Source organism: Nerophis ophidion, linkage group LG07 (genome assembly GCF_033978795.1).
Source record: "Nerophis ophidion isolate RoL-2023_Sa linkage group LG07, RoL_Noph_v1.0, whole genome shotgun sequence".
Classification (NCBI taxonomy): domain Eukaryota; kingdom Metazoa; phylum Chordata; class Actinopteri; order Syngnathiformes; family Syngnathidae; genus Nerophis; species Nerophis ophidion.
The window spans coordinates 77272189-77393532 of NC_084617.1; the positions used below are offsets into that span (position 1 = coordinate 77272189).

Sequence of the window (121344 nt, forward strand, 5' to 3'; positions counted from 1 at the left end):
CGGTATGAAAGGTGAACTGCACCTTTTAAAAACATGTTGCCTATCGTTCACAATCCTTATGAGAGACAAGAAGACCAAAGTTTTTTTGCATTCTAAATTGTAATAATCGGCTCGTTCTAGTTGGCTAGCAATGCAGCTATATCAATCTATTCTGCCTCTGCATCACTTTATAAAAGCATCTAAAAAACACAGACGATACTTCATTTACGTTCTGTACACTGTTTATTAACTAGGGTTGTACGGTATACCGTTATGAGTATAGTACTGTGATACTAATAGATCATATTCTGTACTATACCACCACTGAAAAGTACTGGTGTATACATGATCAGTATTATAGTGACTTACTTGATGGAGAGTTGTCCATTTGGGCCAACTGATTGATTTGGGTAAGCACTCCATTATTTTTGGCATAACTTGGCTCCTAGTTCCACATTATGGTTATCAAATGTTTTTTCTCGGCCTTAGTCTGGATCCCCTCCCCACGAGCCCAGTCTGAGATTGACCTTTTTTGGCATCTTGCAAGCGTTTTTTATCATCTTTAAAATAATAATTAAAAAAAAGACGCGTTCTTGTCTCACAAAAGGATTGTGAACGATAGGCAGAATTCCCCAAAAAGTGTAGCTCACCTTTAGATAAATAGATAGATAGATAGATAGTACTGTATTGGTTCCTTCAGGAAAATTAAAATTCCAGCAGCAGTGTAGAGAGTTGAGATCAATTTAAATAAAAGTAAATAATGGGGGTTTAAATGGAAACACAATAGAGAAATATTACAATTAGAATAAAAAATAAAAAGCAAAGGCCATGGTGCAATATTGTTAAGGAATAGTCCAAAAGAAAAAATGCCATCGTGTGTAAAATGAAGTGGCAGGAATGTTTAGGGAAAAAAACACTGACAGTAATTGAACACATTCATACTGCTAAAAAGTTGTAATCACATGTATTACTAAAAATATGTATTTTTAAAAGCAAAAAATTGTGCGGAAACATCCCTTGTTTCAAGCAAATATCTTACTATTTTACTTGAAATAATGTAACTACTTCAAAAATGTATGTTTAGCTTTGCTGGCTTCCAATATATTTTCTGGGTGATGGTTAATTAAGTAGCTTCTCATATTTCCTGCGGTGTGCAGAGTCCTCGACACTACTGGACGCTTTCCCTCAGCGGCGGTGCACCCTGACCCGCTCTGTGTCGCCTTGGACACTGGACACCAAGCTTTAGCTTTAGTATGCAGAACTCTGCCAAAGTGGTTATGTTTTCGCCAGGGTTTCTTTATCTGTTTGTTAGCAACTTAACTCAAAATAGTATGGGTGGACTTTGTTGACATGTTTAGTCCATAAACAATTCCTCTTATCTACTCCGATCACACTTCTCTCTTCCTCATTTCCTCCCCCTTACTGCGCTCTATGCCCCCGCCCTCTGATCTCGTGTTGCACAGACAATAATGGGAGATGGAGTTTATTTTTAGACCGGCAAATGCAAAAGCGCCAAAAAAACCTACACTCACTAAGTTTTAGTTTCTTACCGTCAGACGTCACGTTTTAAAAGTGCAATACGAGGATGTCGTAGTGGTTTGTGTTGTGGTTTGTGCAGCCCTTTGAGACACTAGTGATTACGGGCTATATAAGTAAACATTGATTGATTGATTGAATACGGCGCTGCCTCCAATATATTACACTAGGGATGCACCGAAATGAAAATTTGTGGCCGAAGCCGAATCAAATTTAAACGCTTGGCCGAAGGCCGAATACCGAATAATGAATGCAGTTTTTCACAATATTTTTAACATTGCATAAATAGCCTCGAATAAATATTTAGACATCTTTTTCAAATAAAGTAATTTTTTATTGAATATTGACATTTTTTTAATATTCCAGTAGTCTTTACTTTTCAAAAAAAGCACAGTTTTTTCATTTATGTTAGGTCTTCAAACAAAACATGCATTCCAAAAAAAAAAATAAAGTGCATTAAAGTGGATAAACCCACAACAAATGAATTATTGTCCTTTTGGCAAAAGTCTGCTTAGCCACAGTAGATATGCTAATAATGTAAACAGAAGGCTCAAGGAAATCTCAATAAGTGTGTGCTTGTAACCTCATACACTTATACAGGTAGCCTACACAACAGGCTAATAATGTAAACAGAGGCCTCACTAAATCTCAATAAGTGTGTGCTTGTAACCTCATACACTTATACAGGTACACACTTATACAGGTACACAACATATCCCAATAATGTAAACATAGGCCCCACTAAATCTCAATAAGTGTGTGCTTGTAACCTCATACACTTATACAGGTACACAACATATCCCAACGTCACTGCACGTTGGTTGGTTGCGTCACCACGTCAAAAAATTGCGTCACACGCCACTATTCGGCCTTGTTTTTAACTCATTCCACCGAAGGCCGAATGTGGCTTTTTTTGCCATATTCGGCCGAATATATTCTGTTACCGATTAATCAGTGCATCCCTATATTACACCCCTACTAATTTGCATAATTTCAGCCATTTTTTCTGTAAGCGGCGTGCAAACTTGCACTTGTCAACTGTCTAATCAAAAACAGAATCAGACATACTTTATTAATCCCGAGGGGAAATAACAATTTTCAGCACAATCCCATTCAAGGTCAGACAAACATTACAGGGAGACAGAACAGGATTGCTGACGGCCCCTTACAAAAAAGGTGAGATACAGGTAAACAAGTGGGGGGAAATACAACAATTAAAAAATCTGTCTAAGCCTGCGCCCCTGGAGAGGGGTCCAGACTGAGGCCAAGGGAAAAAAACAACTCAGCAATAGCACACATCCCTCTTACATGTAAGAGGGAAACATCAAAGAACACAAAGGACATTAAAGACATTAAAAGACCAGAGCTGATGCAACCAGACACTTCTACATACAGCTATGAATAAAATGTAAAAGAAACATATACACTGTGGTGGCCTCTGGGGTGTTCCACGCCATCGTCTGCTGGGGTGGAGGGAGCATGGCCATGGCAAAAGACTGAAAAGGGTGTGACATCAGTCCTGGGATGTTTTCTGACACACTTGGCAACCTTAGATTTTAAATGTAGCTTATCGCTGCTGTAGTTTGTTGTTTCACAGAACATTCTTGTGTCAGGCAAGCTCCGACGGACGTCAGTGTGTTGCTGTTGCTGCCGCCATACACAGATCATTGGTGTCGACGTTATTTTAAGCTTTCCGTGTACAAGAAAACCTTTTTATTTTTAAATGTATTATTTCAAATGTTACAAAATGAATCGATGCAAATAATGTCTTGCCAAACTCAATTGCTCTGGAAATTGCAACTCTGAATGGCAAATGACATCAAATTTGAGTTAGTAAAGAAAGGTCGACTATTGCTTTTCAATCCTACCAAATCAATAGCAAGACCATGTTGTGATAAAAGCAAATACTGCACCAGAAAGGAAACTAAACTCGAGTGTAGAGTATCACTACTGTATATTTTATGTACAGTCATGGTCAATAGTTGACATACACTTGTAAAGAACATAATGTCATGGCTGTCTGGAGTTTCCAATCATTTTTACAACTCTTATTTTATATTGGAGCACATACTTGTTGGTCACAAAAACATTCATGAAGTTTGCTTCTTTTATGAATTTATTATGGGTCTACTGAAAAAGACCTCAAAATTGTTCAGGACAAGCTAAAATCATCACCTGGAGGTTGGGTCTCGGCGCTGTTTGGTGTTCCAACAGGACAATGACCCCAAACACCCCTCAAAAGTGGTAAAGGAATGGCTAAATCAGGCTAGAATGAAGGTTTTAGAATGGCTTTCCCAAAGTCCTGACTTAAACATGTGGACAATGCTGAAGAAACAAGTCCATGTCAGAAAACCAACACATTTAGCTGAAGTGCATCAATTTTGTCAAGAGGAGTGGTCAAAAAATTAAGCAGAAGCTTGTGGATGGCTACCAAAAGCGCCTTATTGCAGTGAAACTTGCCAAGGGACATGTCAATCAATCAATCAATCAATGTTTATTTATATAGCCCCAAATCACAAATGTCTCAAAGGACTGCACAAATCATTACGACTACAACATCCTCGGAAGAACCCACAAAAGGGCAAGGAAAACTCACACCCAGTGGGCGGGGAGAATTCACATCCAGTGGGACGCCAGTGACAATGCTGACTATGAGAAACCTTGGAGAGGACCTCAGATGTGGGCAACCCACCCCCCCCTCTAGGGGACCGAAAGCAATGGATGTCGAGCGGGTCTAACATGATACTGTGAAAGTTCAATCCATAGTGGCTCCAACACAGCCGCGAGAGTTCAGTTCAAAGCGGATCCAACACAGCAGCGAGAGTCCCGTCCACAGGAAACCATCCCAAGCGGAGGCGGATCAGCAGCATAGAGATGTCCCCAACCGATACAAAGGCGAGCGGTCCATCCTGGGTCTCGACTCTGGACAGCCAGTACTTCATCCATGGTCATCGGACCGGACCCCCTCCACAAGGGAGGGGGGACATAGGAGAAAAAAGAAAAGAAGCAGCAGATCAACTGGTCTAAAAAGGAGGTCTATTTAAAGGCTAGAGTATACAGATGAGTTTTAAGGTGAGACTTAAATTAAATGCTTTGTAAGCAAATATGAACATTGCTGTATGTATACTTTTGATTGCTCACATTTTCAGTTGAGCCATAATAAATTCATAAAAGAAGCAAACTTCATGAATGTTTTTTGTGAGCAACAAGTATGTGCTCCAGTTGACAAAAAAATAAGAGTTGTAGAAGTGATTGGAAAGTCAAGAGAGCCATGACATGATGTTCTTTACAAGTGTACGCACACTTTTGACCACCACTGAATGTGTGTTTATGTATCAGTACTGTGATAACTCCTACTACTATATCAGTACTGTGATAACTCCTACTACTATATCAGTACTGTGATAACTCCTACTACGATATCAGTACTGTGATAACTCCTACTACTATATCAGCACTGTGATAACTCCTACTACTATATCAGTACTGTGATAACTCCTACTACTATATCAGCACTGTGATAACTCCTACTACTATATCAGCACTGTGATAACTCCTACTACTATATCAGTACTGTGATAACTCCTACTACTATATCAGCACTGTGATAACTCCTACTACTATGTCAGTACTGTGATAACTCCTACTACTATATCAGTACTGTGATAACTCCTACTACTATATCAGCACTGTGATAACTCCTACTACTATATCAGCACTGTGATAACTCCTACTACTATATCAGCACTGTGATAACTCCTACTACTATATCAGTACTGTGATAACTCCTACTACTATATCAGTACTGTGATAACTCCTACTACTATATCAGTACTGTGATAACTCCTACTACTATATCAGCACTGTGATAACTCCTACTACTATATCAGTACTGTGATAACTCCTACTACTATATCAGTACTGTGATAACTCCTACTACTATATCAGTACTGTGATAACTCCTACTACTATGTCAGTACTGTGATAACTCCTACTACTATATCAGTACTGTGATAACTCCTACTACTATATCAGCACTGTGATAACTCCTACTACTATATCAGTACTGTGATAACTCCTACTACTATATCAGCACTGTGATAACTCCTACTACTATATCAGTACTGTGATAACTCCTACTACTATATCAGTACTGTGATAACTCCTACTACTATATCAGTACTGTGATAACTCCCACTACTATATCAGTACTGTGATAACTCCTACTACTATATCAGCACTGTGATAACTCCTACTACTATATCAGTACTGTGATAACTCCTACTACTATATCAGTACTGTGATAACTCCTACTACTATATCGGCACTGTGATAACTCCTACTACTATATCAGTACTGTGATAACTCCTACTACTATATCAGCTCTGTGATAACTCCTACTACTATATCAGCACTGTGATAACTCCTACTACTATATCAGTACTGTGATAACTCCTACTACTATATCAGTACTGTGATAACTCCTACTACTATATCAGTACTGTGATAACTCCTACTACTATATCAGTACTGTGATAACTCCTACTACTATATCAGCACTGTGATAACTCCTACTACTATATCAGTACTGGGATAACTCCTACTACTATATCAGCACTGTGATAACTCCTACTACTATATCATTACTGTGATAACTCCTACTACTATATCATTACTGTGATAACTCCTACTACTATATCAGTACTGTGATAACTCCTACTACTATATCAGCACTGTGATAACTCCTACTACTATATCAGCACTGTGATAACTCCTACTACTATATCAGCACTGTGATAACTCCTACTACTATATCATTACTGTGATAACTCCTACTACTATATCAGCACTGTGATAACTCCTACTACTATATCAGTACTGTGATAACTCCTACTACTATATCAGCACTGTGATAACTCCTACTACTATATCAGCACTGTGATAACTCCTACTACTATATCAGCACTGTGATAACTCCTACTACTATATCATTACTGTGATAACTCCTACTACTATATCAGCACTGTGATAACTCCTACTACTATATCAGTACTGTGATAACTCCTACTACTATATCAGCACTGTGATAACTCCTACTACTATATCAGCACTGTGATAACTCCTACTACTATATCAGCACTGTGATAACTCCTACTACTATATCATTACTGTGATAACTCCTACTACTATATCAGTACTGTGATAACTCCTACTACTATATCAGTACTGTGATAACTCCTACTACTATATCAGCACTGTGATAACTCCTACTACTATATCATTACTGTGATAACTCCTACTACTATATCAGCACTGTGATAACTCCTACTACTATATCAGTAGTGTGATAACTCCTACTACTATATCAGCACTGTGATAACTCCTACTACTATATCATTACTATGATAACTCCTACTACTATATCAGCACTGTGATAACTCCTACTACTATATCAGCACTGTGATAACTCCTACTACTATATCAGCACTGTGATAACTCCTACTACTATATCAGCACTGTGATAACTTCTACTACTATATCAGCACTGTGATAACTCCTACTACTATATCAGCACTGTGATAACTCCTACTACTATATCAGCACTGTGATAACTCCTACTACTATATCAGCACTGTGATAACTCCTACTACTATATCAGTACTGTGATAACTCCTACTACTATATCAGTACTGTGATAACTCCTACTACTATATCAGTACTGTGATAACTCCTACTACTATATCAGTACTGTGATAACTCCTACTACTATATCAGTACTGTGATAACTCCTACTACTATATCATTACTGTGATAACTCCTACTACTATATCAGTAGTGTGATAACTCCTACTACTATATCAGTACTGTGTCATGACACTTGAAATGGTGTTGTTTACTCCCCAGATATGCCATGGCTGTGATGAATCACCATGTTTGTCCCGTGGAAAACTGGTGAGCATTTCATTTGATCTTTGTTGTCTAACACGAGACACGAAGTGATTCAGCGTGATGGCTGCTGTGTGATGGCTGCAGGTCCTACAACGTGACCTGCACAGAAGAGCTGCTCCGCCCAGGCTTTCCCAAGACCTGTTGCACCATCCAGGACATCCCCCTAATCAGGTGTCCTGTTCAACCCCCTTTCCTCTCATCAAAGCCTGCACAGCTACATTAGTCCCCGTGTGGATTAGCATGCTGTGGTTGTCACATCACTCCTGCTTTTGTGTCGTCCAACATCACAAGACCTCAGCCTTTATCAAGGACGTGCTATCATAAAGTGATGCGATTGTTTCATCAAAATGCTTATGTGATGCAACTGTGTTAATAATTCCATGTTTTGTCTGTATTTGTTACAGTAAATGTGGTTCTTTCCCTCCTGAAAGCTGCCTGTTCAGCCTCATCGGCAATGTTGGAGCCTTCATGGGTGAGTACGAGCTCCACATACATCCAGGAAATGTTGATGGTGTCAACAAATGAATGTGCAGCACTGAAGATGTGCTCTCATGTCTTGTAAATACAGTCGTCCCTACTTTATCACAGTCAACTTGGACTGGACCTGGCTGTGGTATATGAGGACTAGAATAAATACAACTTTTTACAACCTTCTGTATATATATTTTAACATAATTAAAGCCCTCTAACTAGAGCTGGGCGATATGGTCTTTTTTTAATATCGCAATACTTTTAGGCCATGTCACCATACACTTGGGATGCACCGATTAATCGGTAACCGAATATATTCAGTTGATTTTTGCCCTAGAAGATACAATTATGAAATCTAGGTCTAAGTCAACCCTACATAGAGGTTTTTGTTTCATGTCTCTATGACATTCGTAACGGAACTTACGAGCAGTCTGTTTTTTTTTTCTTCTTTCTAGGGGGCGCTAGAGCGCAATTTTCATTTTTGGGGTTTGGTTACTTAATAAGTTGGGAAGTTTTGCCAGACCGACATGTGTGTCAATTTTGGTGAGTTTTGAAGTATGTTAAGGGGGTCAAATTAGGGTGCGAAGGAGCAGAATAATAATAAAACCTTACAGTTTCAATAGGGTCCTTGGCCCATTGCAAAAGGACTCCTGTGGAGTTCTTTTGCAATGGGCCAAGGACCCTAAAAAAAAGTCTGCTCTATTCCGCCCATAAAGACCTCTAAATAACCATCCAAAAACTACCAACAATACTCCATTTGCATTTCGTGACCTGAATACTAACAAAGTATTAGCAATATCGTTATTGTAGGCGCTAATGCAGACAAATTTGTTAGCCGCGACGTAATCAATCATTGGAGCTCGTAAAAATGATTTTTAGATCATAAATATTGTCTCTCACCTTGCTAGTTGGAGGACATATTCCGACAAGTAATGGCGAGAAAGACACGAAAAGAGGCTAAGGTCCACTCCCTTTTTTTTAAGAGGATTGAGTCATTCTTCATCTAGACAAGAATATAACAAGATACTATCACTCTGCATCCCGATGACAGCAGACATTGTACAGTAAGAGATGTTTATTATGTTTGTTGGTGCTCATGAAGTCTCAGTGATGTTTTTCAATGAAAAAGTGAACATAGCATTTATTCAAAGTAAGCAAAATACATAAATATTCCATGTTATTATAAATATTCCTGTTACATTACATACATATGTAGTGTGTATACTAAACCTTAATGGAGGTGTTTGAATGGATTTAAGTGCTTTATAAACAGAATAAAGCTCCCTTGTAAGCTGATGTGAGATCACATTTATTTCTTAGTTAGAATGCATAAAAAAAGGAAAACATGATTGCATTGCTGCAATGGAGTGTCAATAACTCTCTTGCACCTTCACTGGCTTCTACTCAAGTTCCGTATCATCAAACAAACTCCTGGTTTGTTAAAAAGTTCTGTTCGTCTGATGTGGTGTGTAATGTCTTACCACCCGCACAACATACATTATATAGCAATACTTTTAGACTTTATGTACATATATATTTGGGCTGTTAAAGTTAAAGTTAATAACCTTTTTGACCCTCGGGCACTTCCGTAGCCGGAGGGGAAACTTGGCTGAGTTCACTTGTTATTGATGAGCAACAAGCTGGAAAATGGCGAGCAGAAATGAACAAAAGAAAATGATACATATCTGGTTTAAAGCCATGGCAAGTTCTGGTTGACTCCTGAATTGCAGAATGTTTAGCAGGCTGAATATTACATTTTATTAGGTTAAAACATTTATATGAATGATATGAAGACCATTAACTTATACAGAATATCAAAAGCCTTTATTCAGGTTAAAAGATAGCATTTTACATTAGCAAACATCTTGACGGCGTGGCGCAGTGGGAGAGTGGCCGTGCGCAACCCGAGCGTCCCTGGTTCAATTCCCACCTAGTACCAACCTCGTTGTGTCCTGAGCAAGACACTTCACCCTTGCTCCTGATGGGTGCTGGTTAGCGCCTTGCATGGCAGCTCCCTCCATCAGTGTGTGAATGTGTGTGTGAATGGGTAAATGTGGAAGTAGTGTCAAAGCGCTTTGAGTACCTTGAAGGTAGAAAAGCGCTATACAAGTACAACCCATCTTTGACACGACACATGATCACAACAATCCACATATTTGTGTTAATGCATGAAACTGGTATCGGATAATGGACCTCTTCTCCCAGAACATTGTTGAAATGACAATTGCTTTGGTGTTCACATGTTTATGTCTTGTTTGCACACATAACTCCCGAAGTCGACGGGACAAAATGATTGGCACCTTTTCAAAATTGTTGTATTCTAAGCATTGATTGATTGATAACTTTTATTAGTAGATTGCACAGTACAGTACATATTTTGTACAATTGACCACTAAATGATAACACCCCAATAAGTTTTTCAACTTGTTTAAGTCTGAGTCCACGTAAATCAATTCATGTGATGCTCCTTTCATTTGTTATGATTTTCACCTGCAGCAGGTAACAGGTGCTGGTCATGTAGAAATCACACTTGCAGCCAGTTAAAAGTTGACTCAACCTTTGTGTTGTGTGTACCACACTGAGAAAAGAAAGAAGAGCAAGGAACTCTCAGAAGATTAGAGAAGCAAGACTGTGGAAAAGCACGGACGACCTCCAGGCTCCAAGTCCATCTGCAGAGATCTAAATGTTCCTGTGTCTACCGTGCGCAATGTCAACAAGAAGTTTCAAGCCCATGGCACTGGAGCTAACATCCCTGGAAAAATTGATGAAAGACTGCAATGAAGGATTGTTGGAATTGTGGATAAAGAACCTGGATCCACTTCCAAACAAATTCAAGCAATCGCAATGAAAAGATGGTAGCTGACACACAGACTTAAAAAAAAGCAAGACTGGAGTTTGCAAAAACTTACCTGAGGAAGCCAACATCCTTCTGGGAGAAGGTCCTGTGGACAGATGACAGTCAAGTGGAGCTTTTTGGTAAAGCACATCATCACACTGTTTATAGAAAACAAAATGAGGCCTTGAAAGAAAAGAACACCGTCCCTACAGTCAAACATGATGGAGCTTCACTGAAGTTTTGCTGCTTCTGGTACCGGATGCCTTGACTGTGTGTCTGGCATCATGAAATCTGAGGACTAGCAAATAATGTAGGACCCAGTGTCAGAAAGCTGGCTCTGTGTCAGAAGTCCTGGGTCTTCCAGCAGGACAAAACATACTTCTAAAAGCAGACAAAGCGTTGGAGAGTTGTGAAGTGGCCATCAAGGAGTATGAGTGGAGTGTGAAAAGATGTACAAACTGCAGTTGGGAGAACTTTAAATGTGAGAGACCTGAAGCAGTTTGTAAAAGAAGAGTGGTCCAAACTTCCAGTAGCAAGGTGTAAGAAACTCATTGATAGTTACTTCTTTTTTCCAAAGGGTGTGCTACCAAATATTAAGCTGAGGGCGCCAATCATTGTGTCCACTCCATTTTTGGAGTCCTGCGTTGTTCCAATGCAAACAAGACTTAAACATGTGACTACAAAGGCAGGGTTCTTGAGGGTGCATAGGAGTTTGCCCAACCAGTCTACATGTGCTTTGTGGACTTGGAGAAGGCATTCCACCGTGTCCCTCGGGAAGTCCTGTGGGGAGTGCTCAGAGAGTATGGGGTACCGGACTGTCTGATTGTGGCGGTCCACTCCCTGTATGATCAGTGTCAGAGCTTGGTCCGCATTGCCGGCAGTAAGTCGGACACATTTCCAGTGAGGGTTGGACTCCGCCAAGGCTGTCCTTTGTCACCCATTCTGTTCATAACTTTTATGGACAGAATTTCTAGGTGCAGTCAAGGCGTTGAGGGGTTCTGGTTTGGTGGCCACAGGATTAGGTCTCTGCTTTTTGCAGACGATGTGGTCCTGATGGCTTCATCTGACCGGGATCTTCAGCTCTCACTGGATCGGCTCACAGCCGAGTGTGAAGCGGCCGGAATGAGAATCAGCACCTCCAAGTCCGAGTCCATGGTTCTCGCCCGGAAAAGGGTGGAGTGCCATCTCTGGGTTGGGGAGGAGACCCTGCCCCAAGTGGAGGAGTTCAAGTACCTGGGAGTCTTGTTCACGAGTGGGGGAAGAGTGGATGGTGAGATCGACAGGCGGATCGGTGCGGCGTCTTCAGTAATGCGGACGTTGTACCGATCCGTTGTGGTGAAGAAGGAGCTGAGCCGGAAGGCAAAGCTCTCAATTTACCGGTCGATCTACGTTCCCATCCTCACCTATGGTCAGGAGCTTTGGGTCATGACCGAAAGGATAAGATCACGGGTACAAGCGGCCCAAATGAGTTTGGGTCTCTCCCTTAGAGATAGGGTGAGAAGATCTGTCATCCGGGAGGAACTCAAAGTAAAGCCGCTGCTCCTTCACATGGAGAGGAGCCTGATGAGGTGGTTCGGCCATCTGGTCAAGAACGCCTCCCTAGGGAGGTGTTTAGGGCACGTCCAACCGGTAAGAGGCCACAGGAAAGACCCAGGACACGTTGGGAAGACTATGTCTCCCGGCTGGCCTGGGAACGCCTCGGGATCCCCCGGGAAGAGCTAGACGAAGTGGCTGGGGAGAGGGAAGTCTGGGTTTCCCTGCTTAGGCTGCTGCCCCCGCGACCCGACCTCGGATAAGCGGAAGAAGATGGATGGATGGATGGACTACCAAAGCATTTGTGGTTTCAACAATGTTCTGGCAGAAGTGCATTATCTGACAGAAATGCAGGGCTGCATATATTTTTGGCCACGACTGTACATATACAGTTTGTATATGGATGATGAATACTTTTGCAACAACACAAGCTCCCGTTCCTGATGAGTGTGAACAATGTACATACACACTCTTCATAAATGCATACAATCAATCAGGTGGTGTCTATGTCAGCCTCAGGAGCCACGCAGGCCTTGAAATAGCCTGAGCTCCCATATCAATTATTCATGTGCTTTCCCACCATGACCCCCCCTCTGCACTTCATCCATTACTCCTCCTACCTGTCAGGTAGGATCAGCACTCATGTTTGCCCCCTACCCCCACTGCTGCAGTGTTCACCCTTTACCACGTCTTCCTGAACTGGGACTCACGAGTCACAACATTAGGTACACCTGCCGTGTCTCCTGACACTCAATCTATTTGATAAAAGAGGGACGAATATTACAAACACTCGTCTGATCAACAACATTCATAACTCTTCTCTTTGCATTCTACTAACCCTGTTTCCATATGAGTTGGGAAATGGTGTTGGATGTAAATATAAACAGAATACAATGATTTGCAAATCCTTTTCAAGCCATATTCAGTTGAATATGCTACAAAGACAACATATTTCATGTTCAAACTCATAAACTATATATTTTTTTTTGCAAATAATAATAACTTAGAATATCATGGCTGCGACACGTGCCAAAGTAAGTTACCCATGCCTTGGGCACTAATGCACCCCCACACCATCACACATGCTGGCTTTTCCAGCCGAGTCATAGCAAAGACTATAAAAATGGGAGCCATGACCTCCCTGCTTGGCACTCAGCATTAAGGCTTGGAATTGGGGGTTAAATCACCAGAAATGCTCCCCTCACCTCCCAGGGGGCGATCAAAGGTGATGGGTCAAATGCAGAGAACACTTTCACCACATCTAGTTTGTGTGTGACAATCATTGCTACTTTAACTTTAACTTTTTTTTTTCCAACTTTGCGTCTATACCAGTCTGGGTATTTGTTCTGTTGTGTTTATGTGTTTGTGTTTAAATAAAAGTCAATAGTCCCATTTTGGCTGAATAGACATAAAGCACCTTCCATAAAATGTAAATGGACTTAAACATCATTGAGGCTCCCACATTACTTGCCGTAAGCCAATGAAGTCTTCATTGGGCACTCATTGGAATCGTCGTGATTACTTTCTTGTAGTGGTGGTAAGTGTTTGTGTGTTTGTTGTCCTCAGTGGTGATGGTGTGCCTTCTGCGCTACGCCCAGGTGGTCGAACACAGCCACGGGTGTTGGGTCAACACCGGCGCTCTGGTGTCGGGTTGCACCAACGCAGTGGGTCTGGTCATGGTGGGCAACTTCCAGGTGAACACACCTTTAGTAAAGTCCCACCTGGACCCCACACACCACCCTCTGATCCTCTTCATCCACCTGACAGGTGGACCACGCCAAGTCTCTGCACTACGTGGGCGCCGGCGTGGCCTTCCCAGCAGGACTTCTGTTCGTGTGCTTGCAGTGTGTGCTCACCTACCGGGTGGCACTGACCGCCCTGGACTACTGGATGGCACACCTCCGTGTGGCTCTGGCACTCGCAGCCATGGTCTCCCTCGTCCTCAGCATCCTTTACTAGTTCACTACTCACCTTTACTAGCTCACTACTCACCTTTACTAGCTCACTACTCACCTTTATTAGCTCACTACTCACCTTTACTAGCTCACTACTCACCTTTACTAGCTCACTACTCACCTTTACTAGCTCACTACTCACCTTTACTAGCTCACTACTCTCCTTTACTAGCTCACTACTCACCTTTATTAGCTCACTACTCACCTTTACTAGCTCACTACTCACCTTTACTAGCTCACTACTCACCTTTACTAGCTCACTACTCACCTTTACTAGCTCACTACTCACCTTTACTATCTCACTACTCACCTTTACTAGCTCACTACTCACCTTTACTAGCTCACTACTCACCTTTATTAGCTCACTACTCACCTTTACTAGCTCACTACTCACCTTTACTAGCTCACTACTCACCTTTACTAGCTCACTACTCTCCTTTACTAGCTCACTACTCACCTTTACTAGCTCACTACTCACCTTGATTAGCTCACTACTCACCTTTACTAGCTCACTACTCTCCTTTACTAGCTCACTACTCTCCTTTACTAGCTCACTACTCACCTTTACTATCTCACTACTCACCTTTACTAGCTCACTACTCTCCTTTACTAGCTCACTACTCACCTTTACTAGCTCACTACTCACCTTTACTAGCTCACTACTCACCTTTACTAGCTCATTACTCACCTTTATTAGCTCACTACTCACCTTTACTAGCTCACTACTCACCTTTACTAGCTCCCTTCTCACCTTTACTAGCTCACTACTCACCTTTACTAGCTCACTACTCACCTTTACTAGCTCACTACTCACCTTTACTAGCTCACTACTCTCCTTTACTAGCTCACTACTCTCCTTTACTAGCTCACTACTCACCTTTACTAGCTCACTACTCACCTTTACTAGCTCACTACTCTCCTTTACTAGCTCACTACTCACCTTTATTAGCTCACTACTCACCTTTACTAGCTCACTACTCACCTTTACTAGCTCACTACTCACCTTTACTAGCTCACTACTCACTTTTACTAGTTCACTACTCACCTTTACTAGCTCACTACTCACCTTTACTAGCTCCCTTCTCACCTTTAATAGCTCACTACTCACCTTTACTAGCTCACTACTCACCTTTACTAGCTCACTACTCACCTTTACTAGCTCACTACTCACCTTTACTAGCTCCCTTCTCACCTTTACTAGCTCACTACTCACCTTTACTAGCTCACTACTCTCCTTTACTAGCTCACTACTCTCCTTTACTAGCTCACTACTCACCTTTACTATCTCACTACTCACCTTTACTAGCTCACTACTCTCCTTTACTAGCTCACTACTCACCTTTACTAGCTCACTACTCACCTTTACTAGCTCACTACTCACCTTTACTAGCTCATTACTCACCTTTACTAGCTCACTACTCACCTTTACTAGCTCACTACTCACCTTTACTAGCTCCCTTCTCACCTTTACTAGCTCACTACTCACCTTTACTAGCTCACTACTCACCTTTACTAGCTCACTACTCACCTTTACTAGCTCACTACTCTCCTTTACTAGCTCACTACTCTCCTTTACTAGCTCACTACTCACCTTTACTAGCTCACTACTCACCTTTACTAGCTCACTACTCTCCTTTACTAGCTCACTACTCACCTTTATTAGCTCACTACTCACCTTTACTAGCTCACTACTCACCTTTACTAGCTCACTACTCACCTTTACTAGCTCACTACTCACTTTTACTAGTTCACTACTCACCTTTACTAGCTCACTACTCACCTTTACTAGCTCCCTTCTCACCTTTAATAGCTCACTACTCACCTTTACTAGCTCACTACTCACCTTTACTAGCTCACTACTCACCTTTACTAGCTCACTACTCACCTTTACTAGCTCCCTTCTCACCTTTACTAGCTCACTACTCACCTTTACTAGCTCACTACTCACCTTTACTAGCTCACTACTCACCTTTACTAGCTCACTACTCACCTTTACTAGCTCCCTTCTCACCTTTACTAGCTCACTACTCACCTTTACTAGCTCACTACTCACCTCCTTTCATTTTCCCATTTAAGACTCATTGATTCTGTGATTGGACAGACTGAAGTTTACATTGTTTCAGCCTGCATGACCGATGGATGTTTATATTTTGTGTGTATGTGAGTGGACAGACAGATATTTATGTTAAGTGAATGTACTAACAGGTGTTTATATTTTGTGTGTACGTGATTAGGAATACATTTATTGTGTGTATGTAAATAGCTTTATATTTTGTGTGTATGTGAGTGGACAAAGGTTAATATGTTGTGTATGTGGATAGACAGTTTATATTTTGGGTGTATGTGAATAGAACGACAAATGTTAGTATGTTGTGTATGTGAATAGACAGGTTTAGGTTTTTGTGTATGTGAATAGCTTTATATTTTGTGTATATGTGAGTGGACAGACAGTTATATTTTGTGTGTATGTGAATAGAACAATGTTTAGGCAGACAGAGCTACGTAACATATTTTGTGTGTATGTGAGTGGACAGACAAGTGTTTATATTTTGTGTGTATGTGAATAGACCGATGTGTATATTTTGTGTGCATGTGATTAGACATGTTTGTTTAGTGTGTATGTGAATAGACAGACAAATGTTAGTATGTTGTGTATGTGAATAGACAAGTGTAAGTTTTTGTGTATATGAATAGCTTTATATTTTGTGTGTATGTGAGTGGACAGACAGATATTTATATTGTATGTGAATAAAACGATGTTTAGGCAGACAGATCTACATAACATATGTTGTGTGTATGTGAGTGGACCGACAAAGGTTAATATGTTGTCTATGTGAAGAGACAATAGGTTTAGGTTTTTGTGCATGTGAGTGGATAGACAGATACTTAAATTTTGTGTGTATGTGAATGGAAAGATGTTTAGGCAGACGGATCTACATATTTTGTGTGAGTGGACAAATGTTTATATTTTGTGTGTATGTGATTAGACATATGTTTGTTTAGTGTGTATGTGAATAGACAAATGTTAATATGTTGTGTATGTGAATAGACAGACAAATGTTAGTATGTTGTGTATGTGAATAGACACAAGTTTAAGTTTTTGTGTATATGAATAGCTTTATATTTTGTGTGTATGTGAGTGGACAGACAGATATTTATATTGTATGTGAATAAAACGATGTTTAGGCAGACAGATCTACATAACGTGTGTATGTGAGTGGACAGACAAAGGTTAATATGTTGTCTGTGTTAAGAGACAAGAGGTTTAGGTTTTTGTGCATGTGAGTGGATAGACATATTCATATTTTGTGTGTATGTGAGTGGAAAGATGTTTAGGCAGAGGGATCTACATATTTGGTGTGAGTGTGAGTGGACAGACAAATGTTTATATTTTGTGTGTATGTGAATAGACAGACACGTGTTAATATGTTGTGTATGTGAATAGACAAACGTTTATATCGTGTGTATGAATGGACAGGTGTTTATATTTTGTGAATAGAAAGATATTTTAGGTTTTGAATAGTGTTTGTGTGTGTGTGTGTGTGTGAATGGACAGACAGAAGTTGACATGTCTTACAAAGTGTTAGAAAGAAGTGATGTCTAAAAAGGTTGAAAAGTCCAAAATGTGTTTCCAGTGTCAGTGAGCAGTTGTCATGTCATGTACTTTGTCATCCAGCAGGCATTATGATGATTATTATTATGACTATTATGATTATTCTTATGATTATTATGATTATTATTATTATTATTATGATGACTATTATGATTATTCTTATGATTATTATGATTATTATTATTATTATTATGATGACTATTATGATTATTCTTAGACATATTTTGTTTGTCCCGTACTGCTCCTTGACCGCCATCTTTCCCAGGCGGCATCTTCTTCGTGCACGAGAGCTTCACGCTGCAGCACGCCGCCGCCATCTGCGAGTGGGTCTTCACCGTGGACATCCTGGTCTTCTACGGGACTTTCACCTACGAGTTCGGCACGGTGACGGGCGAGACCATGATGGCGGCCCTGCAGCAGTGCCTCCACCACGGCTCGGGGGTGATCTTGGGCCCCCGGTCCCGGGACTCGGCGCTGAGCGGCGGCGGCGGCGCCACCAAAGGCCTCAAGTCGCCCGGCGGCAGCAGCACGTCCACACACCTCAACTGCACCCCGGAGAGCATAGCCATGTTGTAGCACGGCAGGGGACTAACTCTAGGACGCTTTTTTTATACAAGTCTTATATCATTGTTTCCTCTGGAGGGGTGTGGGTGTCCTCAACACCAACACCAGTCAAGTACATGCCAACTTGTGGGTGTCCTCGCCACCAGGGCTCAAGTACATGCCAGCTTGTGGGTGTCCTCACCATTAGGAGTCAAGTACATGCCAGCTTGTGGGTGTCCTCACCACCAGGACTCAAGTACATGCCAACTTGCAGGTGTCCTCACCACCAGGACTCAAGTACATGCCAACTTGCGGGTGTCCTCACCACCAGGACTCAAGTACATGCCAACTTGCGGGTGTCCTCACCACCAGGAGACAAGTACATGCCAGCTTGTGGGTGTCCTCACCACCAGGAGTCAAGTACATGCCAGCTTGTGGGTGTGCGGGTGTCCTCACCATCAGGAGTCAAGTACATGCCAACTTGTGGGTGTGCGGGTGTCCTCACCATCAGGAGACAAGTACATGCCAGCTTGCAGGTGTGTGGGTGTCCTCAACACCAACACCAGTCAAGTACATGCCAACTTGTGGGTGTGCAGGTGTCCTCACCACCAGGAGTTAAGTACATGCCAACTTGTAGGTGTTTGGGTGTCCTCACCACCAGGAGTCAAGTACATGCCAGCTTGCAGGTGTTCTCACCAACACCAGTCAAGTACATGCCAACTTGCGGGTGTCCTCACCACCAGGAGTGAAGTACATGCCAGCTTGCAGGTGTCCTCACCACCAGGAGTGAAGTACATGCCAGCTTGCAGGTGTCCTCACCACCAGGAGTGAAGTACATGCCAGCTTGCAGGTGTCCTCACCACCAGGAGTGAAGTACATGCCAACTTGCAGGTGTGTGGGTGTCCTCACCATCAGGAGTGAAGTACATGCCAACTTGCAGGTGTGTGGGTGTCCTCACCATCAGGAGTGAAGTACATGCCAACTTGCAGGTGTCCTCACCACCAGGAGTCAAGTACATGCCAGCTTGCAGGTGTGTGGGTGTCCTCACCACCACCAGGTGTCAAGTCCATGCCAGCTGACAAGTGACTGCAATACAATATCATCATTTCAAAACTATAAGCTCTTTTCTACAAATGGCTTTGCTCTCTTACTTTTTCTCTGAGTTCTTTCCAAGCAAAGTGTGACTTGTCTGCTGATGTTTGCTAGCTGGCCAACTACCTCGACTAAGGAGGTCTTCTTCTTTATTTCCATGTGCTAGCAGATGATGCTAAACCGAGGTTGAAAAGCTGCCAGCTGTGTTAAATCCACTTGGAGGCCTTGGTGGAGGTTTTCTTTTTCTACTCTTCATCACCGATCAGCCGATCTGATATTTGCACGCCACTTTTTGAAGGACAGAATATTCGTCACAGGTGCAGGATCCTGAATGTTGAAGACAGGACTGCCTTTTTTTTTTTACTCTTTTTAGAATCGTGTTTGGTTGTCATTTCAAATCGTAGACCATCCCAATATTTGTTTTTGTCACCTGAATTTCAACATAAGACTGTTTCCTCTTTTATCATTTGGCCCCAAAGTTGTAGAATTATTGCCTTTTTAGCTTTGAATCTACCAAAGATTCTCCAATTGTTTGACTTCCTGCCGTTGTCAACCACTCCTGCATGTCCGTGCTGTCCAGGACTCGGGTCTACATGGCACGACCTGCTTAGTCAGCAGACTAGGAGTTGAACATCCATCCATTTTATACCGCTTATTCCCTTTGGGGTCGTGGGGGGGTGCTGGTGCCTATCTCAGCTACAATCGGGCACAGGGCGGGGTACACCCTGGACAAGATGCCACCTCATCACAGGGCCAACACAGACAGACAACATTCACACACTAGGGACCATTTAGTGTTGCCAATCAACCTATCACCAGGTGCATGTCTTTGGAGGTGGGAGGGGCCTATCCCCAGGTGCATGTCTTTGGAGGTGGGAGGAAGCCCACGCATTGACGGGGAGAACATGCAAACTCCACACAGAAAGATCCTCAGCCTGGAATTGAACCCTGACTACTCAGGACCTTCGTATTGTGAGGCAGACGTGAAGCCCTGAGTTGAGCATCCATCCATCCATTTTCTACCGCTTATTCCCTTTTGGGGTCACAGGGGGCACTGGCGCCTATCTCAGCTACAATCGGGCGGAAGGTGGGGTACACCCTGGACAAGTCGCCACCTCATCACAGGGTCAACACAGATAGACAGACAACATTCACACACTAGGGACCATTTAGTGTTGCCAATCAACCTATCCCCAGGTGCATGTCTTTGGAGGTGGGAGGGGCCTATCCCCAGGTGCATGTCTTTGGAGGTGGGAGGGGCCTATCCCCAGGTGCATGTCTTTGGAGGTGGGAGGGGCCTATCCCCAGGTGCATGTGCATATCATTCAATAATAATTTCCCCTTTAACCAGAAACATTTGAAAGCTGCTGTCCAGGTAATGATTCCGCCTCACAATGAGTGTCAGATGTTCTCCAAGTTAATAAACACTAAGGTTGGTCCGACATCATCACACCCCGACAGTATTTCACTTTTCTAATGTTTTGTTTTTTTTAAAAACAAGAACAGGTCCTTCAAGTATTGCTCATGAACATATCAATTGTCCACAGTTTCATCTCTCTTGTGTTCTGCACCTCTTGCCAAGAAAACTGATTGTTGAACTTCTGTATGGACTTGAAAGATTTGAGCCCCACCCTTGTTGATGTGCCAGGGAAACCCCATGTTTGGCTCTCAGTCCCACTTCAACTTTGTGGCAGCAAAGTGTGACACTTCACTGGCAGCTTGGCAGCTTCCATTTCTTCTTCTGCATCAAAACAATCCACCACGGGGCCAAATTCACACTGGATTGTTATACATTTTTTATTTGTTGTTTTTTCAGTAGAAAGTACACTTCAGTAAAAAATTGTTTTGTTTCTCTATCTTCTGTAAATATGTTCGATTTGTCATCTATTGTAGGTATTTTGATTTGACAGAGATTTATATTCAAATATGAAATAAAATCTTAAATTGAGTATGATTGTGTTTTTGCCTGTTGGGTTTTTTTTCCTGTCAACATAATATCAAATCAACTGGAAATGAATACTTAAACTCATCATGGGAATTGTAGTCAAAAAGTTATTTTTGTTTTAAAGTCACTTTAGTTCAGCTTTTAAAACACTTAAAGCCTCAGGGGTGCCCAAACATTTTCACAGACTAAAAAATATTTGATTAATTTCACTTTCTAAAGCAGTCCAACATACCGTATTTCCTTGAATTGCCTCCAGGGCCCTAATTAATTTAAAACCTCTTCTCACTCCTGCGCTTACCAAAGGCATGCGGTAAAAGTAAGCATGCGCTAATTATTTTAAAACCTCTATTACTGCGGCACTTACCAAAGGCACGCAGTAAACATTTGAGTGTGATGTAAGCTTGGACCTTAAATCCTACTGAATAGCTCTTAATCTTCTTCCCTTTATGCGATTTCAAATTACCGGTATTGAAAACAGCCTCCTCCATTTTGAAAATGATGACAGGGGAAGTGTCACAAGTTTGACCCGGCGGTAATACTAAGCATGCGCTAATTATTTTGCAAAGCAAGTTTGACCCGGCAGTAATTGAAGGCAGGTGCATACTATATACCCTGCGGCAAGTCAAGGAAATACGGTATATATTTTTAACAGGAAAAACCAGCCTGCATGCTGACTTTTTTTATGTTCTTAAAAAAACATTTTTTTTAATTAAATGATTAAAACATGAGGTTTGGGCCACACTTTGGACACCCCTGATGTAAAAAGATGTACAGTACAAGTTTGTGCAGAGACACAAAGGCACCAGCCCTGCAAAATAAGCCTCAGAAGGGCTTGGAAAATGGAATTCTACTTTTAACGAGACACATTACACACAAGCCGCTATCAACGTTACAACACCGGACAGAAATGACACAAAGAAGTGGCAAAAGACTAAAAAGTTTCTACATTTAAACAATATTCACAGCCTGGAGTTTTGAAGAGGAAAGCATAATGAATGACCCTAAAACGGAGGTCGGCAACACGCCCGAGTGGCTCTCTGGAGCTTTTTCAAAACTGTATGAAAAATAGAAAAATATGAGGGGGAAAAATATAAAGAATATATTTTTTGTTTTAATATAGTTTCTGTCGCAGGACAAACATGACACAAACCTCCCTAATTGTTATAAAACACACTGTTTTTATTAAACATGCTTCACTGGTTCGAGTTTTTGGCGAGCGCCGTTTTGTCCTACTCATTTTGGCGGTCCTTGAACTCACCGTGGTTTGTTTACATGTATAACTTTCTCCGACTTTCTAGGACGTGTTTTATGCCACTTCTTTTTCTGTCTCATTTTGTCCACCAAACTTATAACGGTGTGCATGAATGCACAAAGGTGAGTTTTGTTGATGTTATTGACTTATGTGGAGTGCTAATCAGACATATTTGGTCCCTACATGACTTCAAGCTAATCGATGCTAACATGCTATTTAGGCTAGCTATATTGCATCATTCTGCCTCATTTGTAGCTATATTTGAGCTCATTTAGTTTCCTTTAAGTCCTCTTAATTCAATTTATATCTCATGACACTATCTGCACGCAATATGGCTTTTTATTTTTTTGCGGCTCCAGACATATTTGTTTTTGTATTTTTGGTCCAATATGGCTCTTTCAACATTTTAGGTTGCCGACCCCTGGCCTAGAAACTTCTAGAACAGTGAATTTATTTTTTCAAATGTGAATAAATGTGCAGGTGGACATGATTATAAATAAATAGACTGCTATGGAAACATAACACAGCACTATATATGACATCCCACTTCATTTGATCATCCTCATGTATCCCAAGTTGATCTTCACTAACTAGTAAACAAGTTATCAAGTCAATGATGTGGTTGAAGCGTACAAGATATGACACGCAGCTAATATGAATATACACGCTGTCCACTTTGCTTCCTGTTTGTTTTGTTGCAATTTACTTAACACACAATTGCTAGAAATAAAGAATTTATACGAGTATATTTCCATGGTGTCAACATCATGTCATACGTGTTCATTTGTGTGTCGTGACTTCATGCAGCCACCTTCAAGTCACTTTCACTGCACCTATTTTCACCTAAAATGCATCAAGTACATCATATGAAAAACATTCACAATATTTTTGGTAAGTGAAGACTAGTGTTGAAGTTGTGCTACAGTGCACTCGTGCTGCTGACAGACAACAAACTAAAAAGTGCAACGTATTTCCTTGAATTTCCGCCGGGTATATAGTATGCACCTGCCTTGAATTACTGCCGGGTCAAACTCGTTTCGCAAAATAATTAGCGCATGCTTAGTAGTACTGCAGGGTCAAACTCGTCACGTCATGAGTGACACTTCCCCTGTCAGCATTTTCAAAATGGAGGATGCTGATTTCAATAATTTGAAATCGCATAAAGGGAAGAAGATTAACAGCTATTAAATATGCTAAAACGAACAGTAAGGAGCTACGTTTTATTAATATACCGTAGCTGCGTGTGTCAAATATGAGTCATTACATGACTCCCGCCTCCTGGTGGTAGAGGGCGCTAGTGATCCTTCTTGCGACTACTCGGCTGAAGAAGAAATGACAACAAGTGTCGTGATATGTGCTGGGAACAGATATGACGGGGGGGTGCACGACAGACCTTTTAGGATGTAACACCACTACTATTATGCTGGCTATGTAAACAACCGGGCTGAAATAAAGCATGTTCCAGTCCTAAATACCCAGTGTATTATTTATACAAAAACACTTCATGGTGGCAGCGGTGGGATAAAGACATCACCCACGGAGCAGAACGGGAGGGGGAGTTGTCCGAGGATAATTCTGTCGTCACCCCCGCACTACACGTGAGGAGCCGAGCTAACAGATAGCAGCGGTCTGCACGTCAGGAGCAACCCACACGAGAGAGCTATGGCTACACACCTGCCGACCATGAACTGGACCAGCAAGAGTGAGCAGCGTGTGTTTATTCAAATAAAACAGTTTTCTAAACTGGACTTTCAATCGAAGCAGGAGGTAATAGAGGAAGATCTCCATCGAGACGGAGAGACTTTTAAAACTGAAGAAAGATAAGGAAGACTTCTATAAACAAGTTATCGGTGCTTTTGATCAGAAGGAGCTGAGCATGGACTTCATTTATAAGTAAAGGTAAGACCATAATAACGTTTTTTTTATTAAATGTGTTTTAATGATGGTATCCTTACATCACACTCAAATTTATAAGCGCAGGCCTAAATTTACTGCATGCCTTTGGTAAGTGCCGGAGGGAGAAGAGGTTTTAAATTAATTAGCGCCCCGACGGCAATTCAAGGAAATACTGTATTAAACACTATCGTGTCCTCCAAATAATGTTTTTTGTGCGTCCGCATGTATTTCCAGGAAATGTTTGTTTTTATCAAAATGGTAAAAAAAAAAAGTTTTTGCCACGTCAGTGTGTCACCTCCAGCCAAAAAAGAAACATGAACAGAAAACACGACTACTATTTATATGTTGTAAAATCCTGGTGGCTTAAAGTTGACATAAAAAGCACTAATATAGAATCATTTATGAAATCATATATTTGTTCTCCTCCTCTAATGTGAGTGGTCATCAATTATTGCACATGAGAGGTGGTCAAGGATGTGAGTGAGTGTGTGGAAGCTCCTGAATGTGATGAAACCTTGGTCATGTGTACATTGCTCCATGGAGGTCCTCCAGCCTGTGCTCCCTCTGCTTTCTTCTCTCCTGTTCCATGGGGCACACACACACACACACACACACACACACACACACACACACACACACACACACACACACACACACACACACACACACACACACACACACACACACACACTCAGCCATCTTCACAGCCAAGTTACAGAATGCTCTCGCACATTGTTTCTCAAACTGTGGCACGTGTACCACTTGTGCTATGTGGGCTAGGTCTAGTGCAGACATGGGCAAATTAAGGCCCGGGGGCCACAAGCGGCCCGTTGAGCTTTTCAATCCGGCCCGCCAACACTTGCCAACCCTCCCGGATTTTCCGTCAGACTCCTGAAATTCAGCGCCTCTCCCGAAAGCCTCCCGGGACAAATTTTCTTCCGAAAATCTCCCGAAATTCAGGCGGAGCTGGAGGCCACGCCCCCTCCAGCTCCACGCGGACCTGAGTGAGGACAGCCTGTTTTCACGTCCGCATTCCCACAGTATAAACAGCGTGTCTGCCCAATGATGTTATAACTGTAGAATGATCGAGGGCGAGTTCTTGGTTTCTTATGTGGGTTTATTATTAGGCAGTTACATTAACGTCCTCCCAGCGCGGTAACAACACACAACAACAGCAGTCACATTTTCGTCTACCGTAAAGCAGTTTGTCTGCCGTAAACAGCAATGTTGTAACACTCTTAAACAGGACAATAATGCTACTGTACATGCACCACAACACCTCCAGGCAACTTCAACCCTTTACTAATCCTCTTCGATTCACATCCCATCTCCACGTATTGTAAATAACCTAAAGTAAATAATCAAATGTATTTCTAATGTATATACTTGTTCTTATGCTATGTGAACTCACTATGTTCTCTGCTGGCTGTACATATCCTACTAAGTCACACCTACACTGTTTCAATGTCCATTTTTCTGTTGATGCAATTGTTGATGACTGAAGTACTGATATCAAGCAAAGTTCCTCATTCCACCCCCTGGATTGTAAATAATGTCAATAATTGAATGTATATACTATGATGATTAACTTCTGTGATGACTGTCTTATGCTGATAGTATATATTTGTACCATGAATTGATTAACGTGGACTTAAATAAGTTGAAAAACTTATTGGGGCGTTACCATTTAGTGGTCAATTGTACGGAATATGTTCTGTACTGTGCAATCTACTAATAAATATTTCAATCAATCAATCAATCATGCATATGTGACAATAACATCTACGGCTTTTAGAGAGTGCAGTGCACAACTGCACACACAACAGCTGTAAATATACTCCTCCCCTCTTAACCACGCCCACAACCACGCCTGACACCCCCACCTCCCGAAACCGGAGGTGTCAAGGTTGGCAAGTATGTGCCCGCCGGACATTCCCAAATAATTGTTTTCGATGTATAAGATGGAAAGAGTAGCTGCTATTATGATGTTCAACTATACTAAGTCTTTCAATGGTTGGAATCACCATCATATACTAGTTAACTATGGTCATTTAATTACTTACTATGGTCATTTAATTACTTACTATGGTCACTATGGGGTATCTCAGATTGTAGGTGGGTTTTTTTTCACTATGTTTGTTGCATTTTCCTTGCATTTTGGTTTATTTTAAAATATGTCGTCAATATTCAGTTTTTTATCATTCATAGTTAATATTGTAAATCCCACATTCTTTATTGTCATGTACATTCTGGGTGTCTCATTCAGTAAAAAAATTTAAATTCCATTCTGTTTTTTAAGGCGGTCTGTCATAACGTTTTCAGCTTCCAATCATTATTGTAAGGTTTTGTATTATTTTTCCTAAAAATAGATATACTGGCCCCCAGACACACTTTTTATCTAAATGTGGCTCCCTGAGTAAAATAACTGCCCAGGCCTGATCTAGTGGTGTGCCAAAGAATCACTTGATTAAAGTACAGTGTTTTATTTTCCTACATTCAAACTAGTGTTTTCCCAATACCAATATTTTGTTACCAAAATGTCATTTGATACTTTTCGGTACTTTTCTAAATAAAGGGGACCACAAAAAATGGCATTATTTTTTATCTTTATGTTAAAAAAAAATCTTAGGGTACATGAAACATGTTTATTATTGTCATTTAGTACTTAAATAAAATGTTGAACATACTAGACAACTTGTCTTTTAGTAGTAAGTAAACAAACTAAAACTCCTAATTGGTCTGCTGACGTATGCAGTAACATATTGTGTCATTTATACACCTATTATTTGGACAAGTGGTAGGAAATGTATTATTAATCCACTTGTTCATTTACTGTTAATATCTACTTACTTTCTCTTTTAACATGTTCTATCTACACTTCTGTTCAAATGTAATAATCACTTATTCTTCTCTTCTTTGATACTAGACATTAGTTTTGGATGATACCACACATTTAGGTATCGATCCAATACCAAATAGTTACAGGATAGTACAATAAAATATATACCTAATAAACCAATAATAATATGGTTAAGAAATACTGATGTAAAGGGTAGGTGTCACACTGTTTTCTCTTTTAACATGTTCAATCTACACTTCTGTTCAAATGTAATAATCACTTATTCTTCTCTTCTTTGACACTTGACATTAGTTTTGGATGATACCACACATTTAGGTATCACTCCAATACCAAGTAGATACAGAATCATACATTGGTCATATTCAACGTCCTCATTTGTCCAGGGACATATTTCCTGACTTTATAGACATAATACCAATTAAAAAAACAAGAAAGAAGATTTTGTTATGTCAAAAAATATCAATGTAATAATCATAGTAGTATCAACTAGATACGCTCCTGTACTTGGTATCATTACAGTGGAGGTCAGGTGTAGATCCACCAAAGGCATTTGTTTTGATTGTGACGCCGGTAAGCCATGGTGTGTAGTGAAGCATGTTTAGCTATTCCTCGTCCTCCAGTGATAATTTAACTTATAAGAAACATACTTTGTCGCCATGGTGGCCAGGATTAGAGATTTAGACTTAGCTAAAACACTGTGGATAGATGTTAGCCGCTACCTAGCTAGCCATGTCTCAAAGCAGCTCTTCCTGAGGGCGTTTCAGTGATATAACTTCACCTTTATCTTGACTTTTTACACCAAAATACGTCCGTTCTCCCTTTTCTGTCTACACACTGTGTCTGCTTGTAAGTACTCTGTGTGTGTGCGCTGCCCAACATGCTCCTCTGCTGGTAAAGCAGCAATGACATGACGTGACGACGACGGGGGTGGGGGACCAGTACTTTTTAGAGGTGGTATAGTACAGAATATGATTCATTAGTATCATGGTACCATACTACTACCAGTATACCGTACAACCCTAATTCAAACGCAGTGTTACTGGTCAAACTGTGTGTAATGTTACAGTGAAAAGTTAAAAAGCTTAGTTTCTAAATAATATTTAGGCCTGCTATGCTAGGGTATTTTAATGTGGGTCATTATGGTGGTGCATGGAAAGACAGTATTTTATCTGAGGTGGTACTTTTTTTGAGAAGCACTGTTCTGGTGTCACACCCACCTTGTCTTTCTTGAACTCTTCGTACTCTTCATTGTCAGTGGGTAGTTCAAGGCGACACAGCGGACAGGAGTTGGTCTACGTTTGAAGAAGAAACACGTGTGAGAAGAATGTTTGCAACACGAGGGTCACAAACACCTCCTACCTTCCCCAACCAGGGCAGGATGCATCCGGCGTGGAAAAGATGCTTACAAGGCATTTGTCGTACGGCCTCCTGCTCTTCAAACTCCAGCAGACACACGGGACACTTTAAGCCTTTGTCTGCCAACGCAGGAGAGGAAAACCAGCTTGGTTGTCACACTTTTAGACTTGGCTACCAAAGGGAGATAGCAGGAACACCATCACTACATCAATATTAACACTTCATCAACAGTAGCAGGAACACCATCACTACATCAATATTAACACTTCATCAACAGTAGTAGGAACACCATCACTACATCAATATTAACACTTCATCAACAATAGTAGGAACACCATCACTACATCAATATTAACACTTCATCAACAATAGTAAGAACACCATCACTACATCAATATTAACACTTCATCAACAATAGTAGGAACACCGTCACTACATCAATATTAACACTTCATCAACAATAGTAGGAACACCATCACTACATCAATATTAACACTTCATCAACAATAGTAGGAACACCATCACTACATCAATATTAACACTTCATCAACAATAGTAGGAACACCATCACTACATCAATATTAACACTTCATCAACAGTAGTAGGAACACCATCACTACATCAATATTAACACTTCATCAACAATAGTAGGAACACCATCACTACATCAATATTAACACTTCATCAACAGTAGTAGGAACACCATCACTACATCAATATTAACACTTCATCAACAATAGTAGGAACACCATCACTACACCAATAATAACACTTCATCAACAATAGTAGGAACACCATCACTACACCAATATTAACACTTCATCAACAATAGTAGGAACACCATCACTACATCAATATTAACACTTCATCAACAATAGTAGGAACACCATCACTACATCAATATTAACACTTCATGTATTTATGTTATTCACATGTGAATAATGCTGCATAACAGACTGTATTTATATTATTCACATGTCAATAATGCTGTATAATAGACTGTATTTATATTATTCACATGTGAATGATGCTGTATAATATACTGTATTTATATTATTCACATGTGAATAATGCTGTATAATACTGTATTTATATTTTTCACATGTCAATAATGCTGTATAATTGACTGTATTTATATTATTCACATGTGAATAATGCTATATAATACAGACTGTATTTATATTATTCACATGTGAATAATGCTGTATAATAGACTGTATTTATATTATTTACATGTGAATATTGCTGTATAATAGACTGTATTTATATTCTTCACAGGGATCAATAAAGTACTTTCTATTCCATCCATTCATCCATTTTCTAAAGCTTGTCCCTATTATATTGTATTTTATTGTATTGTAGGCAGCACGGTGGCAGAGGGGTTAGTGCGTCTGCCTCACAATACGAAGGTCCTGAGTAGTCCTGAGTTCAATCCCGGGCTTGGGATCTTTCTGTGTGGAGTTTGCATGTTCTCTCCGTGACTGCGTGGGTTCCCTCCGGGTACTCCTGCTTCCTCCCACTTCCAAAGACATGCACCTGGGGATAAGCCCCTCCCACCTCCAAAGACATGCACCTGGGGATAGGCCCCTCCCACCTCCAAACAACACTAAATGGGCCCTAGTGTGTCAATGTGAGTGTGAATGTTGTCTGTCTATCGGTGTTGGCCCTGCGATGAGGTGGCGACTTGTCCAAGGTGTACCCTAACTTCCACCCGATTGTAGCTGAGATAGGCACCAGCGCCCCCCCCGCGACTCCAAAGGGAATAAGCGGTAGAAAAATGGATGGATGTATCGTATTGTAATGAGTGTTACCTGCTTGTTGTGGAGAAAGCAGCACCACAGGGAGAGTCTGCACAGCGACTTTGGCAGCCGGGGGAGGAAGACGCTGCTCCCAGTCTGACGAGTCAAAATGTCCCGAGTCCATCAAGTCCAAGCCCTGCATGAGTGACCTTCACACACGCACACACACACACACACACACACACACACACACACACACACACACACACACACACACACACACGCAGGTGAAGGTGAAGAGGCGTCACTAATAAAGTTATTAAAGTCCTACTGAAAGCCACTACTAGCGACCACGCAGTCTGATAGTTTATATATCAATGATGAAATATTAACATTGCAACACATGACAATACGGCCGCTTTAGTTTACTAAATTGCAATTTTTAAATGATGACGCTTATGTTGACGCGTGCTTGTGACGTTATTGGTTGGAGCGGACATTTTATCCCAGCACCACTCACGGCTAAAAGTAGTCTGTTTTCATCGCATAATTACACAGTATTTTGGACATCTGTGTTGCTGAATCTTTAGCAATTTGTTCAATTAATAATGGAGACGTCAAAGAAGAATGCTGTTGGTGGAAAGCGGTGGATTGCAGCTGCCTTTAGCAACTGAAACGCAGCCGGTGTTTCTTTGTTTGTTGTGAAGCTTTAGCGAACATGTTTCTCTACCACATGTCAACCAGCAAGTTTTTGGTTGAAAAAATTGTGGTATTAAGTCGGCTCTTACTGGAAACTTGAGCGGAGTTAGCGTCCTCCTGCAGCAGCTGTCAAAAAGACAGCTGTAATCTTGGCTCCTCCACTGGCGGTCAACGTAGCCTTCTGACTTTGAGGTATGACTTTATAATCTCACTAAAACACTATTGACACAATAAGCAGATAAGGGATTTTCCAGAATTATCCTAGTAAATGTGTCTAATAACATCTGAATCGCCCCCACTGCCGTCGCCTTTTTATTTTTTTTTTCTAGTCCTTCACTCCAAATTTCCTCATCCACAATTCTTTCATCCTCGCTCAAATTAATGGGGAATTCGTCGCTTTCTCGGTCCGAATCGCTCTAGCTGCTGGTGGCCGTGATTGTAAACAATGTTCAGATGTGAGGAGCCCTACAGCCCGTGACGTCACGCGCACGTTGTGTTTACAGGCAAGGCTTTTTTTTATTAGCGACCAAAAGTTGCGAACTTTATCGTCAATGTTCTCTACGAAATCCTTTCAGCAAAAATATGGCAATATCGCGAAATGATCAAGTATGACACATAGAATAGGAACTTCTATTCGCGTTTAAAAAAGAACATCTCATTTCAGTAGGCCTTTAGTATTAGTATTAGTGTGGTGTGGATGTCGGTGGGCAACCTGGCGAGCTCCAGCAGTGCGTTCTGCCGGTATTGTTCCTCCGGGTTGGTGGGCTCGCAGTCGTGTTCGTCGAAGTAAGAAGACATCTTCGCCACTTTTACAACTATTGATATTTTAAAGCCAGCTGCCACGCACTGTCGTTAAAACTCAAGTAAACAAGTATCACATCATTATATATTAAGAAAAACAGAATTAAAAAAAAGGCTACAGAATAACAAGCCGCGCCTGTTGTTGTTTTTCTAGAAGATTCCACAAAGATGTTGCTATGCTGTCAACAACGGACCCTTGTCATTTTTCCGGGTACGTCACCCTCCGTGACGTCACAAACATTTTCCTCCAATCACGGGGCCCGAGTTCTTCTTCGTTTGAAATACTTTTTTTCATCAACTTTATTTTCTGAACAATGACGAAGTGATGTCCGTAGAGGGCATATAACCGCAGTTATATATTGATATAAATACATGGTAGCATTGTTACACAATTTTCATAATAAAAAATGTTTGATTACTATACATTTCCCGGACAGATTGATGGATAATTTGCTTTGCTTGTTGCAGGATCAAATATTTGAGTAAACATGAGGTACATGTGTCTGTTAAAATTGAAACAAGTATACATGTATTTTGTCAGGAAGTGCTTTATCATGCCCAACCTTTTTTTGCAGGCCACATAAATGTCATGTTGGACCACATCAAATGTGAAGTGAAGTGAATTATATTTATATAGCGCTTTTCTCTAGTGACTCAAAGCGCTTTACATAGTGAAACCCAATATCTAAGTTACATTTAAACCAGTGTGGGTGGCACTGGGAGCAGGTGAGTAAAGTGTCTTGCCCAAGGACACAACAGCAGTAACTAGGATGATTGAAGCGGGAATCGAACCTGCAACCCTCAAGTTGCTGACACGGCCACTCTACCAACTAATGCGGTGAAGTGTATTTCTGGTCTTGTGACCTTCAGAAGGGCGCCCCGGCAGTGCAGCTGCATCAAAAGAGACGTCGGAGACGGTTCGCTGAACAAAAAGTTGCTTTATTACAAGCCAGCGTCATCATACAGTACTGCAGTACCTGGAGGAGTCCAAGTCCAAAAATGAGTCTCTCCTAACCCGGATAGGCCGAACCACAGTCTTTTATTCCTTCTTCTTGCCCCTGGGTGTGTGCTGATTCAGAAAAACACAACCTGATCATGTAAGGTGATATTTGTCTGAAAGTTTCTTCAACACAACTGATTTAAATCATAACTTAAGTGTTAGCTTTGAGCTAGACAGGTAGTCTCTTCTCAAGGATAGGGCTATCACTTTCGGATTCCGAAGTCCTAATAAGAGGCTCTTTTCCTACGAGAAGTGATCCAATCCACCTGTGAATATCAAACTAAGGGGCCTTATCTTATCATGTGCTCAAACTGAAATACCACTATTTACTTAAACTTGGTGGTTTGCTTTCTCCAAGTTGGATATAAATAGTCACCATAAGCAAAACATGATGAGAGTTAATTAATCACTTCAGCGTCATATCACATTAAATGACACGGCAGGCCACGTATAAATGAAATAAAATTTAGATTGGGTCTCGGTCCCTTGAGTGACACCTGTGTCTTTACTAAACAGATAAAACATTTTCTAAGCAGACCAACAAACCTGGTGATCTTTCCTTCCCGCTGGACCAACATGATTACTATTTACTGAACAAACAAAGCCCGCGACAATGATTTTGATACCAAAAAAAAAAAAAGTTTATTCATGTGCTCGGTCTATTAGTGAGAGATCTCACAACAGACACAACACCTTTAGACATTCAAAACAGAGACAGAAAAAGATATAAAAGTAACACAAAACATGTAAAAGGGGACATGTCTTTGACTAAATAACCAACAAATTAATGTGACAGCTGTTGCATGAACTCCTGTGAGACAGAAAATACTCTAGAACAGGGATTCTCAAACTGTGGTACGCGGGCTCTGTTTAGTGCAGACCGGGGCCAATTTGACCTGAGCAATTGAGCTTTTCAATCTGGCCAGCCGGACATTCTCAAATAATATTTTTAGATGTTTAAGAAGGAAAGTGTAGCTGCCATTATGATGTGCACTCATCTTTTCTAATGACCCTAAGTCTTCAACTATACTAAGTATTTCAATGCTTGGAATCTGCATGATATACTAATTACCATGGTCATCTAACTAGTTACTATGGTCATCTAATTAGTTACCATGGTCATCTAACTAGTTACTATGGTCATCTAATTAGTTACCATGGTCATCTAATTAGTTACTATGGTCATCTAACTAGTTACTATGGTCATGTAATTAGTTACTATGGTCATGTAATTAGTTACTATGGTCATCTAATTAGTTACTATGGTCATCTAATTAGTTACTTTGGTCATCTAATTAGTTACTATGGTCATCTAATTAGTTACTATGGTCATCTAATTACAAACCCTGTTTCCATATGAGTTGGAAAATTGTGTTAGATGTAAATATAAACAGAATACAATGATTTGCAAATCCTTTTCACCCCATATTCAGTTGAATATGCTACAAAGACAAGATATTTGATGTTCAAATTTATAAACTTTATTTTTCTTTTGCAAATAATCATTAACTTAAGAATTTCATGGCTGCAACACGTGCCAAAGTAGTTGGGAAAGGGCATGTTCACCACTGTTACATCACCTTTTCTTTTAACAACACTCAATAAACGTTTGGGAACTGAGGAAACTAATTGTTGAAGCTTTGAAAGTGGAATTCTTTCCCATTCTTGTTTTATATAGAGCTTCAGTCCTTCAACAGTCCGGGGTCTCCGCTGTCGTATTTTACGCTTCATAAAGCGCCACACATTTTCCATGGGAGACAGGTCTGGACTGCAGGCGGGCCAGGAAAGTAAATAAATGGGTTGTACTTGTATAGCGCTTTTCTACCTTCAAGGTACTCAAAGCGCTTTGACACTACTTCCACATTTACCCATTCACACACTGATGGAAGGAGCTGCCATGCAAGGCGCTAACCAGCACCCATCAGGAGCAAGGGTGAAGTGTCTTGCTCAAAGACACAATGGACGTGACGAGGTTGGTACTAGGTGTGGATTTAATCAGGGACCCTCGGGTTGCGCACGGCCACTCTCCCACTGCGCCACGCCGTCTCATTTCAAATTGTTTTTTTTTTTACAACGCCACGCTGTTGTAACATGTGCTTTGGTCCAGATGACACAATGTCAAATATTTCCAAAAACAATTTGAAATGTGGACTCGTCAGACCACAGAACACTTTTCCACTTTGCATCAGTCCATCTTAGATGATCTCAGGCCCAGAGAAGCCGGCGGCGTTTCTGGATGTTGTTGATAAATGGCTTTCGCTTTGCATAGTAGAGCTTTAACTTGCACCTACAGATGTAGCGACCAACTGTATTTAGTGACAGTGGTTTTCTGAAGTGTTCCTGAGCCCATGTGGTGATATCCTTTAGAGATTGATGTCGGTTTTTGATACAGTGCCGTCCAAGGAATGGAAGGTGACGGTCATTCAATATTGGTTTCCGGCCATGCTGCTTACGTGGAGTGATTTCTCCAGATTCTCTGAACCTTTTGATGATATTATGGAGCGTAGATGTTGAAATCCCTAAATTTCTTGCAATGTCACTTTGAGAAAGGTTGTTCTTAAACTGTTTGACTATTTGCTCACGCAGTTGTGGACAAAGGGGTGTACCTCGCCCCATCCTTTTTGTGAAAGACTGAGCATTTTTTGAGAAGCTGTTTTTATAGCCGATCATGGCACCCACCTGTTCCCAATTAGCCTGCACACCTGTGGGATGTTCCAAATAAGTGTTTGATGAGCATTCCTCAACTTTATCAGTATTTATTGCCACCTTTCACAACTTCTTTGTCACGTGTTGCTGGCATCAAATTCTAAAGTTAATGATTACTTACAAAAAAAAATTGTTTATGAGTTTGAACATCAAATATGTTGTCTTTGTAGCATATTCAACTGAATATGGCTTGAAAAGGATTTGCAAATCATTGTATTCTGTTTATATTTACATCTAACACAATTTCCCAACCCAGATGGAAACAGGGTTTGTAGTTATGGTCATTTAAGTCCCAGCAGCTCAGACGAGGCACCAAGCAGTGTGGGAGGGGAGTGTTTCCACAGAGTGTTTCCAGAACCTGAAAAGTGGGTGTCAGGGACAGACACGGAAGGAGATTTTTACAAGAAAGTTGTAAAGCTTTGTGATATATCGCATATATCAGATTGTAGGTTTTTTGTTTTTTTTTACCCTTCGCGTTCATATTTTGCTGTGTTTGTTGCATTTTGCTTGATTGTAAAATATGTGGATGCAGAGGGGGTGTGATGTTCATATATTGGCAAAATTCAGTGTTTTATCCTTCATAGTTAATATTGTCAGTCCCACATTCTTTATTTTCATGGACATTCTGGGTGTCTCACGCAGTAAAAAAACATAAAATCCCATTCCGTTTTTTCAGGCGGTCTGTCATAAAGTTTTTTAGCATTCAATCAGACATTATTGTGAGGTTTTGTATTTGTGTTCTTGAAAATCAGATATACCAGCCCCCATACACATTTTTTTTTTCAAATTTGGCCACCAGAGTCAAAATAATTGTCCAGGCCTGATCTAGTGGCATGCCAAATAATCACATACACAGTGTTACTGTTCAAAATGTGTGTAATGTTACAGTGACCAAAATATTAAATATACTTGTAATGAACACTAGACCTACTGTATTTCAATGTTGGCCATTAGGTGGTACTTGAAGAGCAAAGTCCTTTCTGAGTTGGTGAAAAAATGTTTGCAAACCACGGCTTTAAAACACTGCACAGAAAGACCAAAGCACCTTCCATCATGTGAACTAAACCTGGTGGTCATCTTCCTTGCTGGTTTTTACACAAATGACTGTCAACACCAACATGGACTCGGACTGACTGCATGGTTGCAATACCACTTTCTTTCACTGTCATTGTTAGAGTGGTTATCAAGCATACCGTATTTCCTTGAATTGCCGCCGGGTATATAGTATGCGCCTGTCTAGAATTACTGCCGGGTCAAACTCGTTTCGCAAAATATTATTTTTATTAGCGCATGTCCAGAATTTCCACAGGGTCAAACTCGTCACGTCACGAGTGACACTTCACCTGTCATCATTTTCAAAATGGAGGAGGCTGATTTCAATCATTGGAAATCGCATAAAGGGAAGAAGATTAAGAGCTGTTCAGTAGGATTTAAGGTCCAAGCTGTTCAATATGCTAAAAAGAACAGTAAGCAGCTATGTTTTATTAATATACCGTAGCTGCGTGTGTCAAATATGAGTCATTAAATGACTCCCGCCTCCTGGTGGTAGAGGGCGCTAGTGATCCTTCTTGCGACTACTCGGCTGCAGAAGAAGTGACAACAAGCAGCAAGAGTGAGCAGCGATCGTTTATTTTTTCCTCTCGCTTGCACTTTTAACATGGAGGATTACATATCTAAAATAAAACACTTTTCTAAACTGGACCTTCAATCGAAGCAGGAGGTAATAAAGGAAGATCTCCATCGAGACAGAGAGACTTTTAAAACTGAAGAAAGATAAGGAAGACTTCAATAAACAAGTTATCAATGCTTTTGATCAGAAGGAGCTGCGCATGGACTTCATTTATAAGTAAAGGTAAGACCATAATAACGTTTTTTTTAATTAAATGTGCTTTTCATGATGGTATCCTTACATCACACTCAAATTCTTAAGCGCGGGCCTAAATTTACCGCATGCCTTTGGTAAGCGCCGGAGTGAGAAGAGGTTTTAAATGAATTAGCGCCCCGGCGGCATTTGAAGGAAATACGGTAAGCACACCAAGCGACACAGACTATCACTACCTTGCCTGAAACTACAGTTGTACAAAAATGCATGTTTAAATAATTGCAGTACAGTACAAACTTAGCATTAAGAGGTGGCAGGAATCACCACAACCTCCTACTCCTAATATCTGTGAAAAGTTACACTGGTTTGAATGACGCTTATTCGCTATTTGTCTGAAAATATGGAATGATTTGGCAGGTGAAACATTAATAAAAGCTGTGAGCTGCTTTCACTTGTTTGAGACAGCAATACTGGAATTTCTCAAATACAAATAAAAGATGCAGAGATGAATAATGGAACTAGAAACATTGTTTTGTTACGCTGCCGTTTGTGCACATCAAATATGTTTCCAACATGCTGGTGTTAACAAATAAGTCTGCAGAACTGAAGAGAAAATGTTTTCTGCTGGCAGAGTCATTGATTGCTCATTCAACGCATTTCTGCTCCAATCTAATCTGTTCATGCATTCAACTTTTCATTCTGGGGAGGTATTCATGGTTAGTGTCTCTCTCACCATGAACACACCAGCTCCCTCTGCCTTTTCCTAGCCTTCCTCCCACTCATCTCATCAGCTGTCAGCCTGTACACAACTACGGCCTCACAATTAGAGAAGACTTTTTTAAAAAACAGTATCAGCTGAAAGAGTGTTTTTTTGTGCAGTATCAGGTCACCTGCTTCCTGCTACCATGGTCTGATGTCAACTTCCTGACACGCTCAACCAGTGAGAATGTTAACTAAGCACACTTCATGATTACTTTGGCCTTCAGAATGCTTTCACCCCCGCCTGAAGTAAAAGTGAAACAACAACAGAAATGAAGTAATGAGTGTATGTAGTAAAACACAAGTCGAACTATCCTTGATGAGTTTCATAGTTCTTACAGTATATGCTGGATATATCTGCATCACAGACTAGTTTACACCAGGGGTGCCCAAAGAGGGGCCCGGGGGCCAAATCTAGCCTGTTGAATTCTTGTGTTTGGCTTCCCAAATTTGATACGTTGTTCATACTGACCTTTTTCAAGCTCACTAGGGGTGTCCTGATCAGGTACCAGCAAAAATAATAATAATAATAATATGGGATTATATCATCTTGAAAGGAGTAATCTCAGGTATAATATCCGATACAAGCAGCTGCAAAAAGTCATTCAATAAGCACCAAGCAAAGGTAAATATGGGTAGTCACAGGCTACGATGAGCTAGCAGCTACACAGCAGCTCAGCACACAAACTAGCCATATGTAATGAGTGTCTTGAAGTGAAAGTTGCAGTCCAAAACACAATTGTTTACAACTATAAATATTTATAGTTGCATATTACTTACAAACACAAAGGCTCCAGTAACAAATGTGTCCGCATCCATCAACATACTGCGTCCTGAGCTTAAATGAATGAATTCGGTCAAAAGATGCTTACAGTTTAAATAAGATGACTTGTTTTCAGGCAAATTAATGCACTTGAAATATTTTGTGTTCTGACTGAAAAAAATGTTGATAAAGTTTTTTGTTGTAAGTTGATCTATATTTATTTTTTGTTTTCTTTCATGTTAATTAGGATACATATGCACAGGTGTCCTTACAACATTTTTATATACATATAATACTATTATAGTTGTTTTCTTCTCCCTATGGGAGGGGCGTAACAGAAAATAAGCTCTGCGCTGATAACATTTTTAGAAAAAAAAAAAATTGTATTATAGGGGCGGTATAGCTCGGTTGGTAGAGCGGCCGTGCCAGCAACTTGAGGGTTGCAAGTTCGATCCCCGCTTCCGCCATCCTAGTCAATGCCGTTGTGTCTTTGGGCAAGACGCTTTACCCACCTGCTCCCAGTGCCACCCACACTGGTTTAATTGGAACTTAGATATTGGGTTTCACTATGTAAAGCCCTTTGAGTCACTTGAGGAAAAAGCGCTATATAAATATAATTCACTTCACTTCATTTGCACGTGAAACATTTTCAAAATGGCCCCAACATCCTTTGGTTTTTCAGTCTGCGGCCCTCAGTAGAAAGTTCGGACGATCCTGGTTAATTGTAAAATGTTTTGTGTTTTTTCATCCCTCCAAAATGTTCTTGTTTTGACTAATTTCTCTCCATCAAACCTTTAAATCGGATCCTCAAGGCTCCAATCAGGACACCCCTTAAGCTTGCATAATCCTTGCTGGCATTTCCACAAGACGAACACGTCATTGAATGTTTTTTTAAAAATTGACATCAAGGCTATTTGTGTTTCACACTTCAAATCACGGAGACCCATTGGCGCATTTTGACTTTGGCCCTTTTGGGCACCCCTGTTCAGACTATACATGTACTCAATCCATACACTTTAAAAAGCTAAAGACCTACTCTGTTACAAATTATAGGCTTTAAACCTTACTTTTCTAGACCCTGACCCAAAATAGAGTGTGCAGTACCACACGTATAGAAGCTCCTGCACTCCTTAACTGAACAGCTTGACAAAGCAGCCATGGCAGTAGGGTTTGTCGTTTTGTTCTTTAAAGGTGCCTTTGTTTAGCTGCTTGAGGCAGAAAGCACAGACGAAGTGTTCCGGGTGGAACTTCTTGGACATGGCCGTGATACAGCGGCCCGTGATGGGCTTCTGACAGCCGGAGCACAGAGAGCCGCGGTGCTCGTGGTAGTGGACTTCACAGTAAGGCTGGCCGTCGTGCTCGAAGAAACTTCCGTTCACAAATGGCGTGAAGCACTCCTGTAAGGACATGATGAGTGGTGGAGATGTAGTGTAGTCTCACACTAACAATATACTGTATGTAGTGTAGTCTCACACTAACAATATACTGTATGTAGTGTAGTCTCACACTAACAATATACTGTATGTAGTGTAGTCTCACACTAACAATATACTGTATGTAGTGTAGTCTCACACTAACAATATACTGTATGCAGGACTATAAGACACCAGCTACGTACCCGGCAAACAAAACACTCTGGGTGCCAAAGGGAGTTGAGCGCTGAGATGTAGTTCTCCACAATGGCTCTGGCACAACCACCGCACTTTGGTGCAAACATGTCAAAGTAATCCTTCCTGCAGTATGCCTTTCCATCCTTTTCATGAAACCCTGCCAGAGGAAGAACATGACCAGAACTCACAGATCAGACAAATGTAACTAAGGGGAGACACAGTTGACAAAATACCGTCTGGGTCGAAAAAGCATCCGCACTGAGCGCAGAAGAAGTGTTCGGGATGCCAGGTTTTGTCCAGCGCGGTCACAACTTGCTGTAAATAATGCAACACATGACATACATCGCATTGTCACCAAGAAACAAAGCAGTCGTAAGAAAACGTACATTGAGAATGGGCCCGTTGCAGTAGTGGCATCGTGGCGAGCAAAGGTTGTGGTAGTCTCTCTCACAGTAGGGCTGTCCTTCACGCTCAAAGAAGTTTCTGGAGCCGATCTCCTCTTGACAGTGCGTGCACACAAAGTGTTCAGGATGCCACGTGCGGCCCATGGCGATTACAACCTGCGCCAATCAGACGTCAGCATAGAACTCAGAAATACACAAGAACAGCTGTAAAATGAGTTTTTCATTCTGCAAAGTGTCATGGATCTGATTACATATTTAGTAAAAACTATCTAAACTACCTTAAACAATGAAAAAAAAGTAACTTAATCATGAGATATAATCATTTAACCCATTCATAAATCTTTGAAATATTTGAGTTACTTATCTCAAATATACTTTCTGTTTATTTTATTTTTTGAAACAGACAATTTAGTAAAACTACACTTTAGACATGCTGTCCTTGGGTTTGAACTCAATACTGTTACTGCAACACATTACTCCCTCTAAAAAGGCCACAGGAAACTGAATTATTCAGATATACTGCAGGACAAAAGCTGCGTTCACTCATTAATTTTTGCGTATATTAGATGATGCCAACTATGAATGTGGGGGTTAAAATCTCAGCACAGTCCTGTTACCTAAATTGTCCATTAATAATTTTTTTTGACCATTTTATTCTCTTTTTAAATACTATCTTTTATTGTATATATGTATTTATTTCATTCAGGGACAGTACAATGAAACATTGCGACACATAGGTTGCCGATGTCAAAGTACATAAGACTTCTAGCCAAAGCCTAATTTGCAACCCTCATCCCTGGTTAGACTTTAAAAGAAAAGTGAAAAAGACATACAAAAAGATTAAAACAAGTACAAAATAATAATACATTAAAGATAAAGATTAAAGATAATGGGCCCCTTTTGTCCAAACTACATCCAGTTCTAGTGCTCACAATTCTGATTTTCTTTAAGCCACTTTTTCAGTTTTGTGGATAAAAGTTTAATGTTGGACTGTGACTTTAAGTCCAGCAGCAAAGACTTCCACAGATGTGAGTCTTCACTGACAATGCAGACTAAGAGTGGTCCGGCACCTTCACTACTGTACCTTTGGATTTGAATGAATGAATGATTTATTTTGAGCCATGCAAACAAAACAAGAGAATGACATAAAATACAAAAGAAATATATGAATACATTATTTTTTACACCTACATTGAAAACATTACATGTGACTAATCTTTTGTAGATGTCAAGATTGGCTCAAAAGGGAGTGGGAAGAAGTAAACTTATTAGGTCCCACCCCTATACATATACAATATATATTTACAATACATAATACAATAATATATATAATATAATTCAGTTCAGTGGTTGCTGCGTAGATGCTATATATTATCTATATATAATACATTTAAATTCACACACACTTACATATATACATATGTACACACACATATATACACACACACATATACAATTTATATATATATATATACACACATATATATATACATACATATACATATATGTATATCCACATACATACATACACATACACACATAAATACACAAATGCATATACCCAAAATACACATATGTCCATCATATATACACACACACACACACACCTATATAAATACTATATATATAATAGTATATATAATATACACTTTTGTCTAAACATTATTAACAGTTTATGGTGCCTATGGGAACAAGCTTTCATTTTGACTGTGATATTAGTGGTTAAAAGTGGATCTGTGGCTGTGGATTTCTTCACACATTACATCAGACTCATGAAGACACTTAAAAATAGCTTATAAAAATGAAAGTAATAATCAAAACTCATCACGTTATATTTTTTGGGTATTATGGCAGTGATGATGCTTCATTGGTTTTTTGGTCAAATATCTTTAGTGTGTGTTTATATAACGACAACAGAGGCTTCACTACACATTTGGTGGCCTGTCCCCAGACCATGGCACAATAAGACATGAGATAAAATCCCTGCATGCATGTAAACTCGTGCAGCTTGAACAGATAAACAACACCTGAAACACTTTATATCTCCTGTTTATGGTCTCAGTCATTTTTTTAATATGGCCATCAATATTTAGCTTAGGGTCCAAAATAACATTCAAATATTTAAATTCCTTTACCTGCTCTATTTTATTTAGATTAATGTTGACCTTGATTTCATTTTATGATTGTTTCCTCAAAGAGAACAACATTGAGACTGTTTAGTTATAACTTAGAAAATGTATCCATTATATGAAACATCTACCCTGCCTTCCGCCTGATTGTAGCTGAGAGAGGGACCAGCGCCCCCCGCAACCCCGAAGGGAATAGGCGGTAGAAAATGGATGGATGGATGGATCTATACATACAAACAGCCCTGGCACCTCCCCAAAGCACAACATTGGCGTGCTCAGCTTCAGTTATTGAGATCACACTTCTATATGGCCCAGAAAATGTGGTTTATTTTGCAGCATATTCCCCAACATGACAACACAGCACAGGTCGGACCATTGGAGCGTATGTTGTCATGAGTGTGGAGGGAAATTAGTGTCTCCATGGTGACAGCCGGAATAGTACATAATCCTCATTCAAATAGGGAGATCTGCACCACTTTTGCATTTATCAATTGTACTTGCACTCCTATTATAAACCCCATTTCCATATGAGTTGGGAAATTGTGTAAATATAAACAGAATACAATTATTTGCAAATCCTTTTCAACCCATATTCAGTTGAATATGCTACAAAGACAACATATTTGATGTTCAAACTCATAAACTTTATTTTTTTTTGCAAATAATAATTAACTTAGAATTTCATGGCTGCAACATGTGCCAAAGTAGTTGGGAAAGGGCATGTTCACCACTGTGTTACATCACCTTTTCTTTTAACAACACTCAATAAACGTTTGGGAACTGAGGAAATTAATTGTTGAAGCTTTGAAAGTGGAATTCTTTCCCATTCTTGTTTTATGTAGAGCTTCAGTCGTTCAACAGTCCAGGATCTCCGCTGTCGTATTTTACGCTTCATTATGCGCCACACATTTTCAATGGGAGACAGGTCTGGACTGCAGGCGGGCCAGGAAAGTACCCGCACTCTTTTTTTACGAAGCCACGCTGTTGTAACACTTGTCTTGCTGAAATAAGCAGGGGCGTCCATGATAACGTTGCTTAGATGACAACATATGTTGCTCCAAAACCTGTATGTACCTTTCAGCATTAATGGTGCCTTCACAGATGTGTAAGTTACCCATGCCTTGGCCACTAATACACCCCCATACCATCACACATGCTGGCTTTTCAACTTTGCGCCTATAACAATCCGAATGGTTATTTTCCTCTTTGTTCCGGAGGACACCACGTCCTCTGTTTCGAAATGTAATTTGAAATGTGGACTCGTCAGACCAAAGAACACCTTTCCACTTTGCATCAGTCCATCTTAGATGATCTCGGGCCCAGCCAAGCCGGCGGCGTTTCAGGATATTGTTGATAAATGGGTTTGGCTTTGCATCGTAGAGTTTTAACTTGCACTTACAGATGTAGCGACCAGCTGTAGTTACTGACAGTGGTTTTATGAAGTGTTCATGAGCCCATGTGGTGATATCCTTTACACACTGATGTCGGTTTTTAATGCAGTACCGCCTGTGGGGTCAAAAGTCTGTAATATCATCGCTTACGTGCAGTGATTTCTCCAGATTCTCTGAACTTTTTGATGATTTTACAGACCGTAGATGGTAAAATCCCTAAATTCCTTGCAATAGCTCATTGAGAAATGTTGTTCTAAAACTGTTCGACAATTTGCTTACAAAGTGGTGACCCTCGCCCCATCCTTGTTTGTGAATTACTTAGCATTTCACGGAAGCTGCTTTTATACCCAATCATGGCACCCACCTGTTCCCAATTAGCCTGCACACCTGTGGGATGTTCCAAATAAGTGTGTGATGAGCATTCCTCAACTTTATCAGTATTTATTGCCACCTTTTCCAACTTCTTTGTCACTTGTTGCTGGCATCAAACTCTAAAGTTAATGATTATTTGCAAAAAAAAAAATGTTTATGAGTTTGAACATCAAATATGTTGTCTTTGTAGCATATTCAACTGAATATGGCTTGAAAAGGATTTGCAAATCATTGTATTCTGTTTATATTTACATCTAACACCATTTCCCAACTCATATGGAAACGGGGTTTGTAGATCACACACACAACACGCCCACTAATAGTACTCCATCCATCCATCCATTTGCTACCGCTTATTCCCTTTCGGGGTCGCAGGGGGCGCTGGCGCCTATCTCAGCTACAATCGGGCGGAAGGCAGGGTACACCCTGGACAAGTCGCCACCTCATCGCAGGGCCAACACAGATAGACAGACAACATTCACACTCACATTCACACACTAGGGACCATTTAGTGTTGCCAATCAACCTATCCCCAGGTGCATGTCTTTGGAAGTGGGAAGAAGCCGGAGTACCCGGAGGGAACCCACGCATTCACGGGGAGAACATGCAAACTCCACACAGAAAGATCCCGAGCCTGGATTTGAACCCAGGACTGCAGGAACTTCGTATTGTGAGGCAGACGCACTAACCCCTCTGCCACCATGAAGCAGAGGGGTTAGTGCGGACACGTTTTTTTCCGACACGCTATTTAACAGTTGTTATTTGTATCTTAGATCTTAGATCTTAGATTTAGAGTGTAAGAAAAGACAGACATTTAGGTGTATTTTAAGAAATGGTCCTATCGTGTGTGGGTTGCTGCTGGCCAATAACAGACCACATCTCACATCTCACCTGGCCCACGATTGGCTTCAAGCAGGCGCCACAAACTCCTTTAGCGACAGTCTGCACTCCCAGTTTGTTGAGGTCAGACTGCAGGCTCCCGAGCATGTTGTCCAGCTTGTTGACCTGTGTCTTGGCACTGCCCGGAGAACCCCCCTTGCCTTGAGCCATCTGAGGAATGAGGTCATTTGGAAAGTGTTAAAAATACACCTGATAGCTTCATTAGTCTCTTAGAAAGTTAACTGCAAGTATTTAATAAAAGGGACAGCCAGTAAGGAAGAAGAGACAAGGGTTCATGCCTGCACTGGGGAGAAGAGTGGGTCGTAGTCAGTTTGGCAGCCTACAGATACCAGGGCTTTGTCTGCAACTGGTGGGACATTTTCCACAGGTGGTAGCTGGGTTGGGCTTACACGAACAGAAGGAGAGGGCTCTGGTTTGGGGGCAGGAAGTTCCTGAACTTCGGCTGGTAAAGGTGCTCTTAGCTGCTGAGGGGGTGCTGTGATGTGCTGCTGGCTGTGAGAAGGCTGAGCGAGGGGAGAAGGTGGCAGAGGGGGTGGAGGTATAGGAACAGGAGCCTGCTGGCGTGGAAGTATTTGTTTAGGTTCTTCTGTGACTGGTGGGTGATGAGGAATGGGAGGTGATAGAGGCGGGAGAACCTTTCTCGCAGGAACAGGCGACCCGGGTGTAATTATGAGCTAGAGGAAGAGAGAAGGGGAGCAAACAAGGAACAGTGTAGGCCGTGAAAAAAAAATGGAAATAAATCTATTTTTGAACACACCGCAGCCAACCTTGTCAACTTCGCCGGCGGCTCCGTCAGGACGGAAACGCTGTGGTTTGGACGTGACAACGACCCCGTCGGTCAGCCAGTCGTCTGATTGTTTACGCCGCCGCTCCGGGCGGGCGATACCGAACTTGCCCTGAAGCTCCTCGATGAGGCGATCTTGGGAAGTGTTCTTGTTGACAATGATAGGTCCCATTTTCCTGCGCAGGAGACCTTCTCGATACATAGGATGCACGTTGGGGATCTCCTTAGTCCGCCTTATTACTGATTTGATCTAGACGGGAATGTTGAGCAACTCATCATCAATCCACAGGAATCATCCTTGATTGAAAGAAACGGTCACAGCACTCCGAGCAGATGAGTTTTTCACTCACAAAGCAGGGATGCGGTTGCTGAAAGACGGGTTTAGAATCACACTCCATGCACGCCTTCTTACTTGCTGTGAAAAAACTCACAGCCTTCTCTCAAACTGCAGTAAGCCAAATGTGTTTCTTGACATCAAGAAGTGAATCAAACAGCAAAAAATATGTGGTAACCGAATATATTCGGCCGAATATGGCAAAAAAAGCCACATTCGGCCTTCGGTGGAATGAGTTAAAAACAAGGCCGAATAGTGGCGTGTGACGCAAGTTTTTGACGCGGTGACGCAATCAACCAACGTGCAGTGACGTTGGGATATGTTGTGTACCTGTATAAGTGTATGAGGTTACAAGCACACACTCTTTGAGATTTAGTGGGGCCTTCTGTTTACATTATTAGCATATCTATTGTGGCTAAGCAGACTTTTGCCAAAAGGACAATCATTCATTTGTTGTGGGTTTATCCACTTTAATGCACTTTTTTTTTTTGGAATGCATGTTTTGTTTGAAGGCCTAATAGAAATGAAAAACTTTGTGCTTTTTTTGAAAAGCAAAGGCTACTGGAATATTAAAAAAATGTCAATATTCAATAAAAAAATACTTTATTTGAAAAACATGTCTAAATATTTATTCTAGGCTATTCATGCAATATTAAAAAAATTGTGAAAAACTGCATTCATTATTCGGTATTCAGCCTTCGGCCAAGCGTTTAAATTTCATTCAGCTTTGGCCACAAATTTTCATTTCGGTGCATCCCTACCAACAACCTGAACTTCAGCTGGCTGCTCATAAACCAGTATTAGTGTGATTAGTCTATGGAGAACATGGTAATAGTATCATGGCCAGATAACTAAAATGGTCTGTTAAGCAAACCGCTACAGTAATTGATTTATTGTGCAGAAATACTAAGCACGTGTCTATCAGCTGTCTCCAACAGAAAGACATCAGAGGATTTATTTTCTGATAGCATGAAAGTCCAATTTCTCAATTAATGAGGTTCTAAATTGATTAATCAATTCCTGTTATATATTATTTAACATATTGCATCTGTATACATGTTTGAAATAAACTCAAACCATAACCATAGTTATAAAATACAAACGGTACTCAGTTTTTTCTCTTCACCATAAACAACTTCGGACAGTTCAAGTTTTAACATTCCATTACTAAAAAATCGCATTAAGGTATTGTTTCTTATAGTATTTAGGGACTGTTATTTTTATGTTGACAGGCTGTAACGCAAAGTAAAGCTGGGAGTGTGTGCTTTATTCTTCTGCCGCACTCAACGAGAGTGCCGTGTGCGGGGAGCTGACTGCAAACAAAAGGACCTCCTGAGTGCGACTGCAGTCCTTTTTTCCGCGGTGATCTTGCAAAACTCTCAGTTACAAATATAATCAATAAAAATAATGATTTCCTTGCATAATCATAACATTGCGTGGTTCACGATGCGCACAAGCCGATTTAAGTGGGCGCCGTAAATCTTTGCCAACAAAAGATGCGATGGCTTTTATTACTGTAAAGTTTCATGGTCCACGGAGAATCGGGAGATTATATAATGCTAGCAAGTCCCTTACTTTCTCTTGTTTTGCCCAGGAAGGCTTGTTGTTAGCTTAGCCAATGTATTACAAAGCCCTGATGGTTTTATTTGATGTTGCGGTCTCTACAAATGCCAAGCACAGAGTAGTACTGCCACAGGTACTAGTTGGTAGAGATGCACCACTCTGAATAGCAAACAAAAATGTTATCTTTGAGGAACACAAAGGCAACCTGCATCTAGCAAGAGAGGAAATGCCTACATGACCCGATGCAGAGACTCGGTCCATATTGGGAGGCTGCAGCAAAGGTAAATCCAGGGCAACATCAGGCGTCCCGGGGCATGTGGACGGCGTCATGCACTCGTCCATCCAGCTGGCTTCTGTCAGCGGGGTCATGCTGCCATCTGTGTACATTCTCTCGGTATAAGGCGTCATGGTGCCATCAAAACCGTCATGGAAAGACATGGACAGCTCCTCATCGGCCCAGTCCAGCTCTCCATTGGCATCGGTACCTCCGTCCACTGATTCGTCAGTAATGGTGTTGGTGGCACAGGTGAAAGTGTTGGGCTGCGCACAGTTTCTGTCCATGGGAAGGAAAAACTCCTGTACTTCTGGGGCATCTCCGCTGAGACAATGTGTCTCCATCGTCAGCTGCGGGTCAGCTGACAGATTTTGTGAAAAACTCATTGCTAACAGCTTGTCCAGCGCTTCATCCAGGGAGGTTTCCTCTAAGGGGAGTTGATGCAGGACGAGGGGGCTGGCACTCTTGGTTGTGGGTCTTGGCTCCAGCACATGTCCAGTAGGGATTGAAGAAGTCGGGAAGGTCACAGGGGAAATGATGTTTGTAGTGGAGGTTTGGCAGGAAAACCTTGTGAGGGGAGGCGATACAGAGGAAGTAGCAGGGAGAGGTGAAGGTGAAGAGATAGAAGGGGTGAGTGTGTGAAGGGGAGAAGCAGAGTGATTCAAACTAGGATCATGGATGACAAAAGACCCATTGTTTTTTTTGTCAGGTGAACAAGACTGATTACAAGCAGCAGCTGAGGGTGAAAACTGCTCTACAGATGGACTAGGTGACTGTGAGGTCTTGTCCAGGACGGTGTTTACTGAGGTCAGTGAAGGAGTAGTGGATGGGCTTGAACTGGTTCTCTGCATGCTGGAGCTTAAAGACGCTGACTGTGACATGACCTGCAGCAAATGGCTCGGGGACGGGGGCACAAAGGCAAACGCATCTGCTACAAAGTCGAGGTCACTGGCCGCAGAGAGGGAGGAGATAGGACTGTGACAGGGAATATGATTCAGATGAGACGATGACAAGCCTCTGTCTCCTCCGTCCTCGTCTATGTGCAGCTCGAGACCAGCAGGCAGAGACAACAAAGAAGAGGCACAGGTAGATGGGTGGGACAGACTGAAGAAAGGAGAAGTCACTGGGGGGATGAAGGTAGAGACTGGAAGATGAGAAGTGGTAGAAGTTGCTCCTGTTTGGTGCAGCAAAGAGCCCAGAGAGCTGGGCTAGAAACACAGAAATGAAAGTAAGCCAGAACACAGACAGAGTATCCATCAAGAATATGAAATAAAGTTTAAAAGGAGCCTTTTGTTTGTTAGTGGCCTGCTCATGATTCACTACTATATTTGTGTACCTTGAAGTCGGACAAGGAGGCCATCAGCTCGTCCAACTCTCTTGTGGCACAAGAAGCTGAAATCCGGGCTTGTTGCTGAGTGGGACTGTCCAAACCACTGTGGCGAGGGGAGGGGTTGGAAAATGCAATTTACTAAAGGGTTAAGGCTGCAACAATTCGTTCAACAATAAAAAGTGTTGCCAACAAAAAAATGTGTTGACAATAGTCGAGACAATAGCTTGTGTTTCCAACAAAAACAAAAATGCTCGAGTCAGCGCAGAAGAGAAAAATGGTTAATAACACAGTGAGAGAATGGGAACATTTTACCCTAAACAAATCAAAGACAAAAACTTTCCTCAGTTTGAAAAGTGGACCTTGCTCTGTGATGAGATAGTTATTAAAGCGGAGGCATGTCGGACATCTGGGGGATGCGATCCCAACTCAGTATGATAGTTAGCTTTTTACCTAGCTATCTGACAACAGAGAAAGTTGCGTGAAAAATAACATTTAAATATATTTAAGCTAAAGTTAATTAAACTTTGTCTACACAATTTTATCTATATGTATTCAGCCTCTATGTCCAACTGTATTTATAAGTTGGTAGAGTGGCTGTGTCAGTAATCTGAGGGTTACTGGTTCAATCCCCACCTTCTACCATCCTAGTCACAGCCATTGTGTCCTTGAGCAAGACACTTCACCCTTGCTCCTGATGGGTGAGCGCCTTGCATGGCAGCTCCCGCCATCAGTGTGTGAATGTGTGTGTGAATGGGTGAATGTGGAAATACTGTCACAGTGCGTTGGACTCCTTAAAAAGGGGTAGAAAAGCATTATAGAAGTAAAACCCATTTACCATTTATCCGTTAGAAACTTCAGATGTGAAGTTTCTAAAATATGTTAGATAGCTAAAATGCCAATAATTAGTCAGTAATACAATAATATACAATGACTGTGATATCTCTATCAATGCCAGGAGGTAATAACATACCTGTGTGCAGCTTACAAACACTTCCTCTCAAGCTCGCTAGATAAAGTTGGGTTTTGTAATTGTTGCTATTTTTGATTGCCTTTAGTTTACATTAAAAAATATACTTTGTTTTTGTGCTTACTTTTAAAATAGGGAAACATTTTAATAGTTATTTTTATTTTGTCGCAGCCTAATGAGCAGCACATCCATCCATCCATTTTCTACCGCTTATTCCCTTTCGGGGTCGCGGGGCACAGTTACAGTATATTCATCTTTATTGTTAGCACACGCCTATAAATATCTCCAGCTGAATTCAAAAGCTGTTAGTCGATTACTAATCAACTATCAATATTCTTTTTAGTGTCAGCTTTTCTTTGGCATACGAACCTTGTTGAGGGCACTGAACCCTCCAGCTCATCCAAAAGACTCTCCACTGTTGGCCGAGCCTCATCCGACTTTGTTCCATTTCTCTTGGGCTCCTCATGAAGGGGTGGGCTAATTCGGATTTCAGGAGTATTGCCATTTTCATAGTGTGTGATGCTTGTGGATGGCAAGGGCGGTGCCCTCTCCTCTGTGGAAACATGAACACTATTCCTTTACTACTAATTAGCATTAAGAGGCCTGACAAAGAAAGTCTTAATGTTACCTGTAGTGGGGAAGGAAGGGGAGCTCTGCTGAACCGCATTGAGCTCTAGCAGTAGCCTGTCAAGTTCTGAGAGGTTGCTGCCGAGGGCTGAGGTCATGGCTGCTGTCGATGAGTCTGATGACTTCTGTTTGTTAGGAAAGCTGACAACGAGAACCACGTGTTAACAACAGCTACAAGAGGAAATATTGACAGAGTGAGAGCAGCGAGTAACCTGTAGACGTGGTCTTCTTCAGTGTGAGACTGTGGAGAACTGCTTCTGTCCCCCGACCATGAGCTCTTTTGGGCCGAACCTAGAGACTGCATCCATTCAACAGTCAGTCTTTTATCAGTCAATCCTTTTAGACTTTGAAAAAACTTATTTTTTGGTCATCTAGTGACAATCATTTTAACTGCACAAATACAGCAAGAGTTCAGCCTTGTATCTTAGTTTATTAATTTTTTTATTGATGTAAACTTGTATTAGTAGATTGCACAGTACAGTACATACTCCGTACAATTGACCACTAAATAGTAACAACCCATTAAGTTTTTCAACTTGTCCACGTTAATCAATTCATGGTACAAATACATACTATTACGTCACTTAGTTTGTACTGCTGACTTATAATTTACAAAAGAAACATGCATTGTTTCACATTAGATTTATAAAGCTGATATCAAATTGACGATGTACAACACACAAATATCTATCTAGTTTGGATCTTTTGACTACCGTATTTTTCGGAGTATAAGTCGCTCCGGAGTATAAGTCGCACCTGCCGAAAATGCATAATAAAGAAGGGAAAAAAACATATAAGTCGCACTGGAGTATAAGTCGCATTTTTAGGGGAAATGTGTTTGATAAAACCCAACATCAAGAATAGACATTTGAAAGGCAATTTAAAATAATTAAAGAATAGTGAACAACAGGCTGAATAAGTGTAGGTTATATGAGGCATAAATAAGCAACTGCTATGTTAACCTAGCATATTATGGTAAGAGTCATTCAAATAATTATAACATATAGAACATGCTATAACAGTGGTGGTCAACCAAGCCAAGATGGCTGTTGTACAGCAAGCAGCGTACGGACTAGCCGAGTACAAAAGAGGCTTAAATGTTCCTGCGAAAAGCAGATATAAGCAAAAAAAATCTAACTACGCAATGTGATGGATCCCTATACTTTATAAAAATAAAAATAAAATGTCGAGTGATAAAGGATTGTACGTCGGTCGCGTTCCCAGACATATCGAACTATTGTGCTCCAGACATCATTCTAGACAACAAAACAGATGAAAACTTGAAAAAGCCAATGCTTCTTTGTGTGTGGCTGGGTCAAGGAAATGGCTATCAAGACTCTCCCAGATATATATACATGTTTTTTTCTCAGGTAAGGTTGCTTTTCAATTATTTAACTTTGTGTCTGTTTGTGGTTGTTGCACACGTCGTATTTTTCCCTATCTTTATCAAAATATAACTAGATGTCAACATTGTGTGTTTGCTGAAAGCTTAATTTATGATTGTTGCCTTTGGTAAAACATTAACTATTTTAGGTTTTCCTCACATTTACCTTTCTTTTATTTAGACTCACCGAGTTGGTGCTTTTCAAAACAGTCGTAGCAAACGTGTTTAAGAAATAATAATAATTTCAAGATGATACTTAAATGGGAAATAATAAACGTTGAAATGATATCAAAGAAACCTTTAAAGAAGTGATCACTGCAAACTCATGCATTCTTCGACTCTGCTTCCTTGGACTGGAGTATAAGATGCTTTTCTCGTTGTTTTGTAAAATCTTGCAATCTTCCACCGTTTTTGATTACCTCTGGAGGAACTCTGAAGAAAGGTGTGTCCTTTTTGCAATTGGAATAATTCGTACAGTCGAAAACATCACAAGCATAGGGCATTTTTTCTTTGAGAAAGACTAAATGGCACCTAGTACCCATTGAGAACAGAGCTAGCTTGACCACCACGCATATTTAACGGACGGGACGTGAGCCAGACGTCACGTCATTAAAATCCAAGCAATTGGTATCATTTGAGTTTTGTCTTCAATGCAGAGACTTGCTCCATGAGTTTGTAAAAAATGAAAAAACAACCCTCCAATTTAAAAAAATAAGAACAACAAATGATACCATACTAGGTATAGATCAGGGGTCACCAACCTTTTTGAAAGCAAGAGCTACTTCTTGGGTAATAATTGATGCAAAGGGCTACCAGTTTGATACACACTTAAATAAATTGCCAGAAATAGCCAATTTGCTCAATTTACCTTTAATGCATAAATCTATATATATATATATACAAAAAAATGGGTATTTCTGTCAGTCATCCCGTCGTACATTTTTTTTCCTTTTACGGAAGGTTTTTTTGTAGAGAATAAATGATGAAAAAAACACTTAATTTAACGGCTTAAAAGAGGAAAAAAACGGAAAAAAATAAAAATTATATTTTGAAACATAGTTTATCTTCAATCTCGACTCTTTAAAATTCAAAATACAACCAAAAAAAAAGAAAGAGAAAAACTACCTAATTTGAATATTTTTGAAAATTTTTAAAAAATAATTTATGGAACATCATTAGTAATTTTTCCAGATTAAGATTAATTTTAGAATTTTGATGACATGTTTTAAATAGGTTAAAATCCAATCTGCACTTTGTTATAATATATAATAAATTGGACCAAGCTCTATTTCCAACAAAGACAAATCATTATTTCTTCTAGATTTTCCAGAACCAAAATTTTAAAAGAAATTCAAAAAACTTTGAAATAATATTTAAATTTGACTCTAAAGATTTTCTAGATTTGCCAGAATAATTTTTTGTAATTTTAATTATAATAAGTTTGAAGAAATATTTCACAAATATTCTTCGTCGAAAAAACAGAAGCTAAAGTGAAGAATAAAATTAGAATGTATTTATTATTCTTTACAATAAAAAAATAAATTTACTTGAACATTGATTTAAATTGTCAGGAAAGAAGAGGAAGGAATTTAAAAGGTAAAAAGGTATATAAATGGGTTATAAATGGGTTGTACTTGTATAGCGCTTTTCTACCTTCAAGGTACTCAAAGCGCTTTGACACTACTTCCACATTTACCCATTCACACACACATTCACACACTGATGGAGGGAGCTGCCATGCAAGGCGCCAACCAGCACCCATCAGGAGCAAGGGTGAAGTGTCTTGCTCAGGACACAACGGACATGACAAGTTGGTTGGTACTAGGTGGGGATTGAACCAGTGACCCTCGGGTTGCGCACGGACACTCTCCCACTGCGCCACGCCGTCCCGATGTGTTTAAAAATCCTAAAATCATTTTTAAAGTTGTATTTTTTCTCTAAAGTTGTCTTTCTGAAAGTTATAAGAAGCAAAGTAAAAAAAAAAAATACATTTATTTAAAAAAGTGAAGACCAAGTCTTTAAAATATTTTCTTGGATTTTCAAATTCTATTTAAGTTTTGTCTCTCTTAGAATTAAAAATGTCGAGCAAAGCGAGACCAGCTTGCTAGTAAATAAATACAATTTAAAAAATAGAAGCAGCTCACTGGTAAGTGCTGCTATCTGAGCTATTTTTAGAACAGGCCAGCGGGCGACTCATCTGGTCCTCACGGGCGACCTGGTGCCCACGTTGGTGACCCCTGGTATAGATAGTATTGACATCTGTGATCGATCACCCTTACTTTACATTAAAGTGTTCACACTTAGCTTTTTGTGTCGTACTCCTCGGTGTGTGTGTAATGAGTTTTGGTTTATTTTTCGTCATGGTGGTGAGGATTAGTATCTTAGTATCACTGTGGACAAACAATGCGTTCGAGACGGTGTTGTGGAAAGACACGCATTTTCCTAGAATTCACTTACACCTCCTGCATGTGTGTAACAAGGATTATGGAAATGTAATCGTGTCTCCATGAGCAGGCAATCTTCAGCAATGTAAACACAGCTGTGGTACAGATCAGTTCAAAAGATAGATATTGGCCCCGACACTAAACATTGCACCTACACACTTAAAGGGGAACATTATCAGCAGACCTATGTAAGTGTCAATATATACCTTGATGGTGCAGAAAAAAGACCATCTATTTTTTTAACCGATTTCCGAACTCTAAATGGGTGAATTTTGGCGAATTAAACGGCTTTCTGTTTATCGCGCTGGAGGCGATGACGTCAGAATGTGACGTCGCCGAGGTAACACACCCACCATTTTCATTTTCAACACATTACAAACACCGGGTCTCAGCTCTGTTATTTTCCATTTTTTTGACTATTTTTTGGAACCTTGGAGACATCATGCCTGGTGGGTGTGTTGTCGGAGGGTGTAACAACACTAACAGGGAGGGATTCAAGTTGCACCACTGGCCCCAAGATGCCAAAGTGTCTGCCGCCAGACCCCCATTGAATGTGCCAGAGTGTCTCCACATTTGACCGGCGATGCTAAGGCAGACATGGCACAGAGATGTATGGATAACCTGCAGATGCATTTGCAACGATAGTCAACGAAATCACAAAGGTGAGTTTTGTTGATTTTGACTGCCAGCTAATCGATGCTAACATGCTACGCTAATCGATGCTAACATGCTATTTACCGGCGGTGCTAAAGCAGACATGGCACAGAGATGTATGGATAACCTGCAGATGCATTTGCAACGATAGTCAACGAAATCACAAAGGTGAGTTTTGTTGATTTTGACTGCCAGCTAATCGATGCTAACATGCTATTTACCGGCGGTGCTAAAGCAGACATGGCACAGAGATGTTTGGATAACCTGGAGATGCATTTGCAACTATATTACGTTTCCTTCAACCCACTTTTAATGCGAAACAAACACTTACCAATCGACGGATTTAAGTTGCTCCAGTGTCAAAAGATGCGAAAGTCCTGATCGTTTGGTCCGCACATTTTACCGGCGATGCTAACGCAGCTATTCGGCCATACTATGGCTATGAATAGCGTCAATAGCTATTCGCTCAATAGCTTCAGTTTCTTCTTCAATATTTTCATACTCCAACCATCCGTTTCAATACATGCGTAATTTGTTGAATCGCTTAAGTCGCTGAAATCCGAGTTTGAATCCGAGCTAATGTCGTTATATCTTGCTGTGGTATTCCCATTGTTTGTTTACATTGGCAGCACTGTGTGACGTCACAGGGAAATGGATAATGGTTTCGAAGATAGCGAAAATAAGGCACTTTAAAGCTTTATTTAAGGATATTCCGAGACCGGTAAAATTTTGAAAAAACTTCCGAAAATACAACAAGCCACTGGGAACTGATTTTTATCGTTTTTAACTCTTTTGAAATTGTGATAATGTTCCCCTTTAACAACAACACACAATTCCATTTTATTTCAACATTTTCTTAACAAAATCTGCTGATATGTAAGTATATGGAGAATAACTTAAGAAAAGCAAATAAATGACCCAGCCTGTGAGTCTCTACGGCTTAATAGAGAAACATTTTTGTAACGTAAGGTCACACTTCACATGTGTACCTGCTGAGAGGAGTGCTGCGAGTCTTTGTGGTCTCGCACTGAACCGTTGAGAGCCTCGGCTGTCGGTGGAGGTGGTACTGGAGGTGGAACTGATAGATCCTGGTAATAGTTTTCACTGGTGGGGATGGAGTAGGGCGTCTCATCAGGCAAGAACACTGGTCGCTTTGAAATGTGGGATGTCGTCGACTCTAGGTCAGCTAGTAAGGCATCTGAAAGGTAAAGTTTAACCAGCATTAGCACAGCAAGACACTCAAGTTTTCTTTCATAACTTGACTCATTGGGTCTGCTTTGCACCTACTGTCTCTCATTTCAAACAGACACCAAAAAGCGATTCACTTCCTAATACGATCATCATCACATGATGCCAATAAACATCTATCTCGCCAGGACTAAACCTACCGAGACTTTCTTCATCACTCCTTCACTATGAATACAACCTTGTTGCCGATGACTTGCTAGCTGTCCTCTAGTTATCCTGCTTTTATATCCACATGGTTGTTCTGCACAAAGAAGCTAAAGTATCTCTGAAGCCTGTCCAAGGCAGGAGGCATGTTACACTGCTGAGTGGCCACTGGAACACAAGAATAAAATAGACTCTTACATCACACAAGCCTGTCAGGAATAGGTCACAATCACTGGCTGCATACTTTTTTATACTGCAGACACTTGAAACACTAACAGTGAGCCGTAATCAAAAGAACAAACGAAACACAGAACTAGAGAGTAATTAACGAATGGAAGACTGTGTGCGTACAAAGTGCATCACGAGATTTAGAATCTGTTAATCCAGGGGTGTCCAAAGTGCGGCCCGGGGGCCATTTGCGGCCTGCAACTAATTGTTCACTGGCCCGCCACACATTCTGGAAATGCTATTGCAAAAATAAAAATAAAACACTTAAAAAAAAGGGGAATGAGGTGAAATCTAACGAGAAAAAGCTGAAATGTTGACACAAAGCTGCCATGCAGGCTGGGGTTTTTTTTTTGTCTTTTCTTTATTTGTCTTTTTTTGCCACTGCTCAAAAAGAAAAAAAAGAAAAAAAAAGTTATGTTATAATTAATTATTTTCAAGGATCCAATGACTTCAAGTCTTTCAGTTTAAAATGTTTTGTGTTGTAAATACTGCATATATTGTGTGGTTGCCATATAAAAACATCAAAGTTTTCTTTGACAAAAGAGCATAAAACAAACAAAATAACAGTTCAAATGTAAAATTGATAGAATTTGATCCTGTAACTTATGTGGTGAAAGTAAAAGAAAAACCTAATAAAAATGTATCACTTTATGAGTGGGGCACCTTTTGATCCCAAATATATTTATTGGGATTTTATTTATCTTTTCACTGTTATTACTCAAAAAATATAAAGTAATTAAAATCAATGGTGTCCTGCATTATTGATCTTTTAGGGCTTTAATTACTAAATACGGAGTATTTCAGTTTTACTATTAAAAAAAAAGTAGTTTTTGATAGAAAAGCCATATTTGTATTACTTTATATCAACTTGAAGTTGATATAGAAATTTATTGTAAGCGTTAAATAAAACAAATTCAAAATGATAATTTGACTTATTTTTAACATTTTAATAAATAAAAAAATATAAAAAATCCATACATTTTGTTCTGGTTTGAAAATGAAAAATATCACAATGGCCCCCGCACGCTTTCATTTTTCCATGTGTGGCCCTCAGTGGAAAAAGTTTGGACACCCCTGTGTTAATCCATGCAATCTTTTGTCTCCTTTAGAAAAAAAGTCAATGTTTGTAAAAATGCTGTTCTTAATGCTTAGTACAGTATTTTTAATGCCGCTATTCTTGTTTTGGATGTCATCTCAGTCATCCAACAGCATTATTCATCCAGAAAGTGTAATAAAGCATCCTAAAACATTTAACAAGACAACATCAACTAAATTAAGGTGCATGATGAACAGGAAGAAATTAATAGTACAGTGGCAAAATTACACACAGTGTGCATTCATTTATTTAAAAAAAAATAACAATAACCAAAAAAATTATAATTTCTACTTGATTCTATAAAAGGCCGGTATCTGTACTCACATTCTTGCTGCACCTGTTGTAAGTGTTCAGCCGCAGCAATGTGTGCTCGTGAAGCAGACAGACAAAGATAGTCAGGGAACAAGAGCGTGATCTACTGCCACTGGGGGAGTGGTCTGGTTGACACAATTGATCAACTTCCCTATGTGCCCCAATAGTTACCAATATCACTGAATGTCTTACATGCTACATGTGATCCTAGTCTCTTATTTGATCAAACATTTGCAACCGGCCGAGTCTCGAAAGGGCTTCTCACATTTTGTCACCGATACATTGATCCTAAACAAACCTGACTTTGTTCCCAGAAGTTACACGCTGAGTTGGTCAAGTTTACCATAAACCACATGGGACCTCCAGCCTATTTAAAGCAGTCAGCTCAGCAAGAAGCTCATGTCTGTGCAAATGAGCTGAAATATCATGGCCTGCTCAAAATAATCTGCACCTGGTGCTGACATGCGGAACAAGTCTTACTGAAGTTGACTTTGTCACTCATAAAACAAAGCCTAAAGGAAGGAAACATTCCAGTGTTGGCGTAGGGTATGTGATTTACACACAAACTAAGGCCTTTGACATCTTTTGCACCTTGAAAATAAATAAAATACAGTATCTCAACAGTTAATTGCAGTAACCTTTTCCTAGAAAGCTCTCTATTGCATTGGCAGAGAAAAATCTACTGCCTGCGGTTATCCAAATACTTGGAGACAGTGCTCGTTCTTGAAAACCACATCTGTGACCTTATCCAGTCAGCAGTTACCAGTGGGATCATGAACGAATATCCAAGTGTTCTTTGGAAGATTTTTACACAAAATCATGCAATGCAACATTGAACTCTTTCGGTGTGCCTGGACAATTGATATGAGGGGGAAAGTATTGAAGTATCCCTGTGGAGGGCAGCACTGAGTGTTGCATGGGGATGACTGAGGGCGTTTGCCTGTCACACCAGTGTGCTTCACAAAGAGTTAGAAGCAGCCAGATTGCAAACATGCACTGTAAGCCGAGCAACAGACTAATCTTTTCCATTCCAAAGAGGGACTCGGAGCCAGTGGACAAAGTCCAATTCTACCCCAACAGCATACTGACTAAATAGTACATTGTGCAGTCTCTGGGGGAGACATGTCATCCAAAGGTTAATGACTGACGCCGATCGCTCAAATGTCTGTTATCGAATCTAAATCCCAGGCAAATGAAGCATCTGTGTCTCATCGGGATAACCAATGTCAGTCTGCAACACCTCATATGGATACAGTACACTATGTTGAGGCAGTGGGTACTTGTCCAGTCTTGTCAGTGCAACCACAACAGGCTCGACCACTGTCTTGCAACCCTTTATCAGATGGATGTGAGGGAGGTGGATGTAAAATTCCAGGCATTCCTCTGTTCAGTGTGCCAAAAGAAAGCAATCAGGCTAAGAAGGCAAAGTATAATTGACTGTATCCGGCTGTTTAAATACACACGGAAAAAAAGTTATTCAATCAAAGTGAAAATACTGTACTGACAAAAATGTTGACAATTACAGAACCAATTCCACCAACTAGTGCATTCTTTGAATTTCAGAATAATGTTGATGTTTAAACTGTGCATTTCCCACAAAGATCTGTGTACAGTGCAGGCAGGCAACCAAGGCCGTTTAATCCTTTCTATTAACATGCATGCAATGGTGATGGGTCACCAGGGTGCACGGCTCACCTGTTTACAGCTAGCAGAAGTGACCACAGCCCCACAATGAAACCCTACCCCACCGGGGACACTCCACATGATATTTATATAAAAGAAGACTGACAGCAAATGCTGAGATGCCTGGTGGACCGGCCAGTGAGCCTGGGTCACAAGCTTTTGTAGACTACAGAATATTTATAAAAGGGGGACAACCAGTAAAAATAGGAAGTGGTGGAAAATAAAAGTTTCAGGCAACACTGCACGTAAAGCACAAGTCATATATAATTAATCACTGTAATTACCTCCACCAGGAGGTTAGGTAATCATTGTCATCTGTCTATTTAGCAAAATAACTACAAAATGTTATGGATGGATTTTCCTTAAAAAATTCTGAAAATGTTCGAAATGAGGAGACGAACAAGTCAGTTCCTTTTTAGAGCTGATCCCTAAACACTTCTACCGCTTTACCATATGTTTATGTGGCGAGCTTCAACTTCTTTGTGAGCTAATAGGAGTTTGGGCATGGCGGAGATCTGTGCTCTCTGAGGGCTTTTCTAGTAGAATACTGACAGCTGTAGGCGTAGGAATCCTGGGGACAGGACGAATCGTGCCCCTCCACCCACACCACCATTGGAGACCCATGCAGATGTCCCACCCACAAATGATTTAGCAGAGGAGAAAATATTTGATTTGAATTAACGTTATGTCGTTTTGTAAGTGCAACAATGTGTAGGGAACGTTGCCATAACGTCATGGCGTTAGTTAACATCCATCTTTAGAAACAACAGAATTTGAGTAAAGTCATCTTAAACCCGGGATGGTCACTCGTGTGTGATTTAATTTCTAACTTTGGCGGGGTCCCCAAGTAACGTCAACACTTAGGTAAAATGTTTTGTCATCTCATTCCAGCACAACACCACCACCAAGCTATAGAATGCAGGGCTGTGAAGTGACATCCGACAGATACGCCAGTGATACACACACTAAGCTTGTGTATTACATGTGTGAGGTATCACTTGTATTTATTTCTGTTGGCCAAACTGTTGCACTGAACCCCACGGTTCAGTGCAACAGTTGTGTTGGTGTCGAACAACAAAGCTTGTTTATTTATTTGAAAATATCAACACAAACTAACATTCGCACCATGGATGAAGGACTTAAAAGTCCCGCTATTGTGACTTTGGACTCAGGGAAAACACTGACAGTTCCCTGAAAATGACATTTTACATGGTGTTTCCTGTATTAATGTATTTGCCTGTATACAATTTATTTGCCCATTGCACGTAGTCTGGCTGCATGCACCCTCCAACAAGCACATTTAGCAATCTAAACCCATACAAAGCCGACCAAAAAGAACTGGACCACTTGGTTGAAATGTGGTTTAACATTCCTGGACAGAATAAGAATCTGGAGAATAGGAATCCGATGTGTTTATTATGTGCTTTAAAATCTGTTTGCAATAGATGCTTTTTAACCGTATTCATCAATTCTTTTATTGCTTCTGCTCACTGGAACATAATGCTGTCATTAGCTGGCCGAGGCGCTAGCTGCTCAGTCACACCAAACCAGCCGCAACATTTTTCTCAATGTCGTTAGCGATTTAGGGCTTCATCTTTCCTCCTGACTATGCAGTTAAAATAGCCCCAAAGAAGAAATGAAATAGTTGATGATCTTGATCTGAGAAATGATTTGAAAAGGATTTTAATATGTTTGAGACTTTTAAGTCCACTTTAAACATAAAAAAGAACAGCAAGCAAGATCCATTATTTCAAATCCGATATGTTGTTATTCTGACCAAACCGCCTTAAAATCCCTAAAAGATCAGGCAAGTCAACCACCATTAGTGACCTACGATACATGCTATAGATCATGTAAATTCATTTGGCCAACAGTAGAGTTTGGATGTTGATGACACATTCTAGCTGTGTCATGCAAAGTTTGTTTTAATTGTATTTCTTAGAATCAAATGGCTCAAGTCGGTCCAATAATGTTTATAGATTTTTACTTTTTCAATTTCAGGCAAATTGATGCACTTTAAATAAATTCTGTTACATTGTCGTACTCGCCAGTTCCAGGTCCTATGGTTTGACTGTACTTAAATGTATAATAGACTGTATTTATATTATTCACATGTGAATAATGCTGTATAATAGACTGTATTTGTATTATTCACATGTGAATAATGTAGTATAATAGACTGTATTTACATTTTTCACATGTGAATAATGCTGTATAATAGACTGTATTTTTATATTATTCACATGTGAATAATGCTGTATAATAGAATGTATTTATATTATTCACATGTAAATAATGCTGTATAATAGACTGTATTTATATTATTCACAAGTGAATAATGCTGTATAATAGACTGTATTTGTATTATTCACATGTGAATAATGTAGTATAATAGACTGTATTTACATTTTTCACATGTGAATAATGCTGTATAATATACTGTATTTATATTATGCACATGTGAATGATGCTGTATAATAGACTGTATTTATATTATTCACATGTGAATAATGCTGTATAATAGACTGTATTTATATTTTTCACATGTGAATAATGCTGTATAATAGACTGTATTTACATTTTTCACATGTGAATAATGCTGTATAATAGACTGTATTTGTATTATTCACATGTGAATAATATCTATATTATTCACATGTATAAATGCCTAAGTGTTTATTGTGAACAAACTGTGGTGCTGAATTTCCCCCGGGGTACAATTAAGTACTTTCTGTTCTATTCTATTTTATATGGCTGTCAAAGTGTCCCAACTTGTTGGAATACCTACTCAGACTTCTTCTGTGCAGATGAGATGCATGATTAATGATCAGGTGAGTGTGTGACAATCACTGGTACTTTACCTTTATCTTACAAGGAGAAAGGAAATGGGGAAGCTGCTGATGTGATCACAGATCTAAATATTTCATCTGTGTTAGCCTATATAATAATAATATGACTAATACTTGGTTAATATTCAAGTCACAAAACGTAAATTGAGTATTGTTGGCACTTTTTGAATGGCTGTTAATCGGATTTTATGGGCGGAAAGTGGAGCTCCCATTAGCTAAACTGTAAGCTTAATATTTCAGAATGCAAAAATAATAAAATCTATCCGTTGTCATGTCTTTCATAATGATTGCGAACGATAAGCCAAAATCCCCAAAAAAGTGAAGTTCCCCTTTGTATGAACTTTGGTAAGTCTAATATCGCCCCTGAAACGACTTGGTATTGAATCAATACCAACATTTGTAGCACTAAACTGGAGATGGATTCTTGTTACAACAGAAAGTAATCAGCTGTTGACAGTATATTACCAAATAGATTAATAACAGCTTTTTTGACAAATTTAACTGGAAATGACTCAATTTGTTACCGCATGCTGTACGTCAGCAGCTAAATTAGGTATTTTCCACCCGTTTTCAATTATTCCATTATAATTTATATGCCAAATAATATATATTGATATACACTATATTGCAAAAAGTATTTGGCCGCCCATCCAAATGATGAGAATCAGGTGTTCTAATCACTTGGGCCGACCTGAACCCGATAGAACACCTTTGGGATGAATTAGAATGGAGACTGAGAGCCAGGCCTTCAACACCAACATCAGTGTGTTACCTCACCAATGTGCTTTTTGGAAGAATGGAGGGAAATTCCTACAAAAAACACACGGCAACATTGTGGACAGCTTTTCCAGAAGAGTTGAAGCTGTAATAGCCCTATGGGTTAGGAATGGGATGGCACTTCAAGTTCATGTGTGAGTTAAGGCAGGTGGCCAAATACTTTTGGCAATATAGTGTATATCATTATCTAAAGAGGCTGCAATATATACTGCCATAAACATTTTAGGCTATATAAAAATGTACATGGAACCCGGCCTATAGTTTGATAGGCAAATCTCTAAGACCGTTGATCTAAAGAAATATAAAATACAACCTTACAAAATGTGACGACGAAGAACATATAACCAACCATCTCTGAAATTGAGAAGGACACAAGACTTACATTAAAAAACATTATGGACCCAGCAGACCAAAAGCACCTCTTACATAAACTCATTACTTTGTGTGAAGACTAAAAACTAATCAATGAACCTGGCATAGAACTAGGAGTATATATAAATCAGAAAATGACAATATAGTAAAACAGGTTAGAGACTTGAAGGTGGTTGCCTAATACAAGCAGTGTTTCTAGCCGTGGCCTTCAGTGCTCGTTGTTTTTCTCTTGTTTCCTCAGGATATGGGGCAGGGTCTGTTGGCTTAGCGATGAGATCAGCCGCGAGGCTCTCTGTTCCCCTGATCCAGAACAGGATGGGTGCGGAGTTTGGGAGCGAGAATGATTTACAGCCGGGGAAGCTTCCCTGTTGGAAGGCAAGCCCACTGGTTTGGACCGCCGTGCCCAAACTCTGCAACCATCATGGGGTGATGATAGCTAGTCGGGTTACACTAACCGTGCTGTTGAATAACTGGACCACAGAAACCACTGGAAGACCTTTTGGTATGCTGTCTGAACACAAAACACTTAAGAGCCTGTTGGCTTTACCTCAAGACCCTGAGTGTAACCCAATCAGCTGACACATTGGAGTACTGTCGCAGGTTGCAAGGGTTGTCTTCTTTGCACAATTACAGTAACTGTAGATACACCGGGCATGTGCTGATCGATGGGCCGCTGATTGGTATCAGCCAATTTTTGTAAAAAAAAAATATGTGATTGGCCATTGCCGATTTATGCCTTTTACGCCAATCTAAAAAAACATATTCCACCTGACAGCGAACTAACACACCTGGGACAAGAACACATTTGTCTTTCTTTTGTTTACGTATTCTATTTTGATACATTCGACAAGTACAAAGTGGCTGACAACGAGGCTACCTATTGCACCCATAAACCTCTACAAAAAGTAAAATAAAACAAAATGTTTACATTACTCCATTTACATGTTGCGACCTAAATGTTAAAAGGTTAGCGATATTGTTATTACAAGCGCTAACGCTGCGGAACTGCTTTTAGCAACACCATGATCACAGAGAGGTAACTAGCTTATGCAGCTATTGCCGGGTTGCATTTGACGTCACATCCCTTCTTCTTTTTCACGGCTTAATTCACAAAATGGTAAACCTGATTAAAGCAAGTGAGGGTGAGTATAGAGTTTGTGCTGTTCTGTTTTTGGGCGTTCTAGTCGTTTAAATGGAGAGATGAGAAAACGCTTCCATTGAGTCCCGAAAGAAGTGGTTCTTGAAGGTAATAAAGTCGATAGTGCATAGAAGGAAATGGCTGTTAAAAAGATCCCCTTCATCATCTTGTGGAATACAATCTGGCCTTGATCGTGTCTGCAGTGATCACTTTGGAAAATGCTTGTTTGAACATTTGATTTCTTTGAGAAATATCAGGGATGCAATCAAGTTTATTCTCTACTATATTAGTAGTGTTTGAGAACAGAACTAAACAGAAAAAAGGACAAGAGATCGCATTAGTTTGTGTTCTCTTGTGGTTGCTATGCCTGAATATAACTTCGAAAAACCTGGTTGTGCAAATAAACTAACGTCATGTTAAGTCCTTGCAATAAATATTGGAATTGTTGGTCCAATTCACCGTATATCTGTTGTCGCTTTTCATAACAGAAATGTAAACTTTAGAAAGACACAAAAAAGACGCTTGTTTGTGTACATCTTTTTTTTTTCACCTGTGTGAGGACTAGGATTAATTCTTCATGTAAACAGGACAATATCAACATCCCACGAAGAGCAGACATAAGTGATTGTTTTATTTTGCCCTATGCTTAAAATGAGAAAAAATAACTTAATATTACATGTTATTGTTAATGTGCCTGTTAATACAGTGTTTATAAAATGTTGATGTAAGTTTTTGGATGTTTTAGAGTGCTTTATAGGAGGAATAGAGCGAATCTAATTACCTCCATTGTTACCTAATTTTTGCTAGAGTTTATTTACAATTTAGAAAGCATTAAAAAAAAAAAAAACGTGTGCTTGTCTCACATAAGGATTGTGAATAGGGTTGCAAAAATCAGGGAATATTCAAAGTTGGAAACTTTCCATGGGAATTAATGGGAATATATGGGAAGTAACGGGAAATTAATGGGACTAAACATTAAATGCAACATGCTAGATCTTGCAGCATGATTATTAGCTAAAACAACCTGATTTAATGCAAATTCAATTGAATTTCAACCCTTCACTGTGCATTCCTCCATCACATGCCCAGATAATTGGCAGCATGCTACACACTACAGCGCGGCTACTGAGGCCACACTAGTATTTGAGCCCAAGGACTTCATCCAGTCAGGTAAGTTTTGATGATATTACCGGGGTAAATATATTTGATCTATGGTATTTAAGTTTAATAGAGGTGTAATTGCTTGTTACTGTATGACTTCAACTCAAGCTAGCTAGCTAGCTGTTCCTGTACTTGGTAGTAGGTTTATGTAGCTCCACAGTCTCATAATGAACCGAAAATATTTCTCCGTTAGCCATGATGCTAATTTTCTCTATGTTAAATCCCATTCATTTATGCTAACAACATTAGCGATTTGATTTTACCTTTTGTGAGATCTGTAAAGTTCAACTAGCAAATAGTAAATCAGAAGGTGTAGTTTCGTCTGCCTTATGTTCTGCTAGCCCAGGGGTCACCAACCTTTTTGAAACCAGGAGCTATTTCTTAGGTACTGATTAATGCGAAGAGCTACGGGTTTGTTACACACTTAAATAAATTGCCAGAAATAGCCAATTTGCTTAATTTACCTTTAATAAATAAATCTATAGATATAAAAAAAAATGGGTATTTCTGTCTGTCATTCCGTCGTACATTTTTTTCCTTTTACTGAAAGTTTTTTGTAGAGAATAAATGAGGAAAAAAAAACCTTAATTGAACGGTTTAAAAGAGGAGAAAAGACGAAAAAAAAAGAAAATAAAATTTCAAAACATAGTTTATCTTCAATTTCTACTCTTTTAAAGTACTAAATTCAACTGAAAAAAATGAAGAGAAAAACTAGCTAATTCAAATCTTTTTGAGAAAATAAAATATATTAATTTATGGAACATCATTAGTAATTTTTCTTGATTAAGATTAATTTTAGAATTTTGATGACATGTTTTAAATAGGTTGAAATCCAATCTGCTCTTTGTTAGAATATATAACAAATTGGACCAAGCTATATTTCTAACAAAAACAAATCATTAATTCTTCTAGATTTTCCAGAACAAAAATTTTAAAAGAAATTCAAAAAACTTTGAAATAAGATTTAAATTTGATTCTACAGATTTTCTAGAATTGCCAAAATATTTTTTTTAATTTCAATCATAATAAGTTTGAAGAACTATTTCACAAATATTCTTTGTCGAAAAAACTGAAACTAAAATGAAGAATTAAATTAAAATGTATTTATCATTCTTTACAATTAAAAAAAAAAATACTTGAAAATTTATTAAAATTGTCAAGAAAGAAGAGGAAGGAATTTAAAAAGTAAAAAGGTATATGTGTTTAAAAATCCTAAAATCATTAAGGTTGTATTTATTCTCTAAAATTTTCTTTCTGAAAGTAAAAAAATAAATGAATTTATTTAAACAAGTGAAGACCAAGTCTTTAAAATATTTTGTTGGATTTTCAAATTGTATTTGAGTTTTGTCTCTCTTTGAATTAAAAATGTCGAGCAAAGCAAGACCAGCTTGCTAGTAAATAAATACAATTTAAAAAATAGAGGCAGCTCACTGGTAAGTGCTGCTCTTTGAGCTATTTTTAGAACAGGCCAGCGGGCGACTCATCTGGTCCTTACGGGCGACCTAGTGCCTGCGGGCACCGCGTTGGTGACCCCTGTGCTAGCCATTCTGTTGTCATACAAGAATGTAGCTTATACCTTGATTTAGCATGCTGATTGAGTGTTCATTTATTCATCCAGCCTATTTCTATTTGTTTGTCCAGTAAAATATTTTTAAAGACTACTCCAATTGTTTATCTGACTATATATGTCTGTGTGTGGCATTGCATTAGTGTTTTACAAAATTCTCATCTTATTCTGCAGAATAAGATGGACGTGTCCAACTTTGAAAAATCAAAAAATGGTCAAAATTCCCAAACTTCCCGAGCTTAACTTCCCGTGGTAAATTTCCGGAAAGTGTTCACCCCTTTGCAACTCTAATTGTGAATAATAGAAATAATAATAAAAAAAGTACAGTTGACCTTTAATGCCCAATACACAATAGCTCTGTGACTGATAGTATCATTAGTCTGATTATGGTTGACTGTAATAAAGGCTGCGGTCATAACCATTGTACAGAAATGTGACTTTGACGCAAGTAAGGAATGTTTAAAACCAAAACAAACAAAAAATATTTCATACATGTGAAAGAGATAATTAACATGAAAACAAAGATCAGGATCTTTACAGCCCAGTGAGATCAGTCTACTTGAATGTCACACAATCCTGAGGAATTCGCAGACAGATGCACGGTAGCTCCCAACCCCACAGACGCAAAATGAGAATAGCCTGAAGGGCCCACTCGGCAGTTTTATGGCTATGTTATATAATCTGAGTGTAAAAGTGGCTACTGTATCTGGTAAAGGATACATTCCCGGAGCAAAGCCAGTAATAACGGTTTCATTCATCCTGGCTGCCACCTGATCTAGACTCTGACGGACTGACCAGAAAAAAGCTCTAATTGCTGGAAGGCTTGCTTTTAAAAGGAATTTCCTTCTTCGAGAGCTGAGCACCAACAAGACTGATCCGGTTTCCAAACAGCTCCATTGATACCAGACACCCATCGGTGATACTTAGGGCTTAGATCTGAAGAAGTTGTTGTGGCCTTGAAATTCTTAAATACTTAACACAGTTTGTCTTGGCATATCTAGGACACAACCGAGAGAAGTAAAGGGCTCTTTAGAAGCCCTTAGGTTCAGACAACCTCAGCCTACCAGGTCTTAGCGCAAATAGTTAATCTATACAATTCCAAAGCAAATGATCAGGGGATGCAAGTTTGGAGAGGATGATCCCTCTTGGGACTGCATGCACACAGCTGAGAGTAGAGATAGGAGGCGGGGTCATGACCCAGAGTATTTGGCCTTGAAGGCTGCATCAGAGCGATGTTTGACATTCTTCTGTCGCCTCACCCCCGCCTTCAGCCTTTGGCTACAACTTTTCAGTGAGAATCCAGGCTTCCTCTCAACCAACAATCATCCCTTTCAGTGGCGCGAGGCGGCTACCGCTCCAAATGTATCCTAGAGGTATTCACACAACAGGCAAAACTAAAAATGTCTTCCGGTGTTTTGCCATTTAAACCCTGAAAAGCCTTTCAACTGCTATGGAAGTGCAAATACTCCTACATAAAGTTAAAGAAGAGGACAAAACAGGCAAATATATCAGACGGACCAGTTTTAGAAATAGATCACAACCAAATTATAAGTTCAGGAGTTCAGTAGCAAAGGTCAGGGGGTTACAGACTAAGTAGGTGGTTGGTTATTGACACACACAAAATAGTCAGGACTTCATCCTCACACACTTTTTGTTTGCCACGAATTGGCAGCAGAGGTTTACTTCAGGCACAAGTCAAATCCCATAAGACAGAAACAAGTTGTTTTTAAATTCTGATCACATCTTCAGGGTATGTGCCGTTAAGGCTTTTCCCCAAACATGAAGTTCATGGGCCCGCGAGAGAGATTTCTTGTGGCCTCCAGGTACTCGTCACAAAAATGTTGTTCCTATCTTAAATTACGATAAACAATGTCCTTTTTGCTTTCATATTCATGCAGTCTTTTTAGTCAGCATTGATCAACTTAGCATCAATGCGACATAATCACCACGGCGTATCAATGTTGATTTCCCTCAATGTAATAATAGCAGCCAATATCGCACATACACAAGTCACACAAATATTTTATATCTTTCAATTTTTATTGAATAGAATAAGAGTTAAGGCTGGGCCGCACAATGGCATGGTTGTTAGAATATTATTATTATAAAATTGAAGGTTAGAATCAATTGGAACCAGTGTTGTCAAACAATAAACTCTTTTAATCCGATTAATCACACTTTTGATTTTCAAATAATGATAATAATTATGGGTTATTACTCGCTTCTATCATTTGAAATAACTTAAAAAAGAGCCTGACATATGGACACAAATATAATTTTTGAATGTCATGCAGAAATTTGTTAAATGTTTGACTTGTCATTTATTTGATCAAAACTTGGTAACAGTTGTATGTAAAGTCCAGTCACCTACTCAGTGGCCTAGTGGTTAGAGCAGGGGTAGGGAACCTATGGCTCTAGAGCCAGATGCGGCTCTTTTGATGACTGCATCTGGCTCTCAGATAAATCTTAGCTGACATTGCTTAACACGATAAGTAATGAATATTTCCGCTGGTAATCACAGTGTTAAAAATAACATTCAAAACATAAAACATTCTCATGCATTTTAATTCATCCATCCATTTTCTACCACACCTGTTCAAGAAGTCGCATTATTGGTAAAAAGTATTTTATTGATTAGCTTCAGAATAAAAATCATATAAAAAATAATAGGAGACCAAATGTACTCTAAAACTGTTGTTATTAATTAAAAATGCATGCATTTATTTGTATTCAGTGTTAAAAAATATAATATGGCTCTCACGGGAAATACATTTTAAAATATTTGGCTTTCATGGCTCTCTCAGCCAAGAAGGTTCCCGACCCCTGGGTTAGAGTGTCCGCCCTGAGATGGGTAGGTTGGGAGTTCAAACCCCGGCCGAGTCATACCAAAGACAATAAAAAAAATGGAACCCATTACCTCCCTGCTTGGCACTCAGCGTCAAAAGTTGGAATTGGGGGTTAAATCACCATAAATGATTCCCGGGCGCGGCACCACTGCTGCCCACTGCTCCCCTCATTTCCCAGGGGGTGATCAAGGGGATGGGTCAAATGCAGAGGACAAATTTCACCACACCTAGTGTGAGTGTGACAATCATTGCTACTTTAACTTAACTTTTGAAGTGAAGTTTGCCAGCAATGATAGCAACCAGAGTCTCCTCACTGATGTACACACTGACCTAATCACTGACACCTGTCGCCTCCAGGTAACCATTAACTGTTAAAGGGTTTTCCTTTTATTTATGTATTCTAAATGTTGAATAAATGCGATCAAAAGCCCGCTTACAATGGAGACTACGCGAGTCGCTTTATTCTGCCTATAAAACCCCTTAAAATAAACATCCAAACACTTACATTAATGTTTTATGTACATGATGTAAGTATATATTTAAAAGTAGTAACATTTAATATTTGCTGTCATTAGGATGCCGACTGATTCCCGTTTTAGGCAAAAAACTACTTGCAATCCTCGAGAAGAAAAGGACGGTGGAACCAAGCGTCTTTGAAGGGGAACTGCACTTCTGTTGGAATTTTGCCTATCGTTATTAAGAAGACATAATAACGATAGGCAATTTTTTTCCAGCCCTAACTGGAAAAAATGTCAGTGTACAGTTTGCTTACCCACTTCAGTGCGGCTTCCTCCCACCGCACTAAAACATGTATGTTAGCATCATTGGTGCGTTCACAGTTATAGTCCATCCATTCATTTTCTACCACTTGTCCCTTTCGGGGTCGCGGGGGGTGCTGGAGCCTATCTCAGCTGCACTCCGGACAAGTCGCCACCTCATCACAGGGCCAACACAGATAGACAGACAACATTCACACTCACATTCACACACTAGGGACCATTTAGTGATGCCAATCAACCTATCCCCAGGTGCATGTCTTTGCAGGTGGGAGGGGCCTATCCCCAGGTGCATGTCTTTGCAGGTGGGAGGAAGCCGGAGTACCCAGAGGGAACCCACGCAGTCACGGGGAGAACATGCAAACTCCACATATCCCGAGCCCGGGATTGAACTCAGGACTACTCAGGACCTTCGTATTGTGAGACACATGCACTAAAGTACTACAATCCTCATCAAAATTTCCAAAAAAGCTACTTGATTGCAAATTGGTTGGTGTTCACACTTGTATTTTTTCCAGGTATCGCAGGTTACACATGATCGTGGGTCTTTTTTCCAACAGGGAATTCACAAACTAAGATGTAACCAGCTAAGACGTAACAAAGAGGATATAAATGGAATAAACACTTCAAAAGAGCCACCTGACATGTGCTGTAAGCAGCGTTGGGCATCGTTTGGATTTGGATGATTCCGGTTCCGATTCTGGTTGTTTGTTTTGTTTGTGATTTTTGTAAGAGCCACTTTCAGAAATGTTCTATTCTTACTGGCCTATTTTCAAGCAGTATGTAAATATCAATCATTTAAACTTAAATATAAATGTTACAAAGTTAGCGGCAAGCTATTAGCTTTGTGTAAAATGTTAGAACTCTTCTTCCAGTGGCAGAACTGCAGGAAAATTTGCTGTGAGCCGCCTCTTTGGCAGCTAATTCTGCAGAGTAAGCATTGAAAATAGTAAAGACGTTTAAAAATTTGAACGGTTCCGGGAGAAAGGGATGTAAGACACGGTTCACAGCAATGTTCAACTCTGGCTGTAAGGAAACTGACAACTTTACAAAACTGTATTGATCAAAACAACTCCTTTGTTTGAAAAGGTCAATGTATCTTTAACTAATGTAGTTACACATCTCAGCTTTTTATTTGACTCTTATTTGTACTTATCTTTCTTTTGGGTTTCACTTGCATTTGGTGACATATCTGGTGTTATGGTGCGGTGGTCTTCACACTTTAAGTTGCTCAAAAAGGTTCATTATGTCTTCTAATTCATATACATTACTGCAGATGACAGTTGAAGCATGTCAGGTAAAGATTCCATCTAATACACCCAAAATATGGTCCGAATACAAGAAAAATCGAAAAAGGTGTTCACACTTGCCCTACTAAGGACTCGAGTCAATTTACAGTCTGGTTCTGAGTTCAGTGGACTACGTTTACACCTGACCATGCTGAACCGTACCACATTTCTATTTAACTCGACTAAAATAACAAACAATGCAAGAGAAAGTGTGGTTGTTTGTACAAAATATAAGCGTGTATCTCTGGTGGCCAAAGTCTGCTAGGACAGATTCCAGCTTACCCATGATCCTAATAAGGACAAAGAGTGTAGAAAACGGATGGATAAATGTTAATTAATTAACAAATGTTGGACCTTTTTTTTCAGTGGCAGAACTGCAGGACAATTTGCTCCACACGGTGTTTGAAGATATATTTAGCTGCTAGCCGCCTCAGTGGCAGCTAATTCTGTAAAGTAAGCATTAAAAATAGGTAAAGACGTTTAAAAATTTGGACGGTTCCGGAAAAATGGGATGTAAGACACGGTTCACAGCAATGCCCGATGTCCAATTCCAGCTGTAAGAAAACTGACAACTTTACAAAACCGTATTGATCAAAACAACTCCTTTGTTTAAAAAGGTCAAGGTATCTTTAACTAATGTAATTACGCTTCTAAGCTTTTCATTTGACTCATATTTGTACTTATCTTTCTTTTGGGTTTCACTTGCATTATATCTGGTGTTTTGGTACGGCGGTTTTCACGCTTGCCCCGTTAAGGACTACAGTCAGTTTACAGTCTGGTTCCGAGTTCTGTGGACTATGTTTACGCCAGTTGCGGGCCGTGCATTTCCCACCGAGACTTTCAGTGATGTCCAACTTCAAAGAATACCTCTCAAAATACCATAATTGATGTCACCACATGACCATTGCTAAAGAAATATTGTACAAAAACACATTTACGCCATAGAGCGCATTGAATCACCTCAAGTGTAAAAAACTGGTTATTTTCTGGCGCATTTAAAAATCTATTAAAACGTATCATCAATTAAAACATATGTTATGTGATACTGTCAAAATTTAAATAGCAAAAAACATTAAAAATGAAAAAATACATTTGAACTCACAATTAGTAGGACCTATTGGACGCCGTATAAGACAGTGGTACCCCTCGTCGTCGGCTTATTCGAGTGGAAATAGCGATCATTTCGGGGTTGGTCGACATGGTTTCACAAGATGTAGCTTCTCTTTAAATATCCTTCTTGAAAATGGCCTTGCAAATATATATCTGCCACCTAATCAACGTTTTGTTCTCCTTGTCTGTTATCCTGGTCAGGCTACGGCGCAACACTTCCTGATTCCGGCTGAATTGAAACTTGTGATTGGATACTCACTTTGGAAGGACAAGTGAGTATCCAATCACAGTCTCGTTACCATCAGGCTACTTGGATAGGCTACTGTCAACTACTTGTGATCTGATTGGCTATCACAACTGTCTCTCAACTCTTTGCGTTCTCAAATTAATCCGCTAAAGGTCCTGACGAGTATCCAATCACAGGATACATAAATGTAATTTTCAACATGAGGCCAGTTAGAAGGCCTTACTGACAACAACTCGTGATCTGATTGGCTATCGCAACTGTCTATCAACTGTATGTGCCCGTTCACTGACAGTGCACGACCACCCGCATTGTTGATTCTGAAGGCCTCTGGCAGATTTGGTACAGCATGGCAACACAAGCTAGCTGAATTCTGATTGGATACAAAGTCTAAACTAAAAACAACAACACTGGAAGGAGCATAATATGACATGAAGAGAATATGAAAACGTTTACATATTTAGAGAAAGTAAATTCAAAAATAATTGTATCTTTAATTATGATCATGATTTCTGGTTATGTTAGGAAAAGGTCTTGCTGGCCCTGGCAGCACACCACTGGTTTACGCCTGACCATGCTGAACCGTACTACATTTCTATTTATCTCGACTAAAATGAAAAACAATGTGAGTGAAAGCGTGGTTGTTTTTTCTGTCTTGCCTCTTGGTGAGGGCGTTCACATTTTTCTCCGCTCCTTCCTTCCCTGCTTGCTCTCTGTGTCCTTGTCTTTATCTAAACTTTTCTGAAATCTCTTTCTTTGCGCTGTCCTCTAATCTAAACATCAAATATGAATATGATCAGCTGGACTCTCCACGCAATTGACACAGTCTTTTGGACAAGAAAAAGAGGTTCGGGGGAGCCTGGTTGCCCTGATGGAACCATTGCTGCAGGGTACCTGAGAGACTCCTGGGATAAATGGAGGATCATGTGCCTCTCAGTTCTTTCCATCGAGGACGTGGAAGACTGCTACCTATTTGGAGTTGTGATCGCGGGTCACCTGCTGATTGGGCTGGGCATTGCTCTGGTGTATCGACAAACTCGGAAGACAATGGCAGCCACTCAAGGGGCCCAACGGCTGTTCAACGCAATGGAAGGATTGGGTCGGGCTGTGGGAACACAGACTGGAGCGATTTCTGATTAGAATCGCAAAATGGATCTCATCTTGGAGAAGCTTGATGAGACGGAAAAATTAAATTGGAATTGGAGAATCCAGCATGGACACACAGAGAAGGCAAGTCATTGTTTAGTCTTCTCGAAGAAAAACAACATCTTGATCTACGATTTGACTCCCTCCAATGGCCTTGATGCAATCAGGAACAGGCTGTTCTGAAGAACTCCCCCGAGGACTCCTCAAAGATGGACGCTTTTGACCTTCCTTTTTTTCGACAACACCTGGTGTCGAACTTGAGATCGGACTCAGTCCACAAAAACATTTCAACATCTCACCCAAGTTATTTGGGCATACATGCACGCACACGCCCCTCCCCATTTCAACGCTTTCACCACCGCTTAATTCCTCTGGGGTTGTGGATGGCTGAGTAGCGCTTTATAGAAGCAGCCGGCCTCCAGGGCCTCTACTCCCCCCCCCATCTGTTGCAAGTTGGTGTGATTACATGTACCATGTGTATGTGTGCCATGCTATATGAGGTTTTTTCCTTCGACTCAGTCTGGACCCCTCCTGAGGGGCTAGCCTTAGACTGATATTTTTTTTACTCTTCCCCCTCTCCCAATGTCAGCTTTTTCTCTCCTTTTGGCGGTCCCGTCTTGTCCCCTTGTAACATATGTCTGCTTTTAGCAGGACTGTGCCGAAAATGTAATTTCAGTTATGTGTCTTGTACATGTTAAGAATGGACAACAATAAAGCTGCTGTCTGTCCGTCTTGTACAGAATATAGTCGTGATTCACTGGTGACCAGTGTAGGGTGTATGTCACCTCTTGGCCAAACTTGACCCCAGTTTACCCATGATCCTCATAAAAGTAGTGCATTGTAGAAATCGGATGGATGGATGTCAATTTCCCTTGTGGATAAAGAAAGTTTGTCTAAGTCCAAGTCTAATTCTGTAATATTGTTTAATGCTATGTCAGCATATGGCATCAATGCTTTTTGAAAATGGCCTTGCAAATATATATCTGACACCTAATCGACGTTTCGTTCTCCTTCTCTGCTATCCCGGTCTGGCTACGGCGCAACACTTCCTGCTTCCTGCTGAATTGAAACGTCAGCGATCCTGTTCTGTCTCTCTGTAATGTTTGATCCTGTTCTGTCTCCCTGTAATGTTTGTCAGATCTTGAATGGGATTGTGCTGAAAATTTTAATTTCCCCTCGGGGATTAATAAAGTATTTCTGATTCTGATTGCTGGAGTGCAGAAGCTCATCAAAGAATTATGGCTCAATGACTTTGTACTCTGGATATTCTTTAGTGGAGTCTTTTTTTTCGAGAAGAAGCACAAAAACAAGACTTGCAGAGAAGATATTCCATTGCATGTGCATGTTTATATATATATATATATATATATATATATATATATATATATATATATATATAGGCTGTGCAGCCAGGCCTGTTGTTACAACAGCTTTTGGGGTCGGAGGGGGGGTTAGGGAGTCAAAGTTGAAACTCAAGGTGAGTAAATCAGCCAAATATATTCTGCAGTGCAACAGTAAAGAGTTGAAAAGTAGCAAAGTTGTTGTATTGACATATAAACCGTGTCGATGAGTTCAAAGGCGGTGAAGATCAATGCTAACGAGGTCCAGCCTCCTGGTTAACATTATTCTTCTTGCCAGCGAGACACAAAACCAAACAAGCTCACCTAAGCAACAAAGTGGAATTAAACACGAATATGAAGAAGGCGCCTCAAGCGAAGGAGAAACTTTTTGCCACGAAGAAAAAAACGGATGGATGGAAATGTCGTCGTCACGTCGCCTCCTCCTCCCCACTGGCCGCAACAAGCTCAACTTTGCTGGCTAAACTCACCCAGGTCGTCCATGGTCACTTTGCTGCTTCGAGGTCACCGAAAGTTCCACAGTTTTGAACTCGACTGCGGCTTTAGACTCTCCGAACTTCCACGCTGATTCCACCAGAAGTTAAGTCAGTGTCGTTGGCGTGAACGCGCAATCTGTGCAATGTGTACGCTCACCGGAGCGCGCGCCCGCTAATCTCCAGCGACATCTAGCGGCCTGAAGACGACACAGCAGGATGGAAGGACTGGACGGGGTCAGGTGAACACACACCAAACTTGTCAAACTATTGTGAGCAAAGAGTGAACTACTTTGTCGCTGCCTCAATGTGGACAGTATTTGCAAAGATATTTTATAAATTGAATTATTTTTTTTAAATCACATAAAAGGGTTACTTTTCAAAAAATAATGTTCATTGAATACCAGTTCATAAAACATACTGAGAGACTCCTCTTCATGAAGCACCAAGTCCCTCTACTGAGGGCCGCTCACTGAAAAATCAAAGCAAGCGGGGGCCATTTTGATATGTTTTATTTTAAAAACCAATACAATATATGTATAACCAATATACATTTAGGCCTCCACTCAGGCTTGATCTCAGGGACCCCAAAGGGTTTTGGTCAAAAAAAAAAATTAAAAATGTGTCATTATTCAGCATTATTTTGTTTTATTATTAATCAAGTTTTAAATCTCCAGATCAACATTAGGTCCATCTGTCAATATAATGATTTTAAAGATTTAAGTTGTATGCTCTTTTTGTCAAAGAAAACCCTGTTTTTAGATTAAAAACACAAAATATGCAATATTATCAACCAATATTTTTTTAAGTGGGATATTTGAGATTATATAATAATTGGAGCCTTAAAAAAGTCAATAACTAATAACACCTATCTATTTTAATTCATTACAATTTTTTGAGCAATGACACTCAACAAATCACACTAAAATGATTGGGGATCCAAAAGGGTCCTACGCATTAAAGTGTTAGAAAATAAATTATATACTTTTTTACCGTTTACTTTTAACACAATAATCTCCAGATCAACTTCAGATTTATCCGTCAATTATAAGTTTTATTGTTGTTTATGTTCAGTTCAGTTTTTTATATGGCAAACACAAAATATGCAACATTTTCCCCCAAAAATATCTTAAAAAGTGGAAAATTTAACGTGACGTAATTAGAGCCTTGAATAGGTCAATAATTCATAATCACATTGATTTTGATTCATTATTTTTTAAAGAAAGAAACAGCATGCATGGCAGCTTTGTGTTATTAAACATTTCAACCTTTTCTTGTTACATTTCACCCGTTTGCTCATTTATACCACTTTTTACGTTTTAAAAATGTTTCAATTGTATTTTTAAAATGTGCCTTTGGGCCATAAAAAATGACCTGCGGGCTGCACTTTGGACACCCCTGCTCTATGATCAAGGGTAGAAATAATAGATGTAACAAAGCAGCAAACTCAACGATTAGTTCCAGGCAAAGACTGTTTCAATTTGCGTACTTCCACAATCAACATTTTGAGGGCCACTGACATGTACAGCAAGCTGTGTGCTATTGGTGCTCAGATGGACCTTAACAATACTCACCCATTGGGAAGAACTAACTCAAATATTCGCAATTCATAATTAAACAGGAGAGAGGAGGAAGGCAATAAAAATTGTGTGACAACAATAATGGATATTTGGGACAGGAGTGCACCTTCAAATTTGGGCTCTCAGGAAGTATGTACACACTGTAGATCAGTGGTTCTTAACCTGGGTTCGATCGGACCCTAGGGGTTCCGTGAGTCAGGCTCAGGGGTTCGGTGGAGGTCAAGACACACCCGACTCCTCGAGTAAATAAAAACTTCTCCCTATCAGCGTATTGCGGATACGGCAACAGCAGAAGTCACACTGATTTGTGTCATTTGTTGTGAGTTTATGCACTGTGTTGGTTTTGTTCTTTGAACAAGGTGATGTTCATGCACGGTTTATTTTGTGCACCAGTAAAAAAACAAGGTAACACTTTAGTATGGGGAACATATTCACCATTAACTTAGTTGCTTATTAACATGCACATTTTTATCATAATGGCTCTTAACTAGTCATTCTTAAGTATTTATTAATGCCTTATTCGGCATGGCCTTAATGTAACCCTAACCCTCTAACCCTAACCAAGTAACTCTACATGAAGTCTTTGTTACTTAGAATATGTTCCCCTAGTGTCCAAAAAACTCTAAATTAAGTCTTTGTTACTTAGAATATGTTCCCCTAGTGTCTGAAAAACTCTAAATTAAGTCTTTGTTACTTAGAATATGTTCCCCATACTAAAGTGTTATCAAAAACGTACAACTTTGTCTTGAATTTGAAAAAAAACCAACATTTTATTTTTCACTAAAGAAGGGTTCGGTGAATGCGTATATGAAACTGGGGGGGTTGGGTACCTCCAAAAAGGTTAAGAACCAATGCTGGAGATAGAATAGTTATTGAGTGCACTAATTCAAACACAGCCATAAACATTAACATCATCGAGTAATTAGCAAGGCTCCTTTCTCAAATGTCAACCACTTTTAACTTCCTTTCCTCCTTCTCTGTGAGGGGATGATTGGAGATAATCTTGTCATGCAAACGATGGTGTTTCCCGATGCCTAGTTTGGGCAAGCCTCGGTTCAGGCCCTCCAGCAGCACGCATGACTTGCACAGTGTTTGACTGGAGATGTAGCCACACTTGCTGCAGCTGCCCTGCACGGGCATCTTCACCCCCTCCCGTATGGACAGGTTCTCACCTGAATGGATGATATCAATGATGGTGCTGGGTCTTATGCTCTCCAGGTCTTTTAGAAAAGTTCTGGCGTAGCCACGATAAGCGTTGGGGGAATAGATGCATTCTGTGGAGAAGTAGTCCAACTTCTTGAAATAGGCGTACATCACGATCTCTTTCTCATAAGCGTATTTGAGAGGTTTGCAGCGTGGTACCACCCCGTCGCCCTCACTTGATGTGGAGATGGCGGTGCAACGCCGCAGACGGGCTATGTCACCTCGCAGGACGTTCATCAAGACGGTCTCTGCTATGTCGTCAGCGTTATGACCTGCACAGAACAGACAATGTGGAAAAAATATAACTCTTCCTTTGTAATACTAAGTAGAATTACAAAAAGTTGACAAGTATGAGACCAGTCTGCCACATACTGAAGCAGACTGGGTCGATAACGGCAGGTTAGGACATCATAATAATATCTAAACAGCGGACATTTAGCTATTAAAATATGTAAAAGCTGCTGATGGAGTGTTTGACAGAAAAGCTGCTTAAAGGAGAAACCATAAAAGTCCCCCCTCCAAGGTAAGTACTGTAAATAATTATTACATTATTTCCCAAAACTACTGTAGTGATTCATACTACAGTGCATCCGGAAAGTATTCACAGCGCTTCAGTTTCACATTTTGTTATTTTACAGACCTGTTCCAAAATGGATTTAATTCATTTTGTCCTCAAAAGTCTACACAGAATCCCAAATAATGAAAGTGTTTTTATAAATCTTTGCAAATGTATTAAAGAGGCTTCACGGTGGCAGAGGGGTTAGTGCGTCTGCCTCACAATACGAAGGTCCTGAGTAGTCAGGGTTCAATCCCGGGCTCGGGATCTTTCTGTGTGGAGTTTGTATGTTCTCCTCGTAAATGCGTGGGTTCCCTCCGGGTACTCCGGCTTCCTCCCACTTGCAAAGACATGCACCTGGGGATAGGCCCCTCCCACCTCCAAAGACATGCACCTGGGGATAGCTTGATTGGCAACACTAAATTGGTCCTAGTGTGTGAATGTGAATGTCGTCTGTCTATCTGTGTTGGGCCTGCGATGAGGTGGCGACTTGTCCAGGGTGTACCCCGCCTTCCGCCCGATTGTAGCTGAGATAGGCACCAGCGCCTCCCGCGACCCCATATGGAATAAGCGGTATAAGATGGATGGATGTATTAAAAATAAAAAACAAAGAAATCCCATGTACATAAATATTCACACCTTTTGCCATGAAGCTCAAAAGCGAGCTCAGGTGCGCCCTGTTTTAACTGATTATCCTCGAGATGTTCTTACAGCCTAATTGGAGTCCATCTGTGGTACATTCAGTTGGTTAGACATGATTTGGAGACAGGTTTGTCTCAAGGCTAGTGCTGGGCGATATGGCCAAAAACTATATCACGATAAACATTTTTTATATTGATCGACATTGATAATTATTGATACTTTTTATGACTTATTCAAGCCCCCCAATAATACATTTTTGGTGATTCAACCCCGAATTCCAACGCTTGACGCTGAGTGCCAAGCAGGGAGGTAATGGCTCCCATTTTTATAGTCTTTGGTATGACTCGGCTGAGGTTTGAACTCACGACCTACCGATCTCAGGGCGGGCACTTTAACCACTAGTCCACTGTGCAGGTCTGTAACCTGACAAGATTACATTTCTTAAGAAACCAGTTATTTTTATAAGTTGTTATTTTTTTCACAAATCCAACTGCGATCCAAAGTATGAAATAATTACTGGATGAACTATAAGTACAGTTCTGTTGGTTGGGTGTGTACGTAAATACAGGTGGAGTTACCTGTGCAGATCTTGTCCACTTTCAGCATGATAGCTCCTCTATCTAGCGCCTGCCGCCTGAAGACGCCGCAGAAGGTGCAGTTATTTTTCATTCCCACCTGCTTGACGATGGCATCCATAGTCCACCCGTACAGCTCCTCATAAGACACAATCTTCAGGGGCAGCTCGTACTGTTGCTGGTTCCTCTTCACCGTCTCCAAAGAGTCGTCTCTATAACCAGTGATGCCCTCGTCCACAGAGAGAAGCATGAGCTCCAGACCGTAACTGTAGCGCTCATTCAGCAGCTTCATCACATGGGCCAGGACTGTGGAGTCTTTCCCACCCGAAGCCGCGATGCCCACGGTCTGGCCAGGTTTGAATAGGTTTGCTGCCACGATGGTCTGATGGACCTCTTCTTCAAAAGCCCAGAAGAAGCACTCTTTACATATCGAGTGGCCAGTTTTTGGACGTTTTAACACGGCCCGCTTCTCAGTGCAGGTGCTGCACAGGACGGGCATCTTTGCTGTTGGAGAAAACATATTATTTATTTCATTTCCTGTTTCAACTGTTTTACATTCAAAAACCCTCGTTTAATTCTTGCATGTATGAAGTGCATTTGCAAAGTATTCACAGCCCTTTACCTTTTCTACTTTTTTTGTTAGACTTATTCCAAACTGTATTCGATACATTTTTTCCTTAAAAATTCTTCACACAACTTCCCATTCTGACAATGTGCACAGTTTGCATCATAAATATATATTCTTTTTAAACTAAGTGTACAAACTAAGTATTCACAGACCTTTTCTCAATATGAATCTTTGGTTGCAATTACAGTATTTTGAATATGACGCCACAAGCTTGGCGCTCCCATTCTTTGAGCACATCAGTTGTAATTATGGTAGATTATTGTGTAGATTTTGGAGTAAAAATAATAACAACAAATAATAATAAAACCCAGTAATTACTAGGTTCTAACGGTACACAAAAATTGCGGTGTTAGCTTTCACTGTTATGCTGATGACACCCAACTCTACATGCCCCTAAAGCTGACCAACACGCCGGATTGTAGTCAGGTGGAAGCGTGTCTTAATGAAATTAAACAATGGATGTCCGCTATTTTTTTGCAACTTAATGCCAAAAAAACGGAAATGCTGATTATCGGTCCTGCTAGACACCGACCTCTATTTAATAATACAACTCTAACATTTGACAACCAAACAATTAAACAAGGCAACTCTGTAAAGAATCTGGGTATTATCTTCCACCCAACTCTCTCCTTTGAGGCACACATTAAAAATGTTACTAAAACGGCCTTCTTTCATCTCCGTAATATCGCTAAAATTCGCTCCATTCTGTCCACTAAAGACGCTGAGATCATTATCCATGCGTTTGTTACGTCTCGTCTCGATTACTGTAACGTATTATTTTTGGGTCTCCCCATGTCTACCATTAAAAGATTACAGTTGGTACAAAATGTGGCTGCTAGACTTTTGACAAGAACAAGAAAATTCGATCATATTACGCCTATTCTGTATATACCTTTATATACTTATAAACATACCTATACTGTATATACCTTTATATACTTATAATCATACCTATCCTGGCTCACCTGCACTGGCTTCCTGTGCACTTAAGATGTGACTTTAAGGTTTTACTACTTACGTATAAAATACTACACGGTCTAGCTCCATCCTATCTTGCCGATTGTATTGTACCATATGTCCCGGCAAGACATCTGCGTTCAAAAGACTCCGGCTTATTAGTGATTCCCAGAGCCAAAAAAAAGTCTGCGGGCTATAGAAGGTTTTCCATTCGGGCTCCAGTACTCTGGAATGCCCTCCCGGCAACAGTTCGAGATGTTACCTCAGTAGAAGCATTTAAGTCCCACCTTAAAACTCATTTGTATACTCTAGCCTTTAAATAGACCCCCTTTTTAGACCAGTTGATCTGCCATTTCATTTCTTTTTCTCCTCTGTCCCACTCTCCCTTGTGGAGGGGGTCCGGTCCGGTGGCCATGGATGAAGTACTGGCTGTTCAGAGTCGGGACCCAGGATGGACCGCTCGCCTGTGTATCGGCTGGGGACATCTCTGCGCTGCTGATCCACCTCCACTTGGGATGGTTTCCTGCTGGCTCCGCTGTGGACGGGACTCTCTCTGCTGTGTTGGATCTACTTTGGACTAGACTCTCACGGTTGTATTGGATCCACTATGGATTGAACTTTCACAGTATCATGTTAGACCCACTCAACATCCATTGCTCTCGGTCTCCGAGAGAGGGGGGGGGGGGGTTGCCCATATATGCAGTCCTCTCCAAGGTTTCTCATAGTCATCATTGTCGACGTCCCACTGGGGTGAGTTTTTCCTTGCCCTTATGTGGGCCCTACCGCGGATGTCGTTGTGGTTTGTGCAGCCCAATGAGACACTTGTGATTTAGGGCTATATAAATAAACATTGATTGATTGACAAACAAAGTAAAAGGAAAATAATCTATTAATTAAAACAAATGTAATGCTGGAAACACTCAAATCACATTAGAAGTTAGCAATAAATGTAATTTAATTGAACAATCTAGAGTGAAGTTTTGTTAAAAATGATCACAACGTGAATCGTGGACGTTGTTATATAACATCTCACTAGCGACGGACGTAAAAGGCTAAAATGTCATCAATCTAAGCGCGCGTTGAGTTTCGTTGGCACAAAACGTTCACCTACCATACACGTGATGTGACAGTTGACAACGAAGGGCAAGATGAAGGAGGGAAAAGAGGAAAAATGTCAGTTAAACATGTAGTTAAACTAAACATTAGCTCAGAAAAGCGCCGGCCGCCATCTTGTTGTGTCGTCAGCTCGTCTTCGCCCACAAACAGGAAGTGACGTCACTTTTCAATACTGCTCCTATTGGTGACACCGGCAAAGACCCGGATGATCATTGCACTACTTGATGTTGGACATCAGTCCTGGAACGCCAAACGTATCATATGTGATGCAGCCAAACGTATCATATGTGATGCATACCTTTTTAAGCCCACCACATCATCACTGGCATTATTTTTAGAAATGTGTGTATCAAATATGAAACAGCAGGTATATAAGGTGGTCTAAATGAGTCAATTAGTATTTTATTGCATTTATATTTTATATAATTTATAGTTTATTTTATTTCATGCATTATAGATACCATCGAGCACCAAACAGTCTTTAGATTTTGAAAATTAACAAATATAATGTTTAAATCAGGGGTGTCCAAACTTTTTCCACTGAGGGCCGTACTCTGAAAAATCAAAGCAAGCGGGGGCCATTTTATTTTAAAAACCAATACAATATATGAATAAAAAATATGCATTTAGGCCTCCACTCAGGCTCGATCCCGGGGACCCCAAAGGGTTTTGGTAAAAATAAAATGTTAAAAATGTGTCATTATTCAGTGCTATTATTTTTATTATTATTCAAGTTTTAGATCTCTAGATCAACACTAGATCTATATGTCAATATGACGTTTTTAAAGATTTAAGTTGTATGCTCTTTTTGTCAAAGAAATCCATGTTTTATTATGTAAAAAAACAAAAATATGCAATATTTTCACCCAATAAAATTTTTAAGTAGAATATTAGAGATTATATAATAATTGGAACCGTAAAAAGGTCAAGAACTCATAACACCATGGATTTTAATTCACTCTTACTTTTTTGTGCAATGACACTTAAAACAAAACACACTGATCCTAAGGGGCCCTACTCATTAAAGAGTTAAAAAATAAATAATATATATATTTTTTTTTTTACTGTTTACTTTTAACACAATAATCTCGAGATTAACTTCAGATCTATTCGTCAAGTATACGTTTTTTTGTAGTTTATGTTTTTTGTTTGTTCATTTTAGGACCTTCTTTGAAAAAAAAAACAGCTCAGTTTTTTATATGGCAAACACAAAATATGCAACATTTGCCCCCAAAAATATCTCAAAGTGGAATATTTAATGTGACGTAATTGTAGCCTTGAATTGGTCAATAATTCATAACTAATTTTGATTCACTACTTTTTTTTCTTTTTTTAAGAAACAGCCTGCATGGCAACTTTGTGTTATTAGAGTAAACATTGCAACATGTTGTTACATTTCACCTGTTTGCTCTTTTATACCACTTTTTATGTTTTTAATTTTTTTTCAAAGTATTTTTTAAATGTGCCGTGGGGCCGTTAAAAAATGACCTACGGCCGCAAATGGCCCCCGGGCCGCACTTTGGACACCCCTGGTTTAAATCATACAATATGGTGTATTTATAGGTAAAATATACATATCCAATTTTCTGCATTATTTTGTGGCGATCACTCGGTGTGTGTTGCGATAATAAATGAAAGTTTTCAGATTTTTATGATAGAAAAAAACCTATCACATTGAAAAATAATGATGTTGACTTGTATGTTTTTTTAGATGGCAAATAATTAAAACATTGAAGATGCTTTAAAAAAATGATAAACAATGTGAATTCAAGTCTCCTGTTTGGAACTGACATGAAAGATAATTATGTGTATTGCATGATGTTTTGGTTTGCTATAAAAATAACATAAAATAAAATAAAATGAACATATGATATAAAACGAAAATCATGTATGGAAATATTTTTTGCGAAAAAACAAACCAAAAAAAAAAAAAGATTTGTCCAGAAGGACCAATAAAAGGTGCAGTTTCAAATAATTGGAATTTTCTGTCAACTCTTTTGTCAACATTGGGATTTGTTATATATTGTATATAATATATAAAAATATAATAACATATATCAGTATATATTATATAATGTATATGTAATATGTTGATATTACACATATGTCATATTTGATATTGCTACTATGGTACATTTTTACTCTACTTAATACCTGCATTATTTTAATTTTCCTGAAGGAACTCTGCTGAAGAAATCAATAAAGTACTATCTATCCATCTATCTTATCCTTTCCATCCTTTGAAACTGAACTACTGTGTAGAACAATTTCCCTTGTGGATCAACAAAGTTTGTCTCAGTTTAAGTCGAGTGGTTCAGGCTTTAAAGTGTTGAGAGGGGCTTTTTACAACTAGCTCACACATTTTTCAAACCAAAAAATATATGTTTTTAAAATGTTGATAATTTTCAGACTTACTAATTATAGTGAATACAAAGACATCTGCATAAATGTTGCAAAGAGCCCCTTTTAACCTCCTCAGTGAAACTAGCTAATCAGTACAGCATAGACCTGGCTCGGAGACAAGTAAGCAAGAACATTTTATTCATTTGCTTGAAGGATATCATGTCTGCACCGCTGCAATACGTTGGCCTACTGGTGCAAGGTGCAACTAATGAGGGCTGCAGAGGTCAAGGTTCATACTAGGAAACAATCACAAGCTTAGTTGACAGGGTGAAAAGCCCCCCTCTGATGCCACTGCATGTCTCTGACGCGCCGAACTGACTGGATCTGCGGGATCTGGGCCCCGAACTCCATGTTGTCCTTATACTCGCCCTTCTCAAACAGGTACTGGTAGCCTCTGTAGCCCGGGTACTGATAGCCCACCCAGCTGGTGGGACAGGAAATAGAGGAGGATTAGTCCTGAGTCCACATTGCGAAAAGTCAGTGGTTAAAAACAAGAAAAAAAAATACAAAAATGAGGGGTATTTTACTCAAACTAAGCAAAATGATCTGCCAGTGGAACAAGAACATTTGGCTTGTCAAGACTTTCCAAAACAAGCACAATTAACTAACCTCAATTAACCCCAACAGAGCTTGAAAAAAGGATATTCTCACTGATAACAAGTGCACTTTTCTTGGTAGAGAAAAAAAAGAGAACTCAATACGTTGAAAAATATTCTTCAATGAAGTAAATGCTAGTGCCATTATCTTAACGTCATGATGTGTGCTCACATTACATTTCTTGAAACCAGCAAACTCATACTAAAAACTAGTTTATTGTTGTTAATGGAAAGTCAACAAGGCAGGTGCTTGTTACTTTCAGGGTCTCCTAACCGCTCAGGCAAATGATATTGTCTAAAAAATGCATTTTTCCATGGACAACATGACATCATCGCGCCAAGTGCCTGCTCTTCCAGTCAGTTGGTGCACATACAGTATGTACAGCCCCGCCCACACCCAAATATGTTTTAATTGTAATTTTCAAGAATTCATCTGAATGTGCATGAACTATTTCTGTTCAAATTGTTAGAAATGTCACATATTAAAAGTTTAAATATGAACTGTTAGTTTACTGTACTGGGCCAATTGTACTACTTCATGAGTACAACTTTTCTATTGTTTCATTGAAAATAAAACACCAAAGTCCATTTGGCTGTCATCTCTTTTAATTGTGAGACAATTGTGTCAATGTCATGATTTTTTTTCATGCCTGAAATAAGAAATTATGACTTAAAAAAAGTAGTTTCATACTTGTGAGTGTTGATGACACAGCTTTGCAACACTTTATGTTCTAGTTTCTAGCATGTTTTACTCAATATAGGTCATCACATCACGGTGGCAGAGGGGTTAGTGCGTCTGCCTCACAATACGAAAGTCCTGAGTAGTCCTGGGTTCAATCCCGGGCTCGGGATCTTTCTGTGTGGAGTTTGCATGTTCTCCCCGTGACTGCGTGGGTTCCCTCCGGGTACTCCGGCTTCCTCCCACCTCCAAAGACATGCACCTGGGGATAGGTTGATTGGCAACACTAAATGGTCCCTAGTGTGTGAATGTTGTCTGTCTATCGGTGTTGGCCCTGCGATGAGGTTGTGACTTGTCCAGGGTGTACGCCGCCTTCCGCCCGATTGTAGCTGAGATAGGCACCAGCGCCCCCCGCGACTCCAAAGCGAATAAGTGGTATAAAAATGGATGGATGGAGGTCATCACATCTCAGAAACAATCTGTAATATCTTACTGAGATCATTTAGGTCCCATCCATCCATTCATTTTCTACCGCTTGTCCCTTTTGGGGGTCTTGGAGCCTATCTCAGCTGCATTTGGGCGGAAGGCGGTGTACACCCTGGACAAGTCGCCACCTCATCGCAGGGCCAACACAGATAGACAGACAACATTCACACACTAGGGACCATTTAGTGTTGCCAATCAACCTATCCCCAGGTGCATGTCTTTGGAGGTGGGAGGGGCCTATCCCCAGGTGCATGTCTTTGCAGGTGGGAGGGGCCTATCCCCAGGTGCATGTCTTTGGAGGTGGGAGGGGCCTATCCCCAGGTGCATGTCTTTGGAGGTGGGAGGGGCCTATCCCCAGGTGCATGTCTTTGGAGGTGGGAGGGGCCTATCCCCAGGTGCATGTCTTTGCAGGTGGGAGGGGCCTATCCCCAGGTGCATGTCTTTGGAGGTGGGAGGGGCCTATCCCCAGGTGCATGTCTTTGGAGGTGGGAGGGGCCTATCCCCAGGTGCATGTCTTTGGAGGTGGGAGGGGCCTATCCCCAGGTGCATGTCTTTGGAGGTGGGAGGAAGCCCACGCAGTCACGGGGAGAACATGCAAACTGCACACAGAAAGACTCTGAGCCTGCGATTGAACTCAGCACCACTCAGGACCTTCGTATTGTGAGGCACATGCACTAACCCCTATACCACCGTGCTGCCTAATTTAGGACCAAAACCCTTAAAACAAGTAAAAGACTTTAACATAAAATCTGCTTCGTGAGAAGAATGATCTTATCAGACAGAAAATAAGCAAGTATCACCCTTATTTGAGATATTTCATCTTACTTAGATTTCAGTTTTTGCGGTGCTTATGGTTTTATACGAGCTGACGGGATGGACTCACGTGCCGCTCTGAACTCGAACCGAGGAGACCTTTTCCTGGTAACCATGAGCATGGAAGCTGGGGACGTCGTCGTCAACGATCTCTATCTTCTTCCCCGCAAAGCTGGGGTTTTCATAAAGCACAATCTTGTGCTCCTGGCTGTCCTGGGGAAGTAGATGACCAGCATGAAGAGAGCCAAGCACATTTTTCATGGAAAACGCAAGAGTTAAAAAGTCTGCTTTCTCACCACTTTAATGGGTCGGAAGGCAACGATGGTGTCGCTGCGTCTGCTGTTGGTCCAGGAATCCCAGCGAGGATACTCCCCCTTCTCAAACACATACTGCTCGCCCTTGCAGTCCGCCTGCTCGTATCCCACCCATCTGAGGGCAAGTGTTGTTGTTGGTACACCACGGTGCTTTTTGAGCATTCCAGAGGCTAAAACTAATCCAAAGTAGGTGAATTTTGCCTGAGAACTAGCGTCCTCTGTAGTGGACATTGTTTTTGTTTTTTTTTAGTCTATGAGTTTTGAAAAATGCAGAATTAGAAATGTCCACTGCGCAGAACGCCGGCCCTCTGGAGGATATACTCGATGAAATGAATTGTATTTATATAGTGCTTTTTCTGGAGACTCAAAGTGCTTACATAGGAGAAATATAACCTTAGAGAAAAATGTCATTTATAACATTTGTACACACGTACAACACTTAAGACCTGTTTGTTTGTGTTTTAATTTCTCCTCTGTGTGTTTAGTATTTCCTGTCCTTAGTTCCTGTCAGCACTCTTATTTTGGTTCAGCTTCCTGTTTGTCTTTTGTTTCCCCTCAGCTGTGGCTGATTGGCACCTGGCCACACCTGATATCAATCAGCAAGCTCCTATTTTACCTCCTTTGTTCCTCCAGTCTTGGCTGGATTATTGTCGCTCTTGTGTCGTTGCTACCTGTCGTGATTTTTCGATGTCATCATTATAGCTACTACCTGTCATGCTACTATTTGTCCTTGTCGTCGAAGTGGTAAGCTGTTCCCGTTAGCTATTTGTAGTTTGTTTTCTCATAGCTTTTTGTTTTCGTGTTTTCTTGTTAGCCATTAGCTGTTTCCAGTTTTTCTGTTTCCTGCTAGATACCTGTTAGCTTCCACGCTAGGCCTTTTGTTTGTTTTCCGCCCACGTGCGCGCTTTTGGTTTGAACCCTTTGTTTGGTTTTGTTCTAGTTGTTTATATTAAAACCATGTTTTCTCCCTCCATGCCTGCCTCCTTCTCTGCATCTTGGGGTTCGTCAACAACAAACTTTGACAGAATAATCCGGCCATGACTGGAGGAACAAAGGAGGTAAAATAGGAGCTGGCTGATTGACATCAGGTGTGGCCAGGTGCCAATCAGCCAAAGCTGAGGGGAAACAAAGCACTCAGGGAGACAAACAGGAAGCTGAACCAAAATAAGAGTGCTGACAGGAACTAAGGACAGGAAATACTAAACACGCAGAGGAGAAACTAAAACACAAACAAACTGTCAGTGGCAAGCCTGACAAGCCCTTCAGTATATCAGTATGTGGAATTAAATGATGGAATGGATGAAGCAAAGCAATCAAACAATTTACTAATATGATCCAATTCAAAAAACTGTTCAAACCTAAAGTTTTTACAAAGTACAAAGAAGAACCATGAAAAACATTCTGAATTTATTCCATCCATCCATTCATTTTCTAGAAACTCTTATTTATCTCACAATATGAAATAAAACTTACTTCACTAATTATTATGTATTTATTTATTTGTAATGTTGTTAGTTATGGAGTATATTGTGAATAAATTGAGAACAGGAAGTGAACAAAGGTTTTAGCAACTGCTATGTAAAGTAAAAAGGGGTAGGATTAAATAAGCTCTGGTCCTTCCTACTCCTTTTGCAACATGTTGAATAGAGGAGCTGGAAATTGTGATGCATCATGTTGTATGCATGCATGTGTGATGTATCATGTTGTATGCATGCATGTGTGATGTATCATGTTGTATGCATGCATGTGTGATGTATCATGTTGTATGCATGCATGTGTGATGTATCATGTTGTATGCATGCATGTGTGATGTATCATGTTGTATGCATGCACGTGTGATGTATCATGTTGTATGCATGCATGTGTGATGTATCATGTTGTATGCATGCATGTGTGATGTATCATGTTGTATGCATGCATGTGTGATGTATCATGTTGTATGCATGCATGTGTGATGTATCATGTTGCATGCATGCATGTGTGATGTATCATGTTGCATGCATGCATGTGTGATGTATCATGTTGCATGCATGCATGTGTGATGTATCATGTTGCATGCATGCATGTGTGATGTATCATGTTGTATGCATGCATGTGTGATGTATCATGTTGTATGCATGCATGTGTGATGTATCATGTTGTATGCATGCATGTGTGATGTATCATGTTGTATGCATGCATGTGTGATGCATCATGTTGTATGCATGCATGTGTGGTGTATCATGTTGCATGCATGCATGTGTGTTGTATCATGTTGTATGCATGCATGTGTGATGTATCATGTTGTATGCATGCATGTGTGATGTATCATGTTGTATGCATGCATGTGTGATGTATCATGTTGTATGCATGCATGTGTGATGTATCATGTTGTATGCATGCATGTGTGATGCATCATGTTGTATGCATGCATGTGTGATGTATCATGTTGTATGCATGCATGTGTGATGTATCATGTTGTATGCATGCATGTGTGATGTATCATGTTGTATGCATGCATGTGTGATGTATCATGTTGTATGCATGCATGTGTGATGTATCATGTTGTATGCATGCATGTGTGATGTATCATGTTGTATGCATGCATGTGTGATGTATCATGTTGTATGCATGCATGTGTGATGTATCATGTTGTATGCATGCATGTGTGATGTATCATGTTGTATGCATGCATGTGTGATGTATCATGTTGTATGCATGCATGTGTGATGTATCATGTTGTATGCATGCATGTGTGATGTATCATGTTGTATGCATGCATGTGTGATGTATCATGTTGTATGCCTGCATGTGTGATGTATCATGTTGTATGCATGCATGTATGTGTGATGTATCATGTTGTATGCATGCATGTGTGATGTATCATGTTGTATGCATGCATGTGTGATGTATCATGTTGCATGCATGTGTGATGTATCATGTTGTATGCATGCATGTGTGATGTATCATGTTGTATGCATGCATGTGTGATGTATCATGTTGCATGCATGCATGTGTGATGTATCATGTTGCATGCATGCATGTGTGATGTATCATGTTGTATGCATGCACGTGTGATGTATCATGTTGTATGCATGCATGTGTGATGTATCATGTTGTATGCATGCATGTGTGATGTATCATGTTGTATGCATGCATGTGAGATGTATCATGTTGTATGCATGCATGTGTGATGTATCATGTTGTATGCATGCATGTGTGATGTATCATGTTGTATGCATGCATGTGTGATGTATCATGTTGTATGCATGCATGTGTGATGTATCATGTTGTATGCATGCATGTGTGATGTATCATGTTGTATGCATGCATGTGTGATGTATCATGTTGTATGCATGCATGTGTGATGTATCATGTTGTATGCATGCATGTGTGATGTATCATGTTGTATGCATGCATGTGTGATGTATCATGTTGTATGCATGCATGTGTGATGTATCATGTTGTATGCATGCATGTGTGATGTATCATGTTGTATGCATGCATGTGTGATGTATCATGTTGTATGCATGCATGTGTGATGTATCATGTTGTATGCATGCATGTGTGATGTATCATGTTGTATGCATGCATGTGTGATGTATCATGTTGTATGCTTGCATGTTCCAAATAAACTCAACTCATAGTGAAACCCATTAGTTACATCTTTTGCAGTCTGGGTTTTGTTAACCCGTGATCCACTGCCGCTTCGGTACCTAATAAAAGGACCTACTTGCAAGTCGCCTGTCTTCTCTGCATCCTGGGATCGCGTCAACCGCAACCGTAACAATGAGCCCTGCATCTTTTTTGTCTTGATCTCGCATGACAGTTTGGACGTCATTTTTTTCCTTGGTTTTGGTTTTATTTCCTGTCCGCCACTTCTCATTTTTGAGCGCTGCCTCCCTCGCCCGTCGCTAGTTGCCACTCAGGAATCTTTTTATGCCAGCCCATTATTGCTTGTTTTGCTTCCATGCTGCACAGCTTTCCCCACACTTCCTGTGCACTCCCCTGCCGCCTGTTTCTTAATATATGTTATTAAATACAGTTCATTTGCACTTTGCCTGCCGTCTCTGCATCCTGGGGTCCAGACAACAACATCCAACACCGAAACGCAACACTTTAATTTTTCTCTTTTTCCCTCGGTGTAAAAGCTTTGGACGACTGTGATGCACACTAAGATATCTAAACAAAACATTTGTTTTATGGCGACAAAGCAAATATTTGTAACCTCCTATATTGTGTCTAATTAACTTGATTTTTAGGGACAATAATAAACACTTTGTTGAACCACAAGGAACTATCTGAGTAAACCAGAACCACTTGAAGTCCTTTTGACACTCTTTCTCCTCATTTAGTCACCTGTGTCGCTGAATATCTTTTTTTTGTTTTCCAAAAGATTTGACACTCACGGTCCACAAAGCACCAATATGGAGCCCACTTTCTCCACGCCGGCTTCCTCCAGGTTGTTACAGGGACCAGTCAGCTCATGGCAGCGTCCCTGGAAGTTTTCCTGCTCATAGATGACCAACTGTGGGGAAACAATCCACAAGCGGAGATAATGATGTATTGATCCCATATTTCTACATTGTCAACTGCCACCAAGGTCACCTTGAGTGCACTGGAGCCTGGCTGCTGCTGCTTGGATGCAGGATTCTGGTGGTCTGTGGCCATAATAGATGGAGAGGCAAAGATGAAACTGAAATGAAACATGGCAGATATTTGCTTACTGAGAGAAAATATCAAAGAAAACACAGCGGTTATTTGGAACTACAGTAGCTATCTATCTATCTATCTATCTATCTATCTATCTATCTATCTATCTATCTATCTATCTATCTGTAGAACAGCTACTGCTACATAATAACTTTCAGTCAATACTGTAGTCCTCAGCAGAATACTTAAACCAGGGGTCCCCAAACTACAGATCTCCATTGATAATAATACTTGGGATAAACAAAGTTTTGTCCGCCGTGATGGTGTGGATTGGCATCTTAGAAGCGGCTTCGTACTGTGGATAGAAGATGCATTCGTCGCTCTCAAATTGGTGTTTTGGCAAGACATGCCCTCTCACACATGTTGTGTTGTTGTGATGAACTGTAACTAACTTGTTTTGTTTCAGAAAGTGATTGTTGTTCATCCTTACAGTGTAGACTAAGACGCCGCCTACATCTTGTATTTTTCCAAATGCACGTAAATAGTCTTTTTGGACGGTATTGAGCACTTATTGACGTGCATTTGTAACCACAACATGTCATAATTGTGGAAAAATAGTTAAAGAAAAGCAAAGACTGCTGTTCAAATCCTTCCATTTTTTTTGCACGTATAAACCTATACAACATTTTTAAACAACACAACAAAAACCTTGGAATATTTGTGTCACACCGCGGTGAGGGATGTCTTGTATTTATGTTACTCACATGTGAATAATGCTGTATAATAGACTGTATTTATATTACTCACATGTGAATAATGTAGTATAATAGACTGTATTTATATTATTCACATGTGAATAATGCTGTATAATAGACTGTATTTATATTACTCACATGTGAATAATGCTGTATAATAGACTGTATTTATATTATTCACATGTGAATAATGCTGTATAATAGACTGTATTTATGTTATTCCCAAGTGAATAATGCTGTATAATAGACTGTATTTATATTACTCACATGTGAATAATGCTGTATAATAGACTGTATTTATATTACTCACATGTGAATAATGCTGTATAATAGACTGTATTTATGTTATTCACATGTGAATAATGTTCTATAATAGACTGTATTTATGTTATTCACATGTGAATAATGCTGTATAATAGACTGATTTATATTATTCACATGTGAATAATGTTGTATAATAGACTGTATTTATATTATTCACTTGTGGATAATGCTGTATAATAGACTGTATTTATATTATTCAAATGTAAAAAATACCTTGGTGTTTATTGACTATTGTGAGCGAACTGTTTTGCTGAATTTCCTCCAGAGATCAATAAAGTACTTTCTATTTTATTGTATTCTTGGTTTTTTTTTGTCTTGTGAATTTCATGTTTTAGTTTTAAAAGTAACTCTCCTCTTGTTTCAGGTCACTTGTCCTTCCTTTTGTGTCATCAGTCTGACATCATCTCTGATCCTTGATTGTTTCCACCTGTTCCCCATTACACTCATGTGTCTTATATGCCCACGCCTCCCTTTGTGCTGTGCCAGAATGTCTCGTTGTTTCGTGCCTCTCTAACTTTAACAAGTCCTGTTAGTGATATTCATAAAAATACTACTCTTGAAAATAACCAATACCCTGAGTCCTATGTGATGCACTGTCGCCATTTTAAAGGGTTCTTATCAAATTTTAACAAATTGATATGCATATTTGTAGAGAGTATGCATGGGTGTCAAACAGGGGCTGCATAGTAAATTAATATTTAATGAACTGAATTAGTAAAATAAAAAAAGTCCAAAAAAAGACTTTAAAAAAGTGTACACATAACCTTTTTTATAATGTTATTTTGTTTTCTTTTTCATAGACCACCTTTGTGTCAGCTGTATTATTAGGGACCGAATGTCCCTTTGGGACAGAGGACCCTATTGAATTTCTAGCGTTTCTTTCTTTCTTTCTTTCTTTCTTTCTTTCTTTCTTTCTTTCTTTCTTATTATTCCACAGCTTTGAGCTGTAATTTGACCCACTTAGCATGCTTCAAAACTCACCAAATTTGACACAAACGTTGCGTCTAATCAAAAAACCTAACCCCAAAACTAAAAATTGCGCTCTAGCGCCCCCTAGGAAGAAAACGCAGACAAAACTGCCTGTAACTTCCAGTAGGAATGTCCTAGAGGCATGAAAAAAAAACCTCTATGTAGGTCTCACTTAGACCTACATTTCATACACTGACACCCGTCAGCAAAAATCAACAGGAAGTTTGCAATTCCCCCTTCAAAACAAAAGTTTTGTAAAAACACTCACCTTTGCCTCTTTGAGCTGTAATTTGACCCTCTTTTACTTTTATATATACTCGGTCCCGTCCATCGCTGCTTGCAGCTTTGATTATGATTGTTACTATGGGTGTAATATCCACGTTTCAAATTATTCTCATATGACGTCTTTTTTTCATATTTCTTTTTAATGTTGTTCAAAACACTTAAGTCAACTTTGTTTGCTATTTTGGAGTTTTAATTCCAGCTAAAAGATACACATTCATCAAATACAAATTAATTGAACTACAAATTAGAATAAGTAAGGATAACTGTGCCTACTTTTAGAGGTTGGGTGTCGAAAGTGCGGCACACAAACTGTTTTTTTACTTGGCCTACGGCACAAAAAAAAACAAAATATAATGCAACAATATTGATACTGATGCTATGAGTGATAACATGCTGTTCCACGTGTAGCAACACTGACAAAATAATCATATCAAAAACATTTTTTCACAGGAACAAAAGTAAATTAGTCCAAAGTCAGGTCTAGTTTAAACATTCATGTTAAATGAAACAAACCATGCTGTAAGAATGTGGAATAAAAGTAAAAGAGGAGAAGTGCTTACCAGTGCCAGTCTGTGCCAGTGTGGTAGCGATGGTGTTGTGCGCTCAATTTATACGGCAAACCCAGGGGTGGTGACTCTGCCAACAGCACCCGCTGTGAGCATGCCAGCCCGCAGAGCAGCCCGCCATAGGCTGGCCGGGCTGAAATGAGGGGTCACCGCCTGCTTTCCCTTTCACACACACCCACAAAGTTATTTCATTAGTTGTCACTTTTATCCAGCCTGTCATTGTTCCGTATCCTCATGATTCAGCACAAACGGTGCCAGGAGTCCACACTCACAATGAGTGCGGCAGGAGAGGGAGCATTCCTGTGTTGACCCCATATATATATATATATATATATATATATATATATATATAAGTTTGTGTTTTTTTTTCTAAATGTGTTAGTATTATCAACAGGACACGTTGTACATAGTCACAACTATAAAATACAAACCCCAAAAGCAGTGAAGTTGTCACCTTGTGTAAATGCTAAATAAAAATAGAATACAATGATTTGCAAATCCTTTTCAACTCATATTCAATTGAATAGACTGCAAATACAAGATATTTCATGTTTAAACTAGAAAACCTTGTTATTTTTTGCAAATATTAGCTCATTTGGAATTTGATGCCTGCAACATGTTTCAAAAAAGCTGGCACAAGTGGCAAAAAAGAGTGAGAAAGTTGAGGAATGCTCATCAAAGACTTATTTGGAACATCCCACAGGTGAACAGGCTAATTGGGAACAGGTGGGTGCCATGATTGGCTTTAAAAGCAGCTTCCATGAAATGTTCACTCGTTCACAAAAAAGGACGGGGCGAAGGTCACCACTTTGTCAACAAATGCCTGAGCAAATTGGTTAAGAACAACATTTTTCAAAGAAGCTATTGCAAGGAATTTCGGGATTTCACCATCGACGCTCTGTAATATCATCAAAAGGTTCAGATAATCTGAAGAAATCACTGCACGTAGGCGGAAACCAACATTGAATGCCCGTGACCTTGGATCCCTCAGGCGGTACTGCATCAAAAAGCGACATCAGTGTGTAAAGGATATCACCACCTGGGCTCAGGAACACTTAAAAAAAAACACTGTCAGTCACTACAGTTTGTCGCTATATCTTTAAGTGCAAGTTAAAACTCTACTATGCAAAGCCAAAGCCATTTATCAACAACACCCAGAAACGCTTCGCTGGGCCCGAGCTCATTTAAGATGTACTGATGCAAAGTGAAAAAGTGTTCTGTGGTCTGACGAGTCCACATTTCAAATTGTTTTTGGAAACTGTGGACATCATGTCCTCCGGAACAAAGAGGAAAAGAACCATTCAAACTGTTCTAGGCGCAAAGTGTAAATGGCAGCATGTGTGATGGTATGGGGGTGTATTAGAGGCCAAGGCATGGCTAACTTACACATCTGTGAAGGCACCATTAATGCTGAAAGGTACATACAGCTTTTGGAGCAACATACGTCGCCATCCAAGCAACGTTATCATGGACGCCCCTGCTTATTTCAGCAAGACAATACCAAGCCTCGTGTTACAACAGCTTGACTTCATAGTAAAAGAGTGTGGGTACTAGACTTGAAAATGTGTGGTGCCAAATAAAGGCTTAAATACCACAATGGAGACCCCGGACTGTTGAACAACTTAAGCTGTACATCAAGCAAGAATGGGAAAGAATTCCACTTCAAAAAAGTGTCTCCTCAGTTCCCAAACCTTTACTGAGTGTTGTTAAAAGGAAAGGCCATGTAACACACTGGTAAAAATGCCCCTGTGCCAACGTTTTTGCAGAGTGTTGCTGCCCTTAACTTCTAAGTTCATGATTATTTGCTGAATAAAAGTAAGTTTGTCAGTGTGAAGATGAAATATCTTGTCTTTGCAGTCTATTTAATTGAATATAAGTTGAAAAGGATTTGCAGACCATTGTATTCTCTTTTTATTTACCATTTACAAAACGTGACAACTTCACTGCTTTTGTAGTTTATAATTAAGCCAACATGTGTTTAGACTATGTAAGGCAGGGGTGTCAAAGTCATTTTAGCTCAGGGGCCACAAGGAGCTCAGGGGCCACAAGGAGCTCAGGGGCCACAAGGAGCTCAGGGGCCACAAGGAGGAAAATGTGTGAACACACGGGCTGCACTATTAAAATCATGGCATTAAAACTAAAAAATAAAGACAACTTTAGATTGTTTTTTTTTTCTATGGCCAAAAATATAACAAACACATTCCGAAAATATTCCAATAAAAATATGGAAAAAGCGGTAAATTTTAGATCCATGAAGTAAAGAATGGTAAATGGGTTGTACTTGTATTGCGCTTTTCTACCTTCAAGGTACTCAAAGCGCTTTGACACTACTTCCACATTTACCCATTCACACACACATTCACACACTGATGGAGGGAGCTGCCATGCAAGGCCCCAACCAGCACTCATTAGGAACAAGGGTGAAGTGTCTTGCTGAGGACACAACGGACGTGACGAGGTTGGTACTAGGTGGGAATTGAACCAGGGACGCTCGGGTTGCGCACGGCCACTCTCCCACTGCGCCACGCCGTCCCATAAATGAAGTAATGTTTATGACAACCTTTTTCCAAACCACATTGTAGAATGTGAGATATAACAGGATAATGCATACATTTATCATTTGTTTTCAAAACGCTTACATTAAAGTGGAACCCCAAAAATGTACTGTGGGACCCCATTTTTATGACTTGATGAGGTCCCTGGGAACCCATTTTGAAAATTGCACGCACCAACACAGATGGAGTATTAATGCGTGCAAAGCAGCAGCGGGCGGCTGTGGCCTGCGGGCCGCTTCTAATACTAATCAAATATCATCTCAGGGGCCATGGATCATTCATTCATGGGCCGGATCTGACCCGCAGGACTTGACTTTGACACCCCTGATGCGAGGTAACCCCCAAATTCTGAACCCCCATACACAAGACTTGTAAAGGGCCCCCCCCACCCCATAAACCCCACTTCACCGCCCCATACACACTCACACTTGGTAGGTTTACATGCACTAGAAAAATGATTATTGCCTGGATTATTTTATTTATGTTTTTAACTTTTAAAGATGGGGTTAACATACACTATCTCAATAAACTGCCACATAAAAAAATAAATAAATACAATTATATATATATATATGTATATATATATATATATATATATATATATATGTATGTGTGTGTGTATACTTTTGGACACTTGGTAGCATCCTAAAAGCACGGCGGCTTCTGAGGACCCCCAACCAGAGGTCCAGGACACAGACAGCAGGCCCATCAAAATGTTATATTTACAATTGTTATTATATATGAAATATAATAATATCTAAAACTAGTTGTTCCTTTTCAATAATTTGACCTTTGTACCGTCCTTTAGCTATGGACCTTCTGCTTGAACTTTGTCTTCCTTCTCTGCATCCTGGGATCACACCAAGGGCCGACATTTATCTTTCTCCAAAAGTTCAGACGAATCATATGAAACTTGAAGAACATTTTTTAATTACAAATAGCGCAATTCAAATTAATTTGTTCCAGACGTCCAAAATAAATCTACACAAAACGCTTCGATTGAAAGTTCTTGACCTGCTATCAGCAGTCTTGCCCAGGTCTTCAGCGTGAACAACAATGGCTTTTGAAGATTTGGTCCCGCTCAAGTCCCCCTCTTCGTCTGCCACAAGTGTGGACAATTCTAAATGCCAGCCTTGCCAGCCTTGCCAGCCTTGCCAGCGGCGACGAAGTTCCTGTCTTGTCCCTGCTGGCTTTGTGGACACTTGGCCTGGCAACCCGCTGCCAACTACAAGTTTGTACTCCCGCCGACCTCAAGTGACTTCAAACCTAGTTTTTTCAGGATGTCTGGAATCCGTCCTTTAGGAATCCGGGTCAATTCTTGATGTTTAGTTTGGTAACATTATCTTAAGTTTACTTTTGTTTCAGCGCCTTCTTTAGTTTTCACAGTTGCCATGGGCACTGGTTGTTGCACCTGCCTCTGATTAGTGGTCAAGACACTCTCCTGCGCCTGATCACTAATCAGAGAGTTATTTACGCCTGTTTGGTCCTTCCAGTTGGCCCTGGCAGTCTGTTCGCGCTTTGCAACAAGCTAAGTTTGGCTTAGTTTTTAATTTATGCTATGCTAAGCTACGCTGTCTCCAGTTCAGTGAGTTTGTATTGTGCCTCTTAGTTTGGATTTAATCGTCATTCTTACCGCCGATCCGTCTCTTGCCGTTTCCTTCTGGATCTTGGATACACAACCTTTGCAGACATGCGACCCAATTGTACACTACTTACAGTATAAACACTTTGTAGGGTGCAACATACTGACAGAATCAGCTTAATGGCAAAGATTCCTTCGTAGCTAGGCAACACAATTTAGTCTATAAACTACTGCCTTTTAATGTCTTGGAATAGCAAGTGCATGCAGAGTCTGCTGTACGATACTTGCAAATGAGAGTAGGAAATGTTGGAAAACAAGATACGACACCTGATAAAACATCAACACACACCAATGTTGACTAATTCCAAGGTACCAGGAATTGGTACCGTATCAATACAAATGTGAAAGGTACCAATCCCTAGTTCAATGTAGGACACAGAGATGTAGAGAATGTGATGCACTGGCTTTTAATAGAAAGCTGACATCCAGTCTGTAGTCGCCGCGTGCCAGTCACATGACAGAATACACGATTAATAAAAGTGGATGAATATGTTCACACACCGTAGCTATGTTGGGTAGTCTTGGCCTAGACTGGAGTTTATCACATCACCAACAAACACCAATTCCATGTCAAAGACTTTATTAAATGTATTTCATTCTATTGGCCCCTGAAACATTAATGGCACTGATTTGTGGGCCCAAGCAGCATCTCTCGTGGTTAGTGAAGGCGGGGACTCGAGGCCGGGCTGTAACCTGCTCAGCTGGCCCCAGCTTTGGCAGAGGGAGCAGGCGGCATCGGAGTGGGATCCGGGTCCGGACCAGGACCCGGAGCTGGGTCCGGAGCAGAGAAGCAGCCCCTTTTGTGCCACTGCATGTCCCGCACACGTCGGACAGACTGAATCTGCGGTGCTGGGGCCTCCCAGTCGTTCCAGTGCTTGAAATCCCCTTGCTCGAATATAAACTGGCGCCCCCTATAGCCTGGGTATTGGTACCCAACCCATCTGGAGGGGGGGGGAGCACATTCAGCGCGTGAACAGCAAAAAGTATTCACATTCGAGAGAAAGTGTAAGTCTTACGTTCCGTGAAGAGCTTTGACGCTTGCGACGCGGTCCTGAAAACCGTGGCCCCACAGACTGGGGACGTCGTCATCAATGATCTCCATCTTGCGACCTGTAAAGGCGGGGTTCTCAAACAGGTGCAGCTTGTGCTCAGCTCCGTCCTGCAGATGGAAGACACACACGGTGATGTTGACGTGGTCGTCTTACTCGCTGACACTCATGGAGGGCGGACGCTCCCCTTTCTTCTCCCTTATCTCTCCTGCTTGCTTCTTTCTCTTGTCCTAACTTTCTTGTTGCCTCTTTTTGCACTGCTCTCCAAATCTAGACATTGGAACTATTTAAATGGCCTCAACCAAATTGACAAGAGCTTGTGTTTGGGGGAACCTGCTTGTGGTGACGCAGCAGTTGTTGCTGGACACACCACGGACTCTTGGGAGGAGAAGGAGTGCCACGTGCCTGGCGACACTTCCAGTGGAGGATGTGAAGATATCTACCTAGTCTGAATTAAGACAACAGGACATCTGCTGATTGGAGTAAGCGTCGCTCTGGTTTGTCCACAAATTGGAAGTTGCTGGCAGTCTTCAAAATAACCCAAAAGCTGCCACAAATGATTGGAGGATGCGGGAAGAACTGTGGACACTCTTGTGATTTGGATCACATCGGACTGTCTGCCCCGCAGGATGAATGTTGAGGACCAGTCATGGACAATTTAGAGTGAAAAGCAAATTTTATTTCCACTCGCATACAAAACATTCTAACTTGGATTGTTTCCCTGGCTTGGAGACTCTCCAGAAGGACAGTGCGGCGAAGACAAAACAAACTCCCTTCTTGTCTCTCATGGACACACACCTGTTGTTGTTGACTTTGGGCTGACTATCGGCTGCACGACATCAAGGCCGCGGAAAAGAGATACACCGCAGGCTTACACACACACACATGCATCCACAAAAATATACGCCACACACACATACCCCGCACCCCCCAATCCAACGCCCTCAACACAACTCCCATAGGGGTGATGAAAGGATGGTCAGCGCCTGAGAGCTGCAGCCTGCCACCATGACCCCCCACTCCCTCCCCTCTGTTGCTAGATATCTGGAGATCTACTGTAAGGCTTGCCACTGACAGTTTGTTTGTGTTTTAGTTTTTCCTCTGTGTGTGTTTAGTATTTCCTGTTTTTAGTTCCTGTCTGTTTCCTGTTTTTTTCCCCCTGTGTGCTGTTTCCCCTCAGCTGCAGCTGATTGATACCTGGCCACACCTGGTGTCAATCAGCCTAATTCTATTTGAGTCTGTTTTTGTCCTCCAGTCAGTTGCTGGGTTATTGTTGCGGTCAGCCATATTCGATAGTGGTTTGTAGCTTATTGTCTTTTGTTCCCTGCTTCCAAGTTTTTTTTCATATTATAAGCACGACTTCTGTTTCCTACTCGTTACCTGCTAGATTCCACGCTAGGCCTTTTTGTTTGTTATCCGCCCACGTGCGCGCTTTTTGTTTATACCCTTTGTTTGTTTTTGTCTTAGTATTTTCAATCAATGAAGCATTTAAGTCTCACCTTAAAACTCATCTGTATACTCTAGCCTTTAAATAAACCTCCTTTTTAGACCAGTTGATCTGCCGCTTCTTTTCTTTCTCCTATGTCCCCCCCTCCCTTGTGGAGGGGGTCCGGTCCGATGACCATAGATGAAGTACTGGCTGTCCAGAGTCGAGACCCAGGATGGACCGCTCGTCGGGACCCAGGATGGACCGCTCGCCTGTGTATCGGTTGGGGACATCTCTACGCTGCTGATCCGCCTCCGCTTGGGATGGTTTCCTGTGGACGGGACTCTCGCTGCTGTCTTGGATCCGCTGTGTTGGAGCCACTATGGATTGAACTTTCACAGTATCATGTTAGACCCGCTCGACATCCATTGCTTTCGGTCCCTTAAAGGGGGGGGTTGCCCACATCTGAGGTCCTCTCCAAGGTTTCTCATAGTCAGCATTGTCACTGGCGTCCCACTGGATGTGAATTCTCCCTGCCCACTGGGTGTGAGTTTTCCTTGCCCTTTTGTGGGTTCTTCCGAGGATGTTGTAGTCGTAATGATTTGTGCAGTCCTTTGAGACATTTGTGATTTGGGGCTATATAAATAAACATTGATTGGTCTTAGTATTTTAATGAAAACATGTTTACCTGCAAAATGGCTGCCTCCTTCTCTGCATCTTGGGGTTTGTCACCAACACACTTTGACATGTACGTTGTAATATGTATATGTGCTTTGCTATGGAGGTTTTTTCCCACTCCAGACTGGGCCCCCTGAGGAGCCCAGTCTAGATTGTATTTTTTTCACTCATCCTTCCCCAGCGTTGACCTTTTTCCCATCTTTTACGGAGCGCCTTGTGGCGACTCATCAGCGTTCCTGTTCTGTAACCTTGTACACTGTTTCTTTGTCTCATCTTGAACGGGTTTGTGCTGAAAACAAAGTTTCATTGTACCTGTGCAATGACAATAAAGACCTATCCTGTCCTATCTTATCCTTGCCATGGACGTTGAGACGGTCTACTCACCACTTTGAGCGGCCTTAGAGACAACAGGCAGTTGCTGTTCTGACTGTTGGTCCAGGTGTCCCAGCGAGGGTACTGGCCTTTTTCCAGAATGAACTGTTCCCCCTTGAAGCCGTGGCGATCGTAACCCACCCAGCTGCCAGGAAAGAAGAAGACAGGAACATGAAAGAATATTTCCCACACATGTGAACATAAGAAATATGACTTACGGCCCAGATTCTACGATCAGCGAGCCGACCTTCTTGAGACTTTTGTCTAGTACATCTTTGCACTCTGCAGAGAATTCAGCTTTGCTGCCCTGGAAGTTCTCAAATTCAAACAGCACCACCTGGACCACAAAGAAAAATGATGTATTAAAAAAAATGGCTGCGTTCAGTTTGCCATAAACTAGACCTGAGCAAACTAAGACCTGTTCAGCTTTTCAATCTGGAGCGCCGGACATTCCTAAATATATTTTTTAGATGTTTAAGATGTAAAGTGTAGCTGCAATTATGATGTGCACTCATCTTTTCACATTAGCAGAAGTCTTCAAACATACTAAGTCTTTACATGCTTGGAATCTGCATCATATACTAATTACTATGCTCATCTAATTACTTACTATGTCATCTAATTACTTACTATGTCATCTAATTACTTACTATGTCATCTAATTACTTTCTATGCTCATCTAATTACTTACTATGCTCATCTAATTACTTACTATGTCATCTAATTACTTACTATGTCATCTAATTACTTTCTATGCTCATCTAATTACTTATTATGTCATCTAATTACTTACTATGTCATCTAATTACTTACTATGTCATCTGATTACTTACTATGTCATCTAATTACTTACTATGTCATCTAATTACTTACTATGCTCATCTAATTACTTACTATGCTCATCTAATTACTTACTATGTCATCTAATTAGTTACTATGCTCATCTAATTAGTTACTATGTCATCTAATTAGTTACTATGCTCATCTAATTAGTTACTATGTCATCTAATTACTTACTATGCTCATCTAATTACTTACTATGTCATCTAATTAGTTACTATGTCATCTAATTACTTACTATGTCATCTAATTACTTACTATGCTCATCTAATTACTTACTATGTCATCTAATTAGTTACTATGCTCATCTAATTAGTTACTATGCTCATCTAATTACTTACTATGCTCATCTAATTAGTTACTATGCTCATCTAGGGGCGGTATAGCCCGGCTGGTAGAGTGGCTGTGCCAGAAACTTGAAGGTTCCAGGTTCAATTCCTTGCTTCCGCCATCCTAGTCACTGCCGTTGTGTCCTTGGGCAAGATACTTTACCCACCTGCTCCCAGTGCCACCCACACTGCTTTAAATGTAACTTAGATATTGACTTTCACTATGTAAAAGCACATTGAGTCACTAGAGAAAAGCGCTATATAAATATAATTCACTTCACTTCATGTAATTAGTTACTATGGTCATGTAATTAGTTACTATGGTCATGTAATTAGTTACTATGGTCATGGGAGTCACAGCAGGTCAGACGAGGCATCAAGCATTTCCACAGAATGTTTTCAAAACGAACCTGAAATGTTGGTGTCAGGGACAGATGTGGATGGACATTTTTACAACAAAGTTGTAAAGCTTAAAAAAACTGTAAAACTTAGTAATATATCAGATATATCAGATTCAAAAGTGTTTTTTCCCCACCCTCTGTGTTCATATTTCGCTGTGTTTGTTGCATTTTTGTTTTGCCTGATTGTAAAATATGTGGATGGAGAGGGGGTGTGATGTTCATATGTTGTCAATATTCAGTGTTTTATCCTTCATAGTTAATATTGTCAATCCCATAATTCTTTATTTTCATCTACATTCTGGGTGTCTTATTCCGTAAAAAAAATGTAAAATGCCATTCAGTTTTTTCAGGCGGTCTGTCGTAAAGTTTTTTAGCATTCAATCAGACATTATCGGGAGGTTTTGTATTAGTGTTCCTAAAAATAGATATACCGGCCCCCAGACACATTTTTTTCTCTAAATTTGGCCCCTAAGTCAAAAATGATAGCCTAACCCTAAAACATAATTACCGGTACATTTTAAAATGCTTTTAGTATTCAATCAGACATTTTTGTGAGGTTTTGTATTGCTGTACACATACTGTACAGCAGATTTTCAAAGCTTACACACACACACACACACACACACACATATATATATATATATATATATATATATATATATATATATATATATATATATATATATATATATATATTTATATTAGGGATGCACCGATTAATCGGTAACCGAATATATTCGGCCGAATATGGCAAAAAAAGCCACATTCGGTCTTTGGTGGAATGAGTTAAAAACAAGGCCGAATAGTGGCGTGTGACGCAATTTTTTGACGCGGTGACGTTGGGATATGTTGTGTACCTGTATAAGTGTATGAGGTTACAAGCACACACTTATTGAGATTTACTTGAGCCTTCTGTTTACATTATTAGTCTGTTGTGTAGGCTACCTGTATAAGTGTATGAGGTTACAATGTAGGCTACCTGTATAAGTGTATGAGGTTACAAGCACACACTTATTGAGATTTACTTGAGCCTTCTGTTTACATTATTAGCATATCTACTGTGGCTAAGCAGACTTTTGCCAAAAGGACAATAATTCATTTGTTGTGGGTTTATCCACTTTAATGCACTTTATTTTTTTTGGAATGCATGTTTTGTTTGAAGGCCTAATATAAATGAAAAACTTTGTGCTTTTTTGAAAAGCAAAGGCTACTGGAATATTAAAAAAATGTCAATATTCAATAAAAAAATAATTTATTTGAAAAACATGTCTAAATATTTATTCTAGGCTATTTATGTAATACAAAAAAATTTGTGAAAAACTGCATTCATTATTCGGTATTCGGCCAAGCGTTTAAATTTTTTTCGGCTTCGGCTTCGGCCACAAATTTTCATTTCGGTGCATCCCTTATATATATATATATATATATATGTATACATATTTCAGTTACTTCATTTATCATTTGTTTTCAAAACGCTTGCAAAAAAGCTTAAAATACCGCTTCTAATACTAATCAAATATCATCCTGGGGGCCATAGATCATTCGCCCCTGCATTAAATATTCAATTTTATTGACATTTTGTCACTAAAGTTGTATTTGTGTCTAAATATATTTTTTAAGAACGGGATCCTAACTGATGATGTGGTTGTGGCTTGTGCAGCCCTTTGAGACTCTGGTGATTTAGGGCTATATAAATAAACATTGACTGATTGATTGATTGATTAAGTAAATTGAAATGATGTAAGCAGTTAACAACCTGTGATGAATCATAATTGATCCACATTCCAAAAGTGTGCAGAATGTAATAAAAAGTTGTAGAAGAAGTATGAAGGTGAGGAGATACCTTGAAAGGGGCCCCGGCGCCACCTTGGCTCTTCCCAGCTGCCAGCTGCTCTGGAGCACCTTGTTGTTCCGACATCCTTTCAGTCGCTCCTCTCCTTCCAGGCGACACACATAACATTGTGTTATTTGTATTTGCCTTCAAAGCTTCATCACTTCACATTAAGGCCACACAAACACAGTGGGGCAATAACTTAAATACAGTGGGGCAAACAAGTGTTTAGTCAGCCAGCGATTGTGCAAGTTCTCCCACTTCAAATGATGACAGAGGTCTGTAATGTTCATCATAGGTACACTTCAACTGGGAGAGACAGAATGTGAAAAAAAATCCAGGAATTCACATTGTAGGAATTTTAAAGAATTTATTTGTAAATGATGGTGGAAAATAAGTATTTGGTCAAGCATTCAAAGCTCTCACTGATGGAAGGAGGTTTTGGCTCCAAATCTCAGGATACATGGCCCCATTCATTCTTTCCTTAACACGGATCAATCGTCCTGTCCCCTTAGCAGAAAAACAGCCCCAAAGCATGATGTTTCCACCCCCATGCTTCACAGTAGGTATGGTGTTCTTGGGATGCAACTCAGTATTCTTCTTCCTCCAAACACCACCAGTTGAGTTGATACCAAAATGGATACATGGATGATACAGCAGAGGATTGGGAGAATGTCATGTGGTCAGATGAAACCAAAATAGAACTTGTCGTGTTTGGAGGAAGAAGAATACTGAGTTGCATCCCAAGAACACCATACCTACTGTGAAGCATGGGGGTGGAAACATCATGCTTTGGGGCTGTTTTTCTGCTAAGGGGACAGGACGATTGATCCGTGTTAAGGAAAGAATGAGAGCTTTGAATGCTTGAGCAAATACTTATTTTCCACCATCATTTACAAATAAATTCTTTAAAATTCCTACAATGTGAATTCCTGGATTTTTTTTTCCCCATTCTGTCTCTCCCAGTTGAAGTGTACCTATGATGAAAATGACAGACCTCTGTCATCATTTGAAGTGGGAGAACTTGCACAATCGCTGGCTGACTAAATACTTGTTGCCTCACAGGAACATCATCTCCTCCGCATTTGCCTTCAAAGCTTCATCACTTCACATTCACGTGCTGAGATTCATACTGGACATAACACATCCCTGTCGTCCTCTGTAGTGGACATTTTGTTTTGGGTCCTTTGTCTTCTGTCAGCGTTCAAACATGCAAATTCCAAAATGTCCACTGCAGAGGACACTGGCTGAACACAAAATAATTGAGAAGTCTCTCCCCGCTGAGCAGTGAGCATCCAGACATTACCTGGGGTGTGCTGGCCTTCTTCTCAGCGCCGCTTGATGCTTCTGTGTGCTTGAACCATTCCAGGACCGACACCAGGGGCTATTTATGCTTTATTTCCCGCCACAGCAGCAGAAAAAGGTCGCTGGTGTTGATGCAGCAAGTCTGTGGCTCACATTGTGTCTGTAACGCCGCTTCTCAATAGGCAGCTGTGTTGGCAAGCGGGCGTCTGTCTGCCAAACAGCCAGCACTGCGGGGGGGGGGGGGGGGGGGGGGGGGGGGGCAACAGGATTGCAGAAACCGCCTCGCTCAGCATAAACACACCTGGGTACCGATGCCCTGCTTCCTACTTCCTCACTAGTTACTCCCCTGCATCCTACTTCCTCACTAGTTACTCCCCTGCATCCTACTTCCTCACTAGTTACTCCCCTGCATCCTACTTCCTCACTAGTTACTCCCCTGCATCCTACTTCCTCACTAGTTACTGCCCTGCATCCTACTTCCTCACTAGTTACTCCCCTGCATCCTACTTCCTCACTAGTTACTGCCCTGCATGCTACTTCCTCACTAGTTACTCCCCTGCATCCTACTTCCTCACTAGTTACTCCCCTGCATCCTACTTCCTCACTAGTTACTCCCCTGCATCCTACTTCCTCACTAGTTACTCCCCTGCATCCTACTTCCTCACTAGTTACTCCCCTGCATCCTACTTCCTCACTAGTTACTCCCCTGCATCCTACTTCCTCACTAGTTACTGCCCTGCATCCTACTTCCTCACTAGTTACTCCCCTGCATCCTACTTCCTCACTAGTTACTCCCCTGCATCCTACTTCCTCACTAGTTACTCCCCTGCATCCTACTTCCTCACTAGTTACTCCCCTGCATCCTACTTCCTCACTAGTTACTCCCCTGCATCCTACTTCCTCACTAGTTACTCCCCTGCATCCTACTTCCTCACTAGTTACTCCCCTGCATCCTACTTCCTCACTAGTTACTGCCCTGCATCCTACTTCCTCACTAGTTACTCCCTGCATCCTACTTCCTCACTAGTTACTCCCCTGCATCCTACTTCCTCACTAGTTACTCCCCTGCATCCTACTTCCTCACTAGTTACTCCCCTGCATCCTACTTCCTCACTAGTTACTGCCCTGCATGCTACTTCCTCACTAGTTACTCCCCTGCATCCTACTTCCTCACTAGTTACTCCCCTGCATCCTACTTCCTCACTAGTTACTCCCCTGCATCCTACTTCCTCACTAGTTACTCCCCTGCATCCTACTTCCTCACTAGTTACTCCCCTGCATCCTACTTCCTCACTAGTTACTCCCCTGCATCCTACTTCCTCACTAGTTACTCCCCTGCATCCTACTTCCTCACTAGTTACTGCCCTGCATCCTACTTCCTCACTAGTTACTGCCCTGCATCCTACTTCCTCACTAGTTACTCCCCTGCATCCTACTTCCTCACTAGTTACTGCCCTGCATCCTACTTCCTCACTAGTTACTCCCCTGCATCCTACTTCCTCACTAGTTACTCCCCTGCATCCTACTTCCTCACTAGTTACTCCCCTGCGTCCTACTTCCTCACTAGTTACTCCCCTGCATCCTACTTCCTCACTAGTTACTCCCCTGCATCCTACTTCCTCACTAGTTACTCCCCTGCATCCTACTTCCTCACTAGTTACTGCCCTGCATCCTACTTCCTCACTAGTTACTCCCCTGCATCCTACTTCCTCACTAGTTACTCCCCTGCATCCTACTTCCTCACTAGTTACTCCCCTGCATCCTACTTCCTCACTAGTTACTCCCCTGCATCCTACTTCCTCACTAGTTACTCCCCTGCATCCTACTTCCTCACTAGTTACTCCCCTGCATCCTACTTCCTCACTAGTTACTCCCCTGCATCCTACTTCCTCACTAGTTACTGCCCTGCATCCTACTTCCTCACTAGTTACTCCCCTGCATCCTACTTCCTCACTAGTTACTGCCCTGCATCCTACTTCCTCACTAGTTACTCCCCTGCATCCTATTTCCTCACTAGTTACTGCCCTGCATCCTACTTCCTCACTAGTTACTCCCCTAAATCCTACTTCCTCACTAGTTACTGCCCTGCATCCTACTTCCTCACTAGTTACTCCCCTGCATCCTACTTCCTCACTAGTTACTCCCCTGCATCCTACTTCCTCACTAGTTACTCCCCTGCATCCTACTTCCTCACTAGTTACTGCCCTGCATCCTACTTCCTCACTAGTTACTCCCCTGCATCCTACTTCCTCACTAGTTACTGCCCTGCATCCTACTTCCTCACTAGTTACTCCCCTGCATCCTATTTCCTCACTAGTTACTCCCCTGCATCCTACTTCCTCACTAGTTACTCCCCTAAATCCTACTTCCTCACTAGTTACTGCCCTGCATCCTACTTCCTCACTAGTTACTCCCCTGCATCCTACTTCCTCACTAGTTACTCCCCTGCATCCTACTTCCTCACTAGTTACTCCCCTGCATCCTACTTCCTCACTAGTTACTGCCCTGCATCCTACTTCCTCACTAGTTACTCCCCTGCATCCTACTTCCTCACTAGTTACTGCCCTGCATGCTACTTCCTCACTAGTTACTCCCCTGCATCCTACTTCCTCACTAGTTACTGCCCTGCATCCTACTTCCTCACTAGTTACTCCCCTGCATCCTACTTCCTCACTAGTTACTCCCCTGCATCCTACTTCCTCACTAGTTACTCCCCTGCATCCTACTTCCTCACTAGTTACTGCCCTGCATCCTACTTCCTCACTAGTTACTCCCCTGCATCCTACTTCCTCACTAGTTACTCCCCTGCATCCTACTTCCTCACTAGTTACTCCCCTGCATCCTACTTCCTCACTAGTTACTCCCCTGCATCCTACTTCCTCACTAGTTACTCCCCTGCATCCTACTTCCTCACTAGTTACTCCCCTGCATCCTACTTCCTCACTAGTTACTCCCCTGCATCCTACTTCCTCACTAGTTACTGCCCTGCATCCTACTTCCTCACTAGTTACTCCCCTGCATCCTACTTCCTCACTAGTTACTGCCCTGCATCCTACTTCCTCACTAGTTACTCCCCTGCATCCTATTTCCTCACTAGTTACTGCCCTGCATCCTACTTCCTCACTAGTTACTGCCCTGCATCCTCTTTCCTCACTAGTTACTCCCCTGCATCCTACTTCCTCACTAGTTACTCCCCTGCATCCTACTTCCTCACTAGTTACTCCCCTGCATCCTACTTCCTCACTAGTTACTCCCCTGCATCCTACTTCCTCACTAGTTACTCCCTGCATCCTACTTCCTCACTAGTTACTCCCCTGCATCCTACTTCCTCACTAGTTACTCCCTGCATCCTACTTCCTCACTAGTTACTGCCCTGCATCCTACTTCCTCACTTGTTACTCCCCTGCATCCTACTTCCTCACTAGTTACTGCCCTGCATCCTACTTCCTCACTAGTTACTGCCCTGCATCCTACTTCCTCACTAGTTACTCCCCTGCATCCTACTTCCTCACTAGTTACACCCCTGCATCCTACTTCCTCACTAGTTACTCCCCTGCATCCTACTTCCTCACTAGTTACTCCCCTGCATCCTACTTCCTCACTAGTTACTGCCCTGCATCCTACTTCCTCACTAGTTACTCCCCTGCATCCTACTTCCTCACTAGTTACTCCCCTGCATCCTACTTCCTCACTAGTTACTCCCCTGCATCCTACTTCCTCACTAGTTACTGCCCTGCATCCTACTTCCTCACTAGTTACTCCCCTGCATCCTACTTCCTCACTAGTTACTCCCCTGCATCCTACTTCCTCACTAGTTACTGCCCTGCATCCTACTTCCTCACTAGTTACTCCCCTGCATCCTACTTCCTCACTAGTTACTCCCCTGCATCCTACTTCCTCACTAGTTACTCCCTGCATCCTACTTCCTCACTAGTTACTCCCCTGCATCCTACTTCCTCACTAGTTACTGCCCTGCATCTTACTTCCTCACTAGTTACTCCCCTGCATCCTACTTCCTCACTAGTTACTCCCCTGCATCCTACTTCCTCACTAGTTACTCCCCTGCATCCTACTTCCTCACTAGTTACTCCCCTGCATCCTACTTCCTCACTAGTTACTCCCCTGCATCCTACTTCCTCACTAGTTACTCCCCTGCATCCTACTTCCTCACTAGTTACTCCCCTGCATCCTACTTCCTCACTAGTTACTGCCCTGCATCCTACTTCCTCACTAGTTACTCCCCTGCATCCTACTTCCTCACTAGTTACTCCCCTGCATCCTACTTCCTCACTAGTTACTCCCCTGCATCCTACTTCCTCACTAGTTACTCCCCTGCATCCTACTTCCTCACTAGTTACTCCCCTGCATCCTACTTCCTCACTAGTTACTGCCCTGCATCCTACTTCCTCACTAGTTACTCCCCTGCATCCTACTTCCTCACTAGTTACTGCCCTGCATGCTACTTCCTCACTAGTTACTCCCCTGCATCCTACTTCCTCACTAGTTACTCCCCTGCATCCTACTTCCTCACTAGTTACTCCCCTGCATCCTACTTCCTCACTAGTTACTCCCCTGCATCCTACTTCCTCACTAGTTACTCCCCTGCATCCTACTTCCTCACTAGTTACTCCCCTGCATCCTACTTCCTCACTAGTTACTGCCCTGCATCCTACTTCCTCACTAGTTACTCCCCTGCATCCTACTTCCTCACTAGTTACTCCCCTGCATCCTACTTCCTCACTAGTTACTCCCCTGCATCCTACTTCCTCACTAGTTACTCCCCTGCATCCTACTTCCTCACTAGTTACTCCCCTGCATCCTACTTCCTCACTAGTTACTCCCCTGCATCCTACTTCCTCACTAGTTACTCCCCTGCATCCTACTTCCTCACTAGTTACTGCCCTGCATCCTACTTCCTCACTAGTTACTCCCCTGCATCCTACTTCCTCACTAGTTACTCCCCTGCATCCTACTTCCTCACTAGTTACTCCCCTGCATCCTACTTCCTCACTAGTTACTGCCCTGCATCCTACTTCCTCACTAGTTACTCCCCTGCATCCTACTTCCTCACTAGTTACTGCCCTGCATGCTACTTCCTCACTAGTTACTCCCCTGCATCCTACTTCCTCACTAGTTACTCCCCTGCATCCTACTTCCTCACTAGTTACTCCCCTGCATCCTACTTCCTCACTAGTTACTCCCCTGCATCCTACTTCCTCACTAGTTACTCCCCTGCATCCTACTTCCTCACTAGTTACTCCCCTGCATCCTACTTCCTCACTAGTTACTCCCCTGCATCCTACTTCCTCACTAGTTACTGCCCTGCATCCTACTTCCTCACTAGTTACTGCCCTGCATCCTACTTCCTCACTAGTTACTCCCCTGCATCCTACTTCCTCACTAGTTACTGCCCTGCATCCTACTTCCTCACTAGTTACTCCCCTGCATCCTACTTCCTCACTAGTTACTCCCCTGCATCCTACTTCCTCACTAGTTACTCCCCTGCGTCCTACTTCCTCACTAGTTACTCCCCTGCATCCTACTTCCTCACTAGTTACTCCCCTGCATCCTACTTCCTCACTAGTTACTCCCCTGCATCCTACTTCCTCACTAGTTACTGCCCTGCATCCTACTTCCTCACTAGTTACTCCCCTGCATCCTACTTCCTCACTAGTTACTCCCCTGCATCCTACTTCCTCACTAGTTACTCCCCTGCATCCTACTTCCTCACTAGTTACTCCCCTGCATCCTACTTCCTCACTAGTTACTCCCCTGCATCCTACTTCCTCACTAGTTACTCCCCTGCATCCTACTTCCTCACTAGTTACTCCCCTGCATCCTACTTCCTCACTAGTTACTGCCCTGCATCCTACTTCCTCACTAGTTACTCCCCTGCATCCTACTTCCTCACTAGTTACTGCCCTGCATCCTACTTCCTCACTAGTTACTCCCCTGCATCCTATTTCCTCACTAGTTACTGCCCTGCATCCTACTTCCTCACTAGTTACTCCCCTAAATCCTACTTCCTCACTAGTTACTGCCCTGCATCCTACTTCCTCACTAGTTACTCCCTGCATCCTACTTCCTCACTAGTTACTCCCTGCATCCTACTTCCTCACTAGTTACTCCCCTGCATCCTACTTCCTCACTAGTTACTGCCCTGCATCCTACTTCCTCACTAGTTACTCCCCTGCATCCTACTTCCTCACTAGTTACTGCCCTGCATCCTACTTCCTCACTAGTTACTCCCCTGCATCCTATTTCCTCACTAGTTACTCCCTGCATCCTACTTCCTCACTAGTTACTCCCCTAAATCCTACTTCCTCACTAGTTACTGCCCTGCATCCTACTTCCTCACTAGTTACTCCCCTGCATCCTACTTCCTCACTAGTTACTCCCCTGCATCCTACTTCCTCACTAGTTACTCCCCTGCATCCTACTTCCTCACTAGTTACTGCCCTGCATCCTACTTCCTCACTAGTTACTCCCCTGCATCCTACTTCCTCACTAGTTACTGCCCTGCATGCTACTTCCTCACTAGTTACTCCCCTGCATCCTACTTCCTCACTAGTTACTGCCCTGCATCCTACTTCCTCACTAGTTACTCCCCTGCATCCTACTTCCTCACTAGTTACTCCCCTGCATCCTACTTCCTCACTAGTTACTCCCCTGCATCCTACTTCCTCACTAGTTACTGCCCTGCATCCTACTTCCTCACTAGTTACTCCCCTGCATCCTACTTCCTCACTAGTTACTCCCCTGCATCCTACTTCCTCACTAGTTACTCCCCTGCATCCTACTTCCTCACTAGTTACTCCCCTGCATCCTACTTCCTCACTAGTTACTCCCCTGCATCCTACTTCCTCACTAGTTACTCCCCTGCATCCTACTTCCTCACTAGTTACTCCCCTGCATCCTACTTCCTCACTAGTTACTGCCCTGCATCCTACTTCCTCACTAGTTACTCCCCTGCATCCTACTTCCTCACTAGTTACTGCCCTGCATCCTACTTCCTCACTAGTTACTCCCCTGCATCCTATTTCCTCACTAGTTACTGCCCTGCATCCTACTTCCTCACTAGTTACTGCCCTGCATCCTCTTTCCTCACTAGTTACTCCCCTGCATCCTACTTCCTCACTAGTTACTCCCCTGCATCCTACTTCCTCACTAGTTACTCCCCTGCATCCTACTTCCTCACTAGTTACTCCCCTGCATCCTACTTCCTCACTAGTTACTCCCCTGCATCCTACTTCCTCACTAGTTACTCCCCTGCATCCTACTTCCTCACTAGTTACTCCCCTGCATCCTACTTCCTCACTAGTTACTGCCCTGCATCCTACTTCCTCACTTGTTACTCCCCTGCATCCTACTTCCTCACTAGTTACTGCCCTGCATCCTACTTCCTCACTAGTTACTGCCCTGCATCCTACTTCCTCACTAGTTACTCCCCTGCATCCTACTTCCTCACTAGTTACACCCCTGCATCCTACTTCCTCACTAGTTACTCCCCTGCATCCTACTTCCTCACTAGTTACTCCCCTGCATCCTACTTCCTCACTAGTTACTGCCCTGCATCCTACTTCCTCACTAGTTACTCCCCTGCATCCTACTTCCTCACTAGTTACTCCCCTGCATCCTACTTCCTCACTAGTTACTGCCCTGCATCCTACTTCCTCACTAGTTACTCCCCTGCATCCTACTTCCTCACTAGTTACTCCCCTGCATCCTACTTCCTCACTAGTTACTGCCCTGCATCCTACTTCCTCACTAGTTACTCCCCTGCATCCTACTTCCTCACTAGTTACTCCCCTGCATCCTACTTCCTCACTAGTTACTCCCCTGCATCCTACTTCCTCACTAGTTACTCCCCTGCATCCTACTTCCTCACTAGTTACTGCCCTGCATCTTACTTCCTCACTAGTTACTCCCCTGCATCCTACTTCCTCACTAGTTACTCCCCTGCTTCCTACTTCCTCACTAGTTACTCCCCTGCATCCTACTTCCTCACTAGTTACTCCCCTGCATCCTACTTCCTCACTAGTTACTCCCCTGCATCCTACTTCCTCACTAGTTACTCCCCTGCATCCTACTTCCTCACTAGTTACTCCCTGCATCCTACTTCCTCACTAGTTACTGCCCTGCATCCTACTTCCTCACTAGTTACTCCCCTGCATCCTACTTCCTCACTAGTTACTCCCCTGCATCCTACTTCCTCACTAGTTACTCCCCTGCATCCTACTTCCTCACTAGTTACTCCCCTGCATCCTACTTCCTCACTAGTTACTGCCCTGCATCCTACTTCCTCACTAGTTACTCCCCTGCTTCCTACTTCCTCACTAGTTACTCCCCTGCATCCTACTTCCTCACTAGTTACTCCCCTGCATCCTACTTCCTCACTAGTTTCCCCCTGCATCCTACTTCCTCACTAGTTACTCCCCTGCATCCTACTTCCTCACTAGTTACTGCCCTGCATCCTACTTCCTCACTAGTTACTGCCCTGCTTCCTACTTCCTCACTAGTTACTCCCTGCATCCTACTTCCTCACTAGTTACTCCCCTGCATCCTACTTCCTCACTAGTTACTCCCCTGCATCCTACTTCCTCACTAGTTACTCCCCTGCATCCTACTTCCTCACTAGTTACTCCCCTGCATCCTACTTCCTCACTAGTTACTCCCCTGCATCCTACTTCCTCACTAGTTACTGCCCTGCATCCTACTTCCTCACTAGTTACTCCCCTGCTTCCTACTTCCTCACTAGTTACTCCCCTGCATCCTACTTCCTCACTAGTTACTCCCCTGCATCCTACTTCCTCACTAGTTACTCCCCTGCATCCTACTTCCTCACTAGTTACTCCCCTGCATCCTACTTCCTCACTAGTTACTCCCCTGCATCCTACTTCCTCACTAGTTACTGCCCTGCATCCTACTTCCTCACTAGTTACTGCCCTGCTTCCTACTTCCTCACTAGTTACTCCCCTGCATCCTACTTCCTCACTAGTTACTCCCCTGCATCCTACTTCCTCACTAGTTACTCCCCTGCATCCTACTTCCTCACTAGTTACTCCCCTGCATCCTACTTCCTCACTAGTTACTCCCCTGCATCCTACTTCCTCACTAGTTACTCCCCTGCATCCTACTTCCTCACTAGTTACTCCCCTGCATCCTACTTCCTCACTAGTTACTCCCCTGCATCCTACTTCCTCACTAGTTACTCCCCTGCATCCTACTTCCTCACTAGTTACTCCCCTGCATCCTACTTCCTCACTAGTTACTCCCTGCATCCTACTTCCTCACTAGTTACTCCCCTGCATCCTACTTCCTCACTAGTTACTCCCCTGCATCCTACTTCCTCACTAGTTACTCCCCTGCATCCTACTTCCTCACTAGTTACTCCCTGCATCCTACTTCCTCACTAGTTACTCCCCTGCATCCTACTTCCTCACTAGTTACTCCCCTGCATCCTACTTCCTCACTAGTTACTCCCCTGCATCCTACTTCCTCACTAGTTACTGCCCTGCATCCTACTTCCTCACTAGTTACTCCCCTGCATCCTACTTCCTCACTAGTTACTCCCCTGCATCCTACTTCCTCACTAGTTACTCCCTGCATCCTACTTCCTCACTAGTTACTCCCCTGCATCCTACTTCCTCACTAGTTACTCCCCTGCATCCTACTTCCTCACTAGTTACTCCCTGCATCCTACTTCCTCACTAGTTACTCCCCTGCATCCTACTTCCTCACTAGTTACTCCCTGCATCCTACTTCCTCACTAGTTACTGCCCTGCTTCCTACTTCCTCACTAGTTACTCCCCTGCATCCTACTTCCTCACTAGTTACTCCCCTGCATCCTACTTCCTCACTAGTTACTCCCTGCATCCTACTTCCTCACTAGTTACTCCCCTGCATCCTACTTCCTCACTAGTTACTCCCCTGCATCCTACTTCCTCACTAGTTACTCCCCTGCATCCTACTTCCTCACTAGTTACTCCCCTGCATCCTACTTCCTCACTAGTTACTCCCCTGCATCCTACTTCCTCACTAGTTACTCCCTGCATCCTACTTCCTCACTAGTTACTCCCTGCATCCTACTTCCTCACTAGTTACTCCCCTGCTTCCTACTTCCTCACTAGTTACTCCCCTGCATCCTACTTCCTCACTAGTTACTCCCCTGCATCCTACTTCCTCACTAGTTACTCCCCTGCATCCTACTTCCTCACTAGTTACTCCCTGCATCCTACTTCCTCACTAGTTACTCCCCTGCATCCTACTTCCTCACTAGTTACTGCCCTGCATCCTACTTCCTCACTAGTTACTGCCCTGCTTCCTACTTCCTCACTAGTTACTCCCCTGCATCCTACTTCCTCACTAGTTACTCCCCTGCATCCTACTTCCTCACTAGTTACTCCCCCTGCATCCTACTTCCTCACTAATTACTCCCCTGCATCCTACTTCCTCACTAGTTACTCCCCTGCATCCTACTTCCTCACTAGTTACTCCCCTGCATCCTACTTCCTCACTAGTTACTCCCCTGCATCCTACTTCCTCACTAGTTACTCCCCTGCATCCTACTTCCTCACTAGTTACTCCCCTGCATCCTACTTCCTCATTAGTTTACTCCCCTGCATCCTACTTCCTCACTAGTTACTGCCCTGCTTCCTACTTCCTCACTAGTTACTCCCTGCATCCTACTTCCTCACTAGTTACTCCCTGCATCCTACTTCCTCACTAGTTACTCCCCTGCATCCTAC

The 121344-nt window shown here is 41.0% G+C and overlaps 6 protein-coding genes across 17 annotated transcripts in view; 1 reads left to right on the forward strand and 5 right to left on the reverse strand.

Moving 5' to 3' along the window:
- Positions 1–21456, forward strand: part of LOC133556841 (transmembrane protein 150A-like) — a 26387-nt gene extending 4931 nt beyond the window's left edge. For 3 of the 10 annotated variants that reach the window (XM_061907152.1, XM_061907155.1, XM_061907154.1), the window contains 6 exons: positions 7420–7467; positions 7549–7635; positions 7869–7936; positions 13871–13998; positions 14072–14249; positions 18138–21456. In XM_061907152.1, coding sequence (XP_061763136.1) covers positions 7420–7467; positions 7549–7635; positions 7869–7936; positions 13871–13998; positions 14072–14249; positions 18138–18448 — 820 coding nt within the window. In that variant the 3' untranslated portion in view covers positions 18449–21456. The remainder of the gene's footprint in view (positions 1–7419; positions 7468–7548; positions 7636–7868; positions 7937–13870; positions 13999–14071; positions 14250–18137) is intronic. The other 7 variants (XR_009807611.1, XR_009807615.1, XR_009807616.1 and 4 more) reach the window with 7 other exon arrangements.
- LOC133556847 (E3 ubiquitin-protein ligase RNF181) lies at positions 21291–32285 on the reverse strand. Its single transcript, XM_061907163.1, has 5 exons — positions 31967–32285; positions 30628–30764; positions 28820–28935; positions 28678–28752; positions 21291–25179 (listed from the first exon to the last, which is right to left on the reverse strand). Exons 1-5 carry the CDS (start codon positions 32050–32052, stop codon positions 25120–25122), a joined length of 474 nt encoding a protein of 157 aa, XP_061763147.1. The 5' UTR covers positions 32053–32285; the 3' UTR covers positions 21291–25119.
- A 3510-nt stretch (positions 32286–35795) lies between these two features.
- On the reverse strand, positions 35796–78292 carry LOC133556848 (paxillin-like). 3 transcript variants are annotated; one of them, XR_009807620.1, is made up of 12 exons: positions 78087–78247; positions 57262–57470; positions 52003–52088; positions 51792–51931; positions 51533–51716; positions 50203–50299; positions 45903–46061; positions 41102–41275; positions 40949–41030; positions 40724–40872; positions 37546–40502; positions 35796–37496 (listed from the first exon to the last, which is right to left on the reverse strand). XR_009807620.1 is itself a non-coding variant. In XM_061907165.1 (11 exons), the coding sequence occupies exons 1-11, from the start codon at positions 78097–78099 to the stop codon at positions 40236–40238; spliced, it is 1560 nt and encodes a 519-aa protein (XP_061763149.1). In that variant the 5' UTR covers positions 78100–78247; the 3' UTR covers positions 35796–40235. The 3 variants fall into 3 exon arrangements, 2 of the variants coding, with proteins under 2 accessions (XP_061763149.1, XP_061763148.1); XM_061907165.1 differs by having other exon boundaries at positions 35796–40502; XM_061907164.1 differs by lacking the exons at positions 35796–37496; positions 37546–40502; positions 40724–40872; ... (1 more) ...; positions 41102–41275; positions 45903–46061 and adding exons at positions 46127–46585; positions 46679–46945; positions 48827–50074 and having other exon boundaries at positions 78087–78292.
- A 2127-nt stretch (positions 78293–80419) lies between these two features.
- Positions 80420–85506, reverse strand: LOC133556849 (cytoplasmic tRNA 2-thiolation protein 1). The gene is made up of 3 exons (XM_061907166.1): positions 85342–85506; positions 82649–83149; positions 80420–81144 (listed from the first exon to the last, which is right to left on the reverse strand). The coding sequence occupies exons 2-3, from the start codon at positions 83142–83144 to the stop codon at positions 80609–80611; spliced, it is 1032 nt and encodes a 343-aa protein (XP_061763150.1). The 5' UTR covers positions 83145–83149; positions 85342–85506; the 3' UTR covers positions 80420–80608.
- Positions 85507–87870: 2364 nt separating this feature from the next.
- Positions 87871–98234, reverse strand: crybb2 (crystallin, beta B2). The gene is made up of 6 exons (XM_061907167.1): positions 98163–98234; positions 95225–95312; positions 95026–95144; positions 90620–90752; positions 90394–90536; positions 87871–88173 (listed from the first exon to the last, which is right to left on the reverse strand). The coding sequence occupies exons 2-6, from the start codon at positions 95285–95287 to the stop codon at positions 88005–88007; spliced, it is 627 nt and encodes a 208-aa protein (XP_061763151.1). The 5' UTR covers positions 95288–95312; positions 98163–98234; the 3' UTR covers positions 87871–88004.
- Positions 98235–102928: 4694 nt separating this feature from the next.
- Positions 102929–109415, reverse strand: LOC133555731 (beta-crystallin B3-like). Its single transcript, XM_061905038.1, has 5 exons — positions 109304–109415; positions 106109–106227; positions 105903–106035; positions 103382–103524; positions 102929–103306 (listed from the first exon to the last, which is right to left on the reverse strand). The coding sequence occupies exons 1-5, from the start codon at positions 109376–109378 to the stop codon at positions 103063–103065; spliced, it is 714 nt and encodes a 237-aa protein (XP_061761022.1). The 5' UTR covers positions 109379–109415; the 3' UTR covers positions 102929–103062.
- Positions 109416–121344: the final 11929 nt, after the last annotated feature.

Excerpts from the sequence above, each read along its gene's own strand:
- crybb2 (XM_061907167.1), bottom strand. The coding sequence starts at position 95,287 with ATGGCCACAGACCACCAGAATCCTGCATCCAAGCAGCAGCAGCCAGGC. Across the intron at positions 95,145-95,224 it reads CAGGCTCCAGTGCACTCAAG|TTGGTCATCTATGAGCAGGA; the intron begins GTGACCTTGGTG and ends GTTTCCCCACAG. Across the intron at positions 90,753-95,025 it reads ATATTGGTGCTTTGTGGACC|ATGGGTGGGATACGAGCAGG; the intron begins GTGAGTGTCAAA and ends ACTTGCCCTCAG.
- LOC133556848 (XM_061907164.1), bottom strand. Across the intron at positions 51,932-52,002 it reads GAAGAAGACCACGTCTACAG|CTTTCCTAACAAACAGAAGT; the intron begins GTTACTCGCTGC and ends TCTCGTTGTCAG. Across the intron at positions 50,075-50,202 it reads CCTCCTTGTCCGACTTCAAG|CCCAGCTCTCTGGGCTCTTT; the intron begins GTACACAAATAT and ends CTGTGTTTCTAG.
- LOC133555731 (XM_061905038.1), bottom strand. The coding sequence starts at position 109,378 with ATGTCGGAACAACAAGGTGCTCCAGAGCAGCTGGCAGCTGGGAAGAGC. Across the intron at positions 106,228-109,303 it reads GCGCCGGGGCCCCTTTCAAG|GTGGTGCTGTTTGAATTTGA; the intron begins GTATCTCCTCAC and ends TTTGTGGTCCAG. Across the intron at positions 106,036-106,108 it reads CTGATCGTAGAATCTGGGCC|CTGGGTGGGTTACGATCGCC; the intron begins GTAAGTCATATT and ends CTTTCCTGGCAG.
- LOC133556847 (XM_061907163.1), bottom strand. The coding sequence starts at position 32,052 with ATGTCTTCTTACTTCGACGAACACGACTGCGAGCCCACCAACCCGGAG. Across the intron at positions 28,936-30,627 it reads GCTTTCTCCACAACAAGCAG|ACAAAGGCTTAAAGTGTCCC; the intron begins GTAACACTCATT and ends CTGCGTTGGCAG. Across the intron at positions 28,753-28,819 it reads TCCTGCCCTGGTTGGGGAAG|ACCAACTCCTGTCCGCTGTG; the intron begins GTAGGAGGTGTT and ends CTTCAAACGTAG.
- LOC133556849 (XM_061907166.1), bottom strand. The coding sequence starts at position 83,144 with ATGCCCGTCCTGTGCAGCACCTGCACTGAGAAGCGGGCCGTGTTAAAA. Across the intron at positions 81,145-82,648 it reads AGTGGACAAGATCTGCACAG|GTCATAACGCTGACGACATA; the intron begins GTAACTCCACCT and ends TGTTCTGTGCAG.